The 144,179-nt window shown below is 39.8% G+C and overlaps 1 protein-coding gene across 7 annotated transcripts; it reads left to right on the forward strand.

Moving 5' to 3' along the window:
• The first annotated feature begins 2,009 nt into the window (after positions 1 to 2,009).
• LOC117403843 (rho guanine nucleotide exchange factor 28-like) lies at positions 2,010 to 106,918 on the forward strand. 7 transcript variants are annotated; one of them, XM_058991053.1, is made up of 38 exons: positions 2,010 to 2,380; positions 12,676 to 12,719; positions 30,703 to 30,859; positions 34,080 to 34,373; positions 43,821 to 44,004; positions 46,093 to 46,282; positions 48,794 to 48,866; positions 52,062 to 52,108; positions 53,515 to 53,581; positions 67,335 to 67,465; positions 68,622 to 68,935; positions 70,467 to 70,659; positions 71,429 to 71,540; positions 72,230 to 72,307; positions 73,183 to 73,225; positions 77,911 to 78,012; positions 79,225 to 79,348; positions 80,439 to 80,574; positions 81,412 to 81,467; positions 81,740 to 81,797; positions 82,582 to 82,732; positions 82,942 to 83,063; positions 84,645 to 84,785; positions 85,527 to 85,777; positions 87,888 to 88,013; positions 88,243 to 88,360; positions 90,343 to 90,597; positions 90,819 to 90,895; positions 91,285 to 91,463; positions 91,916 to 92,007; positions 92,598 to 92,780; positions 93,671 to 93,811; positions 94,282 to 94,430; positions 95,887 to 95,904; positions 95,991 to 96,038; positions 97,340 to 97,804; positions 99,967 to 100,270; positions 104,265 to 106,918. In XM_058991053.1, the coding sequence occupies exons 2-38, from the start codon at positions 12,687 to 12,689 to the stop codon at positions 104,447 to 104,449; spliced, it is 5,397 nt and encodes a 1,798-aa protein (XP_058847036.1). In that variant the 5' UTR covers positions 2,010 to 2,380; positions 12,676 to 12,686; the 3' UTR covers positions 104,450 to 106,918. The 7 variants fall into 7 exon arrangements, with proteins under 7 accessions (XP_058847036.1, XP_058847106.1, XP_058847171.1 ...); XM_058991123.1 differs by having other exon boundaries at positions 2,011 to 2,380; positions 81,743 to 81,797; XM_058991188.1 differs by lacking the exon at positions 95,887 to 95,904 and having other exon boundaries at positions 2,011 to 2,380.
• The last annotated feature ends 37,261 nt before the right edge of the window (positions 106,919 to 144,179 follow it).

Raw genomic sequence — 144,179 nt, forward strand, 5'->3', positions numbered from 1 at the left:
AAAGTTGTGCAGTTGGGTGGGGTGTTGTCTGAGGCACCATTAGCTATCCCATGACTCGCACATGCTCAGCACAAGCATCATTACATGACAGTACACCGGACACACAGGGGAGGCTGGCCTCCTCTGTGAAAAAAAAAGAATGCGATTCATCCAATAAAAACCTGTTTGTAGGGTCAGGTGACTGTTGGCAACTTGCATTAGAGTATATTGGAGATAGGGAAAACCAACAGAGCTGTGCCTCTGCCTAACTGCAAGGTGTGAGTTTAAGGTGTTGGTATAATCATCATCATCACTTTATTATTATTATTATTATTATTATTATTATTATTATTATTATTATTATAAGTATAATGATGATGATGATATTTCTGGGGAGGCACTGCCTCCCTTGCCTCCTCTAAGGAGCCTCTACTGAACCTTGTCCTCAATTAGTTAATTGCCTCTCAGCAGCTTCAATTAACTACATTAGAACCTGCTTGGAGTAAAAACCTGGACTGAGGGCCAGACTTGAGTACCACTGCTTTAGAGTATAATCAAAACATTTTAATATCACTTCAAAGAGACTGAGCACACAAAGTGACAACAAGCATAAAACCGTATTGATAGGACAAACATGCTTGTTTACTCAAATATATTTCTTGGTATTGTTTAGATTAAACAGCGTTCATTAATACTGCACATAGACAGTCTATTACAGTTTACATGAACAACGTCATTCAAAAACGGAAGAAAGCGGTAAGCATACACTTTGCAGTGCTCTGCTGCATGCTATATAGTGTTAATGTTCTTTGTATCTCAGAACATATCAATTACCCAATACTCAGTACTTTAAAATAGGACACACTGATACTGTATGAGTGAACTACCTGGATGCGACCTGAACTGACCCCAACCTGAAATTCTAAACACAGGTTTATATACAGTTTGGTGGTGCTAGGGGTATCTCTGATTAAAGCTTGGTTCCCTCTAAACAGTTAGGGTTACTTCTCATCTTTTATAACACAAACAAAACAGGTGCTTTATACTGTATTTTGAATGTAAATAAGAATGTGTGTATATTGTAGCGAGCACATCAATCACTGGAGAGACACACCAAAGCTTTCAGGTACAATGCAGTTTTATTAGGCAGCCAACAGCAAGTCAGCATCATCCACAAACTCAACACATCCACGCAGACAGCCCTTCCCCCACCCCAGAGCACCCCTCTGCCTGTCAAGGTGACACTGGCATACTACCGAATCAACTCACCCTGACCCTAACCTTAAGCAACCCCAGCCCTAAAACCTAACCCTAACCCAATACCTATCCATTAAGATCATCTGATGCCCTCAGGACACTTTCTATGGATATTTCTTTGTGCTGCTGCCTGTTACAGTATTTTAGATTTTGTTAAATTAAATTTCGATAAGGCACTTGAAAATTAAAGACTTTCTTCACGAAAGCCTGCAATTTACAAGACACTTCTTGTTTGTGACATCATTTTCTACAGAAATCGCACCCAAACTCTTTCTACCGTCACTCAGATCAGGACAGACAGGCAGCTTCTGTATGGATTATCAGCATGGTATAATACATTGCAAGACACTACTGGCAGTGTGGTAGCAGACACAAAGCTGGCTAAAGTCTTTTGAAAATGTTGTCAAACAACACAAAAACAAAACAGCAAGTTTCCATCAAAATAATAAAAATAATAATAGTATCAGTTTCACTTAGATTTACTTTAAGAGGGCTGGGAAACATTAAGAGTATGGATGTTCAGCTATAACCAAGTGCAGCATGACTAGGTGGTTATTTTGTAATCTATGGAGAATATTTTTTTAAATAATAAACGCTGTTATTCCATAACGTACCGGTACTAACTAAATACATAACGAGCAATTTTTGCTACCACTTATCTGCAGTAGTACACCAAGTCGAAGGGTTAAACCTCTCCCTTCGTCTTTCAGCTGTGTGATGTGCGTTCAGGTTTCTGTGTGAACATGTGACCGTGTTATTGTGCGGCTGTCCATGTGATCTGTTGGTTCCCTGCAACACATCACTCACTGCTAAGCCTGTGTAAGAAAGAGAGGGCAGGCTGAAGAGCAGCTAGAGAGGCTCACGCAGCCTTTGGCACGCCGGTGTTTCAGCGAACCTGCATCCAGCTGAAGAAAGATACCGCCTACTTGAACACAGACCCGAAGTTCCAGAAGAGGCAGAAACCAAGAAGAATTATACCGCGTTGCTCTTGTAGCAAATTTATTGTATTTTGTTTATATTTATGTTTTTTTTTGTTGGTTCTTCTGGTTTTTGCGATTGCACTACCCTGCTGACTGAGAAGGATGTCTGAGTTTTAATTCGCTTTGCAACACGACTTGAATGCTTCGCTGCCGTGTGGATTGAGGTAACGTGTTTCTGCTTCTGTACTGCAGTTAACGTGTTTCAGTTTGTAGCTGTGAACTCTGCATCTTTTTTCACTTGTTGCTAGGCTCTTTTCCAAGTGCTTAAATTATGTAAGACGTGAAAAGATCTTAACACAACCGGCGTAGCTAATACATTTCACTGCATCTGTTCCGTGTTCTCAGGGATCGAAAACATAATGGCATAGATAAACGCGTTTAGGCGAGCAGAGCTAATACAGCGCGATTACATTTTTTGAAGTGTACACATTTTGGTTTTTAGACACGGCAACGACCACTTGTCACTGCAGAAAATAAATGCTGACACCCACGTATTATCCTAAAGATACAATAAGCCATAATAATAATAAATAATAATAATAGTTATTATTATTATTATTATTATTATTATTATTATTATTATTATTATTATTAGTTTATTATTATTACGTCAATTATTAAACGAAATTAAGGCATTTTTGTTGCGTACAGTTGCCAATTGTATTGTCTTGTAATACTGTACAGAATTGCAAGTAAACATTTTTGGTGGTTAAGGGAACTCTGTAGGGTTGTGAACAGCAGGCTATTATATAACTTATTGACTATATATTTGCTAGTTTTCTTTGTATTTCTTCGACATGTATATTTTTCTGCAGCGTTTAGTGAATGGAACATTTTAAGCCTCGCTTTGTGTTTTATTGATGCACTGTGTGTTATTGGCTATCTCGATGCTCATTGTGTAAGGTGAGATACCCCCACCCAAAAGCAGATCTTTTGTGCAAATTATTTTTGGTACTTGGAATTTCCTGTGTCTTTATACAAAGTAGCACTGTGTATGCTACAACGAGAGTGTTTGACAACCAGAAAGCAATCAGCATAAATGTATGCAATGCAATCTCTTTCCCTCCTCCTCATCGTCCTCAGAGTGGATGTAGCAAATATTATATTCCCTCATGTATTTCAATTTCAACCCTTTTCAGTCTTTGCATTACTGAATTTAGTGTATACTTTTAACTCGATCGTTTGCTTTCAGGTTTTCCTATAAGTCTACCACTAACGTTTGCAAAATGTTTGTCTGACCAGCGAGCTTGTTAATCTTAACATCGCAAAATAAAAAGCTTCTGCTACGGCCATTGTGTTTGCATATACTGTATGTGCAAAAGGTGAAGCGTGGCTTCATTAACGCTCCCGACTCGAAGACTGGAACGCGAGGTTTCAACCCCAAATCATGCAGTACCTCTTTCCCTGATCCAGGCACATGCTCCTTACACCTTATCAAGCAAAAAGAAAACACGTCAACGTGGACTGTCATTCCGGGTTTTAAAAAAGTACGACAGGGAATTTCCTAAACTTTAGACTACTGAACTTCATTGAGTCCTTGGCAAGCGCCCTGCAAACCATTTATTTCCCTCTGTTATTTAAATAATAGAAAGACAGATAACAGTAGGTGTGTTTGGAACCAATGCATATCACAGTGTTTTATAATCAGAGTAGAGATTACAAAACATTACAAGTACTTCCCTATTTCGAGAAAGTGAAGGGAAGTGTGGGGAGTATAAACCATAGAAGCAAAAGCCAACACGGGATTCTCCAGTAAAAAGCCAACACAGGATTCTCCAGTAATCCAGTAAAGGATTCTCAGCTCTTCACAATGCTGTGTTTACTTGGAAGAGGCAGGGACAGTTTTACAAGGCAAGCCCCTGCAGCTGTACAACAGGTACCTGCATGTTCATTTGTAGTTTCTCAATTAACCCAGTTCAAAGCTGTTGTACAGGGTCAGATAAATAAAAAGGCTTCTTCAGCACACCTCCATCCCACTATCCATCTCACTTCGCAGTTGGACACGCTTCACCTTTTGGCCATGAAATATATGCATACACAATGGCCGTAGCAGAAGCTGTTTATTTTGCGATGTTAAGATCAGCAAGCTCGTAGGGCAGACAAACATTAGTGGCAGACTTGCTCATAGGAAAGCAAATGATCACTAAAGTGAACACTAAATTCAGTACTGGAAAGACTGAAAAGGGTTGAGGACTATGAGGAGGAGGGAAAGAGATTGCATTGCATACATTTATGCTGATTGCTTTCTGATTGCTTTCTGGTTGTAGCATGTACAGTGCTACTTTGTATAAAGACACAGGAAATTCAAACTACCAACAATAATTTGCCTTTGTGGACAAGGCTCATTTCCATGTCATTGGAAAGTGCAGGAACAATGTGCTTTCACAAATACAACATGCACCGGGTTAGAGAAATAGGACAAGATAGCAAAGAACTATATAAGAGCTACATTGAAAATACAGATCTGTGGTATAGATTCATTATAAATGAATACATACCGGTGTATATTTAGGTGCTGCAGTGGAGTTTAATCATATTGCAGTTTTAGTTCCCACATACAGTAAGACTGTGAATGTTTCTGCGTAAGGTTAGTAAAGCTAGGTTGGTTTCCCCTCTTGGTTTCGTTTCCCCTCTGCTAGATAGCAACAGTTGGTGTCCTTCTGGAATGCTGGTTTGGTGGACTGATGCTGCATGCTAAGTGGAGGAATCCTCTGATGCTGGTGGTAATTTGAGACTGTTATGGGCAGTGGAGGAAGTGTCCTGTCTTGTTTGTTCTGGGGAATAAAGGGTTTCTCTGGAGTGGTGAGTTGGCTTGTTGGTTGACCTGTAGGTTGTCATTGTTAGCTGCCTGACCCTGATTTAGATCAGAGTTCAAGCCCAGTCATAAAGGACCCCTGATGGCAGTAGTGTGGAGTAGTGGTTAGGGTTCTGGACTCTTGACCGGAGGGTCGTGGGTTCAGTCCCAGGTGGTGGACACTGCTGTTGTACCCTTGAGCAAGGTACTTTACCTAGATTGCTTCAGTAAAAAAAAACCAACAGTATAAATGGGTAATTGTATGTAAAAAAAGAATGTGATATCTTGTAACAATTGTAAGTTGCCCTTGATAAATAGTGTATTTTTGTTTGGGTTGTAAATAAAGTTAGTTGAAATCCATAAGTTTGTGCTAGATATGGCAGGGCTGGGAATTAGAATTCCTTTGTAATGAGACAGGTGTGGAAGGTGGCCAGGTGTTCATTGATTAACTGGTTGTCATTTAGCCCTGGCCACATGCTATACAAGAGGAGCTGAGAAACCAGTTCCTTTGTTCTTTTTCAAGCCTGGAGATGAATTGGTGGAGAACCCTCATGGCTGTGTGTTTAACCAGGGTGAGCAAACAAGGCAGCCAGCGAGTTCTCACCATGTGTAGACCGGGATAACCACCATAAGGACAGGGATTCATTTAGGGGATTCTATCCCACCCCAGTGTATTAGAGTTCCATAGACTGGGTCCCGGGTATATTTTGAGTTCCAGAGGCTGGGTCCCTGGTATATTTTGAGTTCCAGAGGCTGGGTCCCTGGTATATTTTGAGTTGCAGAGGCTGGGTCCCTGGTATATTTTGAGTTGCAGAGGCTGGGTCCCTGGTATATTTTGAGTTCCAGAGGCTGGGTCCCTGGTATATTTTGAGTTCCAGAGGCTGGGTCCCTGGTATATTTTGAGTTGCAGAGGCTGGGTCCCTGGTATATTTTGAGTTGCAGAGGCTGGGTCCCTGGTATATTTTGAGTTGCAGAGGCTGGGTCCCTGGTATATTTTGAGTTGCAGAGGCTGGGTCCCTGGTATATTTTGAGTTGCAGAGGCTGGGTCCCTGGTATATTTTGAGTTCCAGAGGCTGGGTCCCTGGTATATTTTGAGTTCCAGAGGCTGGGTCCCTGGTATATTTTGAGTTGCAGAGGCTGGGTCCCTGGTATATTTTGAGTTGCAGAGGCTGGGTCCCTGGTATATTTTGAGTTGCAGAGGCTGGGTCCCTGGTATATTTTGAGTTCCAGAGGCTGGGTCCCTGGTATATTTTGAGTTGCAGAGGCTGGGTCCCTGGTATATTTTGAGTTGCAGAGGCTGGGTCCCTGGTATATTTTGAGTTCCAGAGGCTGGGTCCCTGGTATATTTTGAGTTCCAGAGGCTGGGTCCCTGGTATATTTTGAGTTGCAGAGGCTGGGTCCCTGGTATATTTTGAGTTGCAGAGGCTGGGTCCCTGGTATATTTTGAGTTCCAGAGGCTGGGTCCCTGGTATATTTTGAGTTCCAGAGGCTGGGTCCCTGGTATATTTTGAGTTGCAGAGGCTGGGTCCCTGGTATATTTTGAGTTGCAGAGGCTGGGTCCCTGGTATATTTTGAGTTCCAGAGGCTGGGTCCCTGGTATATTTTGAGTTCCAGAGGCTGGGTCCCTGGTATATTTTGAGTTGCAGAGGCTGGGTCCCTGGTATATTTTGAGTTGCAGAGGTTGGGTCCCTGGTATATTTTGAGTTCCAGAGGCTGGGTCCCTGTATCTCCCTATATAGTGTACTGCACAGCCGAACTGCTGCAGGCCACTTTTGTGTTGCTAGTTGTGTTTTTACTGTGTTTTGTTTTGGTTATTGTAAATCTTTGTAAATAAATCCTGAGTGCCTGTGTGGCCACAGCCTCCAGTCTCTCTCCTCTGGTCGGGAAAGAATACTTTTCAAATTGGTGATATTTCTTGAATGAAAGTAAGAGATTTTGGTGCCATTTCTAATGTGGTTCAAAAGAATTATCTGGGTCACAGATCAAGTTTCTCATTTCCACTCTAAATTCAGGAGAGAAGTCGTCAAGGACGAAATCAAACAAATGCATATCATTTTGTTGTTTCTGAGATCACAGAATCATTACCTGTTTTATCCTTTGAGTTTAGCCCTAAAAAGTTTTTTTACATCCAATTTTTGATGTCAGCAAGACAGCTATTCCAGATATTTGCAGCAGAGATATCACCCCATTTGAGAGATAGATGTAAGTGGGTATTGTCAGCGTAGCAATGAAAATGAACTTCATGTCTACAAATAATGTTGCCTAAAGGTAGCATATACAAAGAAAAAAGAATTGGGCCAAAAATCGAGCCCTGTGGGACCCCACATGTAACCTTTGACAAAAAATAAGTCTGCTCCTCAATTTTAACAAATTGAAGCCTGTTGTAGAGATAGGATCGAAACCAAGACAGAGAACAACATGACAATCTGACCATATTTTTAAGGCGATCAATTAAAACAGAATGATCAATAGTGTCGAATGCAGCACTTAAATCTAATAATATAAGAACCGAAGGTGAGCCCATGTCAGAGGATAACAGCATATCATTAACCACTCTAATAAGTGCTGTCTCAGAGCTATGAGAAGATCTGAACCCAGACTGAAATGTCTCCTATATCTTATGAACTCCCAGAAATGTGTTCAGTTGCTCAGCCACTACTCTTTCTAAGACTTTAGACAGGAATGGGAGATTGGAGATAGGCCTGTAGTTGCTAAGAACATTGGGATCTAAGGTGGGTTTCTTGAGCAGAGGCTTTACTACAGCAGTCTTGAATGTGTTAGGAACAGTACACGATAAAAGAGAACTGTTAACAATATTCAAAAGTGCAGTGTTTATTTTCGAGAATAATGGAGTGCTGACAGCGAGTGTTGATATTAGGGTGTTCTTGTGCAGGAAGTACGAGAGAGGATCCATTAAGGGCCTCTTTAGGGAAAGGGAAATCCAGCTCGAGGGATGCTTAATGGGAGTAGACTTGTTTACACAAAAACACACAGGAAAAAAATGGCTTGCCTTTTTACTGCAGAATAACAAGGAGAAAACTGAACTCTAAACTTTGTGTTTTAAAGATGCATCTTTCTTTCTGTTTTGTTCCAGTGTGAATGGCTTAGTATTAATGGCCAATAGTTTCCTTTCCATCAGACAAACCGTAGCCTATGTTTCAACCTCATGAAGTAGCAAGATACTTCTTCCCTATTCACAGCAGTGGCATCACTGCTTGACTGCCTTTCTAAAACATGAAACCTACATGTTAGAATAAATGACATCCTTACCAGCGTTGTGCTTTTAAAGTAGGCAAAGCTCAGGCTTGAATTGAGTCCTTCTTATTTTCAGGATGTGGGTTGATAATGTATTTTTGAAGATAATATTGCAAATATGTAACATTTCTCTGTGGATAATTTATATATATATATATACAGTGCCTTGCGTAAGTATACCCCCCTTGGACTTTTCCACATTTTGCAGTGTTACAACCTGGAATTAAAATGGATTTAATTGGGATTTTTACCATTTTATTTACACAACATACTTAACCCTTTGAAGGTGCAAAATATTTTTTTATTGTGACACAAAAGTTAATTAAACAAAAAAAAGACATTTATTGGTTGCATAAGTATTCACCCCCCTGAGTCAATACTTGCTAGAAGCACCTTTGGCAGCAATTACAGCTTTGAGTCTTTTTGCTTTGCACATCTGGATCCTGCAATTTTTGCCCATTCTTCTTGGCAAAATTGCTCAAGCTCTGTCAAGTTGGATGGGGACCGTTGGTGAACAGCAATTTTAAAGTCTTGCCACAGATTCTCAATCGGATTGAGGTCTGGGCTTTGACTGGGCCATTCTAAGGCATTCAGGTTCTTGTTTTTAAACCAATCCAGTGTCGCTTTGGCTGTGTGTTTAGGGTCATTGTCCTGCTGGAAGGTGAACCTCCGCCCCAGTCCCAGGTCTCTTGCAGACTGAAACAGGTTTTCCTCTAGAATTTCCCTGTATTTGGCTCCATCCATCTTGCCCTCAATCCTGACCAGTTTCCCAGTCCCTGCCGATGAAAAGCATCCCCATAACATGATGCTGCCACCACCATGCTTCACCGTGGGGATGGTGTTCTCAGGTTCAATTTTGGTCTCATCAGACCAGATAACCTTTTCCCACATGTTTGCTGTGTCTCCCACATGCCTTTTGGCAAAATCCAAACGGGATTTGATATGGGTTTTTTTCAGCAATGGCTTTCTTCTCGCCACTCTTCCATAAAGCCCAGCTTTGTGGAGCATCCGGGTTATAGTTGTCCCATGGACGGTTTCTCCCATCTCAGCTGTGGATCTCTCCAGCTCCTTCAGAGTTACCATTGGCCTCTTGGTTGCTAATGCCCTCCTTACCTGGTCACTGAGTTTTGGTGGACGGCCTTCTCTAGGCAGAGTCGCGGTTGTGCCATATTCTTTCAATTTTTTAATAATGGATTTAACGGTGCTCCGGGGGATGTTCAAAGTTTGGGATATTTTTTTATAACCCAACCCTGATTGGTGCTTCTCCAGAACTTTATCCCGGACTTGTTTTGATAGCTCCTTGGTCTTCATGATGCTGTTTGTTTAGATATGCTCTCTAACAAACTCTGGGGCCTTCCAGAAACAGGTGTATTTAATCTGAGATCATGTGATACTTTAATTGCACACAGGTGGACTCCATTCAACTAATTATGTGACTTCTGAAGGCAACTGGTTGCACCAGAGCTTATTTAGGGGTGTCACAACAAAGGGGGTGAATACTTATGCAATTAAGACTTTTCAGTTTTTTATTTGTAAATAATTTTGAAAAATATGTAGATTTCTTTCCCCATTTCGACATTATGGACTATTTTGTGTAGATCAGTGACAAAAAATCCTAATTAAATCCATTTTAATTCCAGGTTGTAACACTACAAAATGTGGAAAAGGCAGATAGGTTTATCGATTGTTTGAGTAGTATTTTTCCTTAGGATAACAAAGTACTGAGCTCAAGACATGTGATTTCATAAAAACGCCAGGTGCTCAGTGTTTGGTATTTGAGTTGAGTTAAAATTGCCAAAATGAGTTGATTAAGAATCTGTATAAATAGCCATTCGAAAAGACATGATTTTAATTAACGCAAGAACAGCGAAAGATACAACCATGCAGTATGATATCGGCATGATTGAAGGCGGCCTGTCTGTGAGAGATTATTACAGCGTACATAGTAACCTATTATTATTGTTATTATTTGTTTATTTAGCAGACGCCTTTATCCAAGGTGACTTGCAGAGACTAGGGTGTGTGAACTATGCATCAGCTGCAGAGTCACTAACAATTACGTCTCACCCAAAAGACGGAGCACAAGGAGATTAAGTGACTTGCTCAGGGTCACACAATGAGTCAGTGGCTGAGCTGGGATTTGAACCGGGGACCTCCTGATTACAAGTCCTTTTCTTGTAACCTATACCATATAACTGGTGAAGAATTTATTTTGGCTTTATTGGCGGTTTTGATTGGATCTCCAATAATACTTGCACCAATCAGAGGGTTGCATACAGTGCTGGTAGCGATCCTGCCCTCTGACCGACTGGTATACAGAACAGGTTAAAGAAGTGCTGGAAGAAAGAAAGAATGTGTCAGATGTCAAAGTGGATATAAGAATGGCAGTGATGAAGTCAATTTGCTTGAAAACATTAAAGGTAGACCGGACATTTCCATCAATGGATTTAAAAAATCTAGAACTGATGATGCGATCAGAAACCCAGAGGCAGAGTGCGCCTGCTACTGTAGTAGGACTGTTCTATTTTTGTGCTATTTTTTTAGAAGGGTTTAATTAAGTAACAGCCTAAATTGTTTGAGGCAGACTTAAAAGTCAATACATTGAAGATACGACTATTACTGAAGACCTCCATCGTGCAGGTATCGCAAAGTCCATAAACAAAACAAAATGTTAAAATAAATTAGTTCTGTACCATATAAAACTGACCTGATTTTACCAGTGCTTGCTAGTCTATTAACCAGTTTAAAATTATTTCAAAGCAAATTAAAGCATTTTAGTTCCAGCTTTATTGTTAAGGTTTTCACACGTGGCAATACTGTCCTAGAATAACTACATGGGGGAGGCAAAAAGTTTGAGAACCGCTGTATTAGATGATTAAATTGCACTGATTATATAGCCTGCTCCACCACTTATAAAAAGGGTGTCCCTAATTATCTCAGAATTCCACCGTACATTTTCTGTTACAGAGCTAGGTATTTCTGCCACAGGACATGTAAGACAGCTTCACCCTGTAATACGGTTCCTCTTATAGCTTTTGTATAAGTGTTTAATAGTCAGGTAGCTCATGCAAAATCAACTGGCTATTCATGAGTAGCAGGAAACAGTAGGAAGCCTGCGCTGTGAAGCATAGAGCAATAGTAATAATAAAGAAATGGAAACAGACCAAAGCATTTGAGGATTGTGTTTCTTAACAGACGATACAGACAATCCAGCCATTTACCACTCTCAACCTGACGTGACCTAATGCTGGCCTTGCAGAACGTTCCTCTAATTGAAATAGCATAAGATGTCATTTGTGGGATAATGATTGGAGCTCAAGAAAGGTTCTGGAATGGCAGCACTGAAGTTCTCCACTGTAGATTCCCTGTAAGTGTGTATGCCTCAAGCACAGTGGTGATTGTTTGATGTTCAGATCACAAACTCATTTCTAAGTTGGATTTGAACTCATCAGAGGCAAAAAACTTGTATGTGAATTCACTGCTCCACCTACATACTACACTTAAAAAAAAAAAAAACCCAAGCAAATGATTTGCATAACATTTCCTTATGCTGCAAATGACCTCCAGAACTGATTAGACTTAGTGATACAAATAAGGCATTAATCATTAGAAAAATATGTCATAAAGCATTCCTTTAATTGCCGGTTGCTATGGTCACTAATCCAGCAGCCAACGTCAGCTGCTGCAGATACACACTGCTGGCACTTTCAGTCCATTCCAAACCAGGTCTTTGTTCCAACCAGGTTCTTTAATTATTCAATTGGGCTGCATTATAACATTTCATGAAGTGTACAGTGTAACCCAGCCACCAGGTAACCGACTCTGAACTGTGTATGGCTGGGGTATTAACATTGCCGTGACTTACAGTAAGTAGCGGGGTTCAAAAAAATATAGTGATATACGTCCACACGTACCTGTCATTTTTCTTTTCGTAGTTTGTACACTTATAAGTTTAAAGTCTGTTTCAAAGCTCTTTTCAAAATGTCCGCTCTAGTGCACTGGGGTTTGAGATCTGTCCTCTAAATCACTGCAGGAAAAGCAATAAGAAGAATGAAAGAACAACAACATGCTCTGGCTTTTCTGTTCCATACCACATCATGGATCATTTTTGCAGTGTTACCTGTCTGACAATGTGGGCAAAAATCCTCACACTCTCAGTTTACTAAGCGGACATTTTGAAAAGAGCTTTGAGACAGACTTTCAAGTTAACAATGAAAAGAGAAATGACAGGTACGTTATTTAAACAGTTGTAGCAGCATGTGGGGATGTGGAACTCTATGTGTCTGTGTTTTTCTATGATGTTTTTACAATATTTTGAACAGGGATACAACTATTGTATTTGTGTTGTACTGCTGGTCAGTAAGTTTTGACTGAGAAACAGGCATTTACCCGTCTTCTCTGTTTTCGCAGATGCTGAAGAGATGGAGCTGAGCTGCAGAGAAGTGCCCCTCTATGTAAGTAGTGCCGTGTGCTCCACAGACTAGACCCTGGGTGCTTTACCAGGCTGCTTCAGAGTCAGAGTTGAATTGAGACACATGTGAAACAGAAGAACACGGGTCATTGTTTCTGTAACACACTGAGTAACTTCAGCTTCATCAGACCAGCATTACAGAGGACGAGGTTCATTGACATTCTGGCTCAAAAAACAACAAACAATAAATAATTACCTGCTTGTTGTTTTTTTTTTGTTAAAGTGTTACAGAACCCCCTGCAGTATTTAAAAGATTACACATTACTTTACCTTTGCTGTATCCGGAAGTATATTTTTCAATCCCGGTTTTGTATTTTTATTCACACATCATAGGTAAGTCAATTAGTGATTGTTTGTTTTTTTGTTTGTTCTCGGGAACGTTCTCCAGGAGAATGAGAATTTGTCTTCGGAACAAGTTCCAAGTAGAACACTTGTACAATCTAGCCAGAAATAACTTGGTTGCAGTGCTTGTTCTGAGTAGTTGTCTTGCTGGCAAAGTTTCTTTTTTTTTATCAGTTTTTATGCATTTCCAGTCCAAACAGTCTCTGATCTTTAGGATAAAAAGAAAAGAAAAAACCCAAACAATGGAGAACAGTCTAGAGATTTTTTGGGTGTGTCATTCATTGACACTAAAGGAATCTGTAATGCTGCCTAAATATATCTGCGCAGCTCTCTGAATGGTATTATTGTAGCCACAAGGTCAACCTTTATTATCAAAAGTGTAACTGCAAATAAAACTTGAGGGACCCTGTGAACGGGCAGCGTTGTGGTGCAGCTTTTAACAGCTGTAAAAATAGCAGCAGAGGCCAAATGTGGCAGTTTTGTGCATATTTATTTACAAACAAAAACAGCATACCTGTTCATCCAGTAAATGGGTACTGTGTCTTTAAATACCTCACAGCTATATACAACAGAGCCCAGGCAGAGCAAAGTTATAAATAGGCTTGCTACTATTCGATTTTTGAGAACTCAACGTTTAATGAGCTTTACAGATTAATATCGAAAAGTAGCAAACCTAGTTATAAACTAGTGGTAAAGATCTTAACAGATAGAGCCCAGGCAGAGCAAGGTTATAAACTAGTGGTATACTTATTAACAGATTTAGGACTACACCACTGGCTAGCAACAGAAAGGGTTTTTAGCGGAGGAGCAATGTGAGGATCTTGTTCTTTATTGAGGGGTGTCACATTATGGGGTGAGATGGAGGCACCTGTTTGTCTGCCTGTCTCTCTGCCTGTATGTCACACTAAGTTTTTACATTTACCTAATGAAGCGCTTTGTCTATGGGAAACTGTGTGGCTGTCAGTATGTTTGAAAAGCTCTCGTGCTGTTGCCCAATGTCTGGGTCCAGTATGCCAAGTGCCACCCCTCTAGTTCAGTAATTACACTAAATTGCTTACTAAGGAAATACTGTATTAGCACCACTCCCAGTGTCTGCTCTCCTAGGGCTATGTGACTGCCAGCATTGTAAATTGTACGGTTTTATTAAATCATCCAAATTATTTTTGTAATGTTTAAGTAGATACTAGGGTGTATTTTCTATAGGTATTTGTGTATTTTCCAATGAAAACGTTGAATGTGTGGTTCTACTATCTAGTTACACTCATACTAATTTAAGGATGATATTATATGCAGCTGTAAACAGCCACTGCTTGCGTTTTCTGATAAATATCTGCGGAAGGATGTGTCTTCTACATCTCTATCAGAAGGGCTTTCTTGATGGTAGCTAGCTAGCTATTAAATATGTTTATTGGTGGCTTGGCGATTGTGGAGCACATTCATGACGTACCTTGTGTGAATAATTTCATTCCATTAGCTGAGTCATAACTTTTCCTGAAGAATGTATGATTTAGAAATCATCCTGCTAATTACTGGTGCATCTATTTTTATAAAATGTCTGAAGGGAAAGGTTCATTTCTGATATTAACACTCATTTTTCTTGGCCATTTAAGTAGTAGTAAGTACCATTTTTTTTTTTCTGTTCTTTATGTGTGTGTATATGTGTGTGCGTGTATATGTGTGCGCGTGTATATATATATATATATATATATATATATATATATATATATATATATATACACTTGTTACAGGCAAACCTCGAAACTGGGTGGATCGAGGAGTGCCCAACAGTGCCCGGTCAAAGTCCGAAATAAATCGCAGAGATATTTCATTGTATGTTTTCAGGGGACAGAGACTCACTCACTCAACTCACTCACTCACTCACTCACTCACTCAACTCACTCAACTCACTCACTCACTCACTCACTCACTCACTCACTCACTCACACACTCATCTCATTCATAAAAACTACGCAGGAAGTCCGGTTTCAGAAAATAGGCATATATTTAAAAATGTATTTTTATTTACGACATGACTATATAAAATATTTAAGGACATATAAGACTAATTTATTTTAAACACATTATTAAAATCTCGATGTGCATTACGTTCTTAACTAATTACACTCTCAGTCACTCCTCTGAGTACGCGCTCCAACTGCTTAACATAAACATTGTCAAACGTGAATCAGCTAGTCATTCATGTTCCACCCAGTAACTGCATCCATGTCTCTGATTGGACAGTTCAATACAACAGTTTTTGCCAGTTATTCGTTAATTATATGGAAAATTAAAAAGCGGTACGTCAGAGGAAAGAGGAACACACACTGGAGAAATTGTTTGCTGTTGTTCACCAAAAAGCGAGGCTGATCAAAATATTGCCTTTGGCAGGTAAAGAGTTTTTGGGTTACTTTTTTGTACTGTAAAGCTGCCCACTTAAGACACAGTATTTGTGAATGTATGAACATCTATTTCGATAATGTAGTTCCCATGTTGCAAACAGATGCAGCTGACAGACTGAGTTCCTATTATCTCTTTGGACGCTGTGTCAGAAAGCTGAAAAGTGGAATTTGGAGTTGAGCCAACTGACAGGGTGCTGTATGATCAGGACTAGAAGACAGCTGGGATTGAGTCCCAGGCTACTTTTTCATTGAATTATGTCTAATCAAATAGACACAAATAAAAGACCAAACAATGAATCACAGTTTTCCTGTTCTCTAGTAACAAGGCCAATGGTCTTGGTTCCAGGGGAACCCGTGATGATCGGAAAAGGTTGCTCAGGGGGTCTCCAGGAAATTCTAGAAACTTCTCTTTTGTAAAACAGCATTTATAGTTAATGAACAGAAAACAGAAATATTTCACTGCCGTGGAGGAAGCATGTCTTGTGAGACAACATAGATTTGTCACAGTTTTCTATTGGGGGTTCCTATTCAAAATATTGTAGTGAAGTTCAGTTATAAACATAAAATACCTGTACAGTAGTTACTGTCTGGAGAGCCAGATCCAGGAGTTATAACTGAATGAATGGTGTATTTTCAGGTGAAAAGCACTGAGAGGTGGGAGAGAGGAAGGTGATTGCTTGATTCTTTCAGTTTTCCCAACAACATGGAACTCTCTGACCTCAGCGTTCACCCTCTAGTGTGGATTTCCTTGCCAAACTGTTTCATAATTGATCCCTTCATCATAAATTCTGTCAATTTCTCCAGCTTCTAGCACTATCTCTAGGAAAACATTCTCAGACCACATGACTTGAGAGCTATTTTCCATTTGTGTTTACCAACTGTATCACACAGCCACCAGGTCTAAAATCCATGCTTACATCAAGTGCAGACTTTTAAATCCAAATAAATCAAACCCTTACTGACTTATCTGGTTTCCTGTTAATAGGGATATTTTGCACATTCTGTTCCCTAGTTATTCAATCATTTCTGGCTTTTTTATTTTATTTTTTTAGTCTGGCATCATATGAAGTTCTCATTGACTTTGCTGAGACTATTCTCCTGATTTTTTCCATGCAGACAGAATAGCTGACAATTCCATTACATTCCAAGCGTTTCCCTTTCTTCCGAGCTCGTGCGAGTGAGCCTCTTTTATCTGTGACTTACATTTCAGAGCTAATTTGTGCCCACCCTTCTCTTTTCTGCCACTTCCAAAGATTATAATTACGGGAAGTAATCGAATACCTTTGGCTTTGACAAAATGTGGGATCACTGTCACTGGAGCAGAAAAGGGTGTTCCTCCAGAGTAGTATAGCTTCCCACATGAAAGATCACCTGGATGACAATAGGAGCTTTCCCTCATAAGACTGTCACTTATTAAGGTACTTGCTGAGCTCAGTGTTGAGTGCTGCATGGGGAAACATTGTGTAACATCATTCCATATAGTAACTGTTGATAGCTATGAAACTTTACTTTGGTTTTGCTTAACTTGTTTCTGCATATTTCACCTTTTCTTGGATGTAATTTTTAGTCTCTTACTTGCTGTTTGAACATAAAAATCATTATATATCTCCCTTGCATTCCTTACTATCCATAACAAACCTTGCAGTAAATTGCATTTTTAAAGTTTAATTTCCTGGTCCACCAAAAAGGGTCCCATGAAGAAACTGTGTATTTCTCAGAGCAGAGCGCGCTCTGTGCAGACCAGAGTGCCGTGCACAGCTCTGCAAGAACACATCCTGTTTAGCAAGAAACACAGACACTGGTATATCAATATGGTAGAATCATTTGTTACAAGTTTTATTTTAAATAGCACTTTGATGCATTTTTACATATATATATATTAGTGTAATTATTATGGAGATATTTAGCTAGATATTTTATTTACATTTTTAGTTTAGATTTTTTGTTCCTTACTTTATGCTGGAAAAATATGTATCCTTTTCTTTTAGTGTTTATTGTGTGAATGTTTTCTTTTCAAATAAATTACTATTTGCAGTTTAGAAATCATATGCACACACAAATCATATAGACTAATAGAGAAGGAGTAATGATGTGGTATATATTTCAAGACATTTGACATTCTTTCAGTGGCCAGTCTGGGCTGTTTTGACTTGGTCTGGGAGAATAATGACCTAAAGGATTCTCTGTATTTATACAAGGAATAATCACATTTTACAATATGCCACACTCATGCAACAAAAATATATTGCATTAACGTACAATTCCTTGGTGTTTGTTTCCTAGCTTTCCGTCAGTTAAATGAGCCCTATGTGCATTCTAATTGTTGACCAGTTTGTTTACAGTTCATGGGCTTGCCCTCTACAGAGAGAGTTTGTCCTTTTGTCACCCTGTAGTAGAAGTGTTAAATATTCAAACTCTTTTTAAGCCCAGGAAGCAACATATAATTAAAAAAGGTATAAATACTAAAACCCTTTTATATCAAATGTAAAATATATTCAATTATGTGTAACAGTACTGCAACCCAAGTATCCATAGCACCCCTTGGTTATTGCTGACACTAACTCTGTCTGAATGAAAGCTTCCCCGCTGGATTTGTTCTGGTTAACTCATCAGGTTCTGGGATGCACCTGCAAAGTGAGATCAGGCGGCTGGGATATTCCTTCTTTTATCTGTGGTTATGAATCGTGTGCTCTGGAATGGTTCTGGACTGTTACAGTGTAGAGAGGGCACAAGCATTTGCAGTGTGTGCTTCCCCAGGAGAGACTGTGGTGTGTCCCACAGTACAGTGAAGGCTAGTTGTCATTAGCTTTGAGGTGCTGGGCATGAGGCAGGCAAGAGGATTTTTCTCCTGCGTTCAGTTTCACTCTATTGATCTGCTGAATGAACTGCTATTTTTGGCCACAGCACATACTGTAAGCTTGATGAAGACGGTAATCTTCTGGTTCCGTTGTTTAAAAAATAATTGTTTGTCTCATGGTTATTCTCTGTCAACTTGTGGCCAATTAGAGAATGCATCTTTACCAATTTTCGTTAACTCAATTTTCCTCTTCGAGTTCCATTGTTTCTGTTTTTCATTCAGGTTCATTTATGAAAGCCTTGGCTAGTCATGATTTTTCAGAGGTCCTGATTTAAACAGAAGCTTTTTTACAACAGGAACAGAGCTGCATTGACATGTGCAGATGCCAGTTGTGAGTGCTGGGAGTGCTTTTCTGTCCACTTGCTTTTCCTATTGCAGCAGTGCTCTGGTTACAGCATGTGCAGCTTCAGAGTGTGCCTTTTTGCCTGTGGTATCACTTTGTTTAATCTAATTGTGGCAATGCATTAACCCATAATTGCTCTAGCACACATAAACCAGTGTACAAACTTGGCTGGGTGAAAATGTCCAAGAACTAACTGAAACCAGATATGGGCAATTTAATTTCAAGTATTCTTGTACTGTATGTTAGACATTGAGTCATAATCTTCTCAGTTTAATCACAAAAAACATACCAATTTAGATACATGAAACCAATTGTTTCACTTCAATGTTAGATAACGGGCTAGGGGAAACTGACTCAAAGCTTTTACTCCAGTATAATTTGTACAAATGTTTGTGAAGGTAAAATACACCATGTTGCAAACCTAATAAGAAACTATTCATGTGCATGTCAAAGTGCTTCAGAATGTACTCTGTGTTGATTATATATATATATATATATATATATATATATATATATATATATATATATATATATATATATATATATATATATATATATACAGTGCCTTGCAAAAGTATTCAGGACCCCTGACCAATTCTCTCATATTACTGAATTACAAATGGTACACTGAAATTTCGTTCTGTTTGATATTTTACTTTACTGTAGGGATGGTGTACTTTGAGGCATGGGCAGTGTTAGGTTTGCACCACACATAGTGCTTTGAGTTTTGGCCAAAAAGCTCTATCTTGGTCTCATCTGACCACAAAACCTTTTCCCACATCGCAGCTGGGTCACTCTCATACTTTCTGGCAAACTCCAGACGTGCTTTCAGATGGTACTTTTTGAGTAACGGCTTCTTTCTTGCCACCCTCCCATACAGGACAGTGTTATGCAGAGCTCTTGATATGGTTGACTGGTGCACCATTACTCCACTCCCAGCCACTGAACTCTGTAGCTCCTTCAAAGTGATTGTTGGCCTCTCTGTGGTTTCTCTCACAAGTCTCCTTCTTGTTTGAGCGCTGAGTTTTGAGGGACGGCCTTTTCTTGGCAGTGCCTGGGTGGTGTGATGTAGCTTCCACTTCCTGATTATTGATCCAACTGTGCTCACTGGGATATCCAAACACTTGGATATTACTTTGTACCCTTTCCCTAATCTATGCATTTGTATTACTTTATCTCTAACTTCTGTAGAATGCTCTTTGGTCTTAATTTTCCTTCAGATTCACAGCCTGACCAATGATCCTTCAACAGTGGGGTTTTTATGCAGAAAATGTGACAGCAACTTTAATGGTTCACAGGTGGAGGCCAATGGTAAGGTAATTGTGTCCTCGTTAGAGCAATTTCTTTCATCGGTGTAAACTGGGAGCTTCCACAGCACAGGAGTTGAATACTTATGCAAGCAAGATATTTCAGTTTTTTATTTTTCTTAAAAATATTTCCCAACATAAAACCAATGTCACCTTACAATAATTGATTTTGAGTTTCAGAAATAAAAATTTTAAAATAAAATAAAATATGAAACAGAACAAAATTTCAATGTACCATTTGTAATTGAGTGATATGAGAGAATTGGTCAGGGGTCTGAATACTTTTGCAAGGCACTGTATATACACACACACACACACGCTAGTTATTTAAAGAATGCTTTTCAGTCTAATTTTTATGAATAATATTAAGTTTCGTATTCAGGAAACGGCTTCATTAATCCAAGTCTAGAACAGTTCCCTGAATATCAAACTGTATTTTATATAGGGCAGCAGTGTGGAGTAGTGGTTAGGGCTCTGGACTCTGGACTGGAGGGTTGTGGGTTCAATCCCCAGTGGGGGACACTGCTGTTGTACCCTTGAGCAAGGTACTTTACCTAGATTGCTCCAGTAAAAACCCAACTGTATATATAGGTAATTGTATGTAAAATAATGTGATATCTGTATAATGTGAAATAATGTATAATGTGATATCTTGTAACAATTGTAAGTCGCCCTGGATAAGGGCGTCTGCTAAGAAATAAATAATAATAATAAATAATAATAATCAATAAAAACATTATTTAAATAACTCAAATGAGGTTTGTTAATAAGTCCTGTTGAGGTACCTACAATATTTAGACATAATGTCATTAAACAGCATTCACCCTTCTCCAAATAGAATTCTAAAACCAAGGCTTTATAAACTTGTGCACTTATATATATATATATATATATATATATATATATATATATATAATTATACAGTACTGTGCAAAAGTTTTAGGCAGGTGTGAAAAAATGCTGTAAAGTAAGAATGCTTTCAAAAATAGACATGTTAATAGTTTATATTTATCAATTAACAAAATGCAAAGTGAGTGAACAGCAGAAGAATCTACATCAAATCAATATTTGGTGTGACCACCCTTTGCCTTCAAAACAGCATCAATTCTTCTAGGTACACTTGCACACAGTTTTTGAAGGAACTCGGCAGGTAGGTTGGCCCAGACATCTTGGAGAACTAACCACAGTTCTTCTGTGGATTTAAGCAGCCTCAGTTGCTTCTCTCTCTTCATGTAATTCCAGACAGACTCGATGATGTTGAGATCAGGGCTCTGTGGGGGCTATACCATCACTTCCAGGACTCCTTGTTCTTCTTTACGCTGAAGATAGTTCTTAATGACTTTCGCTGTATGTTTGGGGTCGTTGTCATGCTGCAGAATAAATTTGGGGCCAATCAGATGCCTCCCTGATGGTATTGCATGATGGATAAGTATCTGCTTGTACTTCTCAGCATTGAGGAGACCATTAATTCTGACCAAATCCCCAACTCCATTTGCAGAAATGCAGCCCCAAACTTGCAAGGAACCTCCACCATGCTTCACTGTTGCCTGCAGACACTCATTCGTGTACCGCTCTCCAGCCCTTTGGCGAACAAACTGCCTTCTGCTACAGCCAAATATTTCAAATTTTGACTCATCAGTCCAGAGCACCTGCTGCCATTTTTCTTCACCCCAGTTCCTGTGTTTTCATGCGTAGTTGAGTCGCTTGGCCTTGTTTCCACGTCGGAGGTATGGCTTTTTGGCCGCAAGTCTTCCATGAAGGCCACTTCTGACCAGACTTCTCCGGACAGTAGATGGGTGTACCAGGGTCCCACTGTTTTCTGCCAATTCTGAGCTGATGGCACTGCTGGACATCTTCCGATTGCGAAGGGAAGTAAGCATGATGTGTCTTTCATCTGCTGCAGTAAGTTTCCTTGGCCGACCACTGCGTCTACGGTCCTCAACGTTGCCCGTTTCTTTGTGCTTCTTCAAAAGAGCTTGGACAGCACATCTGGAAACCCCTGTCTGCCTTGAAATTTCTGCCTGGGAGAGACCTTGCTGATGCAGTATAACTACCTTGTGTCTTGTTGCTGTGCTCAGTCTTGCCATGGTGTATGACTTTTGACAGTAAACTGCCTTCAGCAACCTCACCTTGTTTAGCTGAGTTTGGCTGTTCCTCACCCTGTTTTATTCCTCCTACACAGCTGTTTCTGTTTCAGTTAATGATTGTGTTTCAACCTACATATTGAATTGATGATCATTAGCACCTGTTTGGTATAATTGTTTAATCATACACCTGATTATATGCCTACAAAATCCCTGACTTTGTGCAAGTGTACCTAAAAGAATTGATGCTGTTTTGAAGGCAAAGGGTGGTCACACCAAATATGGATTTGATTTAGATTTTTCTTCTTTTCACTCACTTTGCATTTAGTTAATTGGTAAATATAATCTATTAACATGTCTATTTTTGAAAGCATTCTTACTTTACAGCATTTTTTCACACCTGCCTAAAACTTTTGCACAGTACTGTGTATATATATATACACACACAGTGCCTTGCATAAGTATTCACCCCCCTTGGACTTTCCACATTTTGTAGTGTTACAACCTGGAATTAAAATTGATTTAATTAGGATTTTTTGTCACTGATCTACACAAAATAGTCCATAATGTCAAAGTGGGGAAAAAAATCTACATATTTTTCAGAATTATTTACAAATAAAAAACTGAAAAGTCTTGATTGCATAAGTATTCACCCCCTTTGTTGTGACACCCCTAAATAAGCTCTGGTGCAACCAATTGCCTTCAGAAGTCACATAATTAGTTGAATGGAGTCCACCTGTGTGCAATTAAAGTATCACATGATCTCAGATTAAATACACCTGTTTCTGGAAGGCCCCAGAGTTTGTTAGAGAGCATATCTAAACAAACAGCATCATGAAGACCAAGGAGCTATCAAAACAAGTCCGGGATAAAGTTCTGGAGAAGCACCAATCAGGGTTGGGTTATAAAAAAATATCCCAAACTTTGAACATCCCCCGGAGCACTGTTAAATCCATTATTAAAAAATGGAAAGAATATGGCACAACCACGACTCTGCCTAGAGAAGGCCGTCCACCAAAACTCAGTGACCAGGTAAGGAGGGCATTAGTCAGAGAAGCAACCAAGAGGCCAATGGTAACTCTGAAGGAGCTGGAGAGATCCACAGCTGAGATGGGAGAAACCGTCCATGGGACAACTATAACCCGGACGCCCCACAAAGCTGGGCTTTATGGAAGAGTGGCGAGAAGAAAGCCATTGCTGAAAAAAACCCATATCAAATCCCATTAGGATTTTGCCAAAAGGCATGTGGGAGACACAGCAAACATGTGGAAAATGTTCTCTGGTCCGATTAGACCAAAATTGAACTTTTTAGCCTTAGCGCAAAACGCTATGTGTGGCGCAAAGCCAACACTGCTCATCACCCTGAGAACACCATCCCCACGGTGGAGCATGGTGGTGGCAGCATCATGTTATGGGGATGCTTTTCATCGGCAGGGACTGGGAAACTGGTCAGGATTGAGGGCAAGATGGATGGAGCCAAATACAGGGAAATTCTAGAGGAAAACCTGTTTCAGTCTGCAAGAGACCTGGGACTGGGGCGGAGGTTCACCTTCCAGCAGGACAATTACCCTAAACACACGACCAAAGCTACACTGGATTGGTTTAAAAACAAGAACCTGAATGCCTTAGAATGGCCCAGTCAAAGCCCAGACCTCAATCCGATAGAGAATCTGTGGCAAGACTTGAAAATTGCTGTTCACCAATGGTCCCCATCCAACTTGACGGAGCTTGAGCAATTTTGCCAAGAAGAATGGTCAAAAATTGCAGGATCCAGATGTGCAAAGCTGGTAGAGACTTACCCAAAAAGACTCACAGCTGTAATTGCTGCCAAAGGTGTTTCTACCAAGTATTGACTCAGGGGGGTGAATACTTATGCAACCAACAAATGTCTTTTTTTTTGTTTAATTAACTTTTGTGTCACAATAAAAAATATTTTGCACCTTCAAAGTGTTAAGTATGTTGTGTAAATCAAATGGTAAAAATCCCAATTAAATCCATTTTAATTCCAGGTTGTAACACTACAAAATGTGGAAAAGTCCAAGGGGGGTGAATACTTATGCAAGGCACTGTATATATATATATATATATATATATATATATATATATATATATATAATTTGAGCTAAAATATATATGCCTGTGCTCGGTGAGTCCTGATAAAAGCCTTGAATTAGCTATTTTATCAAAGCAAGGGATTAACTATCCTTAGGTTTCAATTAGTTGCCCTAATTATTACCTCAGTGTGTTTACATTTAAATGTCTTGGAGTCAGCGAAGAATAAGGGCCAATTAAATTAATGGAACCTATTTATACAAGAAAAATGCCCAAGGGTGCCTCTGTGTCTAAGCAAGTTTACAGTTGCTGTTTTAACATAAAGAACATGCTATATATATTTATATACAATTCTCTGATAATTCATAAAAAAAAAAAAAATAAAAAAAAAATTGGTTGTTGGCAAAAAAAGCCCTTGAAATGATGATATATGAAGAAATCCCATGGGATGCATTCAGCCCTCTCTCCATGGAGATGCTTTCAGCTGGACCGGACTGACCTCTGTATCTCAAGCCTGGAGCTCTGCTTTGTGTCACTATGGTAAAAGTAACAGAATTGGAAAGAAAGGAAGCTGATCGCTAGAGCCATAAATCTGCAAGTATTAGGCTGATTTGTTTGTATTGGTGACGTTTATTGTCCCAGTGCACCCAACTGTGATGCTTTCCATTTGTGTAGCAGCTGACAGCCTTGTGCCCTTATCACTGATGATGCATTTCACAGTAATAGGATCCTGGGCAGCATGTGGCTGGCTTTTTTAATTAATCCACCTTGCTCTACCAGCCAACCCTTCTGCGTAAATACTAAATTAAAGATATCATGAAAAAGGAGATCAGGGTGAGAAACTTCCACTAGTGTTGGTTTTCAGAACTCCCCTTGTTCTAATATATTATTGAAATCAACAATTATTGAATTCAGTAGTTTGAACAATTTGCTGTAAATCTGCTCTGAACTGATCACTTGAATAAGTCTCACCTGTGTCTGTAGCATTGACTATTAGGAGTTGTTTGTGCAGCTATAAGGGAAGGAACAATGTGCTTAACAGGGATTGATCAAACTCCAGGCTACTGAGTCATTCAAGTAATATACTTAATTTATGCTAGTTTCGAAACCCAGGACTGGGTGCAGAGCTGCGTAATGTGAGTTTCTAACCCTGGAGATCACCACCATGACCTACATCCAATGTATGTACATATTGAAATTAAGATGTCACATGGCTCCAGGTTCACTGGGACAGTTTGGGACAGCTCAGGGTTTTAAAGGTGCATCACCACATAGGAGGCTGTGTGGTCCAGTGGTTAAAGAAAAGGACTTTTAATTAGGAGGTCCCCGGTTCAAATCCCACCTCAGCCACTCACTCATTGTGTGACCCTGAGCAAGTCACTTAACCTCCTTGTGCTCCGTCTTTCGGGTGAGACGTAATTGTAAGTGACGCTGCAGCTGATGCATAGTTCACACACCCTAGTCTCTGTAAGTCGCCTTGGATAAAGGTGTCTGCTAAATAAACAAATAATAATAAACAAATAATTCTGCTACTTGTAGCCCATCTCTGAAATAAAAACAGGTAGACTGAAGTTACATCAGTGCTTTTGGATGTGTGTAAATTGCCTTTTTATTTATTTATTTATTTTTAAAGTAGTTGCCAATTAGTTTTTTGTGTTTTCTCCCCAATTTAGTAGTGTCCAATTGTATTTCTTTTTTAGTGCTCAGCTCACCGCTACCACCCCTGCACTGACTTGGGAGCAGTGAAGACTAACACGTGCTGTCCTCTGAAGCATGTGCTGTCAGTCGACCGCTTCTTTTCACTCTGCAGGGCCGCCATGCTGCCAACCCAGAGCAACAGCATCGGAGGACAATGCAGTTCTGGGCAGCTTACAGGCAAGCTTGCAGGCGCCTGGTCAGACCACAGGGGTCGCTGGTGCGCGGTGAGCCGAGGACACTCTGGCTGACCTAACCCTCCCTCCCCTTGGGTGGCGCTCAGCCAATTGTGTGCCGCCCCTCTGGGAGCTCCTGTCCTCGGTCGGTGAAGGAATTGCCTTTACTTGAACCGGCAACGTCCAGACTATAGGGCGCATCCTGCACTCTACGCGAGTGCTTTTACTGGATGCGCCACTTGGGAGCCCCCTCTTTTTATTTTAATTTAATGCCACATAAAAGTCTGAACCCTCCTGTGAAGATTTATGCCAGGATTCTATTCTCCAAACCAAACCACCACACACAATTTGCTACATTTGTGAGTCTCTGCTTGAGAGTTACCTGATTGTACATCATTGTTTTTAAAGGCTTGCTTTTATACAGCCTAAATAATCACTAATTATTTGATGCACTCTCTTGCAAAAATATATATATATATATCTGTACGAGAATTATTGCAATCCTCTCTAAAAATGTGAAGCTTATATGTAAGCCTGTTTTTGAAGGCATATCTATATCCTTGTTTCTATGCAGCAAAGGAGAATGTGCCAAGAAAAATCCATCATACAATAGCTTCAAAGAGCACAGGAAGCCGTGCTGAAAACCAGCAGGCAAAACAGAGTAGCTCAACGGAGGACGGAAACTCCACTAAAACTGGACTTCCTGAAAACCAGGGGCAGCTTGTCTTGGTCTGGTTCTGTTTCCATGGAGACTGCTAATTAGCCTTTAGGCTGCAGTGTACCAGTGCTCTGGCCTGTCTGTCAGCTTGTGGAAGTAGATGATACTTGGTCTATTTAAAGTTGATGAGCAACTCTTTCATGGTGTCATGTAAATAGTGATAAAGGGGAGACTGTTTCTTGTGCTCCGTACTCTCTTGTAGAATTTCATACTATATATATTTGAGCTAAAATATATATGCCTGTGCTCGATGAGTCCTGATAAAAACCTTGAACCGGAATTGCCCATCCCTGTCCTAGATCCACCTAACCCATCCCTGCATATATAACCTAGATCCACCTAACCCATCCCTGCATATATAACCTAGATCCACCTAACCCATCCCTGCATATATAACCTAGATCCACCTAACCCATCCCTGCATATATAACCTAGATCCACCTAACCCATCCCTGCATATATAACCTAGAGCCACCTAACCCATCCCTGCATATATAACCTAGATCCACCTAATCCATCCCTGCATATATAACCTAGAGCCACCTAACCCATCCATGCATATATAACCTAGATCCACCTAACCCATCCCTGCATATATAACCTAGATCCACCTAACCCATCCCTGCATATATAACCTAGATCCACCTAACCCATCCCTGCATATATAACCTAGAGCCACCTAACCCATCCCTGCATATATAACCTAGATCCACCTAACCCATCCCTGCATATATAACCTAGATCCACCTAACCCATCCCTGCATATATAACCTAGAGCCACCTAACCCATCCCTGCATATATAACCTAGATCCACCTAACCCATCCCTGCATATATAACCTAGAGCCACCTAACCCATCCCTGCATATATAACCTAGATCCACCTAACCTTCCCTACACACATGCCCTTAGTTGTTACAGTTTCATTTTTGGCCATTAATAAACATTACATGTTGGCTACAGTTTTAATGTGCAGCTTCCTGCATTTTAAGTTATTTTTAAGCTTCAAAAGATGCAGCTTCCCTGCTAATGCCAAAAAAGATCATTACCATGACTCTGATTGCAGCTCATAAAGGAGTAGGCACGGTTGGGAACATTGTTATTTTTCTTCTGACTGTTTTGTGTTTAAACAGCACATTCAGAATTAGGCAGTCAGGGTGGATACAGACAGAGCATGCTGACGGTGAACCCCAGTCTGTCTGCAGTACAAACTGAAAGCATACTGTACAAAACACTAGGGCTGCTACGATTAAATCGAAAATTGATTTTACAATCGATTCCATTCCTCATTATATACATTGATATAAATACTGGATAATTGATTCAATAATAAAATTTTTGTAACGTGCATAGTTAATAACATTATTTAAGTTTATCAACGAAAATGCCCTGCCTTGCTATTTACAGTATTTCTGCCAGACAAGCAGTGGACATGCTCTTCTTTTCCTGCTTGTGTTAACTGCTCTGGCCTGGTTCTCCTCCTACCTCTCCAACCGCACTTATCAAGTAACCTGGCGTGGAGCAACCTCCACACCTCGCCCTCTCTCAACAGGAGTCCCCCAAGGGTCAGTCTTGGGTCCTCTCCTTTTCTCTCTCTACACCTGCTCCCTGGGCCCCCTCATCGCATCCTATGGTTTCTCATACCATTTCTATGCTGATGATGCTCAGATTTTCCTCTCCTCCCCACCTCTGACTCCACCATCCCCTCCCGTATCTCTACCTGTCTGTCTGCTATCTCCTCCTGGATGCACTCACATCACCTCAAACTTAACCACTCTAAATCTGACCTCCTTTTCTTTCCCTCCTCCTCCTCCCCCTCCTCTGATCTCTCTATCTCTGTTCCTCTGGAATCTACCACACTCTCTCTCTTCCTCCGCTAAGAACCTCGGAGTCACCCTGGACCCCTGCCTCTCTTATTCCCAGCACATCTCCACTCTGGCACGCACTTGCCGATTTCTTCCTGAGCAACATCCGAAGAATCCGACCCTTCCTCACCAACTACGCCACCCAGCTCCTGGTCCAGGCCTTGGTACTCTTCCGCCTAGACTACTGCAACTCCCTCCTGGCTGGCCTCCCTGCGTCTGCCACCCGTCCGCTCCAGCTCACCCAGAACTCCGCTGCTCGCCTGGTGTTCTCTCTGCCTCGCTTCTCCCACGCAACTCCACTACTCCGCTCACTCCACTGGCTCCCGATCACCGCTCGCATCCAGTTCAAGACTCTTGTACTAGCCTACAGATGCCTTGACCAGACTGCACCCAGCTACCTCCAGACCCTCATCTCTCCCTACACCCCCACTCGACCTCTCCACTCTGCCTGCACTAGAAGACTGGCTCTACCTCCTCTATGCTCCCCTGCATCCAGAGCCCACTCCTTCTCCACCCTCGCCCCACAGTGGTGGAATGACCTTCCTACAGATGTCAGGACTGCTCAGTCCCTGACCACATTCTGGAGCCTCCTCAAGACTCACCTCTTCAGAAAGCACCTGTAGAACTCCTCTGTTTTTCCCCTGGGTCACTTATAACCCTTCCTTAAATGCGCTTTACTTGCTCTTATCTGCCCCCTATTTTAATGCATTTAATCCTGTACTTCAGAGCACTGTAATCTGCCAAGTGTTTAATCTGTAGTATTTTGTATTTAATTATATCCTGATGTAACTATCATTAACACTGTTTTCTGCTGTATTATTGAATCGTATTTTGTCACACTTGTATTTGCTTGAACCCAAGTCATTGTTTTTATTTTGCTCTTAATTGCATTATTACTTGTACTGTGATACTTGAAATGTATTTGCTTACGATTGTAAGTCGCCCTGGATAAGGGCGTCTGATAAGAAATAAATAATAATAATAATAACTAGCATCTGATTTGCTGGTCCTGTCCTACAGTTTTCCTGTCCAGTTTTGAAAATGCTTTGTAAGTACACCCCTCTGTGTATTTGATGTAAACAAACAAAAAAGCGCGGCACCTTGAATCTAGAGCAGGACGACAGGCTTGTAATCCTGGCAAACAGCCTGTAAAGAAATTGTGCACATTGTATATAGTTTGCACTTCTTTGGAGTTTCAAAATGAACTGTTCTATAATGAATATTTAACAATATTCAATAACATTAAAAAAACAAACAAACAAAAAAACATCAGTGATGTATGCATGTTGTGGTATTATTATTATTATTATTATTATCATTATTATTATTGTGATGCTTTAGGCAGGGATTTCCGCATTGTGTGTTTCACAGATAGTGATGGTTAGGTGGTACAGTATTAACAAGATGCAATGCATGATGCTGCAGCTGTCACTGAATACAAAAAGATGTTTTTCGTAAACTCGTGTCTAGTTTATATAGATTACATTCCAAAGTATTGTAATCTGTTTGGAATAAATATTTTAGTAACACCCCTGTAGTGTGTTAAACTTGCTTTAGGCTGTTCTTTTCTTTTTTTTCTCTGACGCTACCAAGGCGTAATTACCGCTCGCATTCAGTTGTTGTGCTCAAGCTTTTACTGAACAGCAAAGATATTAAAATAATCACGTGAGAGGAATGGAGCGAAAATGTATGTGGGCAGTACAATCATTGATATTTATTCGAAGATTCAATTTTGTGTGCCCAATTAATCAATTGCTATTTGGAGGCTTAACTGACAGCCCTACAAAACACTGTATTTATTTTCTGTTACATATTTCACCTGATTGGCCTTTATTTTCCCTGTACAGTAGAAGGCAGTGACCAACAGCCCTCAGATGGTTTAACCCAGCAGGTGTTGGTGAGCTGGGGATCAGCAGACATGGAGTGTGAAGTTTATAGCTTTCTACTGGTAACTTAGGTTGAATATAAAAAGAGTCTTCAACTGCGTTTGGTTTTGAACCAGCTCGATTAGCTTAAAACCATCTCTCATCAATCTTAAAAGCAACACAGGACTTCACTGTAATTTGTAAGTAGGTGAAGCAAGCCTGTCTGCGCGTCAGTACTGAACCCTGTGTGTGTGCTTGTTCCAGGGGCAGGTGACAGCCTACGCAGTGTTGGAGACAACGGCTCCTCTGCCAGAGGAGGCTGAGTGCTATTTGGTGTATGAGGGTTCCAGCCAGGACCACATCACAGAGGCACAGATACATTGTGATGGAAACACAAGCACTCTTCATTTTGTTGTTCCAGGTGAGTCTGCATTCCCCGCTGCGCTGTGCGTGCGTGTGCGTGCGTGCGTGTGTGTGTGTCTGTGTGTGTGTCTCGGCTAACACTCTTCCAGCTTGACACTTCAGACACAGCTGCTGAGGAAGTCTCCATTGTCCTGTTCCCTAAACTGGGAGGTGGAGCAGCTAAACTGAAGACACAACAACAAACACACAGGCTTTTCTTGTGTCCCGTAGTCTGTTTTGTAAGATTTGAATTTCGTACTAACCGCATATGCTTGTTACAGTACAGTCTGTGGTTCTTCATTGATTTTTCTATTTTCTATTTTTCTATTATGCATTTCATCACTGGTGGTGTAGAGGAGATGTTGCATTTTACTTGTAGTTACTGCTAGTAAATGTTATCACATCCAGACAGGCCCTGGCACATACAGATAAATAAACTTTTCATATTTTGTCTAACCACTGAAACCATGTATTTTTCAGAAATGTAGCACATTTCCAAGTGATTCCAATGAAATCCCTTTTTCTGCACTTCACATAAACCACTTCAGCCTGTGCTGGGTGGTATTGGTGTCCGGGTTATTCCACACATGCTCTGTTCTGAAAGATCCATTGACTTTCCCAGGATGTATCATGCTTTCCAACACATTCTTTCATTCCTTCCAGTTCATGTTGCTTCAGCTATGTTTTGTTAACACTTGGTATTATAAATAAGAAAAAAAGCTAGTATCGGCCAACATGCAACTGGAATGTACAATGTTATGAAAACTTGGTACCAACCAGTTAAAAATAAGAAAAGAAAAGAAAGAAAGTTAATTGCAGAGTGCTGTCTAAGCACTATATTATGTAATAAAAAGCGTGTTGTTGGCATTTGGATTAAACCCCCTGATTGAGCTGGTAATGAATTTTTGGCCTCACTCCTAGTGGAACACAAATATAGAGGCTTAGCTTTAGCTATGGGACACACAACTTTATACAGGTTATTTTATCTGAAATGATAAAAAGATACCTTTGATACCAAGCATGCCTCGGGTTACCAAGGCGGTGCTGAGTAATATGAAAGATAGTGAGCTCACTTGTATTTGCTTTACGTAACGGGGACATCTACCAAATTCTCAATACAAAAACACACATGCGCACACTGTTGGTGTTAGCGGACGTGTCCATTCTAAGCTATGCCTTGACAGTCTGTTCCTGTGTGGGGAATGAATTAAAAGGGCACACAGAAAGAGAACAATTCAAAGGGATTTATGATGAGGTTGTATAGAAACATTTAAAAAGGGTTACAGAGTTAAACCTAGACAATACAAGAACAAAACAGATACCAGGACCAGAGCACTTTTTTGAGGTACTGCTGTGGCACAGAATGTGTTGTTGTTGTGTTTACCTGAAGAATATTGTGTATGAAACTCGAACACGTTCGGGAGTCTGGGCTAAACATTCTCAGAGCAAATGCAATCAAGCAGTGGTGGCTGTTGTCTTTTTGGATGTGGCTGCTTTTCATTTTACTATACATGAGTGTTGTTCTTCTCAAGAAAAAAAAAAAAAAAAAACGTTTTTTAATGAACTTTGATACCCTAGGCGGTGTTGAAAGACTAAACTTAAATGGGATGAGAGCAGCATGTTTTCATACCAACTTTTGTTTTCATTATTTCAGAACCATTTTGTGGCTAACACATAGCTATTTACAGTAGTCATGTATTAGGACACACTGAAACGGTTTAAAGTTAAATTAAAGTTGAAAATGCCAGAATGCCATGGTGATTACTCGGGACATCTTACTGACATGCACCATGTAGTTTCCATTCGTGCTTTACAGCTGTCTTCAGAACCACAAGCAAGTTAAACGACTTGCTGAGTGTGACGCACACACAGTGAGTCATGGTCTGAGCTGGAAGTCAAAAGATCTCTGGGTACTTAACCACCTCCCAAGGAAATTAAAGGAGATGCTGTATCTTTTTTACTTTGTGGAACAGAAGCAGGGTGTAGAAATGTTTATTTCTTTTACTTAAGTCCCTGCCATGTTTACAAATACTGTCATCGGTTTCTTTAAGAGCTTTTGTGCAATCCAGTTCTGCTGTTGTCCGCCCAGTTCATTTGTGCCAGCTTCACGGAATTGCCTGAATGTGCACTATTTATTGGGATCGCCTTTCTGAAACCCATCCATTCTGGGGGAGAGCAATTCAAATGGGACCTTGGTGGCATAGGCATATGCTCATATATAAAACCACACATTTCAGCATTTAAGCAAGGTGGTAGGTGAGAAGCACAGTTTTTGGAAAGATAATTTGGTTGATCTTATGACTTGCAGAAATTAAGAAAATCTCATGCTAACCAGACAGGTACCCTAACAAATATCCCTGAAGCCTGGTGATCCATAAGACCATCACAAAAATAATCTGATTTGTAATTACTTTAGAGGGCAATTCAGTTGATCTGTGATAGAAAACAGATGCAGTAGTACTTTCACTATGCAGGAGCAATGTCTGTCTGCATCCAATTGGATGATTAGATGTGATTTGTCCCAGAGGCCCCCCTCTGTCTCGACGGAGCCTCCCTCACGACAGGTGAGGCTAGACGGCTCTGCTTTATTTGTATTTTTTTCTAACAATGACTGTTATAGCATCGTTTGGAGTAAAGCAATCCTATCGATTCACTCCAAACTGAAATTCAGAAATAAAAGACTTGGTTCTGCTTCTCCAAAATAAGGTAGTAAATGATCATCTGCAGAACAGATGTTAGCTGTTCTGAACCCTCTTTAAACCCTCTCAGGTGCATTTGATGTCAGCTTTGAATTTGTATGCCTTGAATTCCATATGGCAGGTACTGTAGCGTTGCTGCATAGGAGAAAATGCTACTGCTGATAATAGCATACTTTACTTTTGACCAGTTTGTGAATTGAATGCATAAAATTTATATGTATATAATATAAAATGTATGGGCAGTCAGCTGAAAGCAAAACTGTAAATCCCTGTGTTTAATCCCTATCTTTAATCCTTTGCTGCTGCAGTGAACAGAATCTCTCTTAAAATCTCTGTCGCATTACTGCAACAGGTCGTTCAGTGCTGTGTTTGATTGCTGTATAGCCACCAGGTGTGTTGTTTGTACTTGGCTGGGGTCTGAGAGATGAATCTTCTTGTTTTTAATGGGGGTGGGTGTTTTTAAATGAGTGCTGGTGGTCTTGCTGTAAGTCCTAGTGGACACATGTGATGTTATAACATTGACTCTTCTTTTATTTCCAGGTCATAACCAGTTGGAAAACGTGTCTGTTACTGCCTACATTTACATGACAGGTCACCCCATCGCTGTCCTGGCCAGAAGCTCTGTCACGTACATTCCGGATAAAGCACATGAGCTAGCCCGATTCCTGGTGGATCACTCTCACTGTCTAACTGCCAGTAGCCACCTAACCCTACTGAAGAGATTTGGACTGAGTGGAGAAGCCAGAGGCACTGTCGATGACAAGACCACGCTAACCTTGGCTCACCTGGAGTTCCCCTATTCATGGAACGTCCTGGGAAGCCAAGCTGGAGAAGGTATGTTTGTATGTTTTGTTTTATTAATTATAGATGTATTCCTTTCACAGGAACAGCAAGATTATTAACATTAGCCCTGCACCAAGCCCTGGGTTTTAGCACTATCTCAAATGCAGTATATTATTTAAATAATCAGTTGCTAGTAGTTTCATGTTAAATAAACGTCGTCCGTCCCCCCCCCCCCCCCCCCCTAGCTGCATGAGTAACACCTATTACCTACAGACTCAGGTGTGACTTATTAATGCTGTTATGAGACGTGTGATCAGTTCCAAGCAGATTTACCAGGGGCTCCTGGCACCTGTCCTTTTCAATAATATCCCTTAGCAAGGGGCGTTCTGAAGCTCAGGACTGGGTGCGGGCTAGCGAGCATTTCAGTCCCTGTCGTAATGTTTTTTAGTAACTGGAAAATGTTGTTAGGCCCAACAGGCCTCTCCTTCATTTTCTTGTTTTCTCATAATATCTCTTTCCTTTTTTTTAAAAAACACTTCTGTGTGGGGTGGGGTGGGAATTTCACAGAAAAACAAATACTGTAAGTTCTTAAACACTTCAGATTCCGAGTGCCAGACCAGTGACAGGAGGAGGAATACAAACTAAGACAAAGGGGGAGAGACTTTTAATGTGTTATTTTTCTGTAAAGGAAAACTGCTTACTTACATCCCGGTAGTTCTAAACACTGCTGTTTGAAATCATTCATTCCTCATGGTAAATGTATCTTATAATATAAATTAGAACAGAGTTCCAGCACAAGCACTCTCTACTGAGCCGTTTGAACTCTCTGAACGGCTGCGTGGGGCACTTTAATTAGAGGGCTTCACACACCTTCTCCATGATGCTCAACAGACCAATGTCTTACTGCATGTTGTTATTCTTTGAGTGGTTTAGTAATAAATACAGTGCTTTCACTTTATAACTGAAGGACTAAAATTTACTAATTTGTAGATAATGCCGAGGATTTCTGAAGACCTGGTTCATTTCATGCAAATGATAACCTACTGGCAGAGAGACTGTAAAAAAAAACACACCATGAAATTCATACATGGCTGTAGTTGATTTTTATTTTGTCGAAGCGTCTTTTAATAACACATTTGAAATGTTTCACTTGCATTGCCTGTAGAATAGAAGATGCTGGAATGTAACAAAAAATATCAGGTCACATGCCATCAAGATGCAATAAAGCAACGAAAATCATTTACCAAGATGAGGCAATTATAACCATTAGCCAAGGGAGGAATAATGAAGGTTTCCATTCAGGGCTCTGCTAAGTCTAGTGCCTTTTGTTCCACTATATACAGGGTGATTGGAAAGTAAGTTTACCACATCAATGTGTTGATGTGTATACAGTATATATATCCTGATGAAGTGTATATATGTGTGTGTGTGTTCTGATAAAAGCCTTGAATTAGCTATTTTATCAAAGCAAGGGATTAAGCTGAAATTGGATCTAATTTTCTTTGACTTTTAAAAACCAGACCCTTTCATTCATTAGTTCTTATTTCTTTTAAAATATAGATTTATTTTTAGATGCGGATTTATGTAGATTACAATATGAAATTAACGGTTTCAATTAGTTGCCCTAATTATTACCTCAGCGTGTTTAAATTTAAATGTCTTGAGGAGTCAGGGAAGAATAAGGGCCAATTAAATTAATGGAATCCATTTATGCAAGAAAAATGCCCAAGGGTGCCTCTGTGTCTAAGCACATTTGCACTTGCTGTTTTAACATAAAGAACATGCTACTTCGGTGCTTTAATGTAATTTGGGTGTGCTGTGTGGGTGCAGAAATAAAATAAAAGTAAAAACTCTAGCAGCAAAGACCGGAGATGAGGAAATTAAATGTGGTGCTGTAGTTACACGACCCTTGCTCTTTCTGAGACCAGCCCTGATCTGTGCTCTGTTTTTCTAAGAGATTAACCTATAGCTCTGCTTTCTACAAAGGGTAATTGAACTTGAGTTGCACGTGGCCTCTGCCCAGTGGCTTCATACAAACCTAATCAGTCAAAAAGTCTAATCAGATCAGGCACTTTCGCAGTTAAAAACCTTGGATTCACATGCGACTAGTGGAGTGTATTACATTCTAACCCAGCTAGGCTTGGCCATGGGTGTGTAAACATTAGACTGACTCCCACCTGAGTTAGGCTGGGTCACGCAAGCAGAGCTGCCTTGAATAACCTGTATTTTTGTCTCAGGCCCAGCCTGTAAGTTATGAGATCTGGAATGAGCTGATATGGGGCTGTCTGTTTGGAAGGGTGTGGCTTCTTACCCTGGCTTTCAAAAACTTTTAAACTGCATTTTCATGAGCTTTTATCCTGCTTTTTTATTCACTCAAACCTGCATATAAGACTAAGCCAGTTCAGTTTTAACAGGCAGTGGCCAAAGGAGTTTCAAAAGGTCGGGTCAGGTATCGAAGTGTTTTGTCCCTTTTTGCCCCTGAATGCAATTGAAGGCTTTAACATTGACACTGCTTGACACTACTTGTTGTCTAGTTACACATGACAAAGTTTAAAGAATATTAAAAGTTAACCGTATCGTGGGTGAAGGGCATAGATATGACATAATTGGTTTCTTTATTAAGCAACCTTGTGAGGGGAGCTTGTATGATTGTGCAACCTGCCATCACTGCCGCTGCTCCTAATACTGCTAATATCTCCTAACCCATTTCAGTTGGAAACTTCATATTTTCAGTGTTATGGGTAAAATCTAACCCCTCACCTGGACTTGTGACCTAAGATGGCTATCATATTGGGTTATGTTACTTTTTGTGTACCTGCTGGTAAATAAGCAATGTTTCAAGGTGCTGGCTTCATATTCGGTACACAGCTGTATTCTGTGATTCTGTCAGTCACGTTCAGGGTATCAAGGGTATCGTGCAAGAAAAATAAACCCTTTTGTGCACATTTTGTAAAGATGTCCCTGTGTCAAAACCTCATATTTCAGAAACCATTTGAGGTAGTGACTTCATAACATATAAACCCTGCATTGTGAATGTTTTGGTGACCATGACATTGACCTGTGACCTAATATGGTGACCATATCGAGATAATGTGACTTTTTAAGTTTCTGCTTTATAAAGACAGGACACTTATATACAGCTGGACTGTTTGATGTTCTTACAGATAGTGTGCAGTAGAAATGAATTATTTCCCTTCTACTTGTTTAACTTATTTGCATATGAGTAATACTGCTCTTTTCAACAGCTCCATTTTTATTTAATTTGTTACAACACATTCAATCTCGTATGACATCCCTTAGATAATGCCCCCGGGATGCTTGGTTTTGCTTCACAAAAACTCCCATTTCTAGTTACACCAGTTTTTGAAATGTTCTGGTAATGCTGTGATTGAACAGTAAAGGGCTTCATAAGTGCTCTACACAGCTCCATAAGTAGGAACTGGGGATATTTTTAATCAGCCACTACATGTAAAAATCACTCGCTCCAGTCAGAAAATCTTTATGAGACCAACAATTTTCTAATTGGCTGATAATACCATGTCAGTGAAAAATGTGAAGTCGGATCGATTGTAAATGTATCTTTGTCAAGCTGCCAGTGTCTTCTTGCAGCTAACCAGACCTCTGTCCACAGGGAGTCTTAATAGAATATTACATTATTTTACGGATGGTTTGTTTGTGGGTGGATTGTTAATATCGGCAATATTAAATGAACAAAGAAGACAAGTTTCCTCATGCCATAAATACACTGACAGACTAACTTTGTTTTAATGAATAACATATCGTGGCAGAGACAGCTGCAGGGGTGACGTCAGACCAGGGATACACAGACAAAACATACGGGGCAAAGCTGTGCTACTGCACTCGTATTTATTAAACAATAACACCAACAAGAAAAGGGCACATTGGCCAAACTAATAAACAATAACAAACACTAACGGTATTGCACAAAACGAGTACCTTTTGGATCTCTTTAATCAAATAGCTGTCGCTCTCAATTTACCGTCCTCTTCTCAGCTCTCCTCTAATGAGCCCGCAGTGGGTCTTTTATATTTATATTTAATTACCCATTAATCAAATAATTACCTTGTTAAGGCTCCAGCCACATTCCCATGAGATTTATCGCGATGGGGATTTAACCCCATCCACGCCGACTACACTTTATAAGACCAGCTTTTCACCGGTCTCAAATAATAAATAATAATGCACACAAACATCAATAACAATAATGATAATACAAATGAAAATACATACATAAATAAAAAATATACACAAGGGGTGGGCACCCAGTCACACATATATACAAAATTGATGGCTGGGCCCTGGTCCAGCAGGGAGTAGGAAGGTGATATTGCCAGGGCTCTTGCTGCTGTTGCTGTTGCTGTAGAGGTCACAATTTCCTATATTGCTCGCTTTTACCCTAATACAGTATACATAGTATGTGTGTTTATGCTTAAGCTTATACAGGGATCTAAAAAAAAAGAAGAAATGCCGCTCTTTTTTTAACTGGTTATAATACCTTGGCATTTGTACATTTTCAGTTCTATTTAAAGAGATTTGAAGTATTTATGGTAAAGAGAACAGAATGCAGTGTAATACAACACACTTTGGAAATGGTATTTCTTCTGGTTGGATTTGGGTGCATTTCAGTTCTAAAGCAGAGTGATCCGCTAAGGTATCTACTTCAAACAGGGAAGTAGGTTTTCCCATTATGTAGTTAAAATAAATAAGTAAATGCATAAAACGTTTTTTCCTCAAAATCAGCTCGACACAATACCACTCTGAGAGGCATGTTTCTACACAGTATAGTTTAACAGCTTAAATATGTACAGTATAAACATTAAACAGCATATTGGACAGTGCACCTTGTACACACATTACTCTACACAAACCCACTATATTGTTCCTGCCGTATGGTACCCCACAAAGTGAACCATGTCTTAGGAAAGCCTCCTCAACTGTGTCACTGTCCCATTAAAGGCACAGCGAGGGGAGAAAGTAGGAAGGTATGATGACACAGTGGATTGAATTGAAGACCTTCAGTGTTGTTTGAAGCGAGGAGTTTAATTACTCTTTAATTACTCTTGGCAACTGCCAGAGTTTGCGTTATTAGAACAGCAAGCAGGGAAGCAGAAGGGCCAGATCGTTCTCTTAAGTAAGTAAAGTTTTGTTTTAATTGTAACCTGAGTTGTTGCTAATTTTTGATGCTGTAAAGTTGACATTTCTTCCTGTATCTCTACCTGCCTCTCAGCCATCTCCTCCTGGATGCACTCACATCATCTTAAACAACCTCTCCATGTCAGACCTCCTTTGCTTCCCCCCTCTTCCTCCCCACTGCTGATCTCTCTATCTCTATTCCTCTTGAATCCACCGCCCTCTCTACCTCCTCATCCACCAAGAACCTCGGTGTCACCCTCGACCCCTCCCTCTCCTACTCTCAGCACATCTCTACTCTGGCAGGCTCCTGTCGTTTTTGTCTCAGCAACATATGAAGAATTTGCCCCTTCCTCTCCGACTACTCCACACAGCCCCTAGTTCAGGCCCTGGTACTGTCCCACCTTGACTACTGCAACTCCCACCTGGCCGGCTTCCCTGCCTCTGCTATCTGTCCGCTCCAGCTCATCCAAAACTGCTGCTTGCCTTGTCTTTTCCCTTCCTTGTTTCTCCCACGCTACACTGCTGCTCAGCTCACTCCACTGGCTCCCTATCGCTGCTTTCATCCAATTCAAAACTTGTACTCGCCTATTGCTGTCTGACCAGACTATCATTTCTTCCTACACCCCCTCTCGCCCCCTCCGCTACTCCACCAGCGGCAGATTAGCTGTACCCCCCCCCCCCCCCCACTCCCCTGCTTCCAGAGCCCGCTTCTTCTCCACCCTTGCCCCTCAGTGGTGGAACGACCTATACACAGATATCAGGACTGCTCAGTCCCTGACCACCTTCTGGCACCTCCTCAAGACACACCTGTTCAGACAGCATCTGTAAACCTCACAACTCTCCACTATACTGGACTAGATGGCACCCAATTGTTCCAGCACTTGCATCAGCTTGTACTTGCACTTAACTGCTCCATACCTTGCTGTATTCTACTGCTGCTCTTAATTATAACTACTTCCTGTATCTGGTACTTGATTTTACTCTTGTCGGTAGTATTCATGTTTTTTGTAATTGCTGTTATTTGAAGTCATTCTCATCCACTTAATGTACTTACTACGTGCTCTTAATGGACTTTACTTACATAAGCAAATATTTTTTACTGTAAGTTAACTGCTCTTAGTCGAACTCACTCTCAAATGTAATTATTTACTGAATTCTTTATTTTGCTCTTATTTGAATTTGATTATTTCCTTCAGATTTTACTGTACCTTATATTTTATAATGTAATATTTTGTAATGTGATACTTTGTCCTGTGGTATTTTGTAACAATTGTAAGTCGCCCTGGATAATAATCCGTGCATGCCAGGGCAAAAACACTAGAGATAGCTGACGTTCATCCAAAACTTGTGACACAGTGGTTGCATTGTTTGTTGTAAATTATGCAGCTTAATTTGTGCTGGTTGCTGAGTTTATGAATGCTCTGTGCTGTGCAGTTTCTTTTTGAATTAGCACAGAGATGCTTCATTATTAGCTTTTTCCCTGTGTGAAAATGGCAGTGCAAGCCTGACAGAATTTTACTTTTTTAAGAATAGTTACATTGCTAGTTGTATTTTGTTAAATGTGGTCTGCATTAACACAGGTGTCAATATTATGACAGGATAATGACTAACTAATGGGCAAGTTTGGGACTAAATACATTGCTTATTTGAACATTTCAATCTTTGTGCCAACACTAAAGACTGCGTACTGGAAATGAGTTTATGCATCTGTGCTTCCCTCCTTTCTGTAATTTTCCAGTGAAAAAAAAGGCAGTACATAAACATAGATGGTTGTGTTTAGGACCTGATGTGGTACAACTTGAAAAGTCACTAGCCTCTCATTTGCTGGGGGCAAAAACCATATGAAGACATTTGATATTTTATAGCAATACAATGGGAAGTGTATTTACCGAGTGTAACCTTTTCAAATTACCTGCCAGCTGTTTCAACTGAATTTTCATCTTGGTCCAGCCAAACCGGTTTTGATCTACTGGGGATAATGAGTCCCTCTGTTCCTAAATAATCTTTTGTTTAGGTGATGTTCTGCAATTTGATACCTTTGAGTACGCACTGCTGTTGTAATAAAAGTAGTAATAATAATAATAATAATAATAATAATAATAATAATAATAATAATAATAATAATAATAATAGTAATAATAATAATAATAATAATAATAACACGTTTTCTCTTTGCATGGTAACGTTGGATGCGTTTGTGGCAGGGTACAGCAACAGTGTTACTCTTTTAGAATCAAAGGTGCATGTCAAATCAGTGTGCTGTCTATCTGATACAGTAGCTCAGACAGTTGTAGAACTCCACTAAGTTCCCATGAAGGGTACTGTGTGTCTTGCCATTCTGGAAGGGATGTATTATACAGTGGACCTTTTTCTTCTAATTTAGTTTTATGCCAGTTCCTACAGCAAGGCTTATATCTTAAATGAACTACAACTGGATTCTATCTGCACTGTAAAACTACAGTGTTTGGAATGCATAATGCAACATTCAGCAGGTTATTCCGCATGTGAATCTAGATCAAAGTTGATCTAGATTTTTATGTGCCACCACACATATTAAAACATTAGAACTTAATTTTAGATTTTAACCTTTTTTCCAGATTTAATGTAAATCGCTTTTCTCCCCCCTAGATTTAACCATAAAAAATCAAGATTTAGCTTAAATAAATGTAGACAAACACATTCTTAAAAGTTTTGAAATTTATAACAAATAAATCTGGAAAACATTATTGTTAAGCAATTAAATCTGAAAAAATAAATATGTGTTTTCACAAAGTAAATATTTATTTTGCCTGCTAAATTTGAAGCTAACATGCAAATGAGCCACCGCCCATTATGCGTTTTGATTTGGCATTGTACGCTGCAGAGCTGCCCTTACACTCCAAAAAACAATGTACAAGTTTCAGAATTTTTAAGAGTGAGTTTGTTAACATTTATGTATTTAGACTTTTTGGTTAAATGTAGGACACATTTGCAATTTATATTAGAATACAGGAAAAAAAATCTAACAGAAATATAAAAATAAAACACTTGTCGCCCGTACATGGAAGCCGACTTTTCGTCTCTGTTCACTGCAGTTTCACTGACACTCGCTACTTCAAACAGCATTTCTCCGGTTGTACAAGTCCTAGAGTGATCGTCAGTGGCTCAATTGAAAGGTAAGAGCTTGGACTAATTAGCTGTCAAAAAAAAGTTTTAATTAACAGAACTGCCAGTCATAGTCCTGACTGAGCAATTGAGCGCTACATCTTTGGAAACCCTTCCTAATCTTGATCATTCTGTGTGTGGGAGTAGCTTCAGGGCACAAACTGCTGTGCACTCATTCTCACATTTAAGACATGCAATTACATCGGGTGAAAGTGCTCAGATCTCGTGTCTTTACCACATGGGATTGCAGTACTCGTTTAATGTCCATGTAGAAAATGTTTTGTACATTTTTCAAGGAATGAAGTCACTAATTGTTTTCTGGCTGCTCTTAATCTTGTGACTCACAGCGCAAACAATAAACAAGAACATGCCAGGAAGCTCCATTGTGTTGAGTGTTGAGGTGTACCGTGCACTGAAGATATTTTCATCTGCTGACATCAAGCCCTTTTCAGAATGCTGGAATGCATTTGTCTTGTATTTTTAACACAAGATGTCTAATGGAGGAAGGACCTGGAGACCCTGTTTGAACTGGCACTAATCCCTCGTTCCTCAGTCACACCTTACTTAAAAAACTGGGAGCAGTTTAAGCTCCCTTTTAACCAGGCGCTGCATAACATGATGTGTGCTTAACTCTGCGTCTGAGACTATGAATGGCAGATTGACCTTCAAATATTAGAGTTTTTGTTTCTTGGAAGTTGGAACGAACTGCCACGCCGAGCACCCAAGACCTCGACAAAGAGACTGCTTTAATAACTGTGCTGGTAAGACAAATGCGTCCTTTCAGAAGTTATTTGTTTTTGCAATCTCTTGCTTATCACATTACTTCTATAATGTGTATGTGCTTGTGCCTTGTTATTTCCATAATTTACATTGTGGAGTGCTACTTAGGACTGGTCCTGCCATTTCACCATTTCAATAAAATAAATAAATTAGTTGGTCAAAATGCGCAATTTACACCCACGTCCCTTTATTTTCTATTTTCTGACTTTTTTTTTTTTTTTTTTTTTCTTGGATTCAGAGTTCAGGCTTATTCAGCCGTGACTGTATGGGCCTTTCTTGTTTTGTTTTTGTATTTTTTTTTTCTTGTTTGTTCCCCGTGCTGGTCTGAAGGACAGAATGTTGGGTGTGCTGTGCGGCTCAGACTGCATTGTTTCACAGACAATCTGATTTTTCCCTTTTCTTTTCCTATTTGTTTTTCAGAGCTCAGGCCCAGGGAGTCCTTACTTCATCTGTCGGTGCGGTTAGGCCTGTTTAATCTCTCTCAGTTTCTGCTGTGCCAGCCTGGCGGCCTGATAGCTTTGTCTTTACCTAACGAGGACGGAGCCACTCCAGAGCAGCTGGCAATTCAGACTGGGAACCAAGCGCTTGTGGAGCTGCTGAGAAAGTAAGTCGTTACCAAGACTTTGTAATGCATCTCTTTCACCAGTGAGTAACTTTGCAGGGTCTTATAATGACAGTCAAATAAAAATGATGTATGCACATATCAGTATATTAGATTAGTTAAAAAGCCTGCTGTTTTGAGTGGAGCTATCTTACATGTACTGCTACTTGAGATTTGAGTGTGTTAAACCTATATACAAGTCTGCAGTACTAATTGCAGTAAAAAAAAAACAAAAAAACATAGACATGTTTTAGAAGTACTTTCTACATTTAAAGCCCAGCAGTCAAATATTAGACATGATCGTGGACTGTCAGAAGCTGGAACAAGGGTGTTGGTCTTGCAAGTAGTCATTATGTGTTAACCCTGTAATGCCCATATGATACAATGCGTAGCCACAGCTCTGTATTACTATTTTTTAAATCCAGCCTCAAAAGTCAGACTTTTTCATATGCAGTACATTACGGGCCTCATTTATGAAAGTGCACTAAACTTTATGGTGCACGACAATTGCAATTACTGTGCACTTTAATGATTTTCCGTATTTACCGTTGCAGTTTTATTCATTATCAGTGAATAAAATGTTATTCATTACAGTGAAAAGAGCAGAACATCAGATTATTTCATTTTGGGATGGAGATACTAAGATCTACCATTTAGATAATTAAATTAGATGCTGGTGTCTTTACCGTTAGTACCCAGCTGTGTTCTATGGTCATCTCAATAGAGTTCCAATACTGGTGATGTACATTAACTGTTTCACTGCCCCATTGTTTTGACCTCAAGCCATGTAGATGTTAGAGATCTTTTTACTTCATGTGTACAACCAATCCGATCATGTATGCCATTCCCCTTACATTATGCCCCTGGGGATGCTTTGTTTTTGTTCACAAATACTCCAATTTCTAGTGTTTGTGGATTGTTAGAATCATAGCTTTTTTGCCAACAACAAAAACAGTGCAATAATATTGACACCCCAACAATGTCCCTTTAGCAACCGTAATGCTGTGTAAGTGTTGTGCAAATAGAAAAATATAGCAATCTGTTTATGCAACGAACAAAAGCATGCTTCTTGAGGTACTGTATATCTCATTCCAGTATGTAATCAGCCACTATTATGGACCCAGTTAACTGCATATTCAATCACATGATAGAAATAATTCATTGTTGTAAGTATATTATTTTAATGTCTTCCTCTTGTCTGATTGCAGCAGCCACACACTCTTCTGGTTTCCCAACAGATGGAATGTAAAATCATTCGTAACAGTTCTTATCTGGAAGATGTGCATAGAATACATTTTAAATGAGTCTACAGTATAAAAGGCCATCGTTAAAAAAAAATCAAAACCAAAACTAGTTTTTAACAAGAAACCAGACTGATAAAAAATGCCCATATTCAGTTAATTTATATTTGCGTCCGATAAAAATAAAACTTCATTTAATATCTAGGTTACAGTATATAATTTTATCTGACTTGTGTAACATAGGTACAAAGAATGCCCATATTTATAAAGAGCTCACCTGAACTTGTAAACGGGTCAAGGCTGACGACTGCCCACAAAATATGCTGTGTCTTAGTTTTCCAAAGACAATATCTGTAAATATTTCTGAACCACGATACAGCAGGAGGGTGCCCGTGTCTCCACTGATACACACACAGTTTACTTCAGATCAGCAGTCAGCGTGTTACTGTAATAGGACCCTACTTTAGCTCAACACATACATCATGTGGAATGAATGGACTTAATCGTAATAGTAATCATTTTGAATAGGTGCGTACAGCATGTTTTAAATAGAGATCCAAATGTGCTTTCACTGACTGATGTGTAGTGGAGGTCATGGAGGTCCTCACTGCCAGTTAATGACCTGCAGTGTTAGTTGGGTCCAAAGCCATCAATACATCAAGCTGCAACTAAAGCTTTGAAAACCAGGCCCATTATTTTATCGTCATCAGCACTGACCTGTTTTGAACAGAGGCTCCTTTTTAAAAAATACTTGCACTTGACCAGGCTAGTGCAGAATTAGTGTTGAGGCATTTGCCCCAACTGAATGTCTATGGTTGAACAGAGCGCTTGCTTTATCTTGTTTCTGCAGTCCCCCGAATCCCCTGGTCACTGCCTTGGCTGGTATTTCTGAGATCCAGGCTGACAGTGGCAGGCTATTGAAGTTCTTTCATTTATCGGAGGCCTTGACGCTCACCGTCACGCATGGCACAGAGTGGACACTGGAGGCACACATTCAGCTCCTGAGGAAGCATTTAAAGGACAACAACTTCCTAATAGAGGTGAGAGACAGGCTTTGCAATGCTGCTTCTCCATCGCATGCTGGTCCTTTGCCTACAGAAAACGAAAGTATAGAAACTAAAGAAATCGATAGCCATTTGAAGACGCCTATCCATTTATTATGTGTATATATATATATATATATATATATATATATATATATATATATATATATATTACACTGTTTTAAAGGACAGCAGTTATAAATCATGATGCTTCACTTTGATATCCTCTTACCCAACTAAAGTACTCACGCAGCTACACTCCTTTACCATTAGATAAGGTAAATCGTACATATTAACATACCTTACTGCCACTCCACACATGTAGAATTATACTCTATATGCTGTATAAATGTGCTAGCAGAGGGGTTTTGTTTTTGTGGTGTGTTTTATTTTTTATTTCTTTGGTGATGTATTTTATTAACAATACATGAAAAAATAACAGAAAGCCCTGAATTAAAGTCTGATGACTTTGTTCAGTGAATGGTTTTATAAGTTTAGCGTTTGTGTGTGTGTGTGAACAGAATGGCTGTTTATATCATGTAATCAGTGAACAGCACTAAGGGAAGCTGACGTACAGTCAGGGTAGCAGTGGGTAGTTTTGAAACATGACCTGTTCACATAGCCTGTAGTAAATCAGAAAGAGAGTGAATAACAAGCACCAAGGGAGGGGTGAGGCTGAGAGGCTTGCTGCCGTGTAACACTGAAACTGCTTGTGAGTTTGTAAATCATGGAACACAAAACCCCGCGTTTGATCTTTGGGACTTGGAGCAATAGGCACTCGAATGCTTTTCAGCAGGGCTGTGAACTGTCTGCTGAGTGAACTCTGCTGCAGTAATTGCTGGTTTCCTGTCTGCCATAACTGAGCAGAGGAAATGTGAGCCTACAGCTATGGCCAAAAGTTTTGCGTCACCCTATAGGATTAACTCATTTTGCTTGATAAAGTCGAATGAAACCTGCTGAATAATGTTACGTTAACATATTGAATTACATACTGCTGTAGTTTTCCATATACTTAATGAAAAATTGAAATCTAACATTGAAATATTCTGCTACTATTATGGCTTCTGGTAGACTTTTGCAATATAATTTTGTAGTTTCTTTGATTACATGATGTTAAATAAAATATCTAAGTTATGTTCATATATAAGCAGTGATTGGTGCGCAGATCCCTTCCACAACCTCTTTCAAGATGCCATTAAGGCAAGCACATCACACACAGCCGATTGTACAGGGCATCATCAGGCAGAGTGGTCATGGGCACTGGGCTTCCGAATGAAAGCATGAGAAAGCCCTTTGAAGCCTTATTCCCCTCTGATGACACCAACCAAAGTCTGCTTTTCAAAAGGCAATTTGAACACTTCAGAATCATCGCACCAAGTGCTTCGAACAAAAGCAACCAAGTGTTCAAAAAGAAACAATGCAATGTTGTCCCACTTTGCACAAAAGCTTCGTAATGAAGCTGGGAACTGTTGGTTCTGAAAATAAACTAGATTTCAACTGCAAGAATAAAAAAAGGTAACACTTTAAAATAATGACCGCAAATTCATAATGAATTTCGGCTGAATACCACAGGAATAACACCTGGATATTTTATGAACTTCCTCTGTAAGTTCTGAAGTAATTCATTTTGAATTCAGTCCTGTTGATTCCTGTGGATTTAATTATCCGGATGAATTCCAATGTTCTTGTACTCGTGCATGAATGAACAGATTGTGAGAAGTGCAGAAGATGTCCAGGTGTTGTTCCTGTGGTATTAATCCACCTAATCTGTCCTAAAGAAGGCAGTCTACCACTGTGTCCTGTGTAAGTGGGATGAACTCAGTTCACTTACATGCAAAATGAAAGTGGTTTGATTTGGCCTCTGGCACATGTGATCACATTATTATTTGTTTATTTAGCAGATGCCTTTATCCAAGGCGACTTACAGAGACTAGGGTGTGTGAACTATGCGTCACTTACAATTACGTCTCACCCGAAAGACAGAGCACAAGGAGGTTAAGTGACTTGCTCAGGGTCACACAATGAGTCAGTGGCTGAGGTGGGATTTGAACCGGGGACCTCCTGGTTACAAGCCCTTTTCTTTAACCACTGGACCACACAGCCTCCACATGCCTTATAAATAGTTGTGAAACCTGGTTTAAAGTTGCCTTGCTTTGTCTCTGTCAGAGAATGAATGCATTTCAAGTGTACTGATTTATAAGCTGCATAATCTCTGCACATCTTTTTCAGGTTTAAAGTCTAATTCATTGGTGTCTGTTTAGTGTTTTACTTTCTCAGAAACCTGTGTACTGTGTGGTTTCTATTTCATTCCACCCTAAAAAGGCTTGTGGTTTTACATGTTATATTACATGCTTTATTTATTGAACACTGTTTATTGTACAGTAAAACTACTGCTTTTATTACATGTTGATGAAAATCATCCATTTAATAGAACCACTTCAGATAGTGCAGGTGTACAAATAAACAAACAGTACTGAAAGATGTACATAAGGCATCTTTATGTTTTAGGTTACATCCCTTAAAATAAACGGACTGGATGGCAGGTCACAAATGGAATATACTGAAGGCACTGCTGACAAAGGTACTGCATGTTTTTCTGTATCAATATCTTTGCATATTGCTTAGTAATACAGGTTTAATACAGGTTTATTCAATAACTTGACCTTTTTTTTTCAACTGAAATTCTGCATCGCTTTGTTTTTCACATGTTCTGTTTGGAATGCTGTTTTTTGTAATGTTGTTCCACAAAGGGGCCATCTTTCATTATACAGTATAAAATGGGTCTGTATTTAGAACGACTCCTATGCGTATTAGGGCTTTGATAGCTTCTGCACAAAAAATATATATCCAGTACTTAAACAGAGATCCTCTCTCTTGTACTGGGTTGGCTTTGCTGTAGTATGTGTAAAACTGCTATCATTACTGTCAACACAAGCAGAGCACGTTATACTAGGGAGTTTATTAAATCCAGCCTGGATTATGGGCTTGTAAAGGTGGTTTCTGTTGCATTTAAACTCTTAAACTTATTTAGCTTTAAGCTATACAAACAAAGGCAGCAAGACAGCTCTGCCTTCTAATTCAAAATCTCAGCCAAATTGGTCCTCAACCGCTCCTTTCCCTCAGACGTACATGTTTTATGTGAAATCTTTACAGATGTGTCTGCACATTGCATAGATGTGGTATTGGAAGACTCTGCCACTTTGTGGTGAGACTATTGCTGTCTGCAGTCTGATGCGAGTCGGCTGACTCCAGGACTCTGCGGCCTCAGGATTAAATAGAGGCAGAAAAAAGTCACACAAAATAAAAACTATTTCAAAATATAAACAGTACAGGAGTCAGTTAATAGTATATTAAGATTAAACGTGTGAAGGACCTGGCAGAAAAGTTTTGACAGTGCACAACAACCTCTGAGATTTGTAACTGAAATCATGAAGCAAATTTGACAATCGGATTCATCCGAATAATCGAATAATCCATTTTCGCAGCTCTGTTATGAAGCTCTGAAAATGGTCAAGGCACCCGTGGAGAAAGCCATGTATGCAAGTTCAGGATGGATATCTGTGAATGCACACGTCCGTCCATCCAGAGAGCCACCACTATTGTTCAGGACTGCTTTTATGAACAGACCCGGGCTGGCTCACTGAGGTCTCATAGGGATGAGTTTAAACCCTGTTAATGGCACAGACGATCCCCAAAAGCAGGAATTTGGTAGCTCTGGCCCTTCCAGACCAGGTGCTAATTGTTTTGTCACCCTATTAAACCTCCAACGAGGCTCTAAAGCGGGTAGGGGTTAAACCTGGCATAGAATGGCTCTCCAGGGTTACCCCTCCCTGACTTAGTGGAAGAACTGTTCTGTTATAAGTACGTTTATATAAGTGTCCTGGTAAAAACAATATGGGGAAAATGGATAGAAACAAATAAAGGTTTCAAATCAAGTAGTTAAATAAGCCGTACAATGTTTTTATAACAGATGGCTAATCAGTGTGAGAAGCTGGTATATTGATCTTAGCAGAAGGTGTCCTGTTTCATAGAAAGAAATAAACCCAGTAAACCCTGCAGCGTTAAATCCACACATTCTCTCAATCTAAATTCAAGAACTACATCCTCCAACATAAATAAACCTGCATAATCAACTGAGACATGTATCCTAGGTATTGAGTATATTTAACATTTTATTGACCTTTTAATTAGAAGCTGCTCTTGTTTTTCTCTTCAGTTGTTCTTACATTACATTATGTTATGGAAAGGACATAGACCTTGTGAACTGATTCAAGGCTATGAGAGCTTTGTTTTCAAGCTGAGCTGTAGTGTTACCTGCTGCACTGCCCTCTGCTGGTAAACTTTAGTATTGGATTGAGAGTGACTGATTTCAGATTACAGTGATCGGATGAAGATTACAGTTACAATCGATACAGGTAAAATCTGTCTTGCATGATATGCAGCTCTTGTGACAGAGTGAAGGTCCTGCACATTATAAGTAGGTAAATAGGTAGGACTATTGCAGGGACAGGTTGTACTCTATGTGTGAAGAAGTGGGTGTTGTTGTTTTCATGTTTGGCAGAGGTTAATTCCCTGCCCTAGTCTGCCGAGTTCCCATGTGAAAATGTGTCTTTGCTTGTGATTCCTGTTTCTGCCTGCCTAGTGTGTGTCTCTCCTTTTCAGTGTCTGCTGTTCTGGATCAGTGTGCATGATATCACATCAGCACCTGACACTGAGTGTGTTAACATGTACTAGTTATATTAACAAGCTGTCCCTGTGTAACTGAAAATCTTCCCTGGATCTTAACACACGCATGTTAATTGTATCGTGCAGGAAGAGTGTTTTTGTTAAACTTGTCTGAACACTTTGTTTCACTCCTGGATCGACCCAAAACCGAACCGATTTGATCTGTGTTTGTTGCAGCTACTGCTATTGGTTGCAGTTGCAGGTAACCGTAGCAACGGGAGTTTGATTGCAGTTCATTAGCTCGATTGCACAAGTCTGCTGTAAGACAATCCCCCTGTGTGCTGTGCTACTGCATTCTAGTGCACCCACTTAGGGGAGAAACATTTCAATTGTTGATTGTTGGTAAGGCAGTTCAATTAAACAGCAATGTTTTGTGACTGTTTTCTATAGTTTGTTTAATCCACTTTAAAGTGCCATAGCTGTTCCATTTTATTACTGATTGTAGCATGCAATAAACTATGTATTGCTATAGAGTGCGGTGGGAACCGCATGCTGTATCTATATATGTAATACAGCATGTTAAAGAGGAAGTCGCTTTCCCGTCCCTTTGTATTTTATGGTGTTTGGTAGCATTATGAGTGACTCTGGGATTTGCTGCTATGGTATTGATTGATCATTGTTCTCCAGATTTGCCATTACCTGGCTTTGAGCTTGCTTTGAGCAGGTCTGGAGCAAGTGGCGAGACTGAACAGCCTCCCTCGCAGCAATCAATGTATAGGAGAGCAGGAGCGGCCGGCAGAGCTGAGAGGAGCGGCCTGTAGAAGTTAGAGGCTGTGTTGTCGGGCTATTCCAATGGAATGAGCATGGCTGTTCATTTTCAGCACTTAAAGGCAGATTTAGAGAAAAATGATAACTCAGTATTTCAAAGCAGAAACCAGAACCACTGTCACTGCAGACATACGAAAAGGGGAATCTAAAAAAAACAAACAACAAAAATGATATTTAAAGCTATTTGCTCTTTAATAACCAACACAGCCTGTTGCCTGGTTACACCGTACCTATCTGAAGGTATAATGGGTGATAACGCTGCAGTTTTTCATTTCTTCAACAGGCTCTTCCAAAGATCTCTGTGGGGGAGCCCATACTCTATTAGATAATGTAAGTATGACAGTAACATGTTTTCTGCCTGGTTCATAGTGTGAGGTTGTGTGGATCTGGGGTTTGTTTGGTTGGTGCAGTCACTAGTACACATTCTCATTGGATAAAATGGGCAGATTCCACCAACAAGGGCTCAGAAAACGTTACGGTCATCAAAAATATTGTGTGTCACAGCTGGGTGTTAAAAGGACGACACTGCTTGTCATGATGATTTAATGCATTTGTATGGGTGACGCAGGTAGAGTACCATGAAACCGTCTTACTCAAAGTGAGCCAAAGACGGAGGAGTGTAATAAACAAGGAGCTGGATTCTTTTATACTCCAAATCATCATCAGCACATGCCCAACAAAGTAACCAAACCAGAAATATATCATCCAGACAGATCTCATATATATAATACATGTGTGATTTCTTTAACTTGAAAATCAGAATACATGTCCGAGCAGTTGAAAGTATTGGATGCGCTGATGTTTTTAATCATGACTACTATAGCAGCGTATTTTGTAACACGAGCAGTGTCTTTTTAACATACATTAAAAGCCAGATCTTTAGGAGAACTCATTGCTGTGTGGGAAAACATAGTTCTTATTAATAAGCTAATGTTGCAGTGATGGGGTCGCTGAAAGGGCAGCCGGGAGGATTGAATGCAATACAAAGCCTAAGGTTTCATAACTTGCTAATTAATTCTGTAAGTCATTTCTGATACACAGCAGAGCTATGCAGTGTGGAAACCAGGGACCATGGGGCTCCTTGGCTTTCCAGCTGTTGGCTAAAAAACTAAAGAGACTTGCGCACACAGGTTTCCTTCAACACACTGTAGAAAACCTTATGACTAGTTTCAAAATAAATCTATTAAAATGAAGTTTGCTGTGGTATAATATGGTAACAGAATGGTACAGGTCAGGAAGGGGTGGTACAGCAGCCACTGCAGTTTGAAGCGAGTCTGTACAGCTCGTCTGCTTCTGATTAGTTACAGCCTCTTCATAACACTCAAAACAACAGTACACAAGGAAATGTTGTGGAATTGTTGAACCATAATTATTGCAAACCATTCCCATGGCTTATAGAGTCTTCTCTTCTTTTTTATTTCTGTGTCGTGTCATCTCTTACTGATGATGAGATAAAGGTTACGGTTCCAAGATTAGGGTCACGGATGATGTGCAGCAGTAGATTACACTGCTTAACAAGAGAGAATGGACAAGCATTTTGTCGGTGCTGTTTGTTTCGCCTCAGTTGTAAGTCATTGAACATCATTGAAACATAATCTCTTGTTTCATGATTGTAATGATACACATCAGGGTTTGCTCTTTCTCCACACTGTGGACTGCAGTGCTGAAAGCGTTGAAGACAGATGGGGAACGTTACTGAATGCACATACTAATATAGAGCCCTGTTTTCATTTGAGGTTTTTGAAGAACAGTTGGTGCTATCAGTGGATGAAGAGGATGTGGACCATGCACAGCTAAATACAGGTAGGAAAACAACATTGTTACGAAATGGACTGTATACTGCATGAAGGTGAGCAAAAGAAAAGAGCTTGGCTGGTAGTTGAGCAGGCTGCTGTGTCTCCAGTTACACTGATCACAGCTAGAGGTCGTGTAAGACAGCAGGAATGTGTGAGCCGCCCGTCTCATTACTCACAGGAGCCAGGGCAGGGGAGCAGGTCAGCAGGGCCCCGGCACTGGGCTTGCACGTTGATTTGGGGCTGTGTCAGAGAGAGTTGAACAGCGAAGCAAAAAAATAAAAATAAATAACAACAAAGAAACAAAAGCAAACGGGATAAACTATGGAGGAGCTGAAGTGAGTGGGGAAACCTTTCATGAAACCATACGAGCACTCTCAAGCTGTGCTGTGTTTATAAGTTGTTGTTATGAATACAGTTTGACAGAAAGCTGACTTTTCTACCTTGTTGCCTTCTGACAGACAGACACACAGGCATTCCCTGCGTGCCTCTCTTGTCACGCAAACTGTCCAGACTTAAAATTCTCAAAATGTATTTTTGAGGCTGTTGTTGGAAAATAAATCCATTGACAAACAAGCAGGATACAGGTTATTTATTTCATACTGGGAAGCTAAAGCGCGGCCCATAGCTATTGTCTCAGAAATGCTCCTCTCTGCTGTCTGTGAAAATGCAGTTACTCCTTTGAGGTCTTATACAAGCACATCTGCAGCTGCCCGAGTAGAGGTGCCCAGAAAAAAGGCTCCCTAATAACTTTTTTTACATATGTTTAAACATCTAGAGTGTGGACAAACTGCCCCTTTGGATTTGTTATAATCAAATCCGGTGAAATGAGGCTGCAACCAGTAAACCTGTAGCTGTTAACCCAGCATGATTTAGCAGATTAACGAGACTCCTGCAAGAGTAGAAAAAAACAAAGTTGTTTTTTTCTGTGCTGCTTGGCAAACAGAGACACCTTCTGGTAGAGCTAAAAATAGGTACATTACAGTAACTTTGATTTCCCTGTAATCTCGTCTGCTGCTGTTCAGCACACTGTGAACTGTGTGGTAGCTGAGGAATCTGCAGTGGTGTCTGAGTCAGACCCCCAGGACAGCTCCACTCCTACCCCCTGCTGTTCAGACAGCCAGGAACTTGTGTTGCATGTAGCTTGTCAGTCTGATGCAGGGAGTCGCAGCATTTATCATGTTTAAGTATTTAAAGCATCCACACTCCTGTTCTAAGTACATTCATTAGTAAACTATTTGGTTATCTCAAGGTTTTGGCATGCCAGGGTTAAGGTGAAGTTATGTATTATAAGTGTTGGTAAAACATTCATTTGAAGCTGTGCAGAAGCTGTGTGACCCATTGACTATGAATGAAATTGATAGTGGCAGAGGGCTGCAAAATGAAACCTTTTGGAAAAGTTCATATCATGGCTTGAACATCATGAGGCTTTGCTGATGTTTTCCAAATGATTTAGTTTTGTTGAAAAAAGTTGAATAAGTTCTTGTATAATTGGTCTGACATGTTAAGTCTGCTGTAGACCGCTTTTTCTCCATCAACCACATTTTAATTAAGAAAGAACTGCACAGCGGTTAGAAGTATGCAATATCTGAACACACTGTTGTTTTGTCACTTACAGTACAAGACTTGGATTTGAACATGTCTTTATTTTTTGCCAGTAATCAAGCATATGCAACTGAAGCATTACAATGTAATTCCCTGAGTGTATGCGTATCTAGTGCTTCATTCAAAGTATAACAATCATTTAGGTTTAGTTTCTAAACTAGATGATTAGTGATGACTACCTTGATGATCTTTAGTAATATAGTAGTATAGTAATAAGTAATAGTAAGTATCCTTGTAGAGTTACCAGCTCAAAAAGAGAGTAAAAACTACCGGTGGCACGAGTTTAGCTTTTCGTTCCCCTCTTCGACTCTGTAGCTTCTTAACTGGTTAAAATGGCCCTGGCTATTATTTTCCTATTTGTTTAGTTGCTGTGACGTGGTAGATCTTATAAGCTAAGCACTTTTACTGACAAGTTCTGAAAAAACGTCATAAACACTAAACATAATTATTAGTAAAACGCACCTTTCTCTTTTGCTTTTTGTAACACAACATACCCAACAGCTGCTATGGTTAATTTTGAATTTCAGCAAATGCAAATTGTCACAATAACTTGGGAGAGGCTCTTGCTATGACTTTTTTTTGGCAGAACAATTTTAAAACAGTAGCATTACAGCTTTTGGCAAGAAAAAAAAGAGAATGTTTCATTCAATGTTACATTAGCGTCAGGCTAGTCGCTGCACTTTCGATGTCCCGAAGCATGAGCACTTTCCTTTAAGCCTCTTAACTTCTCACAGAAACTGCCATTTGGGAACCCCCCTGGTGAGCTTGGCAGGGGCGGCCGTCCCTGTCGCCTCCCCCCCCCTCCTCCCCCAAATGACGGCCCTGGATAGGAGCCCTGGCCATTTTCCAATGCAGGTCAAACATGTTGGTCTGTCTAAATTCCCCCCTGCCCTGGCTAATTGAATTCCAGAGCCGTGCTAGAAATGAGAATTGCATAGTGCTGGTTATATGTTTTGTGTGTTGAGCCACAGATTACTTGCAGCGTGAAATCAATGAAAAATCAATCCTGTGCAAAGAGATTATTATTATTATTACATTAAGTGTAAAGCCGTTTCCATGGTGAAGAGGGATAACAGGAGATCCGACTCCCATGGTGGCTGAGGCTTTGAATTGATAAGCCCTGGTAAAGCATGAAGATAAACGATGTCAGATTTGAATTGATAAGCCCTGATAAAGCATGACGATAAACGATGTCAGATTTGAATTGATAAGCCCTGATAAAGCATGACGATAAACGATGTCAGATTTGAATTGATAAGCCCTGGTAAAGCTTGAAGATAAACAATGTCAGATTTGAATTGATAAGCCCTGATAAAGCTTGAAGATAAACGATGTCAGATTTGAATTGATAAGCCCTGATAAAGCATGAAGATAAACGATGTCAGATTTGAATTGATAAGCCCTGGTAAAGCTTGAAGATAAACGATGTCAAATTTGAATTGATAAGCCCTGATAAAGCATGATGATAAACGATGTCAGATTTGAATTGATAAGCCCTGGTAAAGCATGAAGATAAACAATGTCAGATTTGAATTGAAAAGCCCTGGTAAAGCTTGAAGATAAACGATGTCAGATTTGAATTGATAAGCCCTGATAAAGCATGAAGATAAACGATGTCAGATTTGAATTGATAAGCCCTGATAAAGCTTGAAGATAAACGATGTCAGATTTGAATTGATAAGCCCTGATAAAGCTTGAAGATAAACGATGTCAGATTTGAATTGATAAGCCCTGATAAAGCTTGAAGATAAACGATGTCAGATTTGAATTGATAAGCCCTGATAAAGCTTGACGATAAACAATGTCAGATTTGAATTGATAAGCCCTGGTAAAGCTTGAAGATAAACAATGTCAGATTTGAATTGATAAGCCCTGATAAAGCTTGAAGATAAACGATGTCAGATTTGCTTATGTAATTATTATTATTATTAGGAATTGAGATAAAAAAGCTGAGGGAAAGATCCTGCAACCAGGAGACCGGCTTTTTTAAGCAGGCTTCAAAGTCACTTAAAAAAAAAAAAACTGAGAAAGAATGCAGACTGTATAGGAAATGTATCTGCACATTGCAATTGTTTGTTGTTGTGGAGCCGTTTGTCCGTCACAGATATAGAGTGTGTGAGTCAATCATTTCCTAGAGTAGCTTTGGGAGAGGCATTCCTTTGGCTTGGAATGTTGTGGTTAGACGCTCATTCCTGTCTAGAAGCTCACAGATAGATTTACTCTTAACGCATTTCTTCTTTGTTTTCAATACACCGGTTTGGGGTAGCGCTGGCTCTGGTTGGTTAATTTGTTCTGCTATTATGAAGCCTCCCTGTGACAGTTTGTGCTTATGTAGATTGCTCCTGTTTTCATTTCTGCTGCCACTGCCGATATAGTTATTTGCTTATGTCTTTTGGGAAGATTTGTTTCATTCATTACAAACAGCAGGCATGATGCTCTTTAGAGCAATTCTAGGAACCCTTTCTTCTGTTTGACCCAGTACAATGTTGTAGGTTTTGTTTGAGGTAATGGTATCAACGAAACTTCTAAAGGGATTCCTTTAATACGGCAGTGTGTAGTTAACCTTGATTTTGATGGATTATTGATTTTACTAGGGTGAAGATTTGATAAATGGCAACCGGTGGACTGTTTGAATAGTTCATAACAGTTCAAGCTGTTGTGTCCGTATATATTAGACAGATATGGACTGGAGTCGAGGCGTATAATGAAAAACAAAAGTTTTTCACAAAACGCTAAATATCCAGTTGTGGAAAGTGGTTTGTAGTGCGCAGGTGTAGAGGTGATGCAGTGCTTAGTAACAACTGTCCAACAACAGCTCCAATGGTGAAAACAAAGCTTTATTAATTGCTTTTAAATAATAATACTGACCAACCACAACGATGTGTATAGCCAGTCAAAACCACGGGGTTCATTCCCATTAATAATAATAAAAAACACACACTTTAAAACACCTACAGAATCACCAGTCCAACAGTGAGTGCTCCAAGTGCAAGTGGTATTGTGAATACGATACAAGTGCTTAACAGTGCTGCAGTGCAGTCTGGGTTTGATGCTGGCTTATCAGCCACAGCTCCCTGATATTTAGCTGTCTACAAATGACAAACACGAACAGTTAATAGACAGTACAACAGTAAACACTCGATTACTCCTCTTTTTACTCCTCTCCGTCAGTCCGTAACCATAACAGAGGCAAAGATTGCTTGGCCACATAACCTAATATACCTTCAGTACCGCCCCCTTCAATAGCGAATGCAATCACGTCTCCTCCAATCCATGACTGACACATCGCCTACCGTATTAGGGCGATGACTTCTGGTGTTGTGGCTCCGCCCTCTTCCTGGATAGCCAACTTCCAATTGACTCTGGAATCAACTGTCAAACCATCCAGTCCGGGGCGCACTGTTCCTGTTACACAGCACCCTCTCAGGTCAGGAGGGAGATTGTTGACTCAGATTCATTCGCTCTCTGTCACACCAGGCCATATATGTTTTATAAAGCCTTGAAAGACAGCTTTATTATCTGCAATCCAATTCCTCCTTCAGGAAAACGTGTATTGGCCTAAAACTGTATATGCACTCTCCTTAGCACTTGCTGAGGGAATTCTAGTTATACCATTTACAGGCTATTGTATTAGATATAGGGAACGTCTTCTGCTTCTCCGAATCTAATGAAACTTGGGTTGTTACATTTTTATGTAACCAGAAGCCTGTACTGTACAATATGATTTGATTGCTTGTGGTTTATGCTTGATTGCATCACAAGTCTATATATTATATGAAGTTCCGAAGCGTGTGACGCGGGATGTGAACAGAAACACACATTTCTAGTTACTTTTAATGGTTTTATTGTGTTGATTCTGGCCTGAATTAAATCAAAATCACATCAGTTTGTAAAAACATTTCTCTGAAGCGCCACGGTGGCTATAGAGGCGCTATAAATTTGATTTAATCCAGACCAGTGTCTTAAAAAAGACTGTCATCTGTCTTCATCTTCCCTGGAGACTAGTTAATGAGGCTGACAAATCCAACCCTGAAGTGATTTAGCCCAGTAAGAAGAGTAATGTGTTGGCAGTCCTGCGTGCAGTGCTGCTGGGTGTGTTGTGCGATCAGGAGATTGCAGGACTGACGCTGTTGAACAGGGAGCCCACAGGGAGCACTGTGTTAGCCTTTGCACTCCCGCTGGCTAGGGAGAGAAATAGGGAGGGAAACAGTCTTGGGTTGGTTCACCCCTCTGCACAGGGACTCCTGCTGCTCAGGTACCTGATGAAGCCTGGCAGGAAACAGTCAGCATGGAAGCATTCACTGCCAGGATAAAATAGGTCCTTGTCTAGACAGAAAGAACAGAGGTGTCATATTGATCTCCATTCCTTCTGAGTCAGTAGGGCAGCAGTGGAGTAGTGGTTAGGCCTCTGGACTCTTGACTGGAGGGTAGTGGGTTCAGTCCCAGGTTGGGGACGCTGCTGCTGTACTCTTGAGCAAGGTACTTTACCTAGATTACTCCAGTAAAAACCCAACTGTATAAATGGGTAATTGTATGTAAAAATAATGTGTAAAAAAATAATGCAATTGTATGTAAAAATAATGTGATATCTTGTAACAATTGTAAGTCGCCCTGGATAAGGGCGTCTGCTAAGAAATAAATAATAATAAATAATATGTGCCCTGCAGTGGTGAGGTGACAGGAGGGAGGGGGGGGGGGGGTGGATAAGTACAGCTAAATGATATATTTACCATCTTTGAAAACATATTATTTAAAACCAGGTATATTTTATAGTTTGAAGAAGATCTATTTAAGGAAATGATATCTAAAGATATATAATTACAGTATTTGTAAAAAGGATCCTGGTTATGTTCCTTTATGTGAAAGAGATCTCACGCCTTATGCTGATGTGTGTATATATATCTTTTAAATTTTGCTTTGAACTAAGTGTTACTTGACAGATACAGTAAAAGAATAAGCAATGCAAGTGCAAATAAAGCTAGAGAATGATTTCATATACTGCACAGAAGCGCTACTGTAGGCCTCAGCTGTTTGAAAAGTAATTGAAGTGAAGTGAGGAATGTTAACAAGCTCAAATGTCATTTAAGCTGACATTTAAGCTGATCCACACATTCACTCTCTCTCTCCCTCTCTCCCTCTCTCTCCCTCATGCTCTCCCTCTTTCTTGCTCTCCCTCTCTCTCTTCCCTGCTCTCTCTCTCTCTCTCTCTCTCTCTCTCTCTCTCTCTCTCTCTCTCTCTCTCTCTCTCTCTCTACCTCTCCCCGGCTTGCAAAAACACATGCATACATTATCACATCATCACAAAAGAGGCCAAAAAGAAAGGTTTAACTGTAGTTAACAAATAGCAAGCCTGTTACTTGGTACTTGCTTTAGTGCAAGCACATATGGATGCATGAAGAAAGAGGTTTTGTGTGCTTGGAAGATGCTGGAGTGGAGGGGGAGGGGTTTGCAAGGCCAAGCTGAATACTAATTGCCTCAGAGTTGTTCAGGGAGATTTTATAAGAATGGAAGAGTTGTTGTAAAACGGTCACTGGCTCTTGTGCAGAGTTAGTGCTGTAAAGCTGCCAGTCCTAAAAAATAAATTAAATAAACGTTTCCAGAAGGCTAAACTGACTAAACTATGTTCCTATGCTTCGCAAAGGAAAACTAAAATCACTCTCTGTATACAGCGTTTGATGATTTCCTGTTTTTTTTTGTTTGTTTGATTTTCCCTCCACATATTTTAAAAGATAAAACATCAGGGAATTTACCATTTGTCAAGTGGCTTTTCTTGCTTTCTCGGCTGCCAGACTTTGTGGACTGCCTGTGACGGTACTGAAGCTCAGCATCTCTCAGCAAGACCCCCAAGCTTGTTTGCCCAGTTTTGTGCGTTGAAACTCCTCAGCAGCATTGAAGGGAGAAGCCAGAAGCAAAGCGGATGCTTGGCACCCTCAACCCTTCTGCACTCCCTGGCCTCGTGTTGTGATGCGTGTTTGTACCTTTTACACAACGGATTGTCATTTTTCACTTTTTAATCTGTGGGTCGGCAGGCCCTCTTCCTTTGTGGCTCGGCTCCAGTGGGTTCATTTACATAGAAATGAAAAGGTGAGTTAATGATTCATTGGCTCATGCTGACTTTCAACTACTTCTGGACAGAGAAGCAGCTCCGTGTCTTGATTCAGTTTGGGTTTTTTTTCTGTTCCTTTTTCGGGACTGCTGTCTTGTTGCACTGCCCGAGCTATCTGTATGTCTGATTAGCCTTGGAAGGCCCTACTGTTTCAGTGCAGGTCCCTCGCTGGGTTATTGGGCAATTTGATCCCATTCAGACTTGAGGCAAACAGACTTGAGGCACTTCTGAGCACAACAGAGTTTGGCTTTCAAGTATGTACAAGCTGACTCTTCTGGCTGATGTGCTTATTTGAACGAATCAGAAAAAGAAATGGATTCAGACTCGGATTCTCCCTTCAATTACTCATGGCCGTCCTTTCCAAAAATGAGGATTCGCCGACGGGCATCAAAGCAAGGTAGTAAAAAGAATAATTATATTTAATCAACAGTTGTATTCCTGGCTTGTATATATACGAGATCTGGGTTTTTATATTACATTTTTCATTGCGTCGACTCTTAAGATTGTGCCAGAATGAGCTAGCTGTAGTAATAGCTGTAATTGTTTAGGAATTTATTGATTTGCATTTAGCTTGCAAAGTTGTGGTGTTAGCCATTTTTAAACGTTATTTATGAAACAGAAAACAGAACTGAAATGTATCATTGGCTGAGATCATTGCATGTTACATGCTGCACTTACTGTAATAGCAACAGTTAGCTGGGATTGTATATTATGAACTTTATAAGACTGTCTGACATGGAAGTTTGAGTTCCAAAAGTTTCCTGCTTAAAATAATGAAGGTGTGTCCTATCGTGTTATTTGTATGTTTCTCTGATATATCACGCTGGTAGGAGAAGACATCTGGACAGTTGGGTGTAACACTCCTGGCAATAAGCGTCTGACAGAATCAGACTGTATGTTGTTTAAAACATTGGCAAAATGTTTTGCAACCGCAAACTGCATTCTTTTCAGTAATAGGTTTAGAGTAGAAGCAGCCCGTGTGGAAAAAGCACACCCTGTTCCCAATGGGGCCCTGTGTCTGCTAACCGCACAGCTGATAGGGTACAAGCAGGTCAAGTCACTTTGCCAGGGTCACACTGTGAGCTAGTGGCTGAGCTAGCCTTTGAACCCAGGATCTCCTGGCCCTCAGTTCTTTCACCCAGCCACTGAAGCACATCCCCTCAAGTATTTAAAAGTTACAGGGTTACAATTTATTTCCCGGACATGTGGTACTGTATAATTCCAATGTTCCAATTCTAATGGTATAATGTTCCAAGTTTTGAAAACAAAAATGTAAATGTTTAAAACCTGAGGTAACCTGTTTTGTGTACATGGTATTTATTTATGTTATGTATTTTATTTATTTATGTGTTTATTGTTTAGTTGGTATTAAGAACGAAATGTAAATCTTAATGTGGAATATTATTATTATTATGCTTGCTATGATTTAGATAACTAGTATTTCAGGCATGGTCTAAGCTGCTGGAACAGTTGAATAATTGTCTGCAACAGGCTTTTCTAAATATAACTTTAGGATACCTGTATGAAAATACAGTGAGGGTCTACAAAGCACAAACCATAATGAATACCTGGAGTGTATTCAAAGTTGTAACCATGGAAACCTAGCTAAAACATGACCGTGCTCATAGGAAACCCATGGGTAATGACATGTCACTAAGGTACACAGACACAGGGCTGGTTGTACAAAAAAATAAATAATACAGCAAGTGTTGAAATGAACTTTTTCTTATTCAGTGCTACAGTTTTGGAATCTAAATTACAGCACATTGTAAAACAGTTGCAGGAAAATCATCCTTCAAAACAGCTGTTTAATTGGGACCAAAAAGTCTTTTCTATACATTCTACTTTTTGTATATAAAGAAGACACCATGAACATACATGGAGTGCTGTGTTTAATCACTATAAGAATGGCCTTATACAACCCACTCACCTCCTCGAGGAACGTGTTGGTTATTCTGACATCCTCATTGGTGGAATATCCACAATACTGTCCACTAGCTATATCAAAGTCAAAAATACACTTGTTAGTAGATTTCAGTTTTAAAGAAGTGAAAAGCAGCCATCATTCACAGAGCAGGCCCATTTCCAGTTTCTGATAGTTAGAGCTTGTCTCCATTATAAGGATCAAGAGCTAAAGCCAGGCTCTGACCCACACAGAGTGCAATTCTTTTCCGTTCCCTTTTCCTTGCGGGCTTCAGCTTATTTCAGAGCTTGTTTGTTTTGAAACGTCCTTGTTCATCGACTCTGACGTCGAGTGGGCTCTTTGTCTTGATTTATAGAACAGACTCTTAAGCCCATTCACAAGTGCTGCTGTAAACTGTGCGTTTTCTTCCTCAAGAAGGTAGCTTTTTGAGTGGCATAAGACATTTTCTAATACAGCGCCAGACAGTCAGCAGCAGAAAGCTGAGCCGTCTCTTGTAGCTGTAAGAACTTGGGCATGGCTCAACACAGTCTGAAAGAGGATGCAGGAATCACTTGAGGTAACAGGGACCATTGATCTTCTAAACCTCCCAGATGCAGTTGTTACAGGATGCAGTACTGGCCTCTGTACTGGAGACAGATACTCTGAATCACAGACCAGGCGATTAACCTGCCTTTGTTCTCTCATTTGGAAAAGTTAAGAAGAAAATGGCTCTTGCGTCTGTTAGTTGCACCGCCTGCTCGTGAAACCTCCCTGGAAATCCATCTTGACCTTGAAATTGGTGAAACACCAGTGTTGTCATTCAAATAAAGGTTCTGGTGAATTAAAGGATTCTCATTTTAAAAACAGCACTTTTCTGTAAAGCCAGTCACTTATAAGTGATCCCAACCATGGTTAAAAATTGACAATACCTGGCATATGTTTTTATTTATTTAGGAAGTACCATTGCTGCACATCTGGTACAGTTCTGCGTTGGTACTGTACAGTTTTTCTACTTACAGTTACTGAGTAGTATGGTAGGCTGACATAATCACATTTTTAATTTATTCAACTACACTTACAGGCCAAATATTGGTGGTCTGATACTGATACATCAATTTTAAACTAACATTCTAAAATGTTCTAATATTCAGAACTACATTTTTCCTAAAGCTTGGATTTGTTTATATTCTTTAGGAATGTTACTTTGTATTTCTGTTCTATAACAGGTGTAGTTATTCCCGACTTCCAAAACATAAGGCAAAATATTGAATTTTGTATTGCACTACAGCCACCAGACCAACAACTTTCTAATTAGAAAATACAAATAAAAATGTTAGTTATTTGTGGTTCCCTGGTTTGTGTTTTTGTCTCCAACTGGAGATACTGTATATGTATTGTGCAGTATATCTACAGAAACGCATAACCACTGGTGTTGAAACTTGTTTAGGACGTTCTTCACTTGAGAGTTTCAAAATGTAGGTATATACAGGTATGAAACAAGCTGTCTTTCTGTGTATCTGTCCACCTACAGTATATATATATATATATATATATATATATATATATATATATATATATATATATATATATGTTGATTTACCCTTTCATAGTTAGTTTGGTGTCTTCCGTTTGATTTGCTGAATGTATTCCCTGGTTTTCCACACTGCTTTGTGAATAGCCCCATTATCTTCCCCTTGTGCCTGCGTGCTAGCTCTGGCTGCATGCTAGCATCCTCGGTCTGCTCTGCTTCATGGTTCCCTCGCTGCTTTCTGTTGTTCTCGTGTTTCACGAGTCCAAGCCCCTGTTAGCCAATAATATGGGTCTTGCCCTCCTGGGATTTGAGCCTCTTCCACGCCTCTGTTTCCTCCTAGTGTCTAGTGCTCAGTTTAGGTTTATTTTTAGTTTTACAGCGGATGGGATTCAAACATTTGGCTTCATAAATGTATCTTCACTGCTGCCACACCCTTCATGAAATGAAAGATTTTTGTATACAATGTGCTCACATATCTCAACACTAGTTAATTGTGAAAGCTCTGTAAGATAATGAAAAGGGGACTGGAAAGCGCACAAAAAAATGGCAGGTATCAAACTAAACCACTAACCAAAGTAAGTGCAGTTTGTTTTCAGTGTGTTTCTTAGAAGTGCCAAACTGGAGAATTTACCATTCAGACAGGGTTAAGTGATGACAATAAGTTTTAGTTAGACTGGTAGCTGATAACACAATCTTAATGAAATGTTGATCTAACAATATAAAGTGTTTACCTTAGGTACTGATGAAGTCAGGTTTTCACCCGATCTCATTTCTATAAGATAGGAGATCGGGTCAGACAGTGAAGCTCAGTGGCAAACCAAGGGTGTGCGGTGGAGGTCCATTTTAATTAAACAGACTGTCTAAAAAGAAAAACTGTAACGCAAGTGTGTTGAGCAGCTAAAGTGCATAAATGAGAGATGAAATGTATTAATAAAATACTGACAACTGGCACATTAGCGACTCAGTACTTGAGGTGGCCTTCAGGCTAAATGCTTTCTTTGGGCCTGAATGACCTGTTTGTTTGGGGTCGCCAGTGTACATTCCCACAGAGCTGCATATAGAGGAGTGACCTCCTCGTTTCACATCACTGCTGCCACTCTTTAAAGGGCACCGCCATGCTTATCAGACTGATAAGGGAGTCAAGCTTTGCAACTAGACTGGGTAAACCCCATTGGGACTGTTTCAATTAATTGTTTATTAGCACATTTGTAGCATTAGTTGTACATGTAAATGTGATTGCTTTAACCTCAGGTAGCTAGACATATCTGCGGTCTGTGTTCACTTAATCCAAGCAGCAGTTGCTTTTCAGTATTAATCTCATTGAAAACATTTGGTTATACGCAGCCACGGCTACATTACAAAAGAAAAGGAAAAGCAAATACTAACTTGCAGTGAGATTCAAATAAACAAAGTGCGGCTTTGTCGTCCCCAGATGGGAAAAACTGATACTGACACTGTTGCAGCAAAGTAATAATTTGATAGCAATGAAAAGACCAGGCATGTTGTTATTGCCTGTGCCAGCTGTCAAACTGCCCGTGGGAAATCTAAATATTGACACGCAGGTTTATATTTCCCAACAATCGCACTATTCTTTTAGGCTGTGGCAAAACGATTAAACATAACACAAGGTTGATATGAATGCTGATGTTGCCTGAATGCTTCCACTAGAAGATAGTGTTATTCTTGTTATGAATTGGTCATTTAGCAGTATGATTCTTAGTGTTTGGTTAACGAGTACATAGCAACGCATATGATAAGCACTTATATTTGCAGCAGCAGAGTGCACCAGAGATGATTAAAGGGTTTTTAAGACCTTTGATCCCAATTAATCAGTCTATTGGTAGATGCAACACCCTGCAAAAAGGAAACCCGACTGGTATGTGCCTTGTGAATGTTTGTGCTACATGGGAAGTGTGTAAGTAAGCAATCATTCATTTTAGTGTGCTTAAACTGCTAAAAATATCAACGTGTGTGTGTATATACATAAATGTAAACAGTGTGCTCATAATATACAGTGTCTCACTGGGGTGGATTTTGTTGAGCTAGCAGTCTGGCACCTGTTGGTGATTAAACTTTTAACTTTTCTTGTATTTTTTACTGTCATGTTATAGTCTAATGAAAGTTGCTGTGTGCGTCTCAGTTAAAGAAACATTTTTTTCCTCAAGTTAAAAAGGTTTCAGATGATTCTTGAAGCAAGATGTAAACCGTTAATCTTTTTTCCATCATCTCAGTATTTAAGGTTCACCTTGGGGGTGGGGGGGTTAGTATCAGTTAGTATGTACCATCTGGAATTGTGTTCAGCTATGCGTGTTTTTTTTAACCTTGCACAACTTTAACATTTAAATGACGCTGCCTTCCACAGAGTCACATTTATAAATTAGAGCAACTGTGTTAAGTGTGAAAAAAATTAAGCTAAACAACAACTTATAAACATATTTCCTGATGCTATGAATTTTCTACATTGGCCCAGACAAATGTATTTATTCCTTGCTTTAGTGGTTTAGCAATGCCTGTGATCAGAATAGGACCTACAGCTCATTTGCAATGTCTACTTTTCTTTTGTCACAATAAAGTAGCTGTTTTGTATTAATGTAATTATTGGTTGTTCTTCTTTACAGAGAAAGTCCATTCCTCACAAGAGGCTTTCCAGAAAGCCCGCGCTCAGCCCACCTTCCACGCGGCTGCCAGACTCTCCGCCATGCTGAGCGGGAACGACGAGATCTACGCAAACGCCATGCTTGTGGATCATGTACGGCAAGGCTTGCATTTCAATAAGAAATCCATCGGGAATGTATTACTGACCCTTTAGAGCCTTTTCGGTGTTTAGTGAATACAACCAAAGTCATTAAAGTGCCAAAACCTTTAACAGGATTTTAACAGGGTGTTTAGAATTGCACAGAACAGCAAAGCCGTATGGATAAAATTAAAGACTGTATGCAGCTGTGTCTAGGGCAATGCTTCAAGTATTGCAACTGGGCGTCACTAATAGCTATTTAATTTACTGTATTTAGCAGAAAGAATACACACCCATGCTATCTTAATGGGCATGTAGTGGTGATAAGTGAATCATAGGCGTTCCCTGGTAGCTTGCACATGTATCGTGTTCATGGGCTATTAGTTAACAAATAACACATGAAGTTGCACCACAAAATGACTAAGTAATTGCTTGTAATTTCTGTTCGTTTTCAAAGGCGTGTGCAGGTAGCCTGGAGAAGTCTGTGTGCAATTGGAGCTCCTCTGAGAATCCTCTGCACCGAGTTAGACTTTTTGAACCTGTCAGACATCAGACCTATGAGAGATGTCAGCGATGGTTTCTGAAATTATTATAAGTGGAGGAGACAAAGATCAAACAGGGAACACTTTGCTTTGCAAACAAATACCTTTCAAATCAGTCAATGAAATATTCCTTTAAACCACAGCTTTTCACATGCAGCAATGCCCAATGCAGGCTGTCAAGTCACATGTGCTTGACAACTTTAGGTAAAACTTAAATAGAACTGCGGTCTGTTTTAATGATCTAAACAGTGGATGATCTAAATACCACCACCTTTTAAGTCTTCATTATTCCCTCTAATCAGGAGAGATTCAGTCAAAAAATCCAGAGCCACTCTGTGGCCAGCTCTGTTCACCTGTTTCATGACTCTGTCTAACCAAACTTCCAGTCATAGGACCACACCACTGGATTAGCGAATGAGTGAAAAGCCCTTCGCTTAAAACACATGTCTACTGCGCCTCTGGAAAATGTGATGAAATGTCGCCACCGGGAAATAACACAGTTGCTGTATTTCTGGAATAAATCCTCCTCTTCTTAATAGTCTACTCAAACTTCAAGCATGTAAAATGGCATCTATAATACTGCTTTTGGCTTCCAAGTGAATCTGACCCACCCCTCAATCACATTGCAGGTTGATGACATGGATATAAAGTACAGCATTGATGGGACCACCACTGAAAGCACATCAACAGACAGCTCTAGCCAGGATCTGAGTTGGGGCATTCGCTCCGACACTGGCTCCCTGATTGCAGGCCCACCTGCCTCTAATCATATGTCTGAATGCTGCAATGATAAAAAGGACACCACAAGCAACACAGCCGACACAGAGCAGTTGCGCACAATCTCAGCTGCCAATTTGGCTCTTGCAAGACTGAATCAGCCACAGTGGCCCCTGGGATTTAATAAAGGAGGAGGTCCACCAGATAGCAAGATGAGCGAACAGAGGTACAGAACTTGTATTTGTTTGTTTATTGCTTTATCTATTTTGCTTCATTTCAATTCAAGCCTTTCAGAAATGTTTTCGATTGCATTCCATCTGCAAGCACGGGGGGCTTTGGTCTGTTTATAAGCAGCCAGCCGTTCAGTACAGCAACAGAAGTCAGGAGAAAAGTGAGTTTATATGTAGACTGCTGGAATTACCCCCTGTGGAGCAGGTACAGCGGTTCAGGTCTGTCAGGAATGTAGCTCTGTAACCGAGCACATTGAAACATCAGGGATTCACAGTGTCCTCCGTTAAACTAACCTCGGGACTCCTGATGTGAAACACATTTTATATGTATAGAGACTGTGAACAGACAACCGGTGTTAGTTTGATTGTGGTTAAAGTACTGTGTGGAAACAGAAAGAATATATGTTGATTAATGGTTAGTGTGCATTGTGTGATTTTTATAGACCACTCTACATACACTTGCTTATTAAGGCTAAGATGTGGTTTATTCTAAGAGCATGGTGCTTTCAAAATAATGTATTACACATTTCACGAGAAAGCATCACAGTTCACAGTTGTTAGTGGTACCTATATTATTATTATTATTATTATTATTATTATTATTATTATTATTATTATTATTATTATTATTATGTTTTTTAAATAGAAATGCAAGTGTTTTAACTGAATATGGTTTTAAGTTTAGTCAGCAAATAGTGATTCTGTATATTTAAGTTATATCTTAGGTTTTCAAAAATTGTAGTACAGAAAATTATTGAGTCTAATTCCCAATAAATGGTGCTCAAATTGGCATCTTGCACTGAACTCCTATACAGGAACGTGCAAGCTGTTTGTGATGAAAACCATGCGATTTTTATGGAATATGTGTTGATAAAATATGTGGGGTGTCTAATTTTTTTTTTTTTAATTTTAGAAACTTTGAGAATAGCTTGTAAAAGAAATATGAAACACTGTATATAGCACATTTCAGCTGTGAACAGAATTTAAAAATAGTTTGAGGATCAAGTATCATCATTTATTACACATCAGCAGTGGTCCACATACACATTCACACTGCTTTCTGTTTGTAAATATCAGCAAAGAATAACTGTGCTGTCGTTTACTCTTCTGCCCAGTTAATACTGTATGTCTTCTGTTAACAAGAGTTTATTACAGTAACGCAAACCCAAGTTGTTGGTGCCATTATTATTATTATTATTTATTTCTTAGCAGACGCCCTTATCCAGAGCAACTTATAATTGTTACAAGATATCACATTATTTTTACATACAATTACCCATTATACAATTGGGTTTTTACTGGATCAATCTTGGTAAAGTACCTTGCTCAAGGGTACAGCAGCAGTGTCCCCCACTGGGGATTGAACCCACGACCCTCTCGTCAAGAGTCCAGAGCCCTAACCACTACTCCACACTGCCCAATGGAACTGGCAGCTCTCCACATTGTTCTGGTCCTGTAGTGAGGCTTTGTATTTGGGAATGTGGTGTTTCTGGTTTTGTATTTAGGGAATGTTGTTATTTAATACAGTCCCAGTCTGGACGGTCTCGATGTGGACAGTGAAGAGGAGGATCATTCGGACAAGTCTCCTCTGTCCAACCTTTCATCTGCAGCCCCTCTGCAAGTGAGCAGCGGTGATGAACAGGACTCCTTCAACACGTCTCCAGAGCTGTCTGACGACAGAATGAGATCCAGTTCTGCATACATCACTGCTAACTCAAAGGTACTCAGCTTCTGTCTGTCTGTGTGTGTGTGTGTGTAGACATGTGTATAAAAGTATTACCTATGTTGTGTGAACCAATTGATCCAAACAAGGATGGTAATTGGTCCATAAGATTTATTTTCGTGTATTACAGCTTGGTCTGCATAGTGTTCTTTTTTCACCCTAAAAAAATGGTATTAAATAAAGCCTTCCACATAGAAGTATTTGGTTTAGCCCCAAATTGTAGGGTTATAATAATCCATGACCATTTGGAAGTCTTTGGGTGAACTCATAAAAGGATAAGAATGGATACGTCTAAAATTCTCATCTTTGGGAGTTGATTTCTGTAACTCAACACTCTAGTTGTATAGGAAATAACTCCACTCAAAACAGCAGACTATTAAATTACAGTAATTGAATATGCTAATATCGAAATATATGTCCATTTACAGTCAGATTTTAAATTGAATAAGATTCACTGGGCTCTATTTTCCACTGTGCTTTAATGTTAATGTTATTTTATTTTGTAAGAAAAAAAGATGCTTTAGTCCTACTTTCTGTGCTGTTTGTATACTCCAAAATGACATGCATTTAACGCTAACTTAAAATGCATTTTCACCATGGCCTAATGAGGTGAAGTGGATAAAAGAGATATCAGGAAGTGTGACAAAACCTCAGTCAGAGTAGCGTGCAAGTATGTGCAGCATGCAATTTAAAATGGATAGAACAAGTAGTGTGAATTAAGAGTTTTACTGATAGCTGTAATCAAGTGCAATGCTAATGTTCTCAGGAACCGGTGGATTCTGGAGTCCGGCTGCGTTCGTATTCCTATTCCTCCCCCAAGATTACCCTGGCCAGACCTCGCTTCATTCGGGATTCAGGGATCTCCCATCTGAGTGAAGGTCAGTTTGTGTCCTCTCACATGCTCATGTGTAAAGCATCCTGAAGTAGTCTGTTAGGTATTTTCATATTCAAATTAACTAACAACAAGTGCTAACACGTATGTTGCATTTCTATCATAATCTCTGATCCTTTTCTACATTTTTAAGGAGGAATTTTACTTCAATGAAACCAAACCCTCAGGGGGAAATCCACAAAGCAGTGTTACTCCAAAGTGTGATTAGCGCCATTTTGATTCTAAAAAGAGAGAAACCCCTGTTAATGTTACAAATTAGAAATAATTCCTATAGGAGTCTCCTTTCACAAAAAATAGTGCTACATTATTTTGCAATTATTATTGCTTTTTTAAATTTGTTAACTTCAAATTAGCACTACTTAATAATAAACTAAAATTTAATAAGTGTTTTTATAAAGGTTTCTTTTTCAAAAACTAAACGTTCAGCCTTGTATTGTTTGGCCTTTTATTTCTTGACAAAAGATATCCGAATGGTGAAGATGATCTGACACGCTAGTGAGGTATCAACACCCCATTGTGCTATGAACCTCACTGGCTGTTCTTCATAAATCTGTCCAAAACCTTTCTGTTGTGAACTACTACAATAGACAGAAAAGCGTCCAATGCACAGAAAAGGTAAATGAAGGAACCCTTTTCCAAGCGTTTCACAGAAAGAAATGTATCCCTGCTCTGTAGATGGTGTGTTCAACAGCGGCCGGTCCCTTCTGCAGGCTCTCTCTCTGTCTAAATCAGTGTCTCTGCTCCACCCTGGTAGTAAGTACACCCTGGACCCACAGATACAGGGTCCTCCAAATACAAGGCATGACATTCAGATAACTGTTCATTGGTGGAAGGGGGGGGGACCTCCCATAATCATGTAAACAACATTGCTTGCTGTAAGGCGTAATCACTAATTCAACGTACTGTACAAATGTTCGTATGTTTTTTAATGTGGCATCTTCATTGCAGATGAAATGGAGGTTCTTTTCTGTGCTGGTGATGGAAGCTACAAAGTGCATGCTCTTACTTCCAACTAATCCAACTAATATGTATACATGTTTATTAAATCTAAAACAAAAAGCTGTTATTCAGTAGACTTCAGTCTGTGTACAGTTGGCATGCCTTTTGTATCCTGAGGCACACACTCTCTGCTGTCCTGAGCAGTGGCAGCACTGGCTGCTTGCATCTCTTATACAAGCCATTGTTTCAGTGTTACTGTCTCCTTTCCATTCCTCATCTGGCATGTCAGTCTTCAGAGCAGCCGTTCTCAAGCAGCTCATTCTTAGTTCTGGGGAATATGAATGTTATCTTGATATTCTCTTGATAAGTCCTTCTTTGGGATGCAGGGAATTGCATATCAAGGTTGGTTACAATATTCCAAATTGTCTATATTAAAGTTAGAAAGTAGATTCAAAACTAGCTTAAACCAAAGCATGGGTTGCTACACAGAATTTGACTTCTGATGTATTCTTAACATTGTAAGATAATGATGTTAGGTGGTTGCAGGTTGATTTGAAGGTTGGGAACTGCTGTTCTAGGTGGTAACATGGTGAAGGCTCTCTGGCTTCCTAATTAACTGTGATCCTTTCTGAAGAGCTGCTTGTTTCTCTTGTTGTTTTTAACTTTTTGAAATGTTTTACTTTTTGCAGAGCAGCGTGCTTACAGCTTGCCAGAGCAGCCCAGAGAGAAAAGGTATTTGCCATTCGATTGACATTATTGATCAGCCTTTATCATACATGATTGTGCACTTGTGCTGTGGGTGTTTTGTAACTAAACTAGTTTTGCTTCTGCGGGTTGATAACACCATATGTGCTTAATTTGTTTTATAGTTTGTGCCATTTGGAAATGAAGTGCCTTTTAATATGGGAAGATTGTGGCAAGAAAAGTGCATTGCATGACCTGCTTGTGTATCAACAGTACTTGCAGCCTTGAATTTGAAACTATGGGTTCCTCCCAATGTTTCTGTTTGTCCAGCGAGTGTGTTTGGATGTCCAGTTTAAGCTTGCTGCAACATACTGTCCTCTTTCAGGTCCTCTTTCTACCTTAAAGGATCAATAGTTCTTCATTTCTCCAATGAAAGCCTTATTACTTTCCCCACCTTTTGTTTTGGTGGCTGTTGCCCCCTGAACACAGAGTGTGTGTGTGTGTTTACGTGATTTCTTAAAGAGACATTTGCCATTAATGTCAAACCCCGAAAGCACATTCTTCCAAATAAGAAAATAAGAATCTATTTCTGAGCATGTATCCCTCTAGAACAAACCCCTGGCAGACGTGTGGAATCGAATGAGCACTTTGCTGGCTGTGCATGGTGACTCTATACACGTTTACCAGGATATTGCTCCAGCCCCTCCACATAGTGCATCACTTATTCTCATTGTACTTTTTGTTAGGTCTTGCTATTCTAAAGGATGCATGTGTTGCAAGCAGGTAGTCTTTGTTCAGCGGTACACACACTCCAGCAGCTGTTTCTACAGTAGACACTGATCTACAAGCCTGTGAGGCTTAGCAAACAGTCAGCAGCCCTTCCTACTTCCCCTCAGCATTCAAGCTCTGTTTTAATATAATGCCAGTTTGATCTAGTCTTACAGCTGTGGAACCTGAACTTCTGTCAGACTTGTGTGTAAATCATTTTGAAAGAAGCTTCACATAAACAACATCATTGACTTGTTATGCTTCTCTAATTTAATATGAGCTTTTTAAATGGGAGAATTGTTTAACCAATTTGATTTCATTTTCACTTTATTTTTTATTTTCTATCCATTTTCCAATATGTTTAATATTAACTTATATCAGAAGCTCTCCACAAATATCTTAGTTCTGTTTACTTTGAAATGATAAGTAGACAAAATAGCTATTGCTGTTGTTTTTAATGGGGAATTTAGTATTATTGTTTACAAAACAGTTTCATAATATACTAAAATAAATTAAAACTAACATTTCAATACATTTCAGTTCCACTCCTTAACTTACTTATGATTGTTAACTTTATTAAACCCTATATAAGCAAAAGACTGTTTCATTCAACCACACTGTGTTCATCCCCACTAATGAGTGTGATAAATAATGTGATTAAAGTATTCTATCAAATGGTTGGGTAACTAATGCAGAACAAAAGGGTTAGTTCCATTTTTTTCATTGTTTGGTAAATAGATGATGTGGCAAAGTGGCTGCTGATTAAGAACAGATGCAGAGGTGATGCAGTGCAGAAATAATCACAAGTGAAAACTGTAATCCAATTTGGAAATGTTATTTTTATTATTGCACAAATCCTGGTCTGGCGACCAAACAATAATCCTCTGGCAGTACACCCCTGATGTAAAGCTCGGCAGGAAAAGAATAATAATGAATTGTAAACAAAACAAAAAATAACACGTTATCCGCTCCCACAATACTACGAACACAAATCACCAGTCCGGGTGCGTGCAGTAGTGCTCAAGGTGGGAGATAACAAATAACAGTGACTGTGGTGTTGTTGTTCCGTGTAGTGCTGGCCCAAGGCGACAGCTCCGGAGACGTGTTAGCCGTCTAGTGAATTTACAAACAAAAGACAATTACTAACAGTGCTACAAACAAACAAAACACTCACAAATACTTTTTATTTATTTTTGGGAACTCTCCCGGTCCTTCCAGTTCCATGCGTCTCTGAACCCAAGCGAAGGAAGTGATTTACAATCCTCCGGCCCCCTTTATGCAATCATGCATGACCCCTTGGTAAACGATTACAGCTGACTCTACTGCCTGCAGCTGCTACCTCGTTTACCTTCCGGGTCAATACGTTCCTGCAACGGAGCCTTGCCTTTTTCCAGGCTGAATGACTTTCTGACCCAGGAAATGAACTGTCAGGCCAACCCGTCCAAAGCCTTTCCCTTTTGCTACTTAGCTCCCTCACAGGTCGGGAGGGAGATTTACAACCAGAACTCATTATATTTCCGTCACAATGAATAAAGATGATTTCATGAAATATACAATCGTAATCAACTTCGATTTGTCACTACATCAGTCAATTTTGACTGAGCCCTTTTTTTAATCATAAAACACGCTGTATCTTTGCGTCACCTCGTAATCTTTAATGAACAAAATGAATTCACCAACCTGTCTCATTAGTCACCCATACAAAAGTCCTGAGAACTTAGAGACTAAAGCCAAGGGGACACTAGTCTATATATTGCTAGAAAATGTAGAATGAAAGCCATTGCTTCTGCATTGCTGCTTCAGATTTCAGAGGACGCTATTCTACAGTATGTAGACATTGTAGCTAGAATGTTGATGGACAGCACAGTGAAAACAATACACAGATGATATTTCCTATCAAAAAGTTTATTAGTGTTTTTAGTGTCCACATAATTTTCACCAGCATTTTTTTTCAATAAACTAAACTATTCTCAAATATGTGAATATAGAATTGTAATAGTAATATTTACCATTACATTTCATCATTTTTGTTCTGAATTCGTTATTTTTCACTTGAATATTTTGCTTGATGGTTTTTCTGTTTTATTTGTATAAATAAACATGTAAATAAAACTAATTGTAAATAGAGAGAAGTTGAAATCTGATTGTTATAGTTTTTTTATTATATTATTTTTGAACAGAATTCCTAAAGAAAAAAAAGAAAAAAAAAACACCCTGAAAAAAACAAAGTCACACACCGGCTTCACATTCATGTTCTCCGTTCTCCGCCATTTTTTTTTTTTTTTTTTCGCCAGCAAAGAAGCTAGTCACATGACTTTTTACATCGCTTTCATTGGCTGATTTATTTTATGACATAATGTGGCTTCTAGAAAAACAACAGTTATGTGATACAGTTACTTGCAACAAAGTTGCCTGAAACATGTAGCTTGCACGTCACTTTCTACAAAAAAAAAAAAGTATCCCTTTCTACGTTTTTCTAGCAACGTGTTGACTAGTGTCCCATCGGCTTAAGTGCTTCTTCTATTCCCAGCCTTGTTTCAACCCCTAGCCATTTACAGATTGGGTTCATTGTGCTGTTGCAGCTTGTTGAATTCTGTTTTTTACTAAAGATAAAGGGTATGATGTCTTCTTTCTTTTCATTTTGATAAAAAGGTCTTGGCTGCTTTCCCCAGTAGCATGTCCGCTCAGTGTAAAATAATAACAGTTTCACAAACCTGGCTTGAAGTGTAACCTTTCCCTCCCACCACTCTCATCAGCAAGGTTTATTCAACAGTCACAGCCTCTGAAGCCCTGACAGCTGTCACAAAACACTTCCCATTGGTTTATCGTGGCTGTCATAAAATACAAATAAGAATCGGAGGAGGGCAGCAGTGAACAGCTAGCAGTGTCAACACGACTAGCCTTGAATAACATTAGCAATCTAAATTCCCATCTTGTAGTACTGTTGACTCTGCTGGGCAGGCAGCAGGTCGGTTGTTTGCTCCCAAGGAAAGCTTTGATTCCTGTTACTGTGAGCTGTGTACCTGCTGTATAAACACAACCAAAAACACAGTGGAAGTTCATTGTTGTGTGTTACTGCAGTACCTAGCACTGAATTCCATTACAGTGCTTCCAGTTATACTAAAGCTAAAGCCCACAAAGCTGTTCATTGAAATCTTACATTTTGCGCTACACCTTTCATTTTGTTGATCTGTTTGAAATCTGAAAGCAATGCTATAATGCAACCAAGTATTCTAATTTTAAACCATATTGGATTCAGTTCACCTAAAGGGTGGTAGAACAATGTACTGCTGTCATTGAATCATTAGGTAACTGCGTGTGCGAGTTAAAATGTGAATGTATGTAGAAAGTCAGGGGTGTACTTATTTTTAATATTAAAATAGTGTCGGTATTTCGATTCTCCACTGTTAAGATCAACAGAGTAGACCTGAATATTTAGAAGCAATGCAAGAAAAGCGATTTCAAACTTGGTAAGTGCTTCCTCTTGGGAATTTGGTTCACAGTTGGTCTTCCTGGTGTCACTGAAAAATTATTATGATCCAGGTTCAAATAGGATGTGCAGTGACACGAGGAGGTCAAGAAAGGGTCGCAGTGAACCAGGGATGAATTAACAAGGTCTGAATTAGCTGTTGTCATATTGCATCTCTATATTATATTTTAAAATCAAAATACCCGGTTGCAAAAATCAATTTATAAAAAGCCATGAAACATGAGGTAACTCTCAATCAATACTTATTGTATATATATAAAAAAAACAACCTTCAACTACACAGTGGTTATAAGATAACCTAAAGCAGTTCTCTAAAGAGCTTTTAAAATGCTAGCGAGTGCACCTTTTTAATACAGGTACAATCAAAACTCTACCGGGTGGTTGGTGATGTGTGAGAGCTATATTTGAAAGTGTCAGGTTGCAGGCCGTGTTGTTTCCTGCAGTCGAACGTTAGGTCATGTGTTGTTTTCTGTAGGGAGTTAAATTTCCGTAAAAGGGCTCAGTCAGCAGAGGAGGAGGGCAGTCCGGAGCTGGCAGAGTCCCTGCAGCACCTCACTCTCTCGGAGTTCCTCAAGGAGTACGTGGTATAGCCCCCTTCTACAGCCACACGCATGCGTAGGACCAGCAAGCCATGTGCTGTTAACCACATTAACCCATTCCACTGGCTATGCCTTTGTAACTCAACTAAACACACCCCTCCCTCCCTCCCCATTTAGTGCTAGCTGTTAGAAGAGCTCCTGCTGTAGCCATACTGCCTAGAAAGTCTATCCCAGGATAGCCAATTCAGTAGTTTATTATACTGCACATAGATAAATAAATAAGAAAACGGACATAGGTTCTGCATTATGTATCGGTGTATTACAGGGATAGGTAACTCCAGCTGTGGAGGGCTATTCTATTCCAGGTATAACAGGTATTATGAAGTAGTTCCCTGCATTCAGAGGTTTAATTGGTTCAATTAAACATTAAGAATGGTTGGAACAAAGACCTGGTTAGGAAGGGCCAGGGTTAACCTCACTTGGTGTATTAGATTCGTTTACTGCTGTTTGGAAAGGAGTTATCTGTCCTACATGTATACTGTGAGGGTGGTGTGAGGGTTTGAGTGCAGTTATTGTTTTCCTAGACCTGTAAAGCTTTAAGATTGGTTTGCTATGGCTAAGCAGGAGTTTTTCATTCTTACACTGTTGCCATGTAATGCATCTTCCAGACACATACTACTGTGTATGCCTCACTGCTGTTCGCTGTGTAGAACACAGAATCTAACTGTCTGAACTAACTAATAGCCTTGTTTCTGTTGGACTGTAAACACAAAAGTGACAATGCCGTTATTTTTTAAATGCTGAAAAGCAGTACAGCAAAAACCTCTTAAAGTGATAACCTTCATTTCGACCACTCAAAGCAGTTGATTTGATAATATGTTTTGTATTGGTTGACTAGCAAATGCAATCGCTGATTACAATGTAGGCCTACTTTTGATTCAAGTAATCAGTGCTTCTATTAAGTTGTTTTCACTGTATTAAACTTACGTGTTCAACAAATGTCAAGGGGAGAAATAGTTCATCATACAGTAAATGGGATCATTTTGGTTTTCTGTGCTATACTGTAACCCTCAAGAAGACCTTGTTCCATAATGTGATTTGTCATATTCTGTTTCAGTTCATGTATAGCGTAAAGCACGACTTAGTAAAGTATATTGGAAGGAGATGCTTTTTTAATCCAGTCCAGTTGTACTGCAGGCGATTCCATGTGGATTCCTTCATTCTATGACGGTTCCTTATTTGCCCAACAGAATTGAAGAGGAGGAGTGGGATAAATACATTATCCCATCCAAATGTGAATCGGAGAAATTCAAAGTTAGTCGCACTATCAGCTTCTTGAAAAGCAGGATGTCTAGCACAAGGAACAAGAACAAGGTAAGAATGAAAGCAGGGGCAGCTCTGAGTAAACCAGGCAGTGACGGGATTCCCAGAGGAATGATTATTGCAGTAACCCGGGATGTTCATTGATTTCATGGTACAGCACTTGGGTAGTGTAACTAAATGAAATAATCTCACTATCATTGCTGTTAAATATTACCCAGTCAATATATAATGTTACCATTTAAATGTATTCTACCAATCATACAATGCAATCCCTTCCCTTCAGTAACAAGTAGTGACTAGCTGCACTCCTGGTTTCAATTTACAGTAAACGTTACTACCACTAGACATTGAAGTCTCCAGTAAGAGAGAATGGGTCTAATCCTGTACTCCTGCACATTTAAGATTATTTTAGCTGGTATTTGTAACGTGTCTTCTGAAATCCTCCCAATGTCCCCTTGGTTCACTGCTGTGAAATGTCCCATTACTAACTCCATAGTACTACAGCAGCTACAGACTCAAAGGAAGACCTTATATCAATTTCAAGCTTTCTGAGGGCAAAGAGATAGTTCATGCAATAGCAACTGTCTGGAGGCCTGGGTTAATGTTATTGTTCAACAGTTGCCCACCTCTCAGTGGTATGATTAATCCATCCATTTGAAAGAAATGAACTAGTCATGTGAAAAGGAATAATAATCCATGGTCAGTGTTTTGTAGTCGGTTTAATTCATTCGTGTGCATGTTGTGCACATGGATTGTATCTATAACTGTGTGAAACAGCTTTTCTGAACACTGCGTGGGAGAACTGGGTGACGGTACTGGGGCTTTCCCTTGCTCTATAATCATTAACTGGCTTGAGCCACAGTGCAGGCATGGTTACCAGGAGACTTGTTTGCTGTGTATCGAGAACACACATAAAACAGGGTAATGAAGGCAAAGACCAAACTGGCTGCCTCGTTTAATCTTTAAACAGCTTCTCTTTCAACTGTATTTATTTGATGTGAATATCTTGTATTGAAGAGGTTTTAATACGTTTAGCTTTCTCTTTGCATTACAGAAGACACGGAATATGTACTGCTAGCAAGTTAATGTGTTTTGTGTTTATTGTCATTTGATTTATTTTTTGCATTTATTTGTTTTCCAGGGGAAAAATAAGGACAAAGAAGGAAAGGACAAGTTGGTCAATGGACACCAGTTCATAACGGGATCGTGTTCAGGACTGACGTTGTGTTTGGTCTGCGACAAGCCTGCCATTGGGAAAGAGCTCTTGCAGTGTTTCAGTGAGTATTCATTGTACAGTAGTTGTTTTTACAAAAATGTCAAAGAACAGTGCATTAAGTTTCAGTTGAAGCTGAAAGTTTAGCAGTGGGGTTCACATGTTTAAGTCATTTTTATGATGAAGTGAGTAACTGATGATCATTTGGTCAGTTAATTCAGTGGGACAGAATCAGGGGGGTTCAAGTCCAACATTATTCTAACATGTTTGATTTGGAATAGATAACAGTGCTGTGGCACTGACCCAGGTCTAAGCAAACGGCAATGGAAATGTATTAAAATACCAGCACTGCTCACTGTGCAAATCACAGGGCGGTGCGAGTCATACAAGTGACAGAGCTGTGATTCAATAAACACTTCATCTGAAGTGGGGTATTTCAGCACATCTGTGAACAGCCAGGATTTATAAAAGGGTCAGCTTTTATAAACACTGTAGCATATTAGCAGATTGCAAGTGGAATCAGTTTATATGAAAAAATGATGCCAGGGATAAAAAAAAAACAAAGCCAATAAAACAACTTAATACCTGCATTATTTCAATGAACTGTGGCGACATTCAAACTTTCCAGAGGCACAGTATTTATATGTACGGTATGTGTATGGAAACTGTTTATGCATAGTGTGCCCCCCTATGACTTGAAGTTTGATTGAATAGCGTTACATAAAGCAACATCTTTATTTATTTATTTTAATCTGGCCCCTTGATGAAATGTTTATACATTTTTTCTTATGAAATACAGATGAATGTTAGAATGTCATAATATTTGAATTGCTTTAGTACTTCAAGGGACATGATAGTATACCTTGCCTTACTTGCTTTTTTAAATGTATTTTCTTCTCAGACTGTACGATCAGTGTCCATAAAGGCTGCAGAGATTCTACGACACCATGTCTCAAGGTAAAATCCCCTCTATCTCCAAATTTGCGTGTTGTGGACCGATGTGGTCCTGTAAGAAATGAGGAACTTTTACTGGCCTGGGCATGGGGACAGACCGTTCTTCTCTGGGTTCACATTGGCACAGCAACGTGTCGAGGGTTACATGAAGGCACTAGCCTCCAAGTCTGTCTACTTGACTGGCTTTCATTGTACAGTGAGACTGAATCGCATCTGAAGATTTTAGTTCCCTCTTCAGCCAGCCTAATTTTGAATTCTGTTCATTTGTGTTTAAGCAGAAACTGGATAAACACACAGTGGCAGCCAAGAACAAGCCGGCATCTTCCCCACAGTGTGAGTCATGCTTTACTTGACATCTTCAGTGTTCTAGAAGAAAACAAAATAGCTTTCAGCAGATATATAGAAACTATCTGTTACCTGTCGTCACGGATAGGCTCTGTGGGGACGTCAGAGCAGGAAGTATCGCACACAGTTTTGTGAGTGAATGCGCTGTTGCGCCGGTTTAGTATAAATCAAAAGGTTTAACAAAACAAAACACTTCACAAAACAAAACGGCACAGAGGCCAAAACAAACAGACAAAACAGAACACGGAACCAAACAAGTATGGTGCTGGAGTAGAACCAGCATGCGTAGCAATTGTTATTGATCTTTCTCTCTGCATTATTTAGCTTTACCTCCTGACTCTCGTTCTGCCTCTGAACACACCATCCAAGTTCATCCAAAGCTGCAGGTTTTTATATTGTGGTCGAGGGATTAACTGGCTATCAGTTACCTAGTTTATCCCTCGACAACATTCGGCACGGGTTTTATCATATGTGTGGTCAACAGCCAATTTATCAATAAGTACTCGCTGCTGACCAGGCATTCTCACGATTTTATCTGGATGGGGCAGTTTAACCCCATCCAGGCTGTCAAAAAATAATAACAATAAAACGTTTTTTACCACACTAAACCATACATTTAAAATAATAATACAACAAATAATATAATACACACAGGGGCGGGGTGTACCCCATCACACCTTATCTTCAAATTGGGTTCCCCCAAATACAAATATCCAATTCATTTTGAATACATGGGCCATGTTGACACCGTTTTAAATGCCCTTTTCTACAGCTTCGGCTGTCAGAGAAATCCCATCTCCAGCTTTCCCAGCGATCAACACGTCTTCATCCCTCCCTGTGGGGACATCGTGGGATGGTAGACGAGACCCCTCCCTCCAGGGCCCCCACATCTCCAAGAGCATGTCAGCTGTCAGCATGGAGCGGTAGGGCACTATGTTTAATATTAATATCAAATCAGACTTCCTCCAGTCTATGAGTGGTCATTCCTGAAAGGCAGTTTGCACATGGCAGTGTTGGGGAGGTCTCCTGAAACCACAGACCAGTTGAGGTAGGAAGAGAGAGCGATTTAGAGAAAGTGAATGGGGCTGTCATTGAGAATGTGCTGAACCATGGTGTGTTTGTGCTGTCTCAGGAGGCTGAACGAGGAGATGGATTCGGATGGGGACAGTGCCAGTTGGAGGAGCCAATCCCATTCTGAGGAGACACTTCAGTTGATGGGGACTTCACCCTCCACTGATTCATATGCAACAGATGGTAAGATATGATTTGTATTGTTGTTGTTTAAACCCAAGCACAGCCACGGAGTGACATTTAGGTGAAGCGATCAGTATTGTTGTCGTCACACCGCTTGGGTGTCACCATGTGGCAAGTTCTCATCTGAGTCAGAAGAATGTTAAAGAGATAAGGAGCGTTGGCTTTAGTACAGATTATAGCAAGTTATAATAATAAGTTTAAGTTTCCTGTAAATATTTCGTCTAATAGTTAAAAAGTGCAATGCTTATGGGGCTGTCAGGGCTTGTTTTCAAAAGATATCGGCAGAGACATTGTATACAAACCAATGGAGTACCGTGTGTGTGTGTGTGTGTATAGATTTATATAAAAAGATTATATATATTAGAGAGAGAATGCATGCTTGTCTCCAGTCATATGACCAAACACGGTTGGTGACTTTGAGATTTGCAAGTGGGTATAACACACTAGCCGATGCGTCCAGGGCTTTAGAAAGCATGTCTAAAAACAAAGCATAGCACAGTGGCCGATGCGACTGATAAATGGCGTTGCTATTGATTGCACCGGGTAGTGTGTCCAGGGCTTCAGAAAGCATGTGTATCGGGCAGTGCGTCCAGGGCTTCAGAAAGTATGTGTATCGGACAGTGTGTCCAGGGCTTCAGAAAGCATGTGTATCTGGCAGTGTGTCCAGGGCTTCAGAAAGCATGTGTATCGGACAGTGTGTCCAGGGCTTCAGAAAGCATGTGTATCGGGTAGTGTGTCCAGGGCTTTAGAAAGCATGTGTATCGGACAGTGTGTCCAGGGCTTCAGAAAGCATGTGTATCTGGCAGTGTGTCCAGGGCTTCAGAAAGCATGTGTATCGGGCAGTGTGTCCAGGGCTTTAGAAAGCATGTGTATCGGACAGTGTGTCCAGGGCTTCAGAAAGCATGTGTATTGGGTAGTGTGTCCAGGGCTTCAGAAAGTATGTGTATCGGACAGTGTGTCCAGGGCTTCAGAAAGCATGTGTATCGGACAGTGTGTCCAGGGCTTCAGAAAGCATGTGTATTGGGTAGTGTGTCCAGGGCTTCAGAAAGTATGTGTATCGGACAGTGTGTCCAGGGCTTCAGAAAGCATGTGTATCGGACAATGTGTCCAGGGCTTCAGAAAGCATGTGTATCGGGCAGTGTGTCCAGGGCTTCAGAAATTGAGTGACTGCTGTAATACTGATGGACCTAATCGACATCTCCCAATGGATTCAACGGGCTGCCACCCTAAACATTGTCAGCATTTCAAACATCTTGGAGAAAGAGAAGCAATGCAGTCTTAATCATGTATTTCCTCGCTGATGCTTTGGCATCACTATGTACTCTAGAGCACAGAATGACAATTACGTGTTTGACAGTCTGATGAAGGCCGTTTGGCCGAAACATCGCTCTGTTTTTAACTTTGTCTTTTTAAATTAATAAAGAATAAAGAATAGAAATGTGATCTACAATCTATCATTATGGTGTTGACTAAAATGCTACTTTTGACATATTCTGACAGCTCTCACTTAGTTAAGGCAGTTGTTTCTATTTTAGCAGTAAACCCTGATAATCCTGGCACACTGTTCTTCTTATTGCACAGACACCGTTGATGCCCCCTTGCGAAGTGACCTCGGTGTAGACTCAGCGGAGTACGAAGCAGAGTCCTGGAGTCTGGCCGTGGACCAGAAGTTCTGCAGCAAGCAGGAAAAACATGTGATTAAAAGGCAGGACGTTATTTATGGTGAGTCAATGAGCAGCTTATTTATGGAGCAACCTATTCTTGCTGTTGTACTGAGACAATAATAATCACAACAATCGAGCTACAGCTTCTTCCAGCCTGTGTAGCCACCACCAGCTCCCATCTGGAACCAATACACGGAATTCAGTTAAGTCAGCCACTCAGCTATTTTTATTTTTTTGTTTGTTAAGTTAGTTGAATATTTATTAATCTTTATATACAGTAATACTAGCTAAAATTCGTGTTACTTGTCAGATATTGCCCTCTAGCATGAAAAACACACAATGACTGTTTAAACAAATGTCACAACGCACTAACCTGAATTGGGACGCATCATGTGCCGGTGTAAAGTCTGAAAAGTGCCTAGAGATGTATTCTAAATATATGAATACATTTTTGAGTGTGAGATGTACTAAATTTTGGTCTGACACACAGTTTACAGTTTTCTAACAGGAACAATTTGTTTTTCCCTTTAGAAATGCTCTAACTTTTTTCCCCAGAGGAAAGATAATACATTCATTGGACTGCATATTTAGCATTAGCTTGAGGTTAACACATGAAGTCCCAAATTGAAGTGTGAGTACAAGTTTGATGAAAAAATGCATTTATTTAAGCAGAGTCACAATGTCATGATGTTTTCATGCAGGTAGGTAGATTAAGGATATAAGTGACAGGTCTTGAGGTGTGTTCTAATAATTTGCACTCTACCGTATATGAATAACGTTGTCTTGCTTCATTACTCAGAACTGATGCAAACAGAAATGCACCACATCCAGACTCTGCTGATCATGTCGGAGGTCTTTAGAAAAGGCATGAAGGAGGAGGTGCAGCTGGATCCCAGCACTGTGGCCAAGATCTTCCCCTGCCTGGACGAGCTGCTCCACATGCACAGCAGCTTCTTCGGGGCCATGAAAGGGCGGCGGCAAGACTGCGCCCAGGAGGACAGTGACAGGAACTTCCTCATCCACCGCATTGGGGACGTCCTGGTGCACCAAGTAAGCCTCATTCCAGCAGAGAGTTAGCAAGAAACCCTGCAAGTGCCTGGACTGTACTCCACCGCACCTTGAAGTCCTGGGCATCCAAGGGTACCTCTATTGTCCTTCAGGGTGACTGGACCGGCTTGCTTGACTTGAACAGTTCATGGTTATGGTACCATTTCAAATAAAAAATACACTTTTTTATGCACAATGTTATCCCACACACTAACTGCAGCCATGCAGGCCTTCTGATTCTGTAGGTCAAATAGTAAGAGATGATCCACGCTTTTACCATCCCCAGAAAATCATGGAAGTTGTTGACTATGTATCCGGAATACAAATCAGTTCTTGTTGTGACTGCCTCTTGCTAAGAGTGCCAAAAGGGAATGGAAAATCAGAAAAAAAGTGCTAGCATTAATGCAAGCATGCGGCATGATGGATTCACATATGCAAAGGATGCTAATGAAATCAAGTACAATTCTGTGCTAGGGATATAGATTTGGATGGTAAGGGTCTGGAGTATTGAGATTAACTTGGCAGGCAGCTCATCTTCTATCACCATGCTCTCTGATCTAAGTGAGCCTGTCTCTTAGAGGTCTGTGGTCAGTGTGCCAGCTGTAGCTTTTGTTAAATCAGTAACATCTTGCAAATCACACATTTTCACTGCAGCTTGAATGTATTTTACGTAAGACGTAAAAATCCTGATCCTTAACGCTGCTCTTGTGTGACAAAAAATACATCTTGCAAGTGCAAAAGAAATGCAAGTGCGATTTTTATTGTCAAGTAAAACTATAAGAAGCTAGGTCAGACAGGCAAACGATTTCCACTTGTGCCTTCTTCAGTGTGCGGTGCATATGTTTTTAAAGGGATTAGCAAAAGGGTGAGCTTCTTTGAATACGCAACACATTGCTTATTAATTATACACACTGTATGAACAGGGAACCTGGTGCATTCTGTTCTTATTTCAACTTCATGAAATGCTTCAGTCTGAACAGGCACATACTTAATAGATCTCTCTAGTTTCTGCTTTTGGTGTGCAATTACCAATAAATACCGTAGAGCTTACAGCTCCTTGTGCTCCAGTTAAGGTTACTGGACAATAGAAGTCTTCCCAGAGACTTAATTATTCTTTAGTTTTTTTTTTTTCTTGAATGAGACTCTGTGTTCCACAGGGTATAGTTTAAAGCTTAGCTTAACTTTTATTTTCTTCTAGGACATAAATAAGGATTTGATATTTGCATCTTTATGTGTTTGTCATTCTAAGCTCCTCCTCCACTGAGGTTGGTCCTGAAATGAAACTGGTTAAGCAGTAGAATGTTTGGACTGTAAGAATGGCAGGCTACGGGGGAGCCCATATATACAAACAGTGAAGTGAATTCTTCTACAGTGCTGCTCTTTTAGATGAGGCATTGGCATGACATGTATCTCAGTTCATCTATACAATTAATATGAGCACAGTACGCGTTGTTATTAGCCGGTGTGGCACTCTTGTTTTCATTGGTTAAAAATGAAAATAACAATTATTTACACAGCCAATTAAAAAGTCTACTCCTTTTCTTTTGTCTTACTTGTACCGCCCCTGATAGCAAGGAATGGATTTCCTTGAATAAAACACGATTGCTGTCCTGTCAGACTCTCTCTTACCACCATATATACTGTAATGCTTCATTGGAAATGATTCAGCATTGCACCACTTCTGCTGAAAGTGCAGATTAATACGCATTGGTTTAGCAAACTCTTAATTGTTCTGTTGTGGTGTTTTCTTTTCTATGCAAAGACTGTGGTCTGTGTTTTTAGATGTTACTCTGATCTAACCATTGATATTATTAAGGTGACAGTGTAATGAGAGTAGACTGTAGTTTGTCTTTTATTCATGAATTGATGAACTGTCAATGTCAGGTACATTTCTGTGATTGTATTGTTATTTTCAAGTTATACAAAATACAGGCAGCCCTAATTCCTTTGATCTATCTAAAGATGTTGGATGAATAAGACACTGTATGCATGAATTAAAGATGATGGAACAATAGAACACACACATATTAGAAGCTCTATATACACCAGGCACAGCTTTATTATTATTATTATTATTATTATTATTATTATTATTTTTCTTTGTTTTTTACAGTTTTCAGAAGAAAATGCAATGAGGATGAAACAAGTATATGGAGAATTTTGCAGTCGTCACATTGAGGCGGTTAACCTCTTCAAAGAGCTGCAACAGCAAAATAAGAAATTCCAAGCCTTTATCAAAGTAGGTTCTGTCATACATTGTCGTGGCTTATCTCTGGACAGACGAAAAACTATTTATAGGATTTTTATACAAATCTGCTGTACTAATAGTAAATCTAAAGTGAAATCATTTGTGTGTGTGTGCCTTGGTCTTATCTTTATCTCAGACATGTTAATATACTTGTTTGTAATCTGCGTGTGTGTAATTGCTGTCACTCTTATTACACACAATTCTATCTTTGTGTGTACAGCAACAAAGTAACAACTTCCTGGCTCGGCGTCGAGAGGTTCCAGAGTGCATCCTGCTGGTCACGCAGCGCATCACCAAGTACCCGGTCCTGCTGGAGCGGATCCTGCAGTACTCCAAGGGTGAGCTCGACCACAGGGGCTCCAGAAAATCAGCTCCACACAGGGCTCCAGAAACCTCCCAGGGACTCCATTAACCCCTGAGCTGGGATCTCCTGTTAACAACTTACAAACTGTAAAAACGGAATAACAGATGATCCTGGCTTGACTATTGATACTGTATCACAGGGTCAGCCGCCCACTAGACAAAGTGCAGCAGCTGTTAAACATTAACAGCACATGTTTCTAGCAGTTAGTTCTAACAGTACATTTGGTAATGCTTTATATTGCGTGGCATAAATTAATATTAAATAGATATGGAATTGCATATTAAATTAATGTTAAATTAATATTTAAGATATGAAATTGATATTACATTTACATTAAATTATTCCTTGTTACTTTCCATTAACATTTAAGTCAGATTAACTGTATTTTCAAGTAAAAACATGTAAACAATGGGAAATTATTACATATTTTCAAGGGTAACAAAAAGTGATCTAAATGGACGTGATATGCAATTTAATAGCACAGTGAAAGTTACTTAACATTTCTGGCACAACCAATTCTGATAAAAAATATTTTGGCCTTTGCTGGAATATGTAAGAATTTGGTACCCTCTGGCAGCCAAATGCTGTTACTTGCCATGTGCCTGAAATTTGCTACCCACAGATTAGTTGAGAAGGAGTCTGTGGTTTCCACAGTATATAGCCAAGGCTTGCAGACACCAATTTCTTTCCATAACAATGGGGCTGTACCAGAGCAATTAGTGTGAGGTTTGAGGAGGGTTTGACTCGTTCAGGCTTGGAGAAATTTCAGGTTAAATCTGAATAAGCTTTCAATTTTTCATTTTTTGAACTGAATGCTTAACATTGCTTCTGCAAGAATGTGACAGCTAGTAAGTACACTGATTACAGCAAAGTAAAAACACATTTCTTATCTTTGTAAAAAATATATAAATGTCCCTTTCTGAGCTTAATAATAATAATAATAATAATAATAATAATAATAACTTTAATTTAAATATAGCACCATTCACACCAAAGTGTCCCAAGGCGCTGCACAATCACAAATTAATTTATAAACATTGTTAACTTAAATACAAACACGATAAAAGCAGCATTTTCCAAATACATTGATAAACAGTGTAAGCATAAAACCAAGATGCAAAATCTCAGTTCTTATTTCAAAGCCTAGGATGCCTAAGAAGAGAAGACAGCTGAAAAGAGAGAGCTTTTAAACAGAGAAACAGAAGTAGAATTTGGAATGCAACTGGACAGAGAGTTCCAGAAGGAAGGGGCAGTGCACCTAAAGCTGATACAGTCATTTGGCGAATATAAAACTGTGATTGGGTATTATGTAATAAATCTTATTTAAACCGTTTCCAAGTTTCACTGCACCAGCGTTTGGGTGAAGTGTGCCAGCATTGTGTAAATAATAGGATTACATGTACTCAACATATTTCTTGGTAGACAGGCATCAAAATAAGATGGAATGTTAATACCTGTGGTACACAATATCATTTGTCTGCTAAAAATGACAGCATTTTAAAATTCCACATCATGAGGCAGAAATATGTCAAAAATACATTCTTTATAGTTATCGTTTTCTGCATCATACTGAACTTTGACCATATTTCTAGTTTAAGTTTAGTTTTGGAAGCCCTGGTTGGTATTCATTATCATTGTTCAATAGAAGGAGATCCAGGCTGCTGTAAGGTATCTATTTTAAGTAGATACATAGTGTCCTGCCAAAAGCATTGGTACAGCAGCCTTGAAACAGAACGACTGGGGGTGGGCTTTCATTGCCTCATTAATCATCTCGTTAACAATGTGCAGAATCATGTAATGAGACTGCCACGTCACAATGCAGTCATCCCCCAAAATGTTACCATTTTCAAGGAGGACAGAATGACTAGGGGTGGAGCATTTATTGCCTGCCCATGGGAACCTCACTCAGACCCCTTGTTTACTAAATGTCTTGTTATCTTATTAAAATCTGATTAGAAGGCAAAGAGGAGCATGCAGATCTGACCAGAGCACTGGGACTGATCAAGGATATCATAGCGGCGGTGGACCTGAAGGTCAGCGAGTACGAGAAGGAGCAGAAGCTGCTGGAGATCCTGAACAGGATCGAGAACAAGACGTTTGCCAAGCTGAAGAACGGAAACTCGTTCCGGAAGCAGGACCTGAGGAGCAGGGACCGCACTCTGCAGCATGAGGGGCTGGTCTACTGGAAAACAGCCACCGGGAGACTGAAAGGTGGGTCACCCAGGAGGGTAACCATGCACTTAGACACTGAACCTGCAACCAGCACAAAAAGATCATCATGAAGTAGACACATTGACTGAATTCACAAAGAGCGTTTGGTAGTACTGCTGTCTGTTTCCCTGCTATGTTCCAATTGACCCCAGGCTCAGCTCCCAATACAGCTGGAAGTGTGTGTCGGCTTCGTGTTTCAAACAGGTGTCTTTCTTTCACAGATGTCATGGCTCTACTTCTGACTGACGTTCTAATATTCCTGCAGGAGAAAGACCAAAGATACGTCTTTGCTGCTGTGGTAAGAAAGGAGAACCATTCTTTACACTGTATAGATAGCAGAATATTTCACCCTGTGGAAGAGGAATACCCCTAGGAATATAGATGTGAAGACATAGCCAGAGAAATCTTGAATTGTGATGAATATTGGTATGGATGTTCCTTACGTTGTTATGGGCATTGGAGCCTATACTTATCGACGTTCTAGAATTGTGATCAAACTATTTTCACAAGTGCCCTTGTTAACAAATTCCAATGGCTCTGCATATTCTATTTATACTAAACATGCTTTTTTAACCACACTGCTGCTCTTTAACCAGTTTATTCCCGGTAATGAGAAATATATGTTTTCACTTCTTCACTCAAGCTGTTTTTATTTCATTCTGTATGTATTTGTTCTTTTCTCACCAGGATCAGAAACCTCCAGTTATCTCTCTACAGAAGCTAATAGTGAGAGAAGTAGCCAACGAGGAGCGAGGGATGTTTCTGATCAGCGCTTCGTCTGCAGGGCCAGAGATGTATGAGATTCATACGGCTTCCAAAGAGGAGCGCAACAGCTGGATGAGACACATTCGAGAAGCAGTGGAGAGGTAAGCGAGCCCCACAGTACCTGCATGCTGCAGCGAGCCCCACAGTACCTGCATGCTGCAGCGAGCCCCACAGTACATGCATGCTGCAGCGAGCCCCACAGTACATGCATGCTGCAGCGAGCCCCACAGTACTTGCATGCTGCAGCGAGCCCCACAGTGCATGCATGCTGCAGCGAGCCCCACAGTACATGCATGCTGCCTCAGCCTTCCCCATGCATGGAGAGAAACTCAGTGACACCCTGGGCAAGCGAGTCCCACAGTACATGCACTGATGCACTTTAGGAAAAGAAAATTGAATGACAACTTAAAATAAACTTGAAAGTTACTGAGATGTAAAATACTGTCAGGACCTCTTTTTAGGTGCTTGTGTTTACGGTGATGCCTGTGTTATCAGCGTGTCTATTCTGAGCTGTGTTCAGTTACACGGTAGTAACACGTATGTCTCTCTGAAGCTGTCCAGAGGAGGAGGAGGAGCGGACGAGTGAGACCGAGGAGGACAGGCGGATCGCTGAGGCCAGGGCACAGAAGATCCTTAAACTCCAGGGTAACACCAGCTTTCTACAGCCTCAGGAAAAAGTGTTATTTGTTGCAAGAAATTCCTTGTAGCTTCAGTATTAAGGCCAAACCCTTATTACAACCTGCGTAGTTCTTTTTTAATACACATGTTCAAATAGAATTTTGTTTGAAACGTCTAGTTCAGATTGTCTATCACGACTGTGTTTTATATATCAAACACATTCGCTTTCTAAAGCGAATTAACCCCCATACTGAGGTCAATGCATGACCTACTGGCTGCATTACTACATTTCCTATAGTACTACTAATCCAGCAACTGAACTGCAGTACATTTATACTGTCCACCAGCTACACCTGCTGGGCACATTAAGCACATTGCAGCTCACTCTGTAAAATTACCTGCTAATGCCAAATGATCCACTCTGCCCTGGGCTGTGTGGTTGTATTTGTCTGAGGTTTTTAATATCCACTCTCAGAGTTTCTTGCCCTTGGACATCGAGAACCCCAACACTGTAGTTACTGTTAAGCCAAAAATAAAAATCAGTTAGTTTCTACAGTTTTGATATGCCATGTGAAAGGGGCTATGCAAATTCAAGTTGTATTGTACTTCATTGACAGAGACCCTCAGCAGCCAGGACCAGCAGATCTGCAACAGTTTGGAAGACAAACTGAGGATCTATGCAGAGCTCACAGGCATGAGCATCCCCCAGGAGTCCGTGCCGGAGCCACACTTACTGATCAGACCAGACCCAGAGGATGTGCCTCAGGCTGCCATGCTTTTAACAGCAGCACTCAGAGAGGGTGAGGGGCTTTCAGATCCATTTCAAACCTCCCATTTGTGCCTAAGGGCATGGATCGGGCTGTTTCAACACAGCTGCTTCATTGTCCAGCTCTGAGACGTTCAGGCAGGCTTCAGATCAGCACGTTAGGCTAGCTTTGTTAAGGGTCACAATGTACTGCCAGACCGTGTGTCTGTGTTTATCTGTGTTGGTTGAATGACTTCACGTCTGTATCGGTTCTCAACAATATCTGTTGCCATAAGCAGTGTTGCAGTCAGAGTCTTACTTGATTTGGAAGAATGGAACTTATACAGTACCTTTTATGAGTTTGATCTCACAAGCGTAGCTCAGCAGTATACACTGCATGAGTTTGATCTCACAAGCGGGGCTCAGCAGTATACAATGCATGAGTTTGATCTTACAAGCGTAGCTCAGCAGTATACACTGCATGAGTTTGATCTCACAAGCGGGGCTCAGCAGTATACAATGCATGAGTTTGATCTTACAAGCGGGGCTTTGCAGTATACAGTGCATGAGTTTGATCTCACAAGTGTGGCTCTGCAGTATACAGTGCATGAGTTTGATCTCACAAGTGTGGCTCTGCAGTATACAGTGCATGAGTTTGATCTCACAAGTGTGGCTCTGCAGTATACACTGCATGAGTTTGATCTCACAAGAGGGGCTCTGCAGTATACAGTGCATGAGTTTGATCTCACAAGTGTGGCTCTGCAGTATACACTGCATGAGTTTGATCTCACAAGCGCAGTTCAGCAGTATACAGTGCATGAGTTTGATCTCTTGGATATAAATCCCATATTGCACATTAATGACAGCTTGTCACTCTGCAATCTAAATCTAAGCTCATTGTTTTTAATGGAGATTTCTCACCACTAAATGTGTGCTTTTTTTCAGCTGAAAAACTCACTGCTACTCTGACATCACAGCCCTGTGGTTCTAGTAGCCAATCACAGGAGAGTCTTGGTGAGCCCAGTTCACCAATGAAACTCAAAGCCTTTGGAAGTTTCAGTAGTATTCCTGAATCTCCAACTGAGTGTAAGTGCAAAAGGGGTGATTTATTTATTTATTTATTTATTTTTATTTCACAATACTGCTAATAAAGTACAAATGCATTCATTACAAACCAGCAACTGTTAAGATTCAAGCAGCCTTAATAACAGCACACAGGAGTGAAAATAATATCAATAAATCAGATACTGCAGTGTCCAGATGTTAGCATGATGCTGACCTGATTTATAATGAATCTTAATGTCAAACAACACCAGCTTTATTTCACTACAGCAGCACTGGTGTGTGAAGTGTTCGTGAATCTGTTTTGCATGAACATACTGTAGATCACGTGCAACTGTATGAAATCTGAACATTCTTAAAACAATGTGTTTTGTAAAATATGGTCAGGTCACCATAATAAAATCTGGCATACTACTAGACTATCTGAATGTTGCGAGTATAGCCGTTATGTGCATAATTTATCTGTACTGAAAATACTTTTTTTTCCTTTTAAGCTGATTACTTGAACACACAGAGTTCTAGTTCTGTATCCCTGTCATCAGACTCTGAAATAAGGGAAGGGGAATGGTCTGGAGCTTATTCGTACATCTTACAATCCCTCAGCGAATTGAAGAGAATTGACTCCAACAATACCAGCATCAAGGTAAAGTTTTGTATTCGATTTGGATTAGAAATGACAAGAGTTAGGATTGTAAGGACCGAGGATAGTGAAATATCATGTAGTGTAAACCCTCAATTGCACTCTTGTTTAGGATTTTGCTATGATGATCTTGAAGAAGGGAGTTTAGCCTCTGCCAGCCTTCTTTCTCAATTAACTTTTGCTATTGTCATGCTGAGGGCCTTTACTATGAAGTTTTAATGTGTCAGCCCAGATCATTAAACATTGCAAACGTAACCTCCCCAGAGGGAACCTGTTCCTCACACAGCTAACAGCGTTTCTCATTATTTCCAGTGCAGAGCTTCGAAATGCTTCTCTTGATATACATCATACTAAACAATGTCTACAGAGAGCATATGCATAAACCCACTGCTATTTCCACTTACTGTAGTTCTTTTTTTATGTACAGAAATACAAAGCAAACCATATAGACTATAATCCTTACAAACATGTTTTAATGAGGACCCCCATCATACTGAGTCAGCATCTGAAGACGGTGAAGACATTACTTTTATTGATAAGACTGCAAATTGTTATAGCCCTTTGCTTCAGTTAACATCACAAAGTGGATCAATATTGCCATGTTGTTCAGCACTTACTTCGAAGCCTGCCTTCTCCAGTGTTCAGCAATGGTATTTATAGCTGCTTCTAATGATGAATGATATCAATTAACACATAATGGTTAATCCAATTAGCACTCCTGCCAACTGCAAAAACAGTTCTGCAGCTGTGTGTTTTCAGATTAGCTTTTAACTATGAAACACTGAGGTTTAGATGTGTTTCTGGGTTTTTATGATGAGAAACATTTCTCTGTGTCTTTACTGAAAGACTAGTCTAAACGTTTGTCAGTGAATTGAATTCGTTTCTTTTAGTATTTCTGAATGATGGCATTACGTGTTTAAAATGTATGGATTGGTATTTCTGTCAAAAAAGGGTTAAAAATACTATAAATACAAACAGAGGTACTGCTGTGTGGTTCTGCGTGACGTAATAGAGTACTTCAATCATTGTAATGCTGGTGATAGATCAGCTTTTATGTGATTTGAATTGGTTATTTTAAATGCAGTACATGCGAGTGAATTAAATTGAATGAACGTATTTTATATTAAAAAAAAAAACAGTCAGTGTTCTCAGTAAATATAAAAAGTGTATATATTTGAGAAAGTTGCAATAATGTTGTTTAGCACTTGACCACTTCACCTAGCAACAGCTTTCCTGCAGTGTCTTAACCAGCCACAAGGGGGCTGACAACACACATGATAGACAAGCAAGTGAAAAGAAAACAAAACAGCAGGTAGTGTCTTAGTTGCTGTTGCTGTAATTTTAAAGTTATATTGATGTATCATTAATAGCCTACTGTATGTGTGTGAGGACACAATTTACTTTGTAACAAAAAAAAAATTGAAGTTAAAATAATGAAATGGAAACTTCTCTTTTTCAGAACGTCTCTCGCACTGAAGTAAGGGTCATTCATAGTTCAGCATGGTTTTATTCAATAGTTCTTGAACGTGTTTGCAGGTGGTTTAAACACTTTTTTTTTTTCAGGTGGCTCAGAGTGTGCAGAGCTTGACACAACTCCTGTACAGCTTGCAGGTGAGACTCCATTAATCATCTAGCAAAGCAAAGCTCGCTGAAGCTGCATAAAGAACTTCTTCACAAGCTTGTTTTGTATTGGCTTCTGTGGTTATATTGGGCTAGAAAGGGGGGTGTTCTGTCTTCATGCAAATAAACAGCCGATCCCTGTTAACTGACATGTTTTAACGAAACAAACTGGAACATTGTTATAAAGAGATATTTAATTACACATTTCACCAGGTGTTTACTGTAGCCAGGTGCTGCGTGTAATTAAATGAAACAGTGTTTAAACATCTGACTGTCCTATTGAGCAAGAATAGTGTACTGTTAGTAAAATCATCAATATGTTTGAACTGTAATAATAAGCATTTAATCTGCTTTGAAAAGCCTTCGATCTCATCAAGAATCTCATCTAATCTTTTATTTGTCATGAAATATGTTTCAATCAGCAAAGTCAACTCCCTTAGAAACCTGAATGTTTCTATATGTACTTTCTTTATGTAACAGTTAACAGTATGTTTTACAATACACATAATAAACTACACAGTGTTTGCTGAGTCAAGAGTAATCCCTGGGATGGAAATAAGACTCCTACTGCACAGCAGTTATTATTATTATTATTTGTTTATTTAACAGATGCCTTTATCCAAGGCGACTTACAGAGACTAGCGTGTGTGAACTATGCATCAGCTGCAGAGTCACTTACAATTACATCTCACCCGAAAGACGGAGCACAAGGAGGTTAAGTGACTTGCTCAGGGTCACACTATGAGTCAGTGGCTGAGGTGGGATTTGAACCGGGGAACTCCTGGTTACAAGCCCTTTTCTTTAACCACTGGACCACACAGCCTCCTATAAGTTTCCCACACTTCATTAGATACAGTGTATAGATAACAATCTCAGGTGTGTGTTATTAAACGTATACTAAAACCAGGAATGGATCAAACTGCTATGCAATGGGAAATGTATTTCCATCCCTAAATCCTCCTTATCAAATCTGTGGTCTTGCAATAGTGGAACAAAATCAGCTGTGCTTCCTATAGAACACATGTGTGTTGTTTCCTGTAGACCACTTCAAATGAAGGTTGTTTTTTGGCATTATATATATCAGAATGCAATGATGATGATTAAATCGAATCCTGCTGACTTTGGTTCTTTACCATCACCTGCTGTAACTCAAGACAACGTTCAGGAAACTATTGAAGAAGTCAGTTTGAAAGTTGCCTCGTATTATATCCGGTACCAATATACATGGCCACACAAAGCACAATTTTGGATCAGTCAGATAATTCCCCAGGTTCCCTTTTCCTTGTTTTCAGGCGGCCGTGACGATTCAGGACAGCTGCTTCGAGGTCCAGAAGCTGCTCCTCCTGGAGAGCGAGCGTATGCCCCGCCTCCCCGGTTCCCGCGGCAACCTCCTCCAGGAGCAGGAGAAGCAGCGCAATGTGGAAAAGCAGCGTGAGGAGCTGGCCGGCGTGCAGCGGCTGAAGAGCCAGATGAGACTGGAGCAGCAGCGCTGGGAGCGCGAGTGCGACCACCGGCAGCGCCAGCAGAGGGAGCAGGAGAGCCGGCTGGAGCAGCGAGAGCGAGAGTGCCACCTGCAAGCCGAGCGGCTGCAGCACGAGCGCGAGGAGCTCGAGAGCCAGCTGCAGGAATACCAGCACAACCTGGAGCGGCTGCGCGAGGGCCAGAGGCTGGTGGAGAAGGAGAGGGAGAAGCTGGACAGCTGGAAGCACGGCCGTCAGAGCAGCCTGCCTGTGATGTTTCCAGTGGACAGCAAGCAGGTGCTTAGGAGCTTTCCACTGTACAAAATTCAGCTTCCACTTTCCAGTTTGCTGGACTTACAGTGTTTGGCCACTAGATGGGCCATTTTACAATGTATTGAAGCACCTTGATGATGTAAGAAATATACTGCCTTATTGTGAAACTAGAAAGAAGCCGTACCGTGGTTAAGGGTAATCCGGGCTGTCCAATACACACAGTATTAATTCAACTAAATCTTTTATGTGCAGTTCACAGTTTGACAGAAACAGATACATATTTGGCTGGTCAAAGAAATCATATGTTTAAAATATTCAAGTAATACTAATTTTACACACTTTTTGCATGAGGATTGACATACAAAAAAAGCCCACAAAAATGTGAAAAGCCTTCTTCCATGATCAGCACTATAAATCGCTGCTCTTTTTAACTACACTCCTCAGTGTGGCACTGTGGATGGGTCTCTATTCATTTAAAGTATGTTGTGACAGGACCACCTCAGTGGAGGTGACCCAGTGTGAACAGGAGCTGGGCGGGTCAGGGCCATTCACTGTTTCTAACTGAAGGTGGAAATGAGATAGCATTGTACAGGGTGATACACTACACCACATAGCATCTGAATGCAGAGCCACGCTCATCTAAAGACAGCCCACTGGATTCAGACAAGGAACGGGGCATTATCACTCTGATACAGGGACGCAATGTCTGGGATTTTGGAGCCTTAAATCAAAGCAATAGATCCACTGTCTGTATTGTATCTTTAAAGGAATTCCGAGTTGACTGTCCCACTATCTGTTTAGAATTCTTATCTTTAGCTAATCTGTCAACTGGTCATTATTGCCAGTGACAGCTCTGCAGAGCAGCATCAGATAAAGCCTCTTCCCTGGGAAGTGTACTGCATCTGTAAGCAGCTGTTTCCGTAGATCAGCAGTCTTATCACAGAGGGTGGACAGGTAACACAAATAGAAGCTTGCACAGATAACCACCATGGACGCTGCTGAGATGTTCAATAGGGTTTCATGTTTTAGTTAAAATGTAACTTACTATGACTAAATGAACTAATTAAGTATTCGTTATATATGGAAAAAAGTCACAAATGATATATACCCTGTTATGTGGTCTGGTGCGTGAAGTTATTTTTCCTAGATTGTCCTAGCAGTCTCCCCATTTTGAGTGTAGTTTAGTTTTTATTTTATTTTCTTTTGACCATGCCATGAAAGAGTGAATTGTTTGGTAACCATTTATAAAACACTTGTCTTCCATAGAAAGATTGGAAGAAGGCTTGCATGTAATAATCTCAAAGCACATACCTCACACTGCAAGCATCAACAGTCGTACAACAAAAAAGCACATTATATCTTCAGCATTAAAACTACTTTCTGCATTATTTTCAGTTTGTAACCTTATTTGACTTGTATGGTATTTCAGAAGCATTCTTTGCCTAATAATAGTTTCTTGAGAATATTTAGCATATGGACAGAATTCTTTTTTAATGGTGGACAGTTCCTATGATCTGATAACCAAATCAGTACATTTCTTATATATAACCATCAACACAGACAATTTTGCTTTCAATTTACGTAAGTGTACTTGTTCAATAAAACTGCTTCTGGTATACAGAGGTCAAGGTTGAACGAGGCGCACTGTCACATTCATGTTGAAACGTAGCTGCAGTTTACTTCAGTATCCAGTGCAGTGTTGCTAGGGATGGGAATTTCGAATAGTTTCGTATTCGAATACCCAAAATAAAGAATAAAAGGCAAATACGTATGTTTACTACAGCAGACAGCATAAAAAGTGTAATCGGCTAAAGTTTAAGTTCACTCTTCAGAGGAGCCGGCCGGTTCACGAAGTGTACAAACAATGTCCAAGACGAGATTTATTTGTAATGTTTACAGTAAAATGGTACATTTGTTTATGTTATTGATTGATGGCACTGGTGAGCTTGTGTATCATCAACAGGAAGTGCAGTTTGTTTTGTCAGCATTGTCGATGATGTAATAGTAATATGTAGCCAGGTTAAATTAGGTTAAAGAAAAGACCAGGAGAGTCTCAGACCTCAAAGACTGAATTTGCAAAGTTGAGATCTATTTGGGAAACCCAGACTAAATACTGTAGGTGTCAGTTCTCTGTTAGTTGAGGTGTCATCATTCCAATTTGACTCTCTTATTGTTGCTTTGACCAGGTGACCAGTCACTGCCGCTCAGGAAGCTTTGAAGGGGACGGTTCTGTTTTTGTGAATGAGGCTGCCTTGCAGATGTCCCTTAACAACCACCACCGCTCCAGTTCCTTTGTGTACCCGGACACCCCCACTGCGCACAACAGTTTAAACTCTCTGATTGCACGGACTAGCGAGAACCAGACCAATCAGAGGACTGACTTTCCGTACCATCCACTGGCCTCCACCAATCAGAACTGGAGACCGCACAGCACCCAGCAGCAGATTCCAGCCGCTGTTGCCTGGGGACACAGAGACAGAGCCAACAACGGTAAACAATCTTTAAAAAATTATATTTCAACTGATTTCATAAAAATACCCAGCAAAGGATTACATATTGGTTTCTCAAACCTAAAGCCTGTCATGCCAAAACATTTGGTGATCCATGGAAATCCCTTGGGTGTTCTTGCTGTCATACACTGCACTCTATATTGATGTAGAATGTTGTCTCACTGACACTCCTTCTTTTGTCAGAGAAGCTGATGAGATTTAGCTTGTAGTCAGTGAGATGACCGTTTCACAAACATGATAGATAACCATCCTACTACACCAGGGGTCTCCAACCTGGGTCCTGGAGAGCTAAAGGGTCTTCTGGTTTTCGTTTCAACCGATTTCTCAGTTATTTAATTGAACCAATTACTGGCTTAATTAGTCAAGATTAACATGTGTTCAAGATCTTTAGCCATTGATGATGTAAAGACACCTATAAAACCCAGGACCAGGGTTGGAGACCCCTGTGCTCCATATATAGACACATGTACGCTGCGGGAATGAGACTATGACAAGTGCCTGTTTACTGTAGTACGGATTACAGTGGGTCCTTTTTGTGGGTACGTGACTTTCAGCACTCAATGCACTGATGTCAGTTCTTCAAAGAATAATGTCAACCAGCCGAATGTGATCATGCCAGTTAGGTAAAGCTATGTACATATAAATATGTATGTAATATATATATGACATGTTTTAAGGATGTTGTTGGAGCTCCTTGCACAGGCTGTATAACGTTAGGCACATTAAGTGTTGTGTTTGTTTCTTTGTTTAACACCGCTGAAAGAAGAACGACCAGCATGAGTTTGAGAGCACCACTGCTCTTAAAAACAACATGAACACAAGGTGCAATTTCTGCACACGGTAGCATGTAACAATCTGTATTGTATAATCAAAACATACATGCAGCTCCCAGCTGTGGTGCTTTAAGAAGTGATCCTGCAAGGGTTTGTTTCTTTTGGAGGGTTCATGACGTTGTCCAGTGGAGCACTCATGTTTTGCTCTTTGCACATCACAAAGGTTTACACAGAAGTGATATTTCTGGGTATCACTGCTGACATGCAGGTCTGCCTAGATTCCTCGGAGATGAACTTCCCCCACTTCATTGTGAGAACCCATGAATGCTCTTTAAAAAAAACAACCCAGTATAAACCTCGCAAACTGTTATTACAATAGAACCATTACGACGGGAAGGACTTCAAATAAAACAGAAGCCACTGTTTTGTATCCTAGTTTTCCAAGTACTGTATAACACGCATGGGGGAGAGTTCCTGAAGGATATCACAGTAAACTGTTCTTTCTTTTCAAATATACAATGATGGAATAGAAACACAGTGATGGTTACTAAGAAATTGTGATCTCTTTAAGCGTAGGTATTTATCTCTATTTATCTTCTCGTGCTCTGGACACAGATCACAAAGAAAACAAGCTGACGTTTATTGTTGAGTTCTTGCTGCAGATTACACAGTCCGCTGCCTAGTTTACAAAAAGATTGGCATAGGGCTTTGTTAGTTTAGAAAAAATACAAAAAAATACAAAAATACATATCGCATGATTGTTACAGCTAATGGCATTTTCCTTTTTGCTGTGATTAATCTACCTCCTTTAGCACTGGCCTCCTCCAGGCCTCAATTAAAGTTGCACTTTTGTTTACTAAGATGGCAGACCTGTTTCCATGGTAATTGTGTTCATTGCTTGTGAACGGGACACATTGAGGGAGGCCTTAGAGCAAGTTCCCACAACGCCTAAGATTGGCACGGAAAGCGCAAGGCATGCATCAGAGTTTGTTTGATCTCTTTATGACAGGTGGATAAACCCAAAGCTACTGTACCTGAAGTGTTTTATTTTACCACTTATATTCATACGTTTCCTTCTCCTTCATTCTGGATTTATAAACGTCCTTGTATTCTGTTAAGAAGGCCTTATCCGTCTTAATTGTTTCTCTCGCTTTGTAAATACAGTTTAAACATGTATATTCAGGGCATCACTGTGACAAAATGCAGGTTGTCCCGTTAACTGGAAGAAAATGTGCAGGTGGTTTTTGAAGGCAAAACAAAAAGGAGACAAAAACTATTGAGTGACATGCCAATCTGCCTGGCTTATACTGCTCATTCATCATCAGGAGGGTTTGGTTGGGAAATGTATTTAACTTCTCAGTTTAGAATTGTCATAGTGTTGCTGTCACGTATCGAAACTTGACTGGACAGACAACATTGAGATAATTACTAAACCTGGCAAACAAAGTGGTCTGTTATTAATCATTTTGAGTGACCCATTCCTGGACACTTACAAGGAAACAAGTCATGCTCGAATCAATGGCCAGAGATTAAAAAGGCCCCTGTTTTAGCACTCACCCAGAATCAGTGACATTTGTTACAATAACACATCATGAGCCGGCCGCTTTGAGGAGCCAGGGGTCTGGTTGGCTTAACTTGTACAAATAACTGATAATTTTGAGTGGTGGAAAGATCTTGATAAGTTGTAACAGTGCTGGCAGTGTGATTGGGTTGACTCATTGCTGTCTGCTACATGGGAATCTCTGAGAACTCTCTCTGGCTGGTACCTGCTGTAATTAATGCCAGCCCTTTAAAAACACAGAAGACAAGCAGCCTTTATTAACTTTTGTAAGCTTGTACTTTGTGCTCAAAGTTAATATCGGTTATATTTTGGAAATCAAGTACTGCTGTTTGCACTGCAGTGGCATTTAGACATTACAGTAGTGAAATGGTACCAGTCCACCCCCACTTACAATGGTACCAGTCCACCCCCACTTTGTTTGTGTACATTTATTAAACTGCACCTGGGTCTTTTTTAATGGCAATCTATTCAACGTTCTTTAGATTTAGGTTATTGTGAGCTACTTGTACGGCATTGCCATCAGGGATCGTTTGGTACTTTCCACCTGTTTGTGGATCATGACAGTACATTGCTGTACTTTGTAGAGATGAAGGACATTGCTATTATTATTATTTTTCATGTACATTATAGAAACTCCAGCAGTTTCACTTCCAATAGGATGGCAGCCAGGAGGGCAGTGTGCTTGTGACACCACTGAGTATACAGTCTGTTACAGTCTCTAATTTCTTCACTGGGATTGGAAATCCATGTCTCCAGAGTGGCATGCTGTATAATGATGACTTTTGAGATCCTCATGAACCATCAGGATACCAGTGCCAATTAAAAGCCCTCTACCACAGTCAGCGTGATCCGCGGTCTTGTCCATTGTGACTGAAACTGATTTGCAGCTTCTATAAACACATAGTACAGGTCAGACGAACCATATGCATTGATAATGAACCTGTCCATTTACACAACAGTGCTACATTTAGCAACAGTTTCCCATTTTAGAAACTACACTTTTGTGTGTATTTTTATTTCAATTACATGTAATTTCTTATGCGGAACAGCATGGATTGTACTGTTATTGAAAACAGGGGGAAAAAAAGCTAACATTGCTTTGACAAAATATGCATGTACCAACTAACTATGTGAAATTGAGCCAACAAAAACATGGCTTCAATTACCAGAGAGGTGCAGGGGTTTAGGTCATATAACATTGAATTGAAACAGGAAAAGCTGTTTATAATGATTTCTTAAAAAGGGAAGCTGCCGATAGCACGGGTATGATTAGTCCTTTCTCAGCTAGTTGGGCACCTGCTTTGCTGAAACATTGCACTCGGGGGAGGTGATAATTAATATGTAATAGCAGCCAGGCTTCATGGTGGGATCGCTTCTTTTCTCAAAGTATGACATGGAGATGTGAGTTTTGATGCTGCTTGGAGAACAGTGCTGTAAACAGATACAAACACAGAGTCGACTATCAAGTTAGACTAGGGTGTGCTCCTGAGGGAATCTGGCTTCCCTTTTTAAGCACATTAAAGTAATGTGGGCTGTGAGTAAGATGTTATCTTTACACGTATAGGACCATAGAGATCACCGTTACAATTATGTTTGTAATAACTAATGCTGTTTTGACAGTGATTTTTTTTTTTTTTCAGAAACCAACACACACTGTTCTAACACGGACAAAGCTTCTGTTGGGCAAGGCCAAAGTGCATCAAGCCCATATCAAGGATATTCCCAGTCCCTGCCACTGCATCTCCTGATTGAGCCCCAGAACTATATCTCCCTGCAGCCTGAGAATGGACAGGACGGGAGTGAAGAGAACATTGTCTACCTCTGAGTGCCTCTGCAATAGAGCAGCGCTGCCCAGAGGAAAACAACCGGAAGCATTTCCACATGTGCTCTGTCTTATGGAAGTCTCTGGTCATTGTGTAAAAAGTATACACGTAGAACCTGTTTATGTACATATATAAATATAGCATATATATATATGTGTGTGTGTGTTGTAAACACCTGTTATTAGTACTTAAACTGTAAAACAGCACGTGAATAAGTAACTAAATGTTTTTTGTTATAATAAACTTTATTGCTTCAGTGAGCAAGTGGAAGATCAGTGGGTGCCTTAACAGCTGTGCAACACTTTGTCTAGTAAACCTGTTTTTTATTTTTTAATTAAAAAAAAAAAAAGATAACTATCACGCCTTCATATTCAAAACACCTACTTAAACTTATTCAATTGCACATGATGTCTTTCGTTCTGTTCACCAGGCAACGTGAATCTCTTGCAGTCCTTCCTGTATGTCAGTGTTTGATATCGCTAATAGCTCCAGTTGTGTTCCTCAGTGTAATGTTGTTGAAGCTGACACCCTGGGATCCTTCAAGAAGCTGCTTGATGAGATTCTGGGATCAATAAGCTACTAACAACCAAACGAGCAAGATGGGCTGAATGGGCTCCTCTCGTTTGTAAACTTTCTTATGTTCTTATGTTCTTATGTCTCTCACTCTAAACCCCTTTCTTACTCTACTATCACTTCTGTGTCATGCTTTTCAAATAGCCTGCCTATTTTGCCAAGCGTCACTTTTTCAGTTGCCATTACCACTAAGCTTTTGATTCTGCCCTTAAGTTCACTCCGTTCAATCAGGTTGCTTGATCTCCCTCCCATACTAACTATTTATTGTGGTTGTTACAAATGATCAAACCAACCTGTACCTGGAAGTGGCTGGAGAAAAGCAGCACATTACATACCAGACCATTATACCAGTCCCATTTATACGATTTATGGAAGCGAAGGAATACACTAATCTCTGCTGTTCAGCTTTGTTTGCACTAAAGTGTAATTCCTGTGTATGTACAGTAGCAGTACTGTAAATGGTGGTGTTTTCAGTACAGAGTGTTTTTTGTAATGCAGTTTTTGCCATATGCTTTGTTGAACCCATTCCCATTTCTTCTGATTCCAGACAGAGCAGTTAAACTGCAGTGATTCGGCCACAATTAACAGCAGGCTGCAACTCAGATTCACAGTGACTCACAATTGCAGTTTAAACAGTTGCTTTGCACTACAGTTCCCTACACATTTTAATCTACTTATGTACTGCAGCATTTTGTCATGTGTGCTAGCTTGTTTTTGTCTGCTTATGTATTTACTGCCAATCCTGAATTCCTCTGATCATGTAGCTCTGTAAAGCACCCCCAAAGATAGCCCTTGTTTTTTTCCTGCAAAGGGAGAGGGTAAAACAAGTCTGTTCTCTTGTTGTTCCTTTATCTATCTTAATTCCTGCTACACAAACAAACAAACAAATGTAAATACCGTAATTGTTAGTATATATTGTGCACTTTTCTGGGGCTTGTATAAATCCTCAATTGCAGGAATAGTACAAATGTGCACTATACGGAGCCATCACAAGTGATTGTGTGTTATACAGCACTGTACAATAAGCAGAGAAGTTGTTTCATGACATGTAAATGCTATACGCAGGTGCTTGCGATTTACCAAATTGTACGGTATTCATGTCTCCTTTTTGTGGCTAAAGCAATATGCAAATCTACTCCTGTGCTTCGTTGTTCTACAAGCTTGGTCAGTGGTGTGCAGAACAACAAAGTAAACAAATGACTGGGTAGCTTCTGCTCCGAAATCTGAAATGTTCCTTGTGTTTCTTGAAATGCACTAGGTCTGTTACGAACAGTATCATTTTCTGTATTTATTACTGTGTGCACTTTGCTTTGTATATTTGTGGAATATCTGAAATGTACCAGTTTAATTGTTTTTGTATCCGGTGTCTTGGCGTCTTGACATCTCTGTTGAGTAAATGCATGCTAGTTTTCCTGTAAGTCTCTCAACAACAACAAAAAAAACGCCCATCCCTTGCATTCACATGTGCCTTATTGTGTCTAGATTGTAATCCATTGACTTTTTGCCATGTTCTACCAGCAGTGTAAATTGGCCACACTTAGTTATCCACTTTTTCTGTAACATCATACAGTACAGTATATAAACCCTGTGTAAACTGAGATTTCTATTGTTTTGTTCATACACTTTCAATCAGAACAGCAACTCAAATAAAACCCGGTTTTATCACGTTAAGCTATTACATTTTGGAACATTCTGTATTCGTGTAACACCCAGGAATAAAGCAGCATGATGACGAATGATCTCTCAGTCGGATGTGCAGGTAGTTCATGTGAATTACTCATGGGTTTTCTGGGTTTTCTGGGACACTCAAATGCAAATACATAAAGGTCCTGCTTGCTGACATTGCCACGGCAACTGGCTGGGAAGGCAAGTTTAATAAAATCTGAACAGACGTTGAAGTGTGTGCCATGTGTACTTTGTGTCTGTAATGAAGGTGTTTCAAGCGTCTCGACACGCAGCCCAGCCTTTCAGCTTGGGCACGGCAGACAGGGAACCCCTTTGTAAATGGCAGCATTCATGGCTTTATGAAAACGGAGTTGTGGAGCGTGCAGCAGCTTATCTCTTCAAGGGAAGAATTCTTTGTCTCATTTTAGAATTCCATTCAAGCTGCTTTGTATTTCATATGTGATTAAACACATTTGTATTGGGTTTGTTTTCTGTGCTCTAGGATAATCTTTTTTAGTTTTTTTTTTTTTTTACTTTATTGTACTTTAAAATGACTGTATGAAGGTGAAGCTTTGCTCTTTCATGTATGTGAAAGTCACATCTTTACCTTCCTCCCATACACATACCACCCACACACACACACACACACACACAGTCAAAATATTTACTCCGCAAGCACGCTTGGATAGGAAATGGACACTATTTGAATAATTTGAATCTTGTTAAAAGCTGTATGTTTTATTGTGGCAGAAAGATTAATGTTGCAGTAGGCAGCATAACCCTCTGTGTGAGTTCATGTTGTTCTTCCTGGTTTCTAGGTGTCATGAATTTGAGATGTAGAGCAGATGTGTAGATATAAAACCTGAAGGCTGTCCACAGAACTGAGTGCTGTGCAATGCTCTCTTCACATCACCGGTTTGCCTGTAGTTTTGGAATGTCCTTCATAAATTACTTTTATATCTAATCTACTTTTATATCTAATCCAATATGCTGCTGTAAGAGAAAATTGAATGACCTTTTCAGGCCCCGATGTGAATGACAGTGTGTTGAGCTGGGTGTTGTAGAATGTGTCTGGTTAACTCATTTGAAGATAGCAAGACTTCTATAAATTCCAGGGTCTATACTTGTGTTAAAAATGTTTAAATAAAACTAGCAGGGATGACCTGTGCTTATTTCATGGAAACTTGCACAATTATTATGTTAACGGCTAACAACTTTAATTAAATAAAATCAGGAGTGGGGCATCTGACAATCACATGGTTTATTGTATAACCTTATATTGCATCTTTACTAATATGCTACATGTATTTTTTTCTTCCACTTTACAGCACCTATGCATTTTACATGTTTACAAACCATTCCAGCAGATATTCCATTCTTACATCTCATTTCTAGCTTTCTAGTTAAAAAAAGTTATTCTTCCATTTTTTAAATTGTCCTCATTTCTTTGCTGAAAACATACTATTTAATGTGACTGCCTCACAAGCCCCACCAGCAAACCCCACTGCAGTGTTTTGATAAAAGAAACCATGCGTTTGTGCTTATCAGAGAAACAAAAGAGGTCTAAAAGCCATGCCGAAAGCTGTGTGAAGAAATCACATTTTGTAATTTAAAAGCCACACGTCTGCAGGTTATTGGATTTTCTGGACCATGTGAAATTGATTTACTGATTTACTGTATAGACTCGGGTCCCTTCTGACACAAACATTATAGGGGAAAGAAATTTATTTTCCAGGTGCTTTGCCATTGACATCTGAGACCTGCTGCCTTTCACAGGGCAATGTTTGCATAACAAGCCAGGGGTTGAGTCTGTAGTGATAAATACAGTTTGTTTATGTACCTCTCTATCCAGATGCCTGTGGTGAAACAATGATGAAATCATGTGCTTACATTATCAGCAGAAGTTGAAGGCATGTCCTGTCCTCCTCTGACTTCACTGTTTATTTTGACATGGGATGACTGCATTCTGTATATAGAATACTTGTTTCCAACCCTTAACTTTAGGGTTGATGAAGCTGTATATTAATAGAAGAGAAGAGGAAATAGCAGTCTAGTGTTTTGTTTTATATATCTATATATCTATATATATATATAGTGTTCTGCGTTTTCAGTTTTTATCTATAAAAAAACTGTTCTGCGATTTTTTTTGAGGTTATTTTACATATATCAAAATAGGGATAAAATCGGTAAAAAATAGTTTTTAATTGAAACATCGGTAAAAATGGGGGGGGGGGGGGGGGGGGGGATCTCATTATAAACACTGTACATGTGGAATAGGATGCGTAGCAGTTCTGGTTTCTGATTAATGTCCCTGGCATGTATGATGAAGCAGAATCTGTGCAAGTCGAAGCCACATTTTCCCAAGTTAGCTGGTACGTTGTGAATGTTTGGACAATCGCTGTGCTGAGGAAATAGTATCTACAGAAGGTATGACCATGACTTCAACACAAAACAAGCCAGGTTTATTCACCGTAAAATCATAAAAAGAAAAGAAAATTGACAGAATTGGGCGGTGCAAGCCATCCGGAGATGCGTCAAAAATCCCACTGGACATTTCCATCAATGTGTTCCATTTTCTATCAAATATTTACGATTAAGATTGTCGGCTTTAGTGTTTTAGCTGATGGACAGACTGTCGCACAAAGTCACCAATACACACCTCTCTGCAATAAACAGTGGCTGTCCAGCAAAGCACAGCGCTCTGACAAACTCATTAACACAGTCATTCTGCGCTCCCTTTTTATTAAAGCGTGTGTAAAAGCCGCATAAATGGATTTCTTGTCTCTCAGTTCACTTTATTGTTTTAGTTTAATGTGTTGCCTATTTTTCAGTATGTTCTTTTATTGTCAGCACAAACATGTACCTCAATGCATTAGTATTTGCAGCGCTGTGCATCCTCTGCCTCATCTGACCCACTTCTGCTATTTTTGCTTTTTGTAAACTTCGAAACATTCTTATTGTTTTAATATTCATCAACTGATTTACGTTTTATCCCCATTCCTTATCCAATAAAAATATTATATTTTTATTTAAGTATTTCAGTTTAGTTTTTGATCAAGCTAGTAATTACTACACCCAGCAATTGCCACAATAATGAGACACTGATTGGCCAACATAATCAGGTGATAATGTGTTTGTGAAGTGACAGAGAACCACGTTCTACAGGATACAGTGTACATCAATGATCTGACTTGCTTAAACACACACCTGAAAGAAATAGAGATAACCAATCCTGCCTGACTTACAGGACACCCCTGAGTAGCTATGGGTTTCTTTCTTTTCTGGTGGCAAAATAAGAGTTAGGCACTAGAGCCCTGAGATGATATTTTGTATTTCATTGTATTTTAATTGTTATAATACAATGGTGCATTGATGTGGTAAACTTACTTTCTAATGACCCTGTACATAGCAGTATTCAGACATATTACACCCAGCTATCCAACTGAATTGCAGACTTGTGACAATGTTTTTGTGTAGCTGTATTTTATTTATATGAATACATGTCAACAGAATATCAAAGTAAAATATAATGTCTGAGAACTGAATACTGTATTTATAATCTTGTGTTAATGTTAAAGAACCGTTGAGATTGCTGAATAGTGCAATGGCAATGGAATAAGAGGTTTCTTCAGTAATAAGGACTAAGGGTATAATTGGGGATGTAACGATGTAATCTATTCCTTTGATGTGGTTATGAGAATGACGAGAAAGGAAACGGACTGTGATAAGCGAATCGTGAGTGTTAAGTGTTTTGTTTGTTTGTTAAACTAACTGTCTGTGTTTGTCACTGTTAGACGGCTAACAAGAACCGAGAGCTGTCGCTACAGGCCAGCATCGAGCCCGGACTACACTTCATAACTGTCACTATAATTGCCTTGCTCCGCACCTGCACTCAGAGCACTCACTGTCAGGAGACGTGACCGTGTCTGTGTTGTGTGTTGCTCTTTGCATTATTATTTCGGGACTGAACTCTGTGGTTTATACGCTGGCAATACACATCGTTGTGTAGAGCCAGCATTATTATTTAATGGTCTCAAGCAGACAAAGAGAAAATAAAGAAGTGTTTGAACAGTAAACTTTGTGTCTGTCATTGTTGGAGCACCTGCATCACCTGTACACCTGAGCACTACAAACCACTTTGCCACAGAAGCGCTTTCATTTTTAATGCTGTCTTTGCTTCATTCCATCACTGCAATTGTCAGGTTTTTGAAGCTGTGCTGCATCAGGTGATCAGAATCACCACCTGTCACAATGCTGTTCCCTGATTGGTTAATGCATACTACAAAATCATACGTTGTAGTGTAAAAAAGGAATTCCTGTCGATTCCATACTGCGTGGAAAATGAATCATTCAGTCTGTAGTAAACTGTAGTAAGCTATATAGACATGTTCTTACAGGATACTTGTAGTTTACTGCAAAGTCAGATGAACGTTGTGTATTATAGTTAGGGCTTCTGATTTTCGGTTTTAACCGATAAAACCTGATAAAACACCCCCGATACAAAAAAATGAAATCGGTGGATAGCCAATAAATACCGGAAAACACTGGAACAACTGTGGAAATGTTTAATCAATTCACGTTGACTTTACCCTATTCCCATTAAAAAATAAAACCTACTACAAAAATAACAATAAATACATTTCCCAGTGCTGCTGACTTGGATCTATAAGCTACTAACAACCAAACGAGCAAAATGGGCTGAATGGCCTCCTCTCGTTTGTAAACTTTCTTATGTTCTTATGTTCTTATCATTGATTTGTTCTGAATACTTTAAACCCGCCCCAACTACTGAGTGACAGCACGTTCCTACATTTCTATTGGAGACTCCGCTTGCGGGATTTAAAACGAGATTACAATCAGGGTGGAGGCTTGTTAGCGGGATTTAAAGCTCTATTACAGTTACGATATTGAGGATTTAAAACAGAATTGTGGCAAAATGTACAAAAATGCCTACATACAAAAACCCCAGAAGAATGTGCCTGTGACCGTAGGGATTTCGTTGTGGAAGACAGCAATGGAAAGAAGGTACAATTTAAGTGTGCAAGTACTGTCGAGTTACTACTATACATATTTTGACAAAAAAACAATGCTCAAGCATTTTGGAAAGTAACCGAAAACACTATACAGTATGTCAAAAACGAAAGACCCGAAAAAAACGATTTACATAAAACTTGAAAATAGCTAAAAATAAGCACCGAAAAATACAATTAATAAAACCCGAAAAACAGAAGCCCTAATTATAGTCCAGCTTTAAATGATTTACAATGTCAATATTTAACAGCGGGACCTTTTTAAGAAGCTGTGACTGTTATTTGAGAGTTCAGGAAACAGATCATTATGCAGGCAATCCTGCAACTAAAGCTTTTCTTTGTACTCAATGGACAGGCCTTTATGAAAGTGATTTGGATGTTTTAGATGCTCCCCTCAGCCAGCAGAGTAGAACATGACTTCTCATGGGAGTTCCTGAGGTACACACGATCCCTCATGAAACTGAACTCACGAGCCCTTTCTGAGCTGTATCAGTTTCTCTGTATTGTTGTTTTCAATTACATTCATTTCCTAATGGAGTTTGGCACAGCATGTAGTGGAGCCAGGTCAATCATATAACATTAAATCTGCTTTTCCTCCACATTCACGAGAATTGTGGTGCAAAAAAACGTCCCTTTTAGGAGCCACTTTCAGCAAATATTTATAAATATTAGGGTCAAGAAAGTTACAGAACCGCACAGGAAGCAGTAGCATTTTCAAAACTGAAAACGCTTCCCTTACAAAAGTTTATTTTTGCACAGTAGTTTTGCTTTTCCCATTATTATACTCTGAATTTACCACAGTTTACCCTGGTTTGCCATACTATAAATATGCTTTGCAATACCTCTCTGGGATTTAGAGTGGTTACCTATGCTTTACAATACTTTTACGATGCTTTATTACACGTTTCTTTTAATATGGGAAACTTTTATGTGGGATCAATAATAACATATTTCTATTATACAACCTCTAACATGCAAACATAACCACAGGCCTTATCTTGCTAAAAATCCCATTAAAGTAAAATGTGTACATGCAGCCCAGTCCCGATGCCCAAGGGTGCAATATTTCAGATGAACAATTTAACACAGTCCACAGAATGTCTATCTGTGATCAAAGGAATAGCGTTAACTAAATCCCCATAGAATAAAACTCGATCAAGCATTACAGTATCAGATAGTCCACATATTGGAATGGATCTTTCAATGAAACATATTACCATACTTGTAATATGTAGGATACGTACATATGTACATGTGTATGACCTCCTCCACTGTGTCCACTTTGCAAAGAATTTCCTCCGAAGCAGGGGACAATAAGTGACACCCTACACACAATGTATTGCCTCATATGATACACTTCTGTGAGCAATCTAACCGATACAGAACAACAGGAAATAGTCATCAGATAAATATAGGAGTGTGGTGTGCACAGTAATGACAGAGCACTCACTCACCTGGTCTCAGCTATATCCCTGTGAACTAATTTTAGAACACGTGAAGCAGGAAAAGAAGTATTTCATCTTGGGCTCGTCCAAACTTGATCAAAAGGAATTCAGCCAGAACCAGACAGTACCTCAACAGCTGCCCTTTTTGGTTAATTTTTTTGAGGGAGGATTACTCAAGGATGACACTTGCCATAGCCCTTGCACAATCTGTTAGCTATTATGAGAGTCACGCAAACAAGATACAATAAATGAGGGTGTCATACTCTTCTGGGCACTGAGAATGAAATATATTCTGAAGAAAAGCGTGGTTTTGAAAATCTTGCTTGGGTCATTTCAGCCTCAGAAGCTGAGGGTTCACTTTTGCAGCCAATACTTGTCACGTTGCATATTAATGAAACGATCAAATAATTGTGTTTTTTGTTGTAATGATGATGCTCTCCATACAGCACTGGAATTGTGTTCTATATCTCAGTCATATTTGCAGAGTTGTATTGAGAAAGTGTTCTGTATCTCACTCATATTTGCAGAGTTGTATTGAGAAGGTATTCTGTATCTCACTCATATTTGCAGAGTTGTATTGAGAAGGTATTCTGTATCATGCTGTTGTATTTGCAGGGTTGTATTGAGGCTGTCTTGTGCCTGCTGGTGAACACCTACAAATACAAGGAGACTTCTGTTTTACAACAGTGAAGATTGTACCCTGCATACAGTTCTTAACATTAGGTCCATTGAAAACCTGAATTGTGTGTATTCTTAGTTTACATAATGTGATTGAATATAACTAAATACATAGAAATCTGAAGTTATTATAGAAATCTTTTGACACTTTTCTCTTTGGGGAAACCAAAAATAATAAAGCAATTAATGGCCTTCCAGCAGTACATTTAAAAATCCTTTAAAATCGAAGGTACAACATGACTTCATATGAGAAGTCATCCACAAGTTATTTTTGCTGACAGTAATTTCAATAGTAATTGCATTGCCATTAGTATAGTACTTAGCTTAAAACCCAGTACTACATGTGACATTTTTCAAACTTTCCATATAATTGTTTTCTGCTAAAGCTCTTAAAACACCTTCAGCTTGACTGGATAATAAAGTCAGATTGACAGTAACATAAGCCTCGCGGGTTGCTTTTAAAAGCTATCGTCAGTGTTAAGCGATCCTGATTTATTTCCAGTGCAGTTAAAAAGCACCTGGACAGTAGACCTCTTTGCATGTAATTGTAAAGGCATTTGCTGTGATACAGCTTGTATTTTCATCAAATACCTGGTTTTACGTTATAAATCAAGGGTAACAATTTGCATTAAGTTTCTCTAATTACTGTGTATTTACATAGTAGTTACTTATTACTTACACATAATTATAATGTTATCATGCATAGTTACAATGCAATGAATGTGTAAATCGTTTTGCATGATATATGTAAGTACACACTTGTATCAGAAAAGAGTTAGGGTTAGGGTTAGATTTAGGATTAGGGGGTTAAGGGTTAGGGTTAGGGTTAGAGTTAAGGATAGGGTTAGGGTTATGGTTAAGGACAGGGTTAGGGTTAGTGTTAGGGATAAGGTTAGGGTTAGGGTTAAGGTTATATCGTGCAGATTTGTTTTGTACATTGTAACTTTGCATAATAACATTGTAGTTATGTGTAAGTACACACGGACTTAAAGATCTAATACATCTTATCCTGTGCCAAAACCCCTAGCTTGGGACACCTTTGATTGAACAAGTAAGAAATATTTTTTGTCTTTATGGTTGTGGTGTACAGTAGGTCTATAAATAACTGTGTAATGACTCAAGAAGCTTAATTTAGTATACAATATAAATACTTTATATAGTTGTATTAATACAGACGCAACTCCTGCATGTTAGTTGAGCCAAACGTATTGTAACATATTGTAGCATTGTGTGGAAATGAATGAGGCTCACACAGGATTTGCAGGTTCTCAAACTCACGGTTTATTAAGCTGGGACTCTACACTGGACAGGTAAACATGCTAATTTACCAGCCAGTGGTACAAATACAGCCGAGCAGCGTAGAGCTACTCAGACTGTGACAAAATAATAAAAATAAAATGAAAGTCCCAAAACACACTGTTGCGGTCGTGTGCTACAGCCACTAAGTGCAGTCTCTGGTTTTTTCTAGCCTCGCTTCTCTTTTGCTCTTTCCCATGGTTTCTTCTGCTCTCTTTCTCTCGATCTCCAGCTTGCCTCTCTCTCTCCAGCTCAGCAGAAGCATTCCGCTACTTATGTCTGTGTCCAGGCCACACCACCAGTGCACCAGCAACCAATCCCAAGCACACAGCTTCCCGCTCTCAATCCCCTGAAGTTGCAGCATCTTGTCATTTGATTCTGCAAACAGTGTTGCAACCTGGGACACTGGCACGGCAGAGCCCCTGATTGGTGGCAATTCTCCTATCTCTGACGTCTCTGAACACTGCTGCACTGAACTGTTGACCCTGGGCCGGAACCTTCATGAATGCGGTTACAGCAGACCCAGGGTCGTTACAATGTTTTTAGTTATATAACCAGTTCTTTGTCTCCTTGAATGTCACAAGAGTTTTTTTTTTGTTCTTAATAATAGACATTAATCATTTGAAGGTCTATTTTCTGTCATAGCCTTGCTGTGTATGTGCACTGGGCTGTTAGACTGCTTTAAAAGGTTACATTAGATATTTCACAACATTTGTATATCTTTTTCCTTCTACACTACCAAAATAATGTGTCATCGCACACATTAAAACCAGGTGATTTCCATTTCCTTTATTAACAATGACGTTTTCAAGATGCAGTGATGTGCAGTATCTATTTAATGTGAGTCGGGAATTACAGTACAGGAGAAGAAGAGGAGGGTTATCTTCAGTGTCTGGAGCTGTGTCTACTGAAGCTGTCTATGTAGTTGCTACTATTTAGTCAGCTTTTTATCAAACTTTTTTTTTGTTTGTTATGATAACTCCCTGGTAATAGGTATGGCTGTTTTATCTAAAGAGGTTGGACTCTTATAAAGAACAACGCAGTAAATAAAAAGTCAAAATAGCTGTATTAGTCTACAAATAATTGTATTGTTATATTTTCTCAAACAATATAATAATACTATTTCTTAAAAATGTACTAGTCCAGCAGATATGTGAAAGATATGGAAGAATTGTTACTTTGATAAAAGCATGAATTTTGGTACACCAGTAGGACAGGCCCTTATAAAGATTTTTGGCTGTACGGCAATCACAGATCTGTCCTATAACAGCCATGGCAGCCATTTTACAAAATGGCCACCAGTGAGCGCTAGTGAGCTTCTGTGTGATGCTTGTGGTGGTGGGAATGGGCAAGGTGCAAGGGGATCTCTATTGGGCTGCATACCATGCTAGCCGTCATCCATCCAGTGCAGCACCAGAACGCAGCAAGGCCCTCACTTCTCTACTGCCCTGTTCTATTACAAGGATAAGTCAGTGGCTATGATTCAGCATTCGATGGACATAGTGAAGAAGGCATTGGAGATTCTGAATCCCGGTCAGGTGCCCATTATCACTGCTGATCAGCCTCTGTACTCAATTGCAAAACAAATCCAGTGCAGGTGGCCAGCAAGCCACGGTGAGGATCACTTTGTTGTGATATTCAGTGGGCTACACATCGAGATGGCATCACTAAAAACACTTGGAGACCTTCTTGATGGCAGTCGGTGAACAGGTGCTCTAGTGCAGGCTGGTGTTGCTGCACCTGGTACAGCAGACTAATTTCGGAACATTTCCCATGTGACACGTACCCGCCATGCTCATCAGGTCGCCTCATATCTACTCCTGCTGAAGGCTTACACCCAATACAGCAGCAGTCTGGAAGAAGGACAGAATATGATGTCACTGGAAGACTGGTGTACTGAAAGAGTTTCTGAAGAGAACTTTAGAATTAAGAAGACAGCATGTGCATTCTCTTAATTGCAAATGACCAGACCTAGTAGCAGAATAATGCCTCTGTGAAAGGTGACAGTAGAGCTGTAGGCCTGAAGGAGAACCCTGCAGCTCATAGAAGACATGGGGAATCCATTCAATAACAGTAGCAGTGATCTCCTCGTACTGGACAGCAGAGACCTTGCAGATCCCACTGTCACTGACACAGTATACCAGACTGAGAAGCTTGGACAAGAGCAGTTTTTCAACGAGCAGCTTGTGAAGCAAACAAAGCCCATTACAGATCCCATCAAGAGGAATAACCTCCTTCAGTCGGCCTCCAGTGCGAGAGAAGTCAAGAAGCTGTCTTCCTGGAAGAATGACTGATCTCTCTTTTCTAGGCTATCCATTTGTCACACTGCGTGCCTATGACACTCAGGGTCCCCTTAAATAAATATAGTTGACTACGTCGCCTGGTGATAAGCGCCAGGACTAGGATTAATTGTAGTTAAGATCCTAAATGCAGCTAAAAGAAACACAGTACCTTACAATAAAAATACAGGTTCGTTAGTAATAGTTGGGATTTGGAACACCAAGGAGAGACAGACAAAACTGGGTACAATTGAAACAAGTTTTATTTATAAAATATTTATTTTAGTAAGTTTGGTATGAATTAAAAATAACCCAAACACCCACTGAATGACTAGGGTGTAAAGTAGAAACATAATAATAATAATAAAAAAACAAAACAGTACTGACAGCACCAACAACCTCTTCTGGGGGAGGAAGAAATGATGATCACACCGCAGTTACAGGACAGGAATTCTAAAGAAAAGAAAAAAAAAAGAAAATGAGCCTTGTCCTACTCAGAATAACAGACTAAAACCTCTAAAAGGCACTCTAAATAACTGGGTTGTTCGCTCAACATTTAATTGCACCACACCCGCGGCTTGATTCTAAAACTGCAACCCGATAAACAATAGGTTTAAAACAAACTGTAGCTATATTACTGCGGTATGATACTTCCCTTTTCTCAAACAGTTAACTTCTCACAAATTTCAAACAAATCTCTATAGTATTGCAATGTATCCTCTGCACAATTTTTAAGCAAAACAAAACCTGACACACCTTGCAACTATACCTGAATCCGATTAAGAAAGAAAGCCAGCGGGCGAGAGCAAAACAAACCACAGAGTCAATAATCAGCTTTACAGCAACATATCCATCTCCATGGAAACGTCCGACCCAGCATCTACAAACATCTGTGCTGCAGCTGACCCAAGCTGCGCTGCGCTGCCCCTGCCTCTATATAAACATGCGTTGAATAATTTGCACTTTTCCTAATCCACGTGTATAACCTAACCACCGAACCCATTACTCTCTGAATTTGCACAGGTGCTTACTTTTTTTCTGTTGTGGAGTAGGCCTAGTCATATAGGGTCCTTCCTTTACCGAGGTATCACTATCAGTGTCACTTCAACTTTTAGAGTCAGCCATTTCGCATAAACAAAGAAAACACTGAAATTAAAATATTCTACATATTATATATTTTTTGCTGTTGCCAAAGCAGATCAGTGTCAGGCTGTTGGGGAAGATGTGATGTGAGTGTAAAAAGTCACATGATAGTGAGACTGTGTAGTTTTATGTCTTATATTGGCTATCCAGTGTGTCAATTATTCTAGGGCTGTGTAGGCATTGCAAAATGATGCGGCAGGGGCGGGGCTTTGCGCTAAGCAGATGCTATGGTTTGACTGTGGCGCTAAATCTGTATATTGCACTGTCTATGAATCCGGGACAAATTCCTTCCCAAAGTCATTTAGCCCCGGACCGGGACTGATCTTTACATTTAGGGACTGTCCCGTCCAATTAGGGATGGGTGGTTACCCTATCGCCATGGCCATCATAGAACAAACCTGTCATGGTCCTATAGCCAAAGAAGTTTGTTAAGTCAAACTGAGAGCCAATTGTCATGCTTTTATCATCAAAGTCACGATTCTGACACATATCTGCTGGACTATATTACAGGTGTGGTGTTATTTTCCTGTACGTGTTAAAACATGGTACGCTGTGTACTGCGCTTGTCCGGGCAAGCACAAATGATTTTAGCTCAGAAAACAAGGAAACAATAATAAAAACATTTTCACAATTCACCAAATGTATGTGACTTTAATTGATGAGCAACAAATTGGGTTATGTAAAATTGTAAACAGTATTTTTGTCTGTTTGTTTTTGCCGATCGCTTACAGCCCTGTGTTAGCTAGTTAATAAATGCCTTGCATGCCATTTTTCTTGACTGTTCAATCCCTGCATGTCTTGGATGACTTCAACAAAGGGGTTTATTTTTATTGTTTATTTGTTTTATTTATTATATTGAAAAATAACTGCATTTTACAAATGCAATATACTCTGAGTGTATTGAACTGAATGTTAGTTAAACAAAAGTCAAATCCAGGGGAAAATAACTATTTTTGTGCCTTTTGTGTATTTGTGGCATGCTGTTTTTATTCTGATGAGGACACTCCCTCAGCCTCTTGCGTAGTTCCCAGCAATTCTTCAAGTGGAATCCACACAGGTTTTTTTTTTGTTTGTTTGTTTTTTATCATAGGGATGCAGTACAGTATACTGTAGTTGTGCAAACATTTTAATATTCTGTATATTTGTCCTTTTTTGTTCTGCATTTCATGCATCAGTATTAGCACTATACTGTGTAATGGAAATATTGTAGAGGTGTTTTGGTATTGTTTTGGTATTCTGGACTGCAGTGAAGTTCAGCGGGCGGTCAGCATGTTGATTAGGCTTCATAAAGAGAAGGATCCTGAAAAGGTCAAGAAGGAGGTTAATTTGATTTGGTGTCAAATTTCGATGACTCACCTCAGTCACATTTATGACATAACCTAATGTGAGGGGAGTCAGGAAATAGAACCCACTTGACTTCCCTGATGAAAAACGAATGGCACTAAATGTTGCACTAAATAACACTCTTACACCATTAGAGCGAGGGTCAACTGTACATATTGATGTTACTTACCTTCACATGGTAACATTCCTATATAGAGTGAATAGGTATACTCCAAACACTATTTTATCTCCACACTTTATTATCTAGCTATAGCCAACATAACATATCCAATGTTGAATCCTTGGTATGCAGTACACACAGGCAGCATGCATATGCACCTCATTTAATACAATTATTATATATTCTATCCATCTGTATAAATGAGGGAACAACTAATGGTTGTGAAATGTATATATTTAAAGCAAGCATACATCAGTAGCCTATTCAACAGTTTCTTGTTTCACAGTGTACTGTAGGCTGTACCGCTATCAGTATATATTGAAAAAAAGAACTTGTACATAAACTGGCACATGCATTAAAAGACTTGAAATACAAACGTACCAATTTTTGACAGCGTACCATTTTCTGACCTTACATGGATCACGTTTTGGTACGCGTACCACATTATGACAATGTACCACTTTCTGGCACTACACTTTTTAATGAAAGTTATGAATTTCCAATAAAGTGCAAATTTGCAAGTTTCTTGATTTAAAAAATACAGTGAATCTCTTACTCCAAATTGTTGTTAGATTTTTATAAGCAGAAACGTACTTAATAAATAGCTTAATAAATTACATATATCATTCACGATTATCACGTTCTGAAAAAAAGTGAATGAAGCAAATGGCATTCACGTGGTTTCAGCACCCGTTGATGGTGATGATTCAGGCAGTGTGGTGGACACGGTATACGTCTGGATTGTTTGATTCAGATTTGGGAGCTTTAATTTCTATTTGACCTCTTTGTATCCAGCCTAGTAAGAATTAACAGACTAAAGTAGTTCCTACACAGCCTGCTGATGACGGGTGAAGGGTCTTAATAATAATTAGAAATCTAACTTGTCTGACAGCTGGTGTAATTGCAGCACATCTCTCATCTGTCACCACCTGCCAGCAAAGAGAAAGATGCGATTATTAAACACAATTATGGTTAAGCAAGAGTGTACAGTACAGTACATCTCAAGACTCTGGTGGCTGAAGTGAGCATGGGAAGGGCTTTATAAAAAGGTAACTGTGGTATACCATGGTAAAACTGTTCACTGTAAATCAAGTGTTTAAGATTAACATATTATAAATCCTATACAACAGATAATAAACACATTTGAATATTTATACACTTTTTACTGTGTTATTTATTTTGGCAACGCTCGTGTTTTTTTGTGTGTGTGTCTTAAGAATAATCGAAAACAATTCAAATGTGATTGGAATATGTTCCATAAGATATAAACATTTGGTTATACAGTGTGGCAGAGTCTAGTGAAAGCATGACATAGCATACAGGCATTCTAAAGAACACATGCTTACTTTAAGCTTGGGAAATGCTTGTCACACACAACTAAAGACACACCCAACAGGGCTGAGTTGGTTTTTATTTCGCTTGAATAAAGTAGTACCTCCTGTTAGCTCTTTTTTACCACAGAATCCTATTCTCTGTGGTCCAGTGAATGAGTATTCTGTATTTCAAGAATTTCAAAGGGAATACAAACTATTTTTATTTGAAAGTAAGAAATGTACAGGCCAGTACAATTCACGAATCTAGAAATGTTTTAGGTTAAACTAGATCCGCCGTGGGATTAATGAGATTTAAAATGTAAACGAATCTGCGTACTGTCAATGCAATGCGGTTGTCCGTTAAAAAAAAAAAAAAGAAAGAAAATAACGAAAGAAAAAAGACAACCGCATTGCATTCACAAACGCAGATTTGGTTTACATTTTAAATCCAAACCCGTCAAAATAACTACCGTGGCGGTTCTAGTGGTAGTGCTGCTTCAAAACTATTGGTTAACATATCACATTTCAAAGATGACACCTCTAACAGTATAACGCTCCCCAATACTACTCAAAGCTGCACTGTGATTTGAAACACACTGCAGTCACATAAGCCAGTCACATATACTGTACAGACCTTTCTCAGTTTAGTTTTGTGCAAAGACACAGCAGGCAAGCATGGCTTATGCATTTCAATGTGTGTGTGTGTGTGTGTGTGTGTGTGTATGTGTGTGTGTGTATATATATATATATATATATATATATATATATATATATATATATATATATATATATATATATATATATATATATATGACTGTGGTCAGTGCGTCTTGTATGAATACAAAGCCCAGTCTACATCTAGAACTGAACCCAACAGCGATGTGAGTTTATCGAGTTTATTAAATGATAATTGTGAGTACAGTGAGAATTATAAAGGCTGAGATGTCATTCTTCTTCCTTTCCTGTTACTTTCTGACATGTTGTACTCTGCTGTCAGTTATATCAGGAAGGTTCAAGTCTCTGCAAGGTGTTCAGTGTGCGTCATCCATCATGTTCTTAGAGCATTCTCCTGGGGCCAAACTGTCTCTCTCATTCTAAATTAGTAACACTTAACAGCATGCACTGGGCATGTGCAATTTGTAATTTGTATTGTCTTCCCCTTTGAGAGGTTATTTGTTAGCCTTGATTCAAATGCAATATTATTGATTGCACGAAAAGATATTGGGCAAATGTAAAACAAAATCAACTACTATGAAAGCTATGAAATGAACTTAATCCTGCAGCAAATCTTGGGTGGTCTAATCTGGGATATAATGAAAGAGCAAGGGTACGATCCGCACGCCCATTCTGGCTATTACAGGCCTGTTAAGGGCAAGTGCAGGTCGTGAGGCCTCTCATTTCTGTACCCTTGCCTTGTTATTGTGGTAGGTCGATGGTGATTGATCTGCCACAGCGCTCTTAGCACTTTCTGGGCTGGTTTTAGCACCGAGGTGACAGACTGCTACTAGGCTTCAGAGAGCAGTTTAAATTACAGGCCTTTTCAGTTCCACTGCTGTGCCATTTTAACAACCAACTGCTAACTGCTCCAGATCTAAAATACAATTCTATTAAACTGGAACTGAAAGTTCAAAGCAATAATAATAATAATAATTAACAAAAAACACAAGCAGAAAGAAAGACTTCAGCTGAAAGCTGGTGAGTGAAACAATTCTCTGCTAAAGAAATTCCAAACTGGAGCAGACAAAAACAGACAGGTAGGAGATCACCTGACCATTTTAACTGTTAAATGTTGCACTGAATGATATCCTCATCTTAAAGATAAGTTGCCTGCAGATGGAGGGTTATTTATGTCTGTCAGTTTTCACTTAAATACAATGTAAATCAAAGGAGTCCTCAAGGCAAAAGCTCATATACTGAATTTAAACGCATTACCTGGAGATTTGTGCTGCAATATAAGTTTAATAGCTTATAATTGTAACATGTCTTAAAAAAAAAAAAGCTGAGGGCAAAGTTAATGGAAGAGCTTTCTTAAAAAAAAAAAAAAAAATGAAATCAATCTCTGAACTCCAGCTGGAGAGATAGCAAGATTACATTTACCCTCACGTGTCATTTTTGTGAATAGTTTATAACGTTCTAATTCAACATCCTTAATGTTACTATTTGAAAACACAGGGTTGACTGACATTGAGGTCCTTTACTAGCAGTAAAGTGTATAAGACATATAGACATGTACAGTATTAGAAATACACATAACTTGTGTCTTCATTATTAAGAGATTAATAGAAAGTGTATACATCTATAATAACTCCTTGCTTGTTGTTATTATTATTATCATCATTACTGTTGTTATTAGCAGTAGTAGTATTTAATCAGATTATATCCATTGAAACTTGAGAAACCTGTTGCTCACATGTTGTCCCCAACAGATGTGGGGTAAATAAAGGCTTGCTGGTGAAAAAGCCTGGGTACAGAATGTGTAAGTGTAATGGAATCAGCACACCATAAGGTCTAGTCAAATCTAAGCAGTGGTGGATCTTATTAATAACACCATTCAAACCAATTTGTAAAACCTACTCACTGAATTTGAATGTTGTTAAAAGAGAAAGAAATACAATGAAGACCCTCATTAGAACTGCTAGAGTTAGGGTTAGGAATAGGGATAGGGTTAGGTTTAGGAATAGGGTTAGGGTTAGGGTTAGGGTTAAGGATAGGGATAGGGTTAGGGTAAGGGTTAAGGATAGGGATAGGGATAGGGATAGGTTAGGCTTAGGGATAGGGTTATGGTGAGGGATAGGGATTGGGCTGGGGATCGGGTTAGGGAGTTATTAGATGTCATTAGTACTTTCTGAGATTTAATTGTTTCAGAATTAAGATCAGAATCTGTTTAGATCAACTGAATACACCCCCTTATCTTAGGTGTCCCCTAAAACAAACCATTTAAGGGAATGTATTGAGTCCTGGCCCAGGGGGAGTGAGTGGCAGCAACATCATTTAGAATCTGTGTGGTCCAGTGGTTAAAGAAAAGGACTTGTAATCAGGAGGTCCCCAGTTCAAATCCTACCTCAGCCACTGACTCATTGTGTGACCCTGAGCAAGTCACTTCACCTCCTTGTGCTCCATCTTTCAGGTGAGACGTAGTTGTAAGTGACTGTGCAGCTGATGCATAGTTCACACACCCTAGTCTCTGTAAGTCGCCTTGGATAAAGGCGTCTGCTAAATAAACAAATAATAATAATAATCATCACAGGCTTGTATTGCCTGAGACCTGATGGGACAGAATTTGACAAAAAACATTTTTAATATCCTCTGAAATTATCCGGGTGCAAAAAATGACTAATGATTGTGCATTGATGTCTTTTGAGTCAATTGAAGACATCGTCTCCCCTGGGCAAGGTTGCAATGTGACTGGGATTTGGGATGTGATAATGTGGGAACTGATAACACACACTAATCTCATAGAGCTAGTTAGAGGTTCAGGGGTGAAGCTGTGAGCACATTTAGGAGTTAATAAACCAGGCAAATCCATCAGACGGCTATCATCTTACGCCTGTATAGTACTGGTTTTAGAAACCCATGCAGTATTGACTCTTTTTCTTTTCTGAATGAGTGTAGAGCTTTCCATGCCTTCCACAATCATCAAGCTTCGTCTACACACCTTGTAAGTTCTAGCAAATTCTATATAGGACACTTGTTTGATATATATGATTCACACACAAAAAGAAAATCAACTGTGTTGCATTGATAAACAAACAAACATTTCCAAAGATAAGCCACAAGTCATATTTCTTATCGTAGGCTATCACCACCTTCTTTCAACATGTACCCCTGAGATTGCAGCACTCATCACCTGAGTTCTGTTCTGAAACAATGACAGAGCACCAGAGCATTAGTGCGATTTCCACACTGGCTAAATGTAGGACTGTAGAATTTTAGTTTTTATTTTAAAAAGAAGAGAAAATATTGTAGCGTCCCATGGTCATTATTCCAGCTCGAAGCCAATGTACAGTACAAATATAACACACAGAGCTGATAACACGAGGTGTGCTAAATAATATTCCACCTTCTATCGCTGTATTATGAAGAACTGGTTTCAGTGATTCAGAGTGTCTACAGCTATAACCAAAAGTTTTGCATCACCCTATATAATAACTAATTTTGCTTCATAAAGTGAAATGAAACATGCTGAATAATGTTACGTTAACATATTGAATTACATACCGCTTTTTTAGTTTCCCATATGCTTAACGAAAAACTGACACAAATTGAAAAATGTGACAATTCGAAGTCTAACATGAAATACTGTACTACTATTATGGCTTCCAGTAGACTTTTTCAATATTATTTTGTAGTTTCTTTGATTACATGATGTTAAATAAAATATCTAAATTATGTTGATATAGTTGTTTTTTTTTTTCCAGTTATGCCTCAATGCTATTCTAGGTGATGCTAATCATTTGGCCTCAGCTGTATGCTACTCTACTTCGCTGGTCTTTGTCCTGCATGGGTGTGCAGCGTGCATCTGTTTAAAATTGCCAGAGGCACTCATATCATAACCGCCTATATAAACAGAGCTTAGAAGTACTTGGTTCTACAAACAACTGAAATCTCATGCTTCTCACTTCCAAAAACGCCTCCGTTATTAAATACATAATACAATTAAATACAAAGAACCAAAACATCCAAACTAGGAAACTAAACAAAAAAAATGAAAAACAGGAAGCAGACGTTTATCGCATTACTTGGCCCACTCTAATCCCTTCAGTCAATCCTTTGAAAGACTGTACGCACTCACAATGCATTCCCAATGTTTACACTGGAGACCATACTGCAGCGCCTTCCCAGGGAGCAGGTGTGTAACATGTCTGAGTGGGCGTGTGGTTTAGTAGGGTTAACACTTCAAATTGACCTGTTTTCTCATCAATTTTGAGATGTCAAATCTGGACTGCAGTATTAAATAATGGACTGAACCAGCATTATTACAGCCTCTGTATTGAGGAGAAGAACCCCCTTTCCCCTTTCTTTTTAGTCACAGGGCTTGTTCATTAAAGGAACATTAACCATCATAGTTAAAAAGAGAAAGTGACCAGGACTCCAAAAGGCTTTGATAGGGGTTTGCTTTCTTAAGTTCTTATGGTCAGATAAGGTTATATTATTCTCTCAAACCTCTTTTATCTGAGCGACACAAACCAAAAGTAAACCATGTAAACAAGAAATTATTAAAAACCTTTTTGTAAACTTGTAAAAGAAAGCAATATCTTGTTGTGACATTGCCGTGGGTCCCCGTTCATCACGAACAAACTCTCTTGTGACTTTGTATAATTTATCTTTCATGAGGGAGCTCTGTAAAATAAGATATGTATTTACTTATTTTCTTGTTAAATGTAAACGTTCCTGGAATGATGTTTTCTTGGGCCTCATTTTCCACTGTGCTGTACTATTTAAGGCACAACTTATTGGATGAAATGAAGTAAAAAAATAACTTTTTTGAGTCTCACCAGCCTCCGTTACAATATTTATATCTTAAACCTCATGAAGAATACAAGAGCTATTAAAACGCATTCGTCATGTGATTTCAGTTACCATCCCGGCTGATATTTTGTATTTCTTATATGCTGTATACTTCTTGCAATAGTTTCGTTATTCAATGCATGTTGTCTGTCATTAAAAAATAAACAAGATACATATTAGTATTTACTTCTTAGCAGACGGCCTTATCCAGGGCGGCTTACAATTGTTACACGATATCACATTATTTATACATACAATTACCCATTTATACAGTTAGGTTTTTACAGGAGCAAAGTACCTTGCTCAAGAGTACAGCAGCAGTGTCCCCCACCTGGGATTGAACCCATGACCTTCCTGTCAAGAGTCCAGAGCCCTAACCACTACACCACACTACTCCACATACAGTGCTAATTGTAAATACTTTGTGAATATGAATTGAAATGCCTGGTGTATTACCCTGTAAAATGTATCAATTAGAGCACAGCTCATGGGAAATCGATCCATGGATTCATTTTACAATTAAACACTGCTTGGGGGGCTACTACTGTGTGACATTTATCAGCTGCCAAGTGAATTCATTACACTGCAATGCAATGTTATTAAGCACATCTCTAGTTAAAAGTTAGCACTGCCCTGTGTTTCGAAAGCGTAAAAGGTGAAATGTTAGATTTAGAAAGGTAGTCTGCCTGGGGGTACAGAGCTGCATTGATTAGCTCTTTGTAATTTAAATGACTGAATAATGACTGAATATGTTATTGATAAGACTTTGATAGTGTTCTATAGCGTGTATAGGTGGAATTAAAAGACCTGATGCATGACTTGCTGTTTATAGACTAGGCAGTTACAATACTGGCACATAGTAAATTCATCTGGGATCGCTGGATCAATCCTGAGCCCTACTTCTCACAATTACATTACTGAGTTGTATAAATCAATGAACTCTCTCTGCTGACATTTGCCAGAGAATACTACATAAGGAGCATATTTGTATTAGATTGCTTTATGTTCTGCATAATCTCCCTGTCCCGTTATTATACAACGGAAAACCAAATATACCCAATGAAAAGGATATAATGAATCAAGTTTATTATGCGACGAATACGAAAAGTGCACAGAATTAAATAGCCGGTATCGAGCTATAATTTCATGCTCAGTGAGATCAAAAAGGGTAATGCAGACCCTAAATACTCTCCCTTCTTCTCAGTACTCTCCCTCTGTTCCTGGGTTGTTCAGGAAGGTTGGGAGCCTGCACTATTGACTGCCTACCGTGAAAAATATGTGAACCCTTTTAGGGACGGCTCTGCTGTTTTGCCACTTCATAAATCTCATTTTAACATCAGACTTCACTTACAAATGAGCCCCACCTATAATTTGCACATGCATATAATTAAGGCTTGACACGCCTTAAAATGCATGGCTAATGAGCGGCGGAGCGCATTGCACAGCGGAGCACATTTTTGTGGTGCTAACACGGCCTTATCTTACCAAAAGTGTCATGATACATACGGGGCAATTTTAAGGCTGGCGTAAACTCGGCGCAATGGACTTAACGCTGTTGCAAACGCTTGATACATGTCCCCCCATGTATATTTATTTTTAAAAATCTGTTACTGTACTCTGTTAAAATAAGGCTTTGTTTACAAGGCTTAGTTACAGGTGGTTGGGGACTTTCTCTGTCATTTTACATGGACAGTGACATTGTCCCAACACCTTTAATAACTTATTTCCTGTCATCAGCCAATCAGCTGCTACCCCTGATACGCGTTGACCCAGAAGGCTGAGCTGAAGCGACCTAGGAAGTTAAATATATTATAGTACTGTACCTGTGCAGCCTATAACCCATAATGGAATTCCACAACAGGTCAGATGTATATAACCATGATGTAATCCACAACCAAGTGGGTTCAGAACCTAATTTCAATTGACTCAGTATAACCTCCAAGTCTGAGGTAGCACACTTACTGTTATGGATGTTAGACTGGGGGTCTGCGCCACCTTGCTATACCACACTGTTACTTCCTGTACCTTTGACCACAGTTGTGTATTATGTGTTCAACGTGGCTTTGATTCACTAAAAGCTTGTAGTTGTCTTTATTTCTACACCAGAAACACGGTGTCAGAAGTATCCGGACTCAAAATGATGCCACTCATTTAAAGATCAGCATTTTCTAAGCACAGTGAGCTATGAAACTGTGAGTAGCAACCAAGGCTTTTGATATCAGATGGATGAAGAGTGCAGGCACCCTCCCATTGCTATTGAGATGATTGCTATTCAGGAGTGCAGAGGCTGTAAATAGGGACCGCAAACATATTTTAGCATCATGGCAGCTGCCAATAGTATTCCACCCCCTGACAGGATGAAGATGAGCGGTGACTGGAGCAGCAACTGGGAATATTTCAGAGCAGAGCTTGAAGATTACGCCATAGCAACAGGCCTAGACAAGAAGCCAGCAGAAGAGCGAGCAGCTACACTAAGGAGGGTGATGGACAGCAAATGCACAACCTGAACCTCACAGAGGAGCAACAAAAGGATGCAACAGCCATCCTGAACGCATTAGAAGCCTACTTCAGACCAGCAAAAAATGTAAGTTATGAAAGGTATGTGTTCGGCTGCTGCAAACAAGAAGAAGGTGAATGAATTGAAAACTTTGTTAAACGACTGAGAGAAAAAGCAACAACATTTAAGTAGGGCCCACTGAAAGATGAGGTCATTCGGGACAAAATTGTTATTGGGGTAGCAAGTGAGCGCACACGTCGCCGTCTCCTAAGAGAACAAGACTTAACCTTGAATACAGCTATTGAGATGTGCCGCACAGTGGAAATCACTGACAAGCGAATGAGAGCCATGAGCAGGACAGGCAGCAGATTGACAGCGTCAATGCCGCAGAAAAGAACATAAGAACATAAGAAGGTTTACAAACGAGAGGAGGCCATTCGGCCCATCTTGGTCATTTGGTTGTTAGTAGCTTATTGATCCCAGAATCTCATCAAGCAGCTTCTGGCATAAAGCCACTGCCTGGAGATCGAACAAGCCACTGGAGACTGGGTACCTGTATGCAAAAGATCGCACCATGCTCATGTCTTGTGGTTGTTGAAGGAACTCTCCACCGCTGCAATCGTGTGGATCTGAGAGTGGCAGAGCAGCCAGCTATGCAGGACAGTGGACAGCCTGCACACAGCCCAACAGAGGTGCCAAGCAGCCCAGTTAGTGCAAGGACAAGTAGGGAGAGTAGAGGGTATACAGCTGACATACCAGGGAGCAGTAACAATGAGAACTGGGAGCAAGCAAGCACAGCGGTCAGCACTTCAGTGCCAAGTACGCCAGCTAGGAGAGCTCATAGCGGCTCATCAACACCAGTGAGAGCTAAATAGCTCCCTGCGGTAAAGAGCCCTATTTCCTCTCGCAGTGGAAGACAGTCAAAGCCACCGGAAAGACTTCATCTGTAGGAACTGATCATACAGCATGAAGTAAAGAAAGACATGTGATCGAACTATTTCAAAATTTACAACTTATACGTAATTCAAGTTGCAGGTTTTTGTTTATTAAAAAAAAAGAGAGATGTTATGTATGTTAGAATTTGGGACATTATGAAAGCAAAGCCATCCAGAACCCTGAGTCTATATGTAAAACTGTGATTACAGTACAGATAAACTAATAAACCCTGTAATAAAACTGTAATAGTGAGCAGGATACATATTTGCAATTAAAATAAATCACGCAAACGATTATAGAGATATGCTATTTGAAAGAAAAAAGTAGATCACCACAGAAAGCCAATTCTTACATTTGTGCATAACATGACAATGTATATAAAGCAATAGACATCCATAGTTTGTTATATTAGTACAGCAAAATATCACATTATATTTTAATTGAAAGGTTCTGGAAAGCAGATCTCTCTCTCTCTCTCTCTCTCTCTCTCTCTCTCTCTCTCTCTCTCTCTCTCTCTCTCTCCCTCTCTCTCTCTCTCTGGCCTGACGTAACCACATGAGCCATCGTGTTACACCCTGGCACACCTGCTCATGACCTTCTTTGTTGTCAGGGGCTTTAATTGATGCTTGCAGTATTATTCTGCTCACTCGCTCATTAGAGGAGCTAAAAACAGTAATCACTGTGGTAATGAATACAGGGAAAGGCACGTGTCAATCAGGGAACCCTCCAGACACAGCTCTGGTCTATTTCAGTCCACTGATCCATCCTGGGAGAAGGCTGGGCCCTGTAATTGCAGACAGGGTGCTAATGAGAGGCATGTCAATCACCTCATGAATAAGATAACTTAGAAGCCATTCAATGATGAATTGACTTATAGGGCTTCTCTGCCAGGAAATGCACCACATTGCTGAGCAGAATCTTTTATCTACATTCTTAAAATGAACGTTTTAGTTTATTTAAAAACTACACTTTACGAAGGATTGGATCTTGAGGTGTAACATCTCATTCACAAGGGTGTCCTACATCAAGAACAACCTCCAGCTGCTTTACTAACATCAACACCTGACCCTTTAACTGCCATGCAAATATAACGGTATCTAGTTTTCTACTATGACAAATAAAGTTCATACTGCAAGGATAAAAGACAATTGGAAATAATCAAAACCCTGACCGCTCAAAGTTAAAACAGTGTTTGGAATTATTCATTATTTATTCATGAGTTTGAAACCATTTGTAAAACCACCTTCCTCTTTTCACAGATCGACCAGCTGCCTGGTATTAAAAAAAAATGTCAAAGGCTTTTTCTTGTAGAGCTCCTAAATTATGGAATTCTCTGCCTTCGTTTGTCAGGGAAGCTAGGACCGTTACAGTTTTCAAGTCAAGACTAAAAGCACACTTTTATAAAATGACTTTCTTATCTTAGAGGGTTTTAATGTAACTTTAAAATTGCTGCTTTGTATTATGTGTATAGTGTTATTTAAATATGTTATTTAAATGGTCTGATTGTGGCAGTTGTATGTGTGACATGCTATATAAATGTATTGTGGTTTGTTCTTTTTTTCTGCTATGTACTGTACAGTGCTTTGCGATACTTTTGCATAAAAAGCACTATATAAATGCCATAAATAAATAAATAAATAAATAAATAAATAAATCTAATCCAGAAACTAGGTACCAAGAAAGCGGGCAGCAACGTGCTGGAACGTGACACGGTCTGAATGTAATCAGGAGTTAGCATTGCTGGAACGTGACACAGTCTGATTTCCATTACACGAGAGTAGATGTTAAAACTTCATGCTGATTTGAACTCGGCTCTCGCCAAGATAAGCACCAACTAAGACGTAGCTTTACAGTAAACTAATGTGATCCATAGGTGTCTCCATCCATTTGCGCTTCCTTCCATGTGATGATGTAGATATCCTTCTGTCAGGTGTTGATGGCTGAAGTGTAATGCTGGCTCCAGGGATCAGCTTATTTTGCCTCCCTAGCGCATCAGCACACACAACGGCTGCGATGCTGGCTCTGGGGATCAACCACAGTGCGGTCTCCCCAGTGCATCAGCATGACAACCGTCTGGATTGAGCTAAGTAGGGTACATCTCTGGGGTCTTCAAGTGGGCACCTTCCATCCTCGGTGTTTCGTCGACTAGCCCACGACACCTCAAGAGGGCTCGACGGTGATTCTGGCGCCCCAGAATATTCCCCCTCCGTCCCCCACTCAACTCAGCCCAGCTTACTTACCAGCGTTTCTTTCTTTCTATTGTGCTTGAGATCCCCAGCCAGAATCTTTCCGTCTCAACCACAGCCAGTTGCTGCTCCTCTCTGCTACTCTTGGCCAGTGAATCCGACGTCTCTGAGAAACCGGGTTGTAGAGTGTGCCACAAATCCTCGACAACCCACTTCCACTGGGTAAACCCGAACTCTCCATCCTCGCTGTTCCGCTTCAGTGGCTAGTTGAGCATACCGCAGTTTCTTCCTCTCATACGCCTCATCTACAGCATCCTCCCATGGCACTGTTAACTCTACCAGGTGAACAAGACGTGCTGATCCAGACCACAAGACAATATCTGGTCGAAGGTTAGTGGTGGCAATCTCAGGTGGAAAAATAAGCCGTTGACCAACATCTGCCATCATTTTCCAGTCTCTAGCAGCTTCCAGTTGTCCTGGGCGAGGATTTGTTTTAACACCTTTTCTTGGTGGTTGCTCTCCTGGATGGAGGAATGTTGTCTTTTGTGTGTAATGTTTTGATGGAACAGGTGGCAACTTATTGGTCGTGTTACGCTTGTCTTCCAATGCTAAAGCCAAACATCGCAGCACCTGGTCATGGCACCAAGTAAACCGTCCTTGGCTAAGAGCCACCTTACACCCTGTCAAAATGTGCCTTAATGTTGCAGGTGATGAACACAAAGGACATGAGGGATCCTCTCCTACCCAGAGGTTTAGGTTCTGTGGTGATGGGAGAACATCATATGTTGACCTGATGAGGAAACTGATCCTGCTCTGTTCCATTGACCATAGGTCTTGCCAGCCAATCTTGCGTTGTTCCACACTTTCCAATCTCATCCATTCTCCCTGCTTGGCCTGGAAAATGGCCTTTATACACCTCATCCTCTCCTCTCCTGCTTTTGCACCTCATTGACTACCATCTTCCTCTGTTGAGCTGGGGCTGCCTTGTGCCATGTAGGAGGAGCTGAACTGAGACCAAGACCCCCTCTTCCATGCTGAACTTGCCCCATGATATCACCAATTCGAAGGGCAGCCTTTGCATCCTCCACAGCTTTCTTTGCCTCCCACTTTCTTCCAGTTTTCAGCACAGGTGCTACCTCCCTTACGCATTTGTCGCGTGACTACTAATGTCATTTCCAGTCTGACCTTGGTGCACTTAAACTCCTCGGTTAGAGCGGATGCTGGTAGCTGCAGAATTCCTTTACCATAAAGTCCCACTCTACTGAGGCAGCGTGGAACTCCCAACCATTTCCTGATGTATGAACTGATTAAGGCTTCCAGCTTCTCTACTGTTGTCAAAGAAACCTCATACACAGTCAGTGGCCACAGCAACCTTGGCAGTAGACCAAACTGAAGGCACCAGAGTTTTAGTTTGCCTGGTAAAGTGCTGCTGTCTATACTCTTCAGCCCTTCCACTGCTTGTTGTCTAACTTCTCCCACACGAACTGTGTCCTTTAGATCCCCGTCGTACCATCTCCCAAGACTCTTCACTGGCTTCTCAGACACTGTTGGTATTGCTTCACCATTAATGAAGAATGTTTTATCTACTACTTTACCTTTAATTATAGAGATGCTCCTTGATTTAGTGGGCTTGAATTGCATTCGTGCCCATTCAATGTTATTGGTTAATTTGCCCAATAACCGATTAGTGAAGGCTACTGTTGTAGTCATGGTTGTCATGTCATCCATATGTGCTCCAATTGGTGGTAGTCGCATTCCAGAAGCCAAGCGCTCTCCTCCCACTACCCATTTTGATGCCCTAATGATTACTTCCATTGCCATGGTAAAAGCCAGTGGAGAAATGGTGCATCCTGCCATTATTCCAACTTCTAGGCATTGCCATGTAGTGCTGAATTCTGAAGTTGAAAAACTAAATTGCAGATCTCCAAAGTAGGCTTTCACTAAATTTGTTATTTTCATCGGTACACTGAAAAAATCAAATGCATTAGCCAAATCCAGGAATGTCACATGGAGCTCCTTCCTCTCCTTTTTAGCTGATTGAATTTGTTGCCAGATCACATTGATGTGTTCTAAGCATCCTGGGAAACCTGGAATGCCCGCTTTTTGTATTGAAGTGTCAATGAAGCAGTTCTTTAATAGGTAAGTTGACAATCTCTGAGCAATAATGCTGAAGAAAATCTTGCCTTCTACATTTAATAGAGAAATAGGGCGAAACTGACTGATGCTTGTAGAATCTTTTTCTTTAGGTATAAAGACTCCACCTGCTCGGCGCCATGCTCTTGGTACAACCTGTTTTTCCCATGCCACTTTCATCAATTTCCACAGGATTCGTAGAACTCCTGAAGCACTCTTGTACACTCTGTATGGAACTCTATTAGGCCCTGGAGATGATGAAGCCCTTGCTTTTTTTCACAGCTTGCTCTACTTCTTTCCACTTAGGTGCACACTCCTCCATTTGGTATTCTGGTGGATTGATAGGTGGGATGTCTGAAGGAATTGACATAAGCTCCTGCCTTTTTTAATCTGTATGTGTTTCCTCCAAATATCTCTCCAGCTCAACCTTAGATGCTTTTAGTGTGCCATTCTTCTCACTGGTGAATAACTTCTTTACAAATTTGAATGGGTCTTTATAAAAGTTAGTTCTCGCACACGCCTTCTTTTTGTAGCGTTTCCGTAGGCGCTCAGCTCTACGCAATGTTATTATTATTATTTATTTCTTAGCTGACGCCCTTATCCAGGGCGACTTACAATTGTTACAAGATATCACATTATTTTTACATACAATTACCCATTTATACAGTTGGGTTTTTACTGGAGCAATCTAGGTAAAGTACCTTGCTCAAGGGTACAGCAGCAGTGTCCCCACTGGGAATTGAACCCACGATCCTCCGGTCAAGAGTCCAGAGCCCTAACCACTACTCCACACTGCTGCCCTGTGTTGCAAGCTTAAATGTAATCAGGAGTTAGCATTGCTGGAACATGACACAAGGCTGAATGTAATGTCTCACATACCATGAACTGAACAGGAGTGGCTCACCTTTGTTTTGTCAACAAAGATTTAGCATGTCAAACTACTTTTAAAAAAGGTGGTATTTCCATACATTTTCATTAAATATAGGGCAGAATGCCTTTGAGAGATTTACTGTATGACCAAGACACTTTATGTAGCTAGTTAAGCAATATACTGTATGTAGAGTAGAAAGTAGAGAATTTGTCAAATTGGACTTTATAAAATGGACGCATGTTCATTCTTGAAAGACAGTGTCCTTTAAATAATTTCTCATGGCACAGTAACCCCCGTTTCAAACTAAAGCTCCAGTGGCATGCCAAACTGAATCACAAAATATTTACTAACAATGAAGTACGCCTTGACGCTCTTTCAATGCTAGGGTGCCTTCCTCTGCCACTCCGAGCGCCCCTGGTGCACCTTGGTTTCATACGGTGCTCCAGCAGCGAACTGTACTTAACTGTACTTAATGCTAATGTACGCAAATGATATGCTAAAGAGTACAATGCCACACTGATCACCTGTTACCACATCAATCAATCATGGCAGCGCCCACAGAGGAGCAAACAGTTCTGAGCGGCCACCATCATGCTAAGAATAGCCACCATCTTTCTTTTTTCTTTCTGTCTTGAAGAATCTCCCAAATAATGATTTGCCGTCTGGTATCACTTGAATCCATTTCTAACTCGCTAGCTAGAACACAGAATGCTATGTGATAGAGTGGGTAAATGTTTTCATTGGTACAATTGCACAATATCGATACCAAGCGTAAACAAACACATACATTCACACTAACTCACTTCCTGGCTTTCTCATACTTACGATGATGCATTGTGGGATATTGCTTTGGAATAAGTGCAACGCGCTTCAGTTCTCCAGTATGAAACCAATTGGTTCATGGAATATAATGAACTGCTTTAACGCATACTTAATTTCAATTGAGTTCAGCACGCTGCAGGAGCATCAGATTAATATCTTTCAATATGTTCATTCCTGCTGGATGTCCTGACAAAACAAATATAGTCTTTTTTTTTTTATCAATATACTGTACAGATACTTCTTAGATGTGGAAACTCTGTCAGTGTTTTATTTTTTATCATCTGCCAGATGGTGGGCTTTGAATACACAGTGGCATCCAAATAAAAAGCGTTGAAGGTCATGATGAAAAACAGCAAGTCCAAGGTTTTATACAGGCCTGCTAAGCTACAGCCTCAAAAATAAAAAATAAACCAATCCTTGATCCTAAGGAACTGAATACAACAAGAGGCAGTTAATTTGAGGCCAATTCAAAGCCTCTTCTGTGTGGGGCCTACAGCAGGACAAAGGTAGCAGGCCGCAGCTGCAGAGGAAGAGTTGTCAGATCCCTCAATCTCTCTTTCACTCACTATGAAAGGAAATCTGTACCAATTATGTAAAAACATTGGAGCTTGTATTTTATAACGCCTACACTCCAAAGCTGAAAAACGTCTTCTCTTTCAAACAACAACAGTTGTTAAATGCAGTGTTTCTGTTTCATTAAGCTTCTGCTGTGAATGGAAGGCCTTCACGACTCACTTGGAATGTGCTGCTAATGTTGCTGAATGAATAGAGAGGACTAACATCTGGGGTGATTACCAACTCCCCACACTCTGGCCCTAACCAGGAACCTCCACTGTCTGATTCACTCTGAAACCAAACATTATTGCAAATAAAGAGCTTGAGTACAAAACGGTTTTACTGTTTATTAAACTTAAGTCAAGTAAGTGTGATCATTATCTGTACTTGGCTGGAATGGCTATATGCAGGACAAGTACAACACAACATATCTCAAAAAACAATAACTGCTAAACTTGCACTGGACTCACACTCATTAATATTTAGGCAGCAACAGCACCAACTCAGACATTGCTCTTTGTTTTACACCCCCCCCCCCATAAAAAAACTTGTACCACATTGAATATTATATTATCCCTTACACCTATATTATGGAGTTAAACAAATATACCCAATGTTCTATCTAGCTGGCATTAACTATATCTGGGGTACCACTGCACTTATGGGACCCTGTGGCGGGGTACCCCTGCCCCTGTGCGTATTTTATGTTATATGTATGTATGTAGTAGTGCACGGAGTGTGGGTTATGTAGCACAGGTGATTTAAAATGTATATTTGAATTTTGGCACAATCACTTCACGTGCAGAGTAAAGTGTGTATTTGGATGTGGGCACGGGGATTGCACAAATTAGTTCACATGCAGACTGTACCGGGATTCAAGTGAATGATCAATTAGCAATCGAGTCCCAGTAAAGCTGTAGATAAAAGCAGCATGAATGTCTCACTTGGGGGTTTGTGTGTTCAGAGATGGAACGAGACACGGGAGGTAAAGAGAGAGATAACTTGAAAATAATTGCTATGCGTGCTGGTTAGAACCCAGCACAATACTTGTTTGTTTTGTTCCTTGTCTGTTTTGACCATCGTGCCATTTTGTTAGTGTTTAGTGTTCTGTTTCCTGTTTTTTCAAACAACAGAAAGCAAACAATGGCAGAAAAGCAAAGCCATTGAAAGGGTTGCAGCTGGTTTTTGCACGTGATGCCTTAACTTCAAATTAAACAAAAAATATTATATATATGAGTATATTAAAGCTCCATTAACTGTTGTATGTAGATTGCATTGATAAGACTGATAACCACAGGATGCAAGCCTGATTGCATGCTGGTCATGGGGACACACATACTCCAATAGCCCGAGATCTAATTCTGCAGAATGCTACAGCTAAGACTTGTGCTTCTCGGTGGGTTATTATTACAGCAGCAATGAACAGGGGTGGACAACAAACATGTCAATACTAGAAATATAAGTGTGTAAACAAGTGGCATTCCAGGGTGCCTGCCTGTAACAAGTATAAGGAGTTTCTCATTGCTTGGGAAACCTGAATCTGGTGTATACTGTAGATAGCATGAAACAAAAAGTATCATTGTCATTGATACTGAACCAGATAGGACAGTTGTCAAAGGATTTCCATTTCCAACCAGCATAAGATTGGAAGCTGGAAATTGTGGAGGTGGGTGGAGGCTGGTAAGGTAAGTTTGAACAGGATAAACGGGTGTGGTTGTCTCATTATCTTTATAAAACCCCAGCTATCCTTCAATTAAATTAAATGTCAATGGGGGTAAGGTTCAGGTAACTGTTGTGATAATTGTATGTTTTCGTGTTTTCATTTGTAATAAAAAAATGATTTGGTTCAGTATCAAATGTTGATCAATATCTGAAATATCTGATCTTAGGTTTAAATGATAAGCACTGATAACACACTCCACCTCCACACCATTTTTTTAAAAACTAAACACAAAAATAATTTGACTTAATTACATCCTATTTCTATTATGATACATGTGACCTAAACTTACAAGCAAAAACAAGAACAAATGCTGCCAACCAGGATTTTAACCAGGATATAAATCTGTCAATACATTAATCATCAGGACCCATGAGCACCCTCTGAATACTTTACATACAAGTCAACCGACTAGGTACTGTGGGAATGCAATCAAACAAGTGGTTTTTCTGAGGTCCCAATTTCACCAGGCAGAGCCAGAGCATTCCTCAGCCTGTGTGTTTAGCAGCAGTCGTTAATGATCAGTTATTAAATGTCAAAAGTGCACATCAACCACAAAACTGCAAACACCCTGCCTGAGCTACGCTCATTGTGTCATTCCAGTAGAGCAGCCAGGGCTGTAATCTTTGTGCCCAAAGTACCGTCACTCACCTTGAATCTATAGGACCGTATTTGTTTTGGTCTGACCTTTGAAACAACATGAAACTTGTTGTTCATCAAGTTTCGGCGGCTTTGCCACTTCATGTGATTCCTGTGATTCTTCAATTTACTCTTTATATCTGAACAGCTGTAAACTGCCTGGCTGAGGGGGCGGATGCTGCGTACACACAAGATGGATGCCAATCGTATGTTACATACCTGCCTTATCCACACAGTTCTCCAGTAAGGGCTAATAATGTCTAATAGCAAATCGGTTAGAAGTTAGACATAAGGGCTGGCTTCGTCTGTTTTACCCCGACTCGTATCCCGAACGTTGTTTCCATCAAAAAATGAAAAAATGCTACAGTTCATCTTTTAAAATTGCAGAAATCCCTAGGAGCACATTGGGCTCCATCGCCATTAGTTAAATCAAATATTCACTCCACCCACATCAGACCCTTTTCATTTCAGCACAGGGCCTGTTTGAATTAGGTTCCCATCTCCATTGGGACTCTTTGAAACAGACGGAAGCACTTAGACTGAAAAAACTCAATCCGACCACATCAACTCTTTTGATTGTTGCACAGGGGTATGTTAATTAGGTACCCACTTCATTTGCATAACATTCCTCATACTGTCGGAATTGGGATTTTGCGACTGCCCTTGTCCTTTCTGGCCATTTTGTATTTTTGCTCGGAACGTGAAAAACAGTCGGAAAGTTAAAACACCACCACAAAAGCCCTCTCTGACAGTCAGAAAAGCTTTGATATTCAGGGCCAAGAACTCCATCTCCTTATTGCAGAATTCTTCTGATACGGCAGATCGTAACATATGATTTACACTGCAAACTTGCATGCTCGCCACATTCTGCTCACCCTGATCAGAAACAAACAAATATGTTCCTGTAGAAGGTCACTGATTTATTGCGGTATTTTGGGCACTAGACACTAGATATTAGTGATGCCCCTAACCAATTAACTGGGTGTCTTTGTTGGTTGTCGAGATCCTAGGATGATTATTTAAGCATTTAATTCAAAAAGGCAAATATGCACAATTAGAGAAACGAGCCAAAATAAAATAAAATAATCTATGCCAGTGTTAATTGAAATGGAAATTAAAAACAAAAAAAATTCTAACCAAATAGAAGTATGAACCAACTTACTTGGAGGTAAGTCAATCACCAAGTGTTAGGGCTCTGAACCAATAGGATCTGAACCAGGAAGCAATAAATGGTGGAGGCTGGGAAACAATAACAGCTTGCAGTTTAGTTTGAACGGAATAAAAACTAAACTGTGGCTGTCGTTGTCTCTGTGCCTTTTTTGAACCCCAGCAGGCCTCCCATGAAATCAAATGTCAGTGGGGGAGAGCGCTCGCCTAACTGCTGTGACATGTGTTCATGTTTTAATTTTTGAATAAAAGATTCTTTGGTTCAGTATCAAATCCTGTTACTAGTACTGAAGTGCACACTTCACCAGCCTTGAGGTAATCAGGAAGGAGGTAATGGAAGTAGACAGTTTAATTATACACATGGGAGGATAAAGGTTAATTAGAAAAGAATTAGCTGAACCAGAAAGTTTAGATTAGCTTAAAGGAAACTCTCTAACGTAACTCTCCATACAGTCTCCCTTCTTCACTGTCTCGCGGTGCAGAGCAGTGACTAAATAGGTTATTGTGTTATCAGGCAGAATAAAAGGGTAAATTATTAAATATCACCCTTCAATCAGACTTTCAATCTAGCCTGGAGCGAGTCCCTTTATTATCTACTTTCTTAAACATACTGGAGCCTCAGTAAAGCCATGTCTACGGCCTAAAACATTTGAGCATCCACCCCCCATAACTTTTCTTGCTTGTTGCCAACTCTCAACTCTAGAAAGGCCTTGAGCAGTGGTCCTTGCTGAAAAGTATGGATTAATACATAAGTATCTTGTGTTTTTTATACCATGTTTTTTTTTGTATGTTATTTATTTATTTCCATTCTGTGCGAAAGCATTTCTTTTACACACGATTTTCAACGTGATCATAGAAGATCAGGAAAGGAATCTTTGTCTTGGTTAGATGATGGCTATTCAACTTGTCCCTGGAAATTGAGGCATTTATGATATGGTATAATGTTTAATTAAACCAAAATGGCACAAGCCTATGCCCTTCACAATTGAGACCTCCAGCGAGCCCGAAGAAGAACACTGTACTGCCCCATTCAAAGCACTGACCGTCTAAGCTGACCGTCTGAACCATTCATGTGAGTGCTGACAGGTAATAATGTTTTCTATTGACAGATAGCTGGCATTATTTGAATTATAAGGATGGAATGTGGTGATATTAGGCAGAGGGCGATATTAAGGGATATCAAATGATTTTGACTGCATTTACCCGGTTACAGCTGTATTTCATGAGGTCACAGGGGTGCTTTTAACTTCTGAGGGTTAAAAAGCCCTCAGAATGTGACAACTTAAACAGGAAATGACATCTAAAGTGAATCTAAGCAAGAATATTAGTTAACACAACTGTATGCCATCTATTTCACACCCATAACAAATTGCTTGCAATTTAACATACATTGTCTTCTTGTCTGAACATGTGTTGTTGGGAAAGGGACACTCCTACTTTGTGAAGCCAAGAATACCCCCAAATCTTTTCACCAGGCATAATATAGTAAAGACCCTGTTCAGACACATCAGAGCTGCACTGGTGTGCCCATGGTAGCCATAAACTATATTGACAGTATTATTGCTTGTGTGGCAATGTTTGAACTGTTTGTTCTCTTGTCAGTAAGTCTGGAACAAAAAAAAAAAACAGTGGGCTATATCTGGGGGAAAAAACATGTATTCCTCTGTTCTTTAGTAGAGCCTATTTATTACAAAAAAATACAAATAAGTGTTTTTTCTTTGTTCTTCTCTGACTCTTTTTTTTCTTTTAACTGAACAAAGAAGGTCCCCTGGCCCCTCTGAATATTCCAGCTCACCAGTGATGTGGTTTTACACGCAGGCTCCTCTTTTTAATTTCCCCACTGTTTCTCTTGAGTTTCCGAGTTTGGAATTCATTATTAAACAGAGCCTTGGGGAATTGAGTTGTAGGAATGTCATACTCATTCCCAGGCGCTTTGGCTCACAGTAAAAGGTGAAAACCAATCCCAGAGGGATCCACTGGGAACAGCACTCAGCCAGCCCCATATAACACCAAGGCCTCCGCACAGAACTGCAAACCATGGAAAACTGAGAGGCATGGCCTTCACCCGTTGAGTTTCCTTTATAACGAAACCCTGGTGCCGTCTTAATAACTGCTGCGTCCTTTATTAACATTGCTGCTGTTTCTAAAACCCCAAACATGACCAGGACAATGCTAGCTTGTTTACATGCTTGATAATTCAGATTTGGTTCATTCAAGGTTAGGCCAAGTTATCTAACTGTATAAAGACTCTCTGTAATACCCTGGCCTCAATATTTCATGTTAATGTCAGATAGTGAAGTAACAAGTGAAGCACTATATTTGCAAGTCAAATCACTTTTTTAAAATTGTATTTATGAAAGCAGTGTAATGTTAAAGTGTCGTGATTTATATATTTTAATATACAATACAACGATCTTAGTAATCATCATGATAGCAACAGCTGTGACTGGAAAGTAACTGAAATTCAACCGCCTTAATACAGATTCAATTCATCATTTTGGACAGATTTACATATAAAACCTCACCTACCTGATAGGAAAATAACCTAACAAAGCACTCTCTTACTTTGGTTCCTATCTATAAACCACCACATAGTATCCATTTTGATAATTCAACTTCCTTTTAAACATACATTTATATATATATATATATATATATATATATATATATATATATATATATATATATATATATATATATATACAGACGTGCTCAAATTTGTTGGTACCCCTCCACAAAAAACGAAGAATGCACAATTTTCTCTGAAATAACTTGAAACTGACAAAAGTAATTGGCATCCACCATTGTTTATTCCATGTTTAATAGAAATCAGACTTTGCTTTTGATTTTTTATTCAACATAATATTGTAAATAATAAAACAAATGAAAATGGCATGGACAAAAATGATGGGACCGCTAACCTAATGTTGCACAACCTTTAGAAGCAATCACTGCAATCAAACATTTTCTGTAGCTCTCAGTGAGACTTCTGCACCTGTTAACAGGTAGTTTGGCCCACTCTTCCTGAGCAAACTGCTCCAGCTGTCTCAGGTTTGATGGGTGCCGTCTCCAGACTGCACGTTTCAGCTCTTTCCATAGATGTTCGATAGGATTCAGATCAGGACTCATAGAAGGCCACTTCAGAATAGTCCAATGTTTTGTTCTTATCCATTCTTGGGTGCTTTTAGCTGTGTGTTTTGGGTCATTATCCTGTTGGAGGACCCATGACCTGCGACTGAGACAGAGCTTTCTGACACTGGGCAGTACGTTTCGCTCCAGAATGCCTTGATAGTCTTGAGATTTCATTGTGCCCTGCACAGATTCAAGGCACCCTGTGCCAGGCGCAGCAAAGCAGCCCCAAAATATAACCGAGCCTCCTCCATGTTTCACTGTAGGTATGGTGTTCTTTTCTTTGAAAGCTTCATTTTTTCGTCTGTGAACATAGAGCTGATGTGACTTGCCAAAAAGCTCCAGTTTTGACTCATCTGTCCAAAGGACATTCTCCTAGAAGGATTGTGGCTTGTCAATATGCATTTTAGCAAATTCCAGTCTGGCTTTTTTGTGTTTTTCTTTCAAAAGTGGAGTCCTCCTGGGTCTTCTTCTATGGAGCCCACTTTTGCTCAAAAAACGACGGATGGTGCAATCAGAAACTGACGTACCTTCACCTTGGAGTTCAGCTTGTATCTCTTTGGCAGTTATCCTTGGTTCTTTTTCTACCATTCGCACTATCCTTCTGTTCAATCTGGGGTTGATTTTCCTCTTGCGGCCGCGC

The sequence above is a fragment of the Acipenser ruthenus genome, chromosome 1, assembly GCF_902713425.1.
Source record: "Acipenser ruthenus chromosome 1, fAciRut3.2 maternal haplotype, whole genome shotgun sequence".
NCBI classification, from domain to species: domain Eukaryota; kingdom Metazoa; phylum Chordata; class Actinopteri; order Acipenseriformes; family Acipenseridae; genus Acipenser; species Acipenser ruthenus.

Excerpts from the sequence above, each read along its gene's own strand:
- LOC117403843 (XM_058991053.1), top strand. The coding sequence starts at position 12,687 with ATGGAGCTGAGCTGCAGAGAAGTGCCCCTCTAT. Across the intron at positions 48,867-52,061 it reads TGAAGGCACTGCTGACAAAG|GCTCTTCCAAAGATCTCTGT; the intron begins GTACTGCATGTT and ends TTTCTTCAACAG. Across the intron at positions 93,812-94,281 it reads TCCTGAATCTCCAACTGAGT|CTGATTACTTGAACACACAG; the intron begins GTAAGTGCAAAA and ends TTTCCTTTTAAG.